The sequence below is a fragment of the Chroicocephalus ridibundus genome, chromosome 9 (genome assembly GCF_963924245.1).
Source record: "Chroicocephalus ridibundus chromosome 9, bChrRid1.1, whole genome shotgun sequence".
Taxonomy (NCBI): Eukaryota; Metazoa; Chordata; class Aves; order Charadriiformes; family Laridae; genus Chroicocephalus; species Chroicocephalus ridibundus.
This window is the reverse complement of record NC_086292.1, coordinates 31344002-31488180: the sequence shown is the minus strand read 5'-3', so window position 1 is coordinate 31488180 and position 144179 is coordinate 31344002. Positions and strand designations below refer to the sequence as shown.

Sequence of the window (144179 nt, the reverse complement as noted above, 5' to 3'; positions counted from 1 at the left end):
TCTGCCTTAGGAACAAATGAGAGTTACCAGACACGTTTAGGATGAAACTAACTTCTGGAGCTGAAAAGTCCTGTTTTCCCTCCAGAGGAACTTAGTTCCTCCCTCCAAAGAAACAGCTGACATGCTGAACCATTGGAGTTCAGGACCATTTAGCTGTAACAACTGAATTTCAGTTGATCTTTAGCTCTGCTATTGATAAAACATGATTCTGTTTACGAGGCAGCTCCCTCATTCATGAAATGGACTCTCTTATGCTGATTTAGGGCTATGGCAGAGCATCTCATTTGCAGAGGCCAATAGTTACCAAACACCTATCAAGCCACTGTAACTGACAAATCATGTGTCCTTGGTGTGCAGCGTAGCCTGCAGCAGCCTGATTTCAGGCTGAAAAATAAGACTATTACATATTTTTGTCTCAGACTAGGACTACCCATAGAGGCAGACACCACTAAGCAGCTGGTGGCTAACAATTTTTCATGTTGCAGCAACAGAAGACCTTCTCTGATTCCTTTCCATCCTCACTGGGTGGACTTCATTCACTCCTGTACAAGTGAGAGCAGTATGGAGCCACTCACAATACTTCCTGTGGAAACACTATGTGAAGAGAAAAACCAGCTGAATGACACTGTAGAACAGCATCGTAAGAAGCACTTGCTTCTTGTTGACTCTAAATCTGGGAATCAGGCAGATGATTCTTGAGCAGGGCTAATGCTGCTACAAGACGACAGACATTTAGGCCTTAATTCACAATAGGTAGTCTTTGGTGACAGCTCTCCCTAGTGACAGTATTTCCTTATGTTTCCCCCACACTCCCCTTATTGCTTGCTCTTCTTCCTCCTTTATTTGTGCCAGCACAGGCACTTAGCCAAGGAACTGATCTAGCTTAAATAAAATCTGGTCAACAGAAAAGTGGGAACACTGAGGAGGCAATATATAAAAGAGCAGGAGGAGGAATACTCTCAACTAGTGTTGTGAACAAAGGTACGCTGTCCTTGAGACCACAGCCTCTGTGAATCAGAGCAGAATCTGGGACAATTCTTTTTGTGTCTGTCTAAGATTCGGACATCAGAGTAGAGCTTGATGTAACAAAGCACCAGCAATGGAACAGAAGTGGTATCTGAAGACAAAGCAGGAAAAAAGAAAACCAACCAAACTTGCCAAAACTGCCAGGAAGCAATGGGAGTTTGATCAAGGGTTACCCCAAAATTGTAGAGGGTTGCTCTTTCTCCTCATTTAAGATCTAGACCATGCTGTGGTGGCTGGAGAAGCTACTATCACATGTAACCAAATCAGGTGGTGAAACCAGGGATACGGTGCTTGCAGTTTATCTCTGGGAACATAATCCAATTATGGATTCTAATTATAACCTAATTACCAAGAAGGTAGATTATGGGGAAAAGGGTGTGAAGACATCACACAGGAGGAAAAAGTCCACAAACCTCAAGATAACACAACACCAGAAAGCCAAAATGAAGTGACTAGCTAGGCTCCTCACCCCCAACTTCCTACCATACCATTTATTCCTCAAATGAATAAATTCAGTCAACCAGACCAAGTAAGGTGACTTGCAACACAGTCACCAAGTACAAGATGATAGCCTTGTACTACCTAAAACTGTCATAGACCTGTTCAGTATATACATAGACTCAAATACAATTCAAACAGCATAACATGCTAAGAAGAGCCCAAAACAAAACATGGAATTACTGAAACAGAAAACCCAGCAAATCAATACAGAAGACAAGAAACTCCTACCCAGTGTCAGGTATTGCTTTCTGATTCTTCCTTTTGTCATCTGTAGAAAGAAAGGAGGACAGAATGCAATAGTCTCCAAAGATGGACAGTTTACAAATCAAGATGTTCTGGCACTTCAATTAGCTCTGTGGGGGATGCTAGTATCAAATTTCTTTCGTATCAGCCACATAGCTTTATTCAGATGAACTAGGTAGTGTTTGTCTGTGGAACAAACTACGTCCAGTCAGGTCTAGAGTTTCAAACAAATGTTCTAGTAATTTACACCAAAATACTTCCAAGGAAAATAGCCAAAAAAAAAAAAAAAGGAAAAATGGCTAACATGACTGTCATTTATGTCTACTGTTCACTAGGGCATTACTTTAAAACACCTAATAGCACCAAACAGAACTATTTCCCATAACGGCACCCATATGGTATTTGTCTTGCAGAGGACTTAGCAGTCCAGTAACTCTAGTGATGTACTGTGGATGTGAATAGCACATGGAGAGCAGGTAGGGGCATACATGGACCTGTGGTGAGGGGAACAGGTGGTCTACTGTGCTCATGACCCAGGGAGAAGACAACTGCAAGGAAAGAGCCTTAATGTTCTGCAAACATTAAGTTATCTTTATTTGTACAGGCTTGCTCAGTGCCAGTAATTTATCAAGCTCCTCTCTGGAAGGAGAGGAGGGAGAAGATAAGGGGTCACTTCAGACATCAGCTCGCTTTATAGCTCACTAACTCCATTACATGGCTGGACACTAAATATTGCATGAATCTTGGGACTGAATGTAGGCTATGGATTTGAACAGCATAAAAATAAGGACTCATGATATCATGGCTAAAAGACAACACATCATCTAACACTACGATGGTCTCTGTGTCTCTTCACTATCCTGGATATCAGATAATCTCAACCATATTCCAATGCACTCTTCGAGTAGATATAGTCACACCATCAGATGCCTCACACGTGCATTTTTAAATAAACAACCAAACAGATGAAATCTGACTGTAAGAAGCTACATATATTCAGATATCACATAAATATCAGCTGTTATTTTCTTATAAATGCAATTGCCAATGTGTAATAAATAAAAGAACAAACCAACAGTGTACCCTGCCAAGACAAGAACTCATCACTACAGTTTTATACTGCTGCCACTGCTGAGCTTCACTCAAATTTTGCCAGGCATAAGCTTCAGGTTTAAAATAACAGTGACTGCAAACTAGAATTTAAGGCAAAGCCAAGAACCTTTCATTCTTGCAAACTAACTGCACCAAATTTAAAGTACTTACATAGGGCAGAGTTTGGGGGTTCTTTTCAAGAGATTTTCAGTTTAGAAAGAAAAGATGAAGTTTGGTGGGTTTGTTTTTTTAAAACTTTGCCTACAATCTATTTTTCAGCCTTTCTGCTCCTCATGGTGATATGTGCACAACAAAAATTTCTCCTCATGTTCCTTGATTGGCAAAAAAAATAGCATCACTCATAGCATCATTCCTCACAATCAAGTACCAGTTGAAAACCCAGCTCCAGCCTCCAAAAGGTAGCTGCAAGTGGGAGCAATCCCTAGAAAGAAGTTCCAAATGTTAACCTGGCTGCTAGGTGGAGGATTATTAGAAAACATGCTGTGATTCTCCCTTCTGCAAAACAGAAAGAAGGACTGGGTCAGGGGGAAGTCTACGAAAACCAGTTGTTCGGTTGTTGTTTTGTGAAAAATCAGAGTTCTTATGCTATTAGTGGCTGATCACTTGAAGGAAGTATGCAGCTGTTTTGATTAATGATTGAATTTTAAATATTTATGATGGATGAAGTATGTATCTGGAAATGATTGGGGGTACTGCTGTTTGTCGTATGCTTCTCACCAGGACTCTACTGAAAATGAGATAATATCACAACAGGTTTTAATTCCAGGATAAAATATTGTAAGAAATTATAGAGGCAGAAATAGTATGGGGAAAAAAAAATAAATCTAAGTAGTTAAAAGCTGATTCAAGACTATTTTCAGAATATTTTGAAATGAGCTTTTTTTTTTTTCCCTTAGAAACAATTTTCTGATGACTTGGTATCTAAAGTACTCTTGAATCACAACTTTCAAATGCATTTTAGCATTCAGTAGGAATTTGCATCACCTGTGTCACACCTGAAGTGTTTCAGGCAATGATAAACAAAAACTGGGTGGTGTTAGTAACATACAAAAAAATGAAGGCCAGGTTGCCTCTGATCAAGTTGTTAAAGCTGGTCATTGCCTACCCAGGTTGATACCATGGCTATGGACCTTACTATGGGGCTGGGCTTGGGGACCTGGAATTTTCAGTCTTCCTTCTTCAACAAGGAGGACAGGGGAGGGCAAGATCCCAAGCAGATCAACTCCACATTCATCCTTTCCATTCCCTTTTTCCCCAAGGTAGGATGGTAGTGGAGGTAAAAATAGTTTCCTCGTCTTCTCTTCTTTTGAGCTGCCATAAGGAAAAACAGGCACTGAAATTCTTTAATCTTCCATCCATCATTTTGGAGAGTTTTATACTGCCACAATGGGTTTTTTTAAGACAGTTGGTGGCTTAAAGAAGATCCCCTGGGAAGATCCTGTCACCTGGTAGATTTGGGCATGGGAAGAGGTCATAGCTTCCCTAGGGACCATACTGTACAATGAGGCAGGCCCTCAGTTAATGCAGTTCAGGGCTCAGTTCCTGCCTCCTGCCGGCAGACAGGCACAGTGTGAGTGTCTGGTTCTACACAGCAACACTAGACAAATGGGAAAAAAAAACCCACAGGCAAACCCAGGGAAACGCGACTACTCACCAAGACCTAAAGATTTAAATGTAGAGGTGAAAATTAAGTGACACATCCGCAATGGAAAATACTGTTGGGTGCTGTGGCATTGTATCCCTGCTAGTTAAGGCACTTCAAATATGCTGCAGTCTTTATGTTAAACGATACTGTTGTATCCAAGATTCTTAGAAGTCTGATAAGGTAGATGTGTAGTTGAAAGAAACAAAAATATTGAAAACCAGCTATGTATAAGATACGATTCATAAAGGATGTAAAATACCTGTACCTCACATTTTTGTTGTAGTCCTTCTGGAAAAATCCCGCAAATGCATGAGAGTATCACAGAAAACATATAATCTATATGCATTTACCTCTAGTATAATGTGAGGAAATTATTAATTTTTTTAATGAAAAAATACAGGAGCCCATGATTTTTCATGATCCTTTCTATTTTGTTATGTAGTTATAAAGTAACATAAGGAACTAGCTTCTAGCTTTCCGCAGCAATAATTTCATATAAAATGAGCACATTTTGATTCAGTCTCTAAAGGCAAATCTCTAATTGAATTGGTGGGTGAGCATATTGCAGATTATAGTAACGTACATTATTGATCCATAGCAAAACTTTGCGAGTGGAGTTCAAATTCCAAGATGGTTTGACGATATCTTTTTTATTTTAGATATCTTCGCCAGAGCTGAAATTGTTTATCATATACTTCAGCCTAGGGCAAAATTTTAGACCTGAGCTAAGATCCATTAAAACACACATTCGTAAGGCAGATCTGGACACAAGAAGGAATAACATGGCGCTGCAACCGGAGCGTTCCTGTACTCAACAATGACAGCTACTAAAACCCTTCAGATATTCATCAGCTCCTGATGCTTACTTTTTGAAAAGTCTCGATAATTACTTCCTGTACTTGGCAATATTCAGAAATTATTTTCTGCTGCCACAAGAAATATTTAGGAGGAAAATATTCTCCCATTGGTACCTTTCTGTGTGGTATTAAAACTGGGAATGTATTTATATTTAGGTTTTGCCCAAGAGGAAAAGATTCTTGTATAATTCAGTACTACACTTAGAGAGGAAAAAAACCTCTAGGCCACAATATGTAGTTAATATTCAGAATTAAGTCAGTTTATTATGCATCAACTGTTAGGTCAAACTCAGCTTTGTGTGCTGTAATTTATAATACAGCTTTATGCCCAAAGCAATATGGAAGCCCTGAAGCAACACTGTGAATTATTACAACTGAATCTGAACACTACCTACCTAAATCTATATGATTTCTTATATTTCTATTGCATGCAGGCTATAAACATGATGTCAGATGGCTCTATGCTGCAAGGACATCTAAATAAAATACCGGTTTCATGACCAGTGTCAGCATTTGGCAGTCTGCTTCCTGCAGTCTTAATAAGTGGTAGCGCAGCTGCTCCAGCTGATTTAACTAATTCAGTAAAAGTAATATAAGGAGCTTTATAACTTTCTAAGAACTAACAGATTTTTCTCCCCTAATGACATGGCAAATAAAACTGCACGGCAATTTGGTAACATTACAGTTTTGCCCAGGCTGAGACTTAATTTTTCCCTTTTATATTTAGTGATCTACATGGGCAAGGCATGGAGCAATATGATCCTGGAAATCCTCAGGAGCTGAAGCTGGACTACTCCACCCCTTTCTGCTTCCACACGCGGGCTCCTTCCTGCCCCAAAGTGAACAGATATCCCCTTGTGTGGGGGCAAAGCCAGGCTGCCTTTGCAGTGCCCTCACTATGGATGGTTTGCTTCTGAAGGGTTTAACCTACCCTATACGTGATAAAAAACAACGCTGGAAAGGGACACCACTGAAGCAGTCAAACCAGCTACAGACTCTGCAAGTGCTGGGGAAATGAACTTCCCTCACGTTTACCCAGACAGTAGCCTAGAGACAGGATAAAGCGACTCTGTAAAATATATAGCGCCTTTGCCGCCTCTGAAAACCAGATATGTTTTTGTTTCAATCATTTTAAAAGGTAAGTGAGCTTAAGACCTGGGATTGCTAGGCCAAACACGTGTCAGAAGTGTCCCTTTGAAGGGTATTTTCAGACGTGGTGAGCAGCATGAGTGGAGACAAAACAAAGTTTCCATGTTAAAACCAGTAAGTTTTATTCTTCTGTCACTCGGAGAGCTCTACCCTCATCAGGAGCATTAGGAGTAAATTTGCCAGCTCAGGCTTGGTAGCCACTGTGCACTCCTGCTAATACTCCTCAAGTAACATGTGGCCTTGTGAAGGTATAAATTTAAAAAATAATAAAACTCTATAATCCAACCCCATTGACACTGGCTAATTAATTCTGAGTATTTTGATGTTGCTTCTCACCATAGTGTAGCACATCTCTCTGAACACAAAGAGCCTTATTTACACATTCCTTGGAGCAGTTTTTCACTGGTGTATCCCTATTATAATGGATTTATACGTCCTCCTGACTTACACCTCTGTGAGAGCTCAGAACTAGTCCCAAGAGGTTTAAGCCTCACCTAAATTAGTTCCCAACGTGAAAGAATCTGCAAATAAACTAATTAGAGATTAATTGGCTAATACATATAGATAAGTTAATTAGGGATTAATTAGTGTTTATATAGTATGGTCCTTAGAAGATGTAAATTGCTCTTAAAGTACTAAGTATTGTATGTCAATTTCTATGGCTGTCTGACAGTTTTTAGCTGATGTATATATAACTGTGCTTGCTGTTCTTGCTGTTTCTACCAGCTTACTCATCTCCACACAATTCCTTCTGTAGGGTTTGTCATTATGAATTTGGTCTTCTCGTCTTGCAAAAGCATTAACTGGAGAAAAAAAAAAAAGTCAAATCATGGTGCACTACTGAAATGCATACACCTCCAGAGAAGAAAAAGAAACATCCCCTCTTCTGTTGTGCAGGAAGGGTGACGTAAACCTGGGAAGTCATGCTGAGCTCTAAGTTGGTGGTTTCACAAATCCCCATGTGACCCTGGAGCAAACAAGTTCTCTCCAGAATTTGGATCCAGATGCTTCTTCATAAGCTCTTCTCCTTTAACCCCTCAACCTTTCTGAGGCACAGGCAGGATTCTTGGGAGCATCCATAAGCAAGAGCGTGCCCGTACAACCTAGTAACATGAACTGCCTTCCTATTCTACCTACCTATAACTTCCCACTTGGTTTCAACTTTTAGGAATTTTATTTTCCTGGATCAATCTAACTCCCTCCAAGAGTAATGCCGTAATTCCTCAAAAATTGTATGCTACAGGCTATGGAAAATTTCTCATGTTGTCAATATACTTCTACTTACGAAACGTATTGTGAACTTTCTTTTATCAAGGTTTTCAATCCCAAGCACATATATTCCTACGTATCTTCCCCAGTTCTGAACTGGTTACTGATTCTAAGGTGTTCATCAATGAATGGGGGGCTATAACTGAGTCTTGGAGTCACCCCTAGGAAAGAGGAAACCTTGAACTGCAAGCTTTTCATGGCGAAGTTTTCAGAAGTCCTGTATGCTAATTTACACTCTAAACCTGATACTTGTCATATATATGTATATATATTAACAATAGAGGCGGAGCACAAAGCTAGTGAAAACTAAACAACTAATGCAAAACTCATATCACAATTGACATTTTGGACAACTGCTCAATTTTATTGATTACTCTGCTGATGTGCACATAGGTAGAGCCTCGGTGACCGAACAAAGCCGTGAGTTACAGGTCAGTAAAACTGAGCAGACTCCAGACACGCAAACCACATGGAAACATTCACCAGAGCTGATACTTGAAAACAATAGAGGGTAGAATCAGGGCTACTCTGCTGAGAAAAAGGAAAAACCTTGTGGTAAATTTGTGCCCTGGGAAGAAAGAAAAACTTAAGCATCTTGGCTCTAACAGGTATTGGCAGAGTCAGTAACCCAAAAATGAACAAGTCTTCAAAGTGAATATCTGAGCAGAAGGACAATTATTGCAGGACTAAACGTTAGGCAGGGAAGGCTTTTCTTGCACAAGAATCCACATAGCACCAGCTAAATAAGATGTACACAAAATCCCCTGTTGTTTCCAGCACACATCCCGCGTGCTAGCAAAGTAATCATAAAAAACCTTTCATATAACTCACGTAAATCGAGCTCCTCAGTCACGCTTCTGAACCTTCTTCTGGCTGTAACGGAGAGCTTCTGCCACAGCGTGCTGCTTGGAAGCACCTCTGGGAATGATGAATTGGACCAATAATTCTTTTCAGGTGGTTTCAGCTTTGCAGATTTAAATGGAGTTTTATTCTCTTAGCAAATAATGGGACTTTTATGATACTACCCACAAGACGGTTTGAACAACTACAACAATGATGCGTTTTGCTTTTTTTCTTAAGGTTTGACCGCACAATCCAAACACTACCGTTAGCAGGCAAATCCACAAACTGTGAAGAGGTTTTTTTAGTGCAATACGCAAAGTTTTCAATTTATTTTTGTCTTTGGTCTTTATCAGAAGAGTTCTACTTCATATGGCCATACCAGGACAGACAACAGACACTTGAAAACAAAACCATTTAAAAGCCTAGGTTTGCTAGAAAAATGTATATTCAGCTAATAAACTGCTTCATGACAGCACATTAAAACTAGTTAGCTAGAGAAGTTTGTTGAATCTTCGAAGTTGTACTAACAAAAATATGAGAATCGAGAACAGTCCTCCATTGTTTTGGATACAACGGTTAACTACCCACTCAAGATTTAAACCACGCAGGATTTCAAACACAGAAGTAACAGGAATGAATACCAGGACAATACCACCACCTCTAACACCACTTACATACATACTGCATAACAGCATTTCCCAGCTGTTTAACACTAAGCCTCAGTTGTTCTCTGATGATATGCAGAACACTTCACATGAGCTTTAATTTAGTTTAAATTCACCTCTAGCAATATTTTTTTAAACTTGCATCTGACCTGCTTAACTATGAAACTGATCCAGTAGAAAAATGGATGTAAAGTTGGAACTTCACTCCATTTACAAATTTCGTGCTAGGTAATTTTCAAGCTTTATACCTTCCCTGCTGTAGTGTTTCTGCCACATTTAAAGAGGAGTTGACATATATTTCAGAGCATGAGCATTTCTTCAACTAGCTACAAAAGCCTCAACTCGTCATTCATCACCCATAAGACTTTTTCTTCTTTTTCCAGCCATACTACTGTCCCCACACTTTGCTGACAAAGGATCTCAGCAACAGGGGGCTGCCTGACTATGGAGCACCATTAGCTTCAAACATAGGTAACGACAAATCACGCTCAGCACTATTTCTGTAACTTTGGTTAGTCTTCAGCCCTGTGACCACATTAATTGCGAGTTCAGGACAACTTCCATTGGCCTATAAGCATGAAAGAGAACCGTGCTTATGAACTGGGAACATCTGCTGGAAGAGCGAGGGTGCTGGGAGGTGTGCAGGATGGTGTGGTACGTGCAGAACAGAGAGGGTCAGAGTTTACGAGTGTGGATACTGCTGGGGTTTACCATTATTGTTGTCAGTTGAGTACAATCAGAGCGGGTCTAACTTCAGGCAGAAGGTGACAGATTCCCAGAAACACAGCAAAAGACTCACTGCCCGACCACTGAGATTTAACCATTTTGCAGAGGGCAGCAGTAACTGAAACGCAGTAGCTGAATACAAGTTTTCAGAGCGTCTTTAGAGAGACTGATTTCCTCCTAGCCTGCCTTTGCACCCTTCCCCCTTTCTCTTTCCACCCAGAAAGCACTCTAGTTACATACAATAGTCTGCGCTATTTCTAGTCAAGGTCAGTAAAACTGGTTTCGTATTTTTGTCTTCAAAGAAAAATTAAAAAAAAAAAAAAAAATCACTATTACCCTAACTTGGATGGTCTTTCAACACAAAGCCATGACTGTGAATCACCTTCCTGTTCCTAGGTGCAGCTCTGGCAGCTGAGACACAAAATCTTCCTTACGGAAGAACGTATTTCCCTGGCAAGGCTGTGGTTAGTGTATGTGTGTTACTGTTACCTTGGCACAAGGGAAAATTATTCCTGGATCATCCTGTTTTTTATTATTTTTTTTTAATTTTCATTTAATTGTAAAATTCTTGAAATCATATTCCCCATCTGGACTCTTCCAGGCTTTTCCAGGACATTTGTAAATGTTTTCATTTCCCTTCAGTGAGTACAGCCATCTTTTCAAGTGTAGCCTTTTCCCTGCAAGCAGGCACCACTTGCAGAGCTTTCATACGCAGAGAATGTAGCATGCAGTAGAAAATGTGCAAAGCTAGTGCAGGATGAGTAAAAGCTCTTAAGTGTATGTTGCTCATTAATTAGTCAACAGAGTCTCCAGCTGTCTCTCTCATTCAAGGCTGTTTTCCTTTGCCTTTCCTTTTTTTTTTTTTTCCCCTTCCCCCCCACCCCCAGGAAACCAGCTCCATACATGCAGCTTGCTTTAAAGAGATTTCTGCTGTGTCTCCGATATCACCTACATTAAGTGCTCCATATAAAACCAGGGAACACATTTTAGTAACATTGTGCTGACTCCTTTTTCTTGAAATCATTTATCATTTTTTAACTTTTTTTTTTTACAGTTAAATTTACTGGTATTGCACAGGGCTGTACTTTAATATGGACAAAACATCATAAATCCCTTAACATCTAGCTGTGTAAGAAAGAGCAAGTATGTTTTGCACATGAGCAGAAAACAGAATCCAGGCACTAGATATAATAAAATCATGTTATCCAACTCAAAACATGGGGAAACAGTACTGTTGTTTTACAAGAGAGTTCAAAGGCATCAGTGCTAATGATCAGCTCCAGCACTTACACACACCATGCAAAAAATATTAATAGCTTCCGACCCCCAAAACTCACCATAGGTGCTAGTGTATAGATAAAGTGCATATATGTGGAAAGTGCGTTTTTCCAGAGCTAGGAAAATATTTGGGATGCAGCCTGGAAAAGGAGCTTGTGTCCCCTGGAATAGTCTAGGGCTGTAACCTTGGTTTACCATCAGTGATCTGTTACAATCACTAACATTTCTCAATAGCAATCAAGATCTAAAATAATGCTGTTTCTCTGAGGATAAAGGCTTGGGTATTGACGCGTACATCTAGATGTATAAAGATACATTGCGCCATAAAAGTTTTCTTCCATGTTTTAAATAAAAGCTGAGGTTACTTTAATGGTAGCTGAAGGTTGACAGCTTTATGGATTATTCCGTTTAGCTTGCTTCTCAGTTTAAACAACATATCAGATAGATAGAAAATAATTCAGAATTTCCTGTAGAACATTTTGCCGGGATGTCAGATGCTACAACGTGAGGGAGGTTTAATTGCTCTGCTTTTAAACCTAGCTCTGAGAAAGGCCTAGCCAGCCTGTAAGTGTCCCATTCAGAAACGCTTTTGGATTGTTTATGTCTTCTTTCACCAAATTTGTATGAAGGACAATCTTGAGCCATCTGGTGCCTATTTAATTTTTAACCACCTCTCACTTGGAATATTTCTTTCTTTATACTTATTTTGTCTTAACAAATTGGCCATAAGCTAAACTGCACCATCTGTGACTTCCAGTAAATACAACTGTTGCTAATGAAATTACCCAGCTTCATCATTTTGATTTAAATGCATTGCCTGCTTTTTCTATGACCTTTCATTGCTTGCCATCAAATCACAGCTTTCACACATTTAGATACACACTCATGTAGGTCAGGCTTCAGGAATAAATCTTATCTGTGAATCTCAAGAAGCCCGGCCAAGCTTGCTCAGCAGGCTGGCATGAGCTGCCACAGCCAGGGCCATGCTAAGAAATCATTATGGCATTTGTGACCATCCAGCTTAGGGGCTGAGCTCAGTGTGTTTCATGCTCCAGGGCAGATCCCCTGCCATGTGACCAATTGGTCACTGTTTCTTGTTCTCTTGCCTCCCATTTGTTTGACTGACTGAATTAATGATTCTGGATGCACTAGCCCAGTCTTTTGGCTACCCTGTCTCTTATTCAATCACAGGACAAATCTGAGCAGACTGAACTGGAGGAAGAGACTGGGACCCTTACCTTAAAGAAAAACAGTAGGAAACTAAGGAAATCGATGGACAATTAGTGATGGAGGTGGGGTATACCATCACACCAATTATCTATAAAGTATTTTATGTATAAAAGTAACCCGGTGTGATTAATTTGAATCTAGAGGAATCCGTTTCCTTTGCCCTCATGTTAACCTGCTAGGTGCCAGGCATTTTGTAGCACCTCAATTTACATCAAAAGGAAAAGATACAGGTGAAATTTCTTTAGTCAGAATGTGATTCAGTCAAGTAGTGATTTACACATCCAGTAGACATAGGTGATTTCAGTGTCCATTTACAAGGCCCCTGCCATGCTTTTATTAGGAGCACTGCATGTCTGATACCAAGAAAACCTCAATCCCTCAAGCAGAGAGATGCAGCCCTAGTGAGCTGGAAAAATGAGAAGCATCTATTTGACAGGTACATGCGTCTATTTCGGAGGTCCCTTAGGTGCTTTGTTAAGGCTTTGGTTCAATATGGATTCCAAAGCACCATCCTGAAATTGCCGTCCTGGTGAGACATAGCTAAAGACAGACTTTCCACCCTCACAGCCAGAGATTCAGACAGTGTTATGAAATCAGTTACTGAAAACACCAGCAGGTCAGGTGTAAGAACAGACCCGAGTACAGCATACACCTACCGTATCCTTCCCCAAACTTTTCCTTATAAAAACAGTAACCTGTATTATACAAATAACATTGCATTATTTTACAGTGTGGCAAGACTGTGAAGAGGTAACACATGAACGCTGTAAGGAGTAAGGAATGAGCAGACAGGTTCCTAGGTCGCATAAATTGGCTTGCTGTCAAGCCACAAGAGCCAGTTTGTGATCCCTCCGCCACAGATGAGGAAGTCATAACCCTAGGTGCATTCTGCATTCTAAAATGAACGCTTATTTCCAGTTACCTGGAGCTGTGGTGAAGAATAAAGCAAATCAATTTAATATTTAAAATCAAAATATGGAACGGAATAGCTCAGACTAACTCCTTTTACATAAGAAAGAGGAAGATCCAACAGAAACTTCCAAAGCTCAAAGTGGAGTTCATATTTAATCATTTTTCAGAAATCTAACAACTAGTCAGCATTAAAAACATGATGTGATAAAGGCACTGATCTCCTCTGTAAATTTATGCTCCCCATAGCAGATGCTAGCCAGGACTATCACAATGGGCCAAGGCAGGCATGGGGACAGCTTTGGATATGCCAACCCCTTTCCACAAACCATCCATTCCATCCTTTTTAAATGGACATACTTCTGTTTGAGTGCCACTCGATGCCTATTCCGCGTGTCCTTCTAGCTGAAGTCATTAATTTAGCGAGGTCACAATCCACGCTTGGATCAAGCTGCTGACAGGTTACATCATCATGTAAGTGCTACAATTTATGAGGCAGGCGAGAGGACTGATGAGTTAGTAGGTGGGTTATGTTTGTACTGAGATATATCGGTATCCAAATGGAAAAGGCAAACAGAATAAGAGCAGATGGCAATTACACTGGCATTTTTGATAAAATTTCAAAAGTTGATACGTTTTGTCAGAAAAAGACAGGGCTTTTGAAAATATGTTTGATACTTTCTTCCTGTCAAGGAAGGGGAATCACCTTTGCAAATAAGCTTACTAGTTTTACTTAAACTTCCAAGAAGCCTGGCAGCGTCAGCCAATCTTTGCAGTTACTTTTTCCTATTTTCAGCACAAAATACATTGTTCTATTGCTCCCAGAACTGCTGTCAAGTGCAAACTACAGGTGAACACACTGTTTATTTGCTTACTCCGCTAGCACAACCCCAATAGGTGCTCATAAAAAGTTAGAAAGCTTAATAATTCATTAACCAAAAAGCACTTTTTGGTGTAGATTTGATACACCAAATCAAAATAAAAGAGACCAATGAAGGCATTGAAGGGAAGGCATTCATTCATACTTTTGGAACTTGGGCCTTGGATGACTATCAGAAGCACTGGAAAGAAAGGGTAATTTTTAAGCATACTGTGAAGAAAACGTCTGTCTGGAATTAGGGATTTTGGCAGTGCAATAATCTTCATGATGTCTGGCAACATGAAAGTTTCTGTAGTATCAAGCTGATACACAGAAACAAAACTATAAATGGAAGCAGTATGAACAGCATTGTTCATTAGGGAAGACTTCCAGAAGCTGGCAGAAACTTTAGTGTACAGCCCACAGAAACTGTTAAAATCGCCAAAATGCAAGATGTTATATGGCTACCAGTAGATAAGCTGACTTCCTACGTATTTAAAGCAAGCAAGAACTGAGATTAAAAAAATATATGTGTAAACTCCAGCCAAAACCCATACAAACCAAATATACTCAGCTTTAATGACAGATATTTTAAAAAAAAGAAAACCGCAAACGCCGAAAACCCAGAGCCCTTAATGCAAACACCAAGCTTCCTTCCGCAACTCCCTTCTGCATGTGGTTGCAGTGTTCAAGAGACCATCCCAAAAAATCAAGCCGGGATTATAAACCAAGACTTTTTAAAGGGAAATGGTACAATGTAGATGGGAAGAAATACAGCCAAAGGAAAGTACTGCCTTGATTGACTTGCTATGAACCAATAGAAAGACAACTCAAACCCTTAACAGTTTGGGTTACACATGCTCTAATCTATATCAGCATGTCAACACCTGATAACAGAAAATCACAATGTAATTTGGCATTTTTTTGTTTGATGGGACTGGGCTCAATGTAAGAAATAAGGTCCTGCAAACCCCTCCCCAGAGTCAAGGCATACGTTAAACCTGCCTGATACCAATTAGCCTGCAGTCAGCTATGTTTCACAACATACTCATGTTATATGGCTAGAACAGGATGACATTTAAACTCACACAGCTCATGGGTATTACAGCTACACGGATTTCTTCAGAACTACTTTTTTTTTAATCAGAAAGAAATACTACTCTTGTTTAGTGACTCCTTGAGACATTCAAAGCTGCCTTGTCCTGCAGCCACAAGAGTGATATGCATCGAGCTGAACAACAACATACTGTGTAATCAATTGTATTTATGCTAAGCACCAGTATAGGTTAGGGGTGGACCTGCTGGGAAGTGGTTCTGAGGAGAAGGATCTGGGGGTCCTGGTAGACAGTAAATTATCCATGAGCCAACAATGTGCCCTTGTTGCCAAAAAGGCCAATGGAATCCTGGGCTGCACAGGGAAGAGAGTGGCCAGTAGGTTGAAGGAGGTCATTCTCCCCCTCTACTCTGCACTGGTGAGGCCACAACTGGAATACTGCGTCCAGTTTTGGGCTCCCCAGTTCAAGAGGGGCAGGGAACTGCTGGAGAGAGTCCAGCGAAGGGCAACTAAGATGACTGAGGGACTGGAGCATCTCCCTTAGGAGGAAAGGCTGAGAGAGCTGGGACTCTTTAGCCTGGAGAAGAGAAGGCTGAGGGGAGACCTTATTATGGCATACAAGTATCTAAAGGGTGGGCTGAAGGAGGATGGAGCCAGACTCTTTTCATTGGTTCCCAGTGACAGGATGAGGGGCAATGGGCACAAGTCAGAACATAGGAAGTTCCGTTCAAATACACGGAAAAACTTCTTTACAGTGAGGGTGACAGAGCACTGGAACAGGCTGCCCAGGGAGGTTGTGGAGTCCCCTTCTCTGGAGATTTTCAAGACCCACCTGGATGCAGCCCTGAGGGATGTGCTCTGGGCAATCCTGCTTTAGCAGGGGAGTTGGACTAGATCATCTCTAGAGGTCCCTTCCAACTCTGAAGATTCTGTGATTTTATCTGCACATTTGAGTATCAAACCATTTATCATCATGCCCAAAGGAAAAAAAACCTCTCCAAAACCTACCTCAAGTAAATTAGAATGATCCAAGAAGAATCAGAAACTCAAATATCCCAAAAGCAATAGTGAACAGCTATTTTTATGGCAAAAGTTATTTGATGGAAATCATTATGCAACTGTTATCACAGTTTATCAACCTCTGATGTCCTGTGTGCCTTTGTATGTTCAGGCAGGGAAAGAAGACAGCCAAGCTAATTGGAGAGAACTGGATCTAGAAGAATAATCTAGCGTAGGAAAAGTTTTGTGTGTTTTGTAACACACACTTCTCTGTTGTCAACAGTATCATCTCACATACATCAGCATAGCAGGGTGACCAGGCTATCTAGCCAGCCAGCACAGCTTCTCAGAGAAATATTACCTTGTTCTACAGATGCAGTCAAGATAGAGCTATGAACATGTTCTACTGCAAGTAGGAGAAGGCAAAGTTGAATCTTGGTTGAATTCAGATCCAGGAAATTTCTGTCTACTGTTTTAAGTGAAAAACAAGTTTAAGAAGAAAGTTTAGGAGAGGATTAAACTTCTGGTTTGTTACTTGAGATATTCTTCAAAAAAAAACCCTAAAGGCAGTGACATATGGTCTCTTACACAGAGGTTTCTACAGAAGACAAGTTTTGTTTTTAAAAGCAGACAGAAGACCAAATACTGGTTTGGTGTTACTAAGATGACAGTTTTTAAACAGATGTTGTATTTCAACCCTTGTCCTTTTCTACAACCTCCACCTTATGATAATAACATGTATAGACTGGATAACTAATTATCCCTAGAAACATATTTGCTCAAGGCAACGCAGACCCCAGGTCTAAGTTTAAGAAGTAGCTTTGCTAGTACCTTTTCCCTTTAACTTTCGCTCCTCTTAAAAGCACTAACTTAGGGAAATAAAAGTCTTCCTAACCTACATTTTCACTACTTAATGAAAGCTCAAAATGGTACAACATTGCCAGAGCTGGCATTTGAAAGGGCAAGTGCTCTGACCTGCAATTCAGAAGGAGAATTTTTCTCTCGAAGAGCTGAGAACATGCATTGTTCCATTAACATCAATTATTTTTAATAATTCACAATGCTAATTTTAAAAGTTTGGTGTCTGGGTTTTATTACCCACCTTCTAATTTCCAGTTATATTCATTAGCATTTTACATCTTATGTTATTTCCAGTGTTGAGATTCTCCTTCTTAATTCTTAGCGCACAACCTTATGCCGGTGTATTCGTACAGTATAGATGCAATACAAAAGAGGTTTAAATTCACACTGCAACATTAAACCACTAAAATAAATCCATTTTGATTCAAACCTCAACTCAGCATTTTGCTATGAACTCAGTTCTCTATTTTCTGGTTTTTAGCTACACCTTCAAAAGACAAAGTTTCGGGTTTTGTTTTCAGATGTGCTTGGTTAATGTCTACCTAACCATTTAGAATCACAGAATGGTTTGGGTTGGAAGGGACCTTTAAAAGTCCTCTAGTCCAACCTGTATTAAGTGATAGTGTCAACAAAAAGGGTAGGCTTTCTTCCTCTGGGCGGCACAAATATCTGTTTGGCAATTTAGCCCGATGAGCTCCCCCAACTTTATCAATTCTGACCATCAGCCTGACTTTATGAAAAACGTTAATGAATTCCAAACTGATTTTATTTAGGAAAATCACTTTTTCATACTGTGAAACCATTGTAGTTCTTTTGCTGCATGAAGAATGCATGACAAACTCACTACATGCTCTTTGCAAGGTATATGGATCCATCCGCCCCCTTTGTAAAGGGTTACAAGTAAGATTTCCCAATGTACTTTCTCATGGAACAGGTGATCTCAAAAAAGAAGGGTTGCTCCACAGCACATGGTATTATTCCGAAGAGGAACTCTACCTCCAACAACATGCACAGAGACAGGATCTGACATGTCCAAACTTTTAGTTATTCTCTCTACACTGTGATTTTCTTGCTAGAAATCCTCTCTATGCTAATCAGTTCCTTTACAAATAAGATTGCAACTTAACTGCACACTCAAACTCCCACCTTAAAAGAATGAGTTGAAAAGAACAAAAAGAGGGAGCATGTGCCTGCTAAAAAAAGCAAGAGAAATGAAAGACGGAACAACTTTCCCTTATACACAAGGTTCTGCTGATCTACAAATGAGTAAGACAGAGCAGTGTGGAGAGTAAAATAGAAGAGGAGCACTCCTCCCAGTTGGATTTCAATCACTATATCTATTCTCCACAGTGAAATGCCTGTATTTCACTGTGAAATAAAAGAAAGCACCAAACGCAAATAACCTCCAACCCTTCCCAGCAAAAAGCCTTTCCAAACCTTATCTGCACGTTTTTGTTAAAACTTCTACCACTTCTAGTAGCTTAGGAAGTGACCACCAGTGTCACAGAGACTTTAATCAACCCTCGGCTTTCAAAACCAGATACAACAAATCGTGTTTTTTTTAGTTAGGAGACACCCTTTCAAGCCAGGTGACACAGCACCACTGAAGAATTGCTGACTGTCTCAATACGTTCTGTTTGTAGAAGGGATTTAGTAAATAAAAATCATTTCATCGCTTTCTGAGTCATCAGCTTTGTACTTCAGATAACTTTTCCTTCTCTGGGCATTCACAGTTATATCAAAGAACTTCTCTTATCTGCTTTGTTCCCTGAGACTGGACATTTCTTTGAGCTCTGAAAAGTCACAACAAATGCAAGACCAGAAGCTTTTAAGATGCTTATAGCTTCCACTGCCCGTATTGTCTATGTTCTGTATTTCTGCCAGCTAAAATGCAGAATGACCATTATTGTTCCCTCCTTGTTTCAAATGCTACTAAATATGTCACAGCTGTTCACCAAAAAAAAAAATCTCAGGGAGACTTATGAAGAATATTTTGCCCTTTTATAAGTATTTACAGACAAGACTGGAAGAAACAAGACTCGGTACCTGAAGTGAAGTATATCATAAAGGATATACACATACATACACACACTTTGCCACCACCTTTCAGAAGAAACACACTGCTGATATACATTTGACTCTTAGAAATACCTAAGATGTGTTACCAAATTTTATTAAAAAAATAGCCCTATTATCTGCTGAGATATTAACTTGAGAATTCCTTAGCATTACGGATATTCCTTAATACCATCCCATAATATTTCTCAAGTTCTGTATCTGTAGTAGCCTAATGACAGTTACCTAAAATCTAAAACATCTGAAACACTGAATTAATAAGTTAGAAAGGATATCAGGCCCTCAGAATTTGATGTCCTGCTATTTTTGATCTGTGGTTCTAAAAAGAAAGTGAATTACGGGCTGGATGAAATTTAATGTAGAAATGAATTGATACTGCTTGCTGAGTAAAAGAAGTGTTTTAAATGTTGTTCTTATTCTCGCTTTCAGTGGTTTCTGTAACATTTCCATAGTTAATTCTACAAGTAAAAACTGTATTCTCTGTCACCGCCTCATGGCATGAAGTTCGGGCAGGGTGCTAAAACATGACATGGCTTTTTCAGTTGCCTTTGTCCTTCCTGGAAAAAAAAATCTGTGTTTGTATTTCTATTTTAAAAATTACTTCTAATTGTAAACTATTTCATATGAGCATATTAAAAAACCTCCATTGAATTAATGACAGGCACTTCCATCTCAACAGGTGAGCCTGAAAAAAACAGCTTTGTACACGCAGTGGAAACATTTAAAATTTACTTCAGTTTTCCTTACTCAGTTATTTTTAGAAATTCAGGATTTCTTTTATTATTATTTTAATACCTGATCATTATTTATGACTCTTCCATTTTGGATCCTGCAGTAAAATAGTACAGAGAAAATTAACTTTGTCTTCCTTGAAAAAGTAGCAGAGCTCAAATAACGTGCAAGATGTTCTCTCGTGGTCCTCGCATTTAAGTAATCTGTAAGAGTTTACAGGTGCTTGCATATGTAAGATGAGCAGGCTGCTATACAGGAAATTAAATCCAGGTCATTACAGGAAATATAACAATCTTTCATATCCATCAATATAGCTTCAGAAAGAGGGAAGGAATACACCGCATCACCTAACAGTATAACTAAAACCTGTCTACCTCTCTTGTGCAACATCTTTGACTCTGAAACTTAACATGTTTACCAAAAATCACCAAATTTGTTCCTACTAACTTCCATGTATGTATGGGTAATCAATCATTCTTCACTATGTGTCTTCCAGAGATTCACACATACTGCATGATTTACAGATCTTTTGCTTCGAACCTAAAGGAAATTCATCTTTTCCTCCTCAGTTTTCTCTGCAAAAGGTGGGGTTTTTTTCCTCTAGAGAAATTAATAAACAAACTGCAGTTACCTCACAAATAAATTTGCATAAAGCCCCTCAGTTTTACAGCTGTTTCACATTCCTGGTAAATATTCCTGCTTTCAAAGAGAAGATCATCTGCAGGTAGAATATACCTATATCTATCTATCAGCTTAAGCTGGCTGATCTACAGAGACTTCTTCAGGAACAACTCTTCCTTCTTTAAAGCTACTATCTTTTAACTCTTCAAATTGCCATACAATACTCCTATTTTGGGAATACATATTTTTACTTGTGATAGAGAATTAGATCTACATTTCTACATAAAAAAAATAATCATATAGCAAAATCAGAAATGTGTCTGGTGATGCTTTATTAGAGCAACATTTACTCATTATTTTGTGTAGAACATGTGCTGGAAGACAGTTTGATGTTTAAGTGGGACTTGACTCAGCTTTCAGAAAAATAAGCTTACAGCACTTCATCAAGTCCTTTTAGGGATTAGTTTGTATCAAATATATCCTTATTTGCATTTCAAGTTACCTAAAAGGAACTGCTATCAGCTTTTCAGAGTGGATAAAGCCAGACACTTGGTTCTGAATCATGGCATTTGATTGAAAAAAAATAAATCCATGTAATAAAAGAAAGACACGGAGTCACAACAACAACAGAAATTTCCTATGCTACCAGTTATTCTGTTATACCACAGCATGATTCTTCTTATGTCTGAAGGTGGTGATAACAGGGAAGTCTCCATGCATATAAAACCTAAAGAAATGAGACTGAAAGAGCACCAGATCCACAAAATTAAGTGCTCAAATTCAAGAAATGTTAAAAATTAGAATGCCTGTGCAATTTTGGCAAGTCCGCTTTGTGAGTGTGCATCATCTGGCAGTCTCTCAATTTTATCACAGGAGCCCTGTCTCACTTAAGAACAGCGCCCAGGAAATACACCGGATAGCAGGAGGAAGAAAGCTGGTGCCTGTAGTGTGCCCTTGCCGTGCCTTCCTTTCTGAGAGAATCTGGAAAGCCTGAGGAGAAAGATATCATAAGCAAAAGGACAGACTTCATGCCATGCTTTCTACTCTGGTTTCTGCTGCTGGCTCTGTCCCCAGGAATCCGTGATGCTGTGCAAATTACATAAAGCAGAAGCTCTGTGGTTTCTCTTTATTCTTCATTTTATGGGGGTCTTGAGTTAATTGCTACAAGAGTTGTCACTATGGTTAAAAAAAATACGACATTGGTAACCGAGGTTCTAGAAATGTTATCATTCGGTAGAGTAAGTATCAGACTTTCATCTGCCCCCGCTGTCCATTTGTAAACTGGAAGGAATGCTTCTACCTTGTCTACAAGTGGCATTCCAAAAATAAATTCTTAAATGTGAATGATGAGTGTCCTTACGGAAATCAGTATTTCCATATTCAGCACAGTGTGAGTACTGCACAGTAAATAGGACATGAGCCATAGCCTGTGCAATGAGGATAAAATGAAACACTGGAAAACTGCTCCTTCGTTGACTACTGAGTATCCTGCATAGTGAATGAAATGAGGTCCTGCAGAAAAGGTATGTAATTACAGAATTAAAAGTCACCTTATAAGTGCATCTGCACATAAGGAGGCCAAACTTAGGTTGCATGGGAACATCTTAATTTTCACATTTTACAATTTGAACATTTGCCTTTGCAATATTAAAGATGAAATTAAGCCCACCAGTTTAGACGAAGGGCTTTGCACAGCTGAAAACCTTCAAGTTGCAGAATGTGGCCCATCTCACCAGTTAACACCAATAGCCTGATAGCCACTCAATCAACAGGCCGAGTCCACCAAAACAGAGTGAGCCGACTAAATACTGCTGACCACTCAAAAAGTGAGTATCTAAGAAGCAAATGGACTGTTTCCATCCATTCAGCACTGCTGGAAAAAAAGAAAAAAAAAAAAGAAAAAGTTTAGTTTCAAAAGAATTTATCTAGAAAAAGGGAAGCGGATCTGGCAAGAGTTTGACATTGCTTAAGGCATGCACAGGTGGATGGAACTGCAGGCCAGGTCAAAGGAAAGAAGAGATTTATGTTATGTGCAAAGAAAAGGGCAGAAGAAAAATAGCCGATCGGGCTGGGCTGCACTGAAGTGAATGAAACAGCTGTTCATACAGGGAAGGAATGGTCAGGTAAGACAGGTTGGAAATAATAATCATAGGGCCATCTGCTGCCCTGGGACTTTGCACCCTCAAGGTATGAAACAAATTTTGTCTTCTAGGAGCTCAAGCAGTGTAGCTGTTACAAGCCTGTCAAGTAAACAATGTCTGAACAGGGCATTAAAGTTTCATGCAAAAGTTGTTCAACTAGTTTAACTCACAACAGTAAGTCAAAAGAAACCAGTGTCCTTTCAACTAGATTTTCTGTTTTAACCAAATGTGAACACAAAAGAAATATACTATTGAAGTGCCACTACCGTTTCCAGCTTATGTGGAAGAATTAACAGCCATTTATTTTGTAATTTCTGAAAAAAAGATCAGTTCCCATACTGATTCTAACTTTCCTTTTCCCCAGGAATTTTTTTTTTTTAATGGTTTTGACAAAAAGTTCGAAATAGCTGGAATCCGTGGTGCAGGTATTTCCTTGACCTCTGTCAGTTTGTTTCAGGCTTCAGAATGCAGTACAGAAGCTATGCTATGAGATAAAAGCATTTTCTGGATGAATTATTGCTTCTATCCAAGTTATACAATATTTGCTACTGTCTGGAGAAAGAGAATGCATCCCTCCATCTCCAGAAATTTGTGTAGCTCTGTAAGCTGTTTTTGAGACCACTCTTGATGCCCACTGTGCTGGTAAGCCTGTAGTCCACTGCAGGAAAAACACAGGAGAGACTCCAGACCTGTCTTGGTATCTTGGATGGGTCACAACCTGGCTGGCTGCTCTTCTGCAATAAAGCCTCTCCTAGGCTGGATGCCACAGAAGTCTGTTTTAGTCCCCTCTCTTGCTTAAGTGATATCCCAAAGCATCAGGAGGCTGAGTGACAGCTGACAGCCCGAGTGTCTACAATTCCTAGATTTACCTCTTTCTCTAATCAACTGGAGAGGTGAAGAGCATCTCCTGCATCAGACTGCAACAGCAAATAGAAGAGAAAGGCTGAGAGGCAACTTGGTATTAACTTGAAGAGAGACAACTGAATGCATTGTTAGGGAACTGCCCCCTCTTGCATACCACTATTTTAAAATCTGGATATGGTACTATTTTTTGGCTTTTGGATGCTATTGCTACCATTATTAAAATGAGCCTGCTTCCATATGCTATTCCTCAAAACAAGCTGGAAGAGTATTTTAACACAGTACACAGCTGATAATAGTAGTTCAGGCACCTTGCAGGTTAATGTACATGACCAATATGCCATGCCTTGCACCTTTTAACTACAATGCAAAGATGCATTTTTAAGTTACTTTTAAAGCAGAAATTCTTTGTGCCACTGCTACCCTGATGACTGCCCACACGCTTGGACAGCACTGACCCACATAGCGACTCAACATTTTCTACCAAGAAGATATCTAATTTGTAACTCAGAAAAGTACTTAAGCAGTCTAACTTCAGCCAAGGGGGCATTATCTACCTAATGTCACTTTTGTAATTGGCGCAGTTCCTTTCTGGGGCCAGCAGGTTACAATCGATACAGTTGGTCCAATTCAGTAGGACCAAGTAGCTGAAATGACACCTAGGTCTTCACTATCTGTCAAAATCTACCCGCAGAGAGCCTGCTCCTTTTCACAGCTGCCCCTTCTGCCCCGAGCCCACCACTAGGCTGTGGATCACTAGACAGTCCTCCCTCCCCAGGCTCACAGCCTGTAGAACACAGCACGCTCCAGCTCCAAAACCTTTCTGCAAGGATGTCACAGGTCCTGCCAAAGTTGAATGGTACTGAAGGACAACACACCCTTGAAGAACAGCTGCTTTCCTTCTTTGCATCACTATCAGATGGATCTCTTCATCAGCTATAAAAGAAACCTAAGGAGACAGCTTCTCAAGCCTAAACAGCCTTTGTGAATACCTCCATAAATATCTTTGCATTGGCTCAATGGAAACCATATTTGTTAGCCTGCAGAACACACGGTGACACGCACACCCATTCTCCAGCTTCACCAGAAAGACGACTTTGGCTGGTATGCTGTAAGAGAACAGACTTCAGGATAGGGCTTTAAAAAGAAATGTAGGCAGAGATGACCTTGCATTAGGATTCCCTGCTGTTTGCAGCCATCACTTAGAAACAAGCACTTTTAAAATTGTGTAGCAACATGGCACATTAAGTCCAGCTGAAAAGGAAAGATCATTTATTTAATTTAGTTTATTTATTTAAGTTGACCTGCTGAGGGATGCAGTGGGATGGGGAAAAATGAAAGAAGGAATGGCAATGACCTTGCATTAATGAAGATCACACTCTACTGGAAAAATAGCCAGCATTAGTAGGGGCTTCGCTCTAAGGAAACCTGCAGCTGCTGAGTCTCGCCAAAACTAATGACTATCATTATGCCCATTTGTGAAAATAAGCCAAATTTTTGACAAACGAATGAAAGTAGTTGGGACAGAGAGATTTGGAATGTAGTCATAAGATGCCAAAGTTAAGACGAAATGTCAACTCAGTATCACAGTTAGCAACCACTGCCAAAAACGTGTGAAACACAGCTCAGACGAAAACTTCCCCTGTTACTGTGATTAAAAGGCAGATGCCAGATGACTCAACATGGCAGAGTCCAACACAACAGCCCAGGTTAGGAAATCAGTGTTGGTTTGGGGTTTTTTTGGGGAGGGGAAGTGGGGTTTTGTTTTGAGCTTTGTTGATCAACACCACTGGACAATACCTGCTAATTTAGCTTTCCACGGAAGAAACTCTCACTCAGGTTGTTGATGTCAGGCAGCTGACACAGAGGTAAATAAAATATCGCAAGTCAGAAATACCTATGCAAATGACACACCAGTCAGGCTGTGCATCCCTTATAGTAAGCGTGCAGCCTCATTGATTGGGAAATCCATTTCAGCATCACTAGGAAAATTCACTGTTTAGGATAGTCACAAACAATTAAAAGTTTATAAAAAGCCCAAACACGGTGTACATAAATGTTTTAGCATTAACATGGCAAAACCCTTGAAAACCACGCTCCTTGAGCAACAGCAAATTTTGGACAGTCTTCAAGCTAGAGGCTAAGCCAAAGGCAAATAAATTTGCTGTGGGCATTATTTAATACAGATTTACAGCTTTTCTTAAAACCAAAGTATAATAGATGTTTAATTTATTGCATCTGAAAATTCAGAATATATCTGGGAGAAAACTGTACAGTAATGATTACAAAATAGTGACCGAAGTCACCAAGAGTATTTTTATCTAAGATTCTCGGTCATGAAGCATAAAGCCTAGGTAAGCTGTTTCCCTTTTCCATGCAACTTTATATACTGCCATCATACAGCACAGAAAAGGCTTCTGGGTATTCTACATAAAGAGACAACTGGTGAGATAAGAAATTAAAAGTTTTAAAACTCCTCATATATCCTGTATATTTTCACTCGTTAACAATATTTCTTGAAACAAACCAATGATAACTCTTGCTCAGAACGTTAGGCTACTTGCAAGCTAAAAATTCAAAGCCACATAGTAAATTAAAAGTTTTTCCATTTTACTCCATTTTTACACCACCAGTCCCCCGCATTAGAGAATGACGTTTAATATATGAATCCACTTTGAATCCAAGCCAAATAAATGCTTTTCTTCGAAGAACTGTCATTATTAGAATTATAATTGGTCAAGTGAGGACTGAAACTTCTTCAGTTTTGATATCTGATCATACTTTCATTCACTTTTAAAATATAAATACAGATTTATACAGAGAATTGTCGGCTTAACAAACACCCCAGAAATCCAAGTAATACATTGCTAGATCGTAAAAATATTAATGTATTAGATTGATTTTTCAATCTCAGTCCAAGATCTTTTTATAATAAAACAACCTACAGGTAATTTGCCTGTGAAGAGATTCCTGTAACCAGGCTGCAAGAATTTTTATTTCAGTTAAACATAAAAGAAAGAAGTAACAACACGGAGGGTTGATTCGTCTCAGCTCCAAATTACTATTCTTGACTAGTGACCTTCCCTGAAAGTGGTGATGTTGGAAGACTTCTTAAAAATTACTTTCTGTGTTAATTCTCATTCATATTTTTTGCAGCTACAATAGTGACAACATTTGACATACCTTACAGACACTTCTGGGCTCAGGCCATCTTCTGTTTCTTGTCGCTTCGCTGTACCTGGCAAATACGCCCCCGCAGTGTGTCTGCACGATGCACGTACACAGTAACTTCTACTTGGGACAGTGTTTCTGTCGGTAGGAAGAGAGATTCCTCCCTCCCCAGGGCTCCTAGCAACACCTCCTGGATCAGCGGTATTACTGCAGCAAATGCATCCTACAGCTGTCTGCCGTATGACAGGGAACAGCCAGGAGCAACTCCAACAGTTTAGAAAAAAGGACGTCTCTAAATTCAAAACAGCAAAGGTTAAGAGTTTCATATGATGCTCTCTACCTCTAGCATGCAATTTTGCAGTGCGGGTTAATACCAATGTGCATGAGAACGCAGCAAGTAGTATCACCTCGTACTTCAGCTTTTAGTTCAATTGAATCACTGGTTTGTCTGTGTATGAATTGCAACGTCCCTCATGGACAGCTGAGTTCACTTCAATATCCTTATCAGGCCAGCGCAGTTCCTCAGGAACTTTGCTGCTTCGCTTTTAAGACTGGTGCAACTATGAGAAAAATCCAGGCGCTAGGACACAGTGCGCTCTTCCCTCATCCACTTCCAGAAACCGTTTTTTGCCCTCCAGTTGTGCAATCGAAATAAGAGACACCTTTCAAATGGTGTTTGGAAGAACACTGTATTAGCAGTCACTAATAAATACTGCATTTATAACACCTTATTTTCTTCAAACATCATCTAGCTTGTCATAATAATTCATTGAACATATTTTAACGTAAAAAGAATATACTGGGCCATCGCACCAGTATTTGTACCTGTCGATGGTGCATGGAGTCCTTACTGAATTGGATTCCTTTGCTCAAGCACGTAGGATTGTATATGTTATTTGTAAACAAATATCAAAGAAATGTCTGACAGCATTGCTAATTTGTCTCGCTCATCAGAAGCACAAAGAGAGACTACATTCTTCTTAAATCTCCATGTGGGAAGAGAAAAAAGGGAAAGCCTCACGACACATACCGCAGATCTGCGCAAGCAGCCTTCCCCTTGTGTTCTATGTCCCTGTTTCTTTTCAGAAAAGGGAACATCTTGTAAAGCTACATGGAGTGCAAAGGCAAGGACATGTCTATTCCTTCCACTGACCTCTCTGTATCCAAGTCTGCTTCCTTCATACACATGCAGAGAAACAGAATTGAGTTTGGGCTCCAAACTAGGTTTAAAAGATTAGCTTGTGTGTGAGGACTAAGACACCAGAACAACTATGTTTTCCAGCCTTTCTTGATTTTTCATATAACTCCTATTAGAGGTAATTGAGAGCACATGCATGCACACTGACAAGATGCTAAAGCACTATGTGGCTAGTTAAGGTTTAATCTTGGTGTTGCCTGGTACATAAGATGACATCATTTATTCCCAGAAAGACCATAAATAGATTACCAGCTCTCTGCCACAGTAACGTATTTGGTCTCACATTTTTAATACATATCTTTATAAGTTTATTCTCCTAAGTGTCACCTCCAAGGGGCTTTGCTTAAAGCTTTGCATCACCAAATTTACAGGATATTAGCTGTGAAATAAGTCATTCCCTTCAATACCTTTTGGTAGGGGATGGTTGTTCCTTGTTTGTAACTGTCTCTAGTCACCATGACAAATTCATACCATTCAGTATGCCCATAGGGTAATTACTTCCACTGGGGGTGGATTGAGGTCAGGTGACTAAAACTACATCTGCCACAGGTTTCTGTCACAGCAACAAAATCAATTCTCATTTGGTAAAGTACTGCTCACCAACATCACCCTGCTAGTCTCTGAAAACAAAATGTGTCAGTTTGTTTGCTCTCTCACCAGCATCTAAACCACAGACCAACAAGGACAGCTGAAAACAGCCCTTGTCAGCCTAACAGATACTTAGCATCTGACATATTACTATAAAACCCCATTAATGAAATAACTTTTAAAGAGAGAAGGTAGAAGAATGTTTACCCTACACCTTCAGCAGGCTTTTTGGTGCATGTGATGACGAGCAGAAAAGGAGCAGAGAGGACAACTGATGACAGGAACAGCTACAGACATCTGAGTTTGATTTGCCGCTTAACGCAGACATAAACTTCAGTCTTGCTTTTTCAGTAGATAGCCAAACATGAATTACAGCACAGATATGACCACATTGCGAGTCAGCAAGGCTAAAAGTTATTGGGATCATACCATTGCCTAACACCTTCACTACATGTGTCAATTCTACGTATACACAAATAGTTTCTCAAGAATCTGGAATATGAGTTAAGCAATAGATACCATTGCTACAAATCACACTGTTTCCAAGATATTCACCTCTGTCATCCTATCGATCTAATTTAAACATGTATTTCAAATATGTATTTTTGTTTTAATCAGAAATCAGACATGTCTCTCGCCAGTTCCCGCATCAGAGTGAGGAAACCGCTCCTAAAAATCATCCATGGCAAGTTTCCTACAAGAAACTGTGTGTTGGACAGTGTGTGTTGTGACCGCAGCTGATTAGTCTTCATCCTACTGTCATCTTACATTCCTCCATCCAGTCAACAGTTATATCATCTTCTGTCTTACCTTCCAGACCAGTTAGGAGACGTTCAGCATTGGTGCTCTTCAGCTTTTGTTTGCAGTTGGTTTGAACTTACTGGAATTGTCAATACTGTCGACTATGATATTTATGGCATACTTCAAGTTTACGCAAAAAACCAACAATTCATGGCAAGTTCTGCCTATCTTATTATTTACGTTAATGCATATTCATCTCAACTTGTACAGGAATGCATCAATTTGCAGGGGCAAAATTCGTATTTCTTTGCCACAAAAGGTGTAACATATTGCAAATTTTCACACTGCAATATGCAGTATTTTTTTGTGGGTAGAAACACCATGGTTTGGCTTCTCTGGTGTGTCTGTATCTACTGAAATTCTTTCAGTTCATTGACTAGATCCTTAAGTTTCCAGACACATTTTTTTGGCTCTTTTCTCTGGCTTCTTGCTTTAAATAATTTTGGGGGTCTTGCTAGGAGACAACAAGAGCAAATCTGGTACTTCCGCAATGTATGACATCACTTACAGAAAATATATAAACTGTGTTCTTAGTCATGGCTGATTAGGAAAACAGCTCATCGCATACCAGAGAGTACCTTTGCTCACAAACCAAAACATTTTAACTGGTCTTGTTCAGAGTATGCTTCCAGATACCACCTTCATGCTTGTTCTGACTTAACGGGGTTCCAACTGGCTGCTTGCTTCTGCCCTCAGGCTGCCCATTTGGTTGTGCTGATACAACTGTCTGCAAGGCCAGATTGTGAATCCGATAAGAAAACTGACCCAGGTTAAAAAGTATGTATTTCTTTTTAACATTTACTTACTTTGTTCACAAGCATAGCTGCATAAACAGTGGTGCTGCCACAACCAAATGAATAATGTGGGAAAACATTCAGCTAGCATCAGCAGCAGGATAATCACTGAAGCAATCCTAGTGTTAACTCACATAGTCCTTCACATACCAGTGACTGGCACATTTGGTAACTGCCAGGTATCTGCTATCAATTCAAACTTTACTGCAAAGTCACTAGGGTTTTTTTTAGTGTATTACCGCCTCTGACAACTAGCAAAATAGATAGTGGATACTGGTGAAGCTGAGAATGAAGCAATGTCCAAGGAGGACAGCGGGAAGTAGAGAAGTGACAAAATTATGAATAGAAAGCAGGAGAAATGTGCAGCAAAAGCAGCCTGCAAGGACCAAGGAAAGATGATTCTTTATAATTATATAAGTACAAAGCACATGCTTACCCAATCCATACTGATCCATTACTGACACTAAAGCTGCTGTGAATTTTGAAATTCGGGTTCTCACCTATAACAACAGCATCAAGATTCCAGTTAAACATTATGCCCGACTTACACCCTTCCTCTCTACCACAAGAACAACACTAGTAGCACAGTTTCAGATCTCAGACTTAGATCAGCTTATGGTAGCTCAATTGATGGGGGTCAGCATGGCGGGAAAAAAGGGCGTTTGCATTTAGTTCAACAACCTTCAAGGGCTTCAGCAGCACTGAGGGATGTTCAAGTTCAGTCAGCCATTGACCATACGTCTACACATCCCTTCATAATTGATGAGATCATTCTGGAAACTGCATCGAAGCTATAGCACCCCTTTTCATGTTTATCCAAACCCATGACTATTTTTCGCGTGAAGCCATAAACATATTGGGTGAAAGTCCAACATGTCACAAATGTGGAACCTGGCATTTTAATGTCTCCCATACAAGTGGTTTGGAGGTACTCAAAACCACTGAAAATTCAGACCATTTGCTTTTCTCAGCTGCAATATAGCAGAAAATTCAGAAGTTCTTTCTGAAACAGATTAAGCATCAGCTAATACTGAAACCTTTTATGAAATTTAAGTAGTGCATTTGCTTTACTATTTAGCTTAACACTTCAGTCACATTTCTGAGGTGACTTGTAATGATTTGCACAGTGATGAATGTATACTCATACCTCGCCTGCTGCAGTGTCACGGCTCTGATGTGCTTGCTGTACATGCAGGGCTTGCTCTCTTCCTAGAAAGATTTCTCTTTTTTTTTTTTTTTTTAAACTATCAGTATGTCTTGATCACCAGAAACAGAGCAATTATTCACAAAGAAAAGTGTTTTTAAAGTTCACCTCCATTTTAAGTAATGAAATCTCCAAACTAGTGCAGTGCTCTTATCCTCCATTTTAAGTAAGGAAATCTCCCAACCAGCGCAGTGCCTCTATTCTACAAAATTCAGCTGCCACCACTGTAACAAAAAATGGTTTATAAGCCATTCTCACAGAACTGGCTCTTGGAATAGGGAAATTCTTTATGGGTTTTCAAAAGCTCATATTCATGAGCCCAGTCAGTACGTAGTCCTGCTTTCATAGATTTGCTATAAAATTAACTATTCATTTCGCTGAGATCAAGTTGTTACAGGCTACTAATTGGGCTCCGTGAAATAAACATGAACATTAAAAAAAAACAAAACAAAGCAAAAACTAAACAAAAAACCACAAACCCCAGAACAATCAACAAAAACAGAATTTAATTCCTTAATCCCTGTAAATGGCACTTATTGCTAGCTCCTCTCCTGAGGCTAACGCAGGATCCAGCCTAGAAGATATTTTCTACAAACAGATCGTTCCACATAGAACATTGCCTCCCTAAGACAGCTTGCATTCTTGCTGCTTATACTCAACCCAATTGCGGACCTTTACAAATTGCACTGTATTTCACGTCACATAAAATGACCACAAGTATTTCTTAAACCAGCTATGTAGTGCTTTGCCTAAATTCAAAGTGTCAGCCAAACGCACCATACTCATAGAATAATATAGGATAAGGGATTTTACTGTAGCAAACTCAGTACAAGCCATTCTCCTCAAAAGGTCTGTGTAAAGCACACAGCATCTCAAAATTTTCAGCAAGTGAGATTGCATGAAAGCTATTGTTTCTGCTGTAGCATAATGAAGGATTAATTAAGTTTGCTGTGATTTGAATAAGAGGCTTTATTAGCCATCTTCTCCAGGTAAATTCCAGAACAGCCAAGTTAAAATATTTTTTCTAAAGAACTTTGCTATAAATTGAGTAACAGAAACATCCGAGAAAAAAAGAAATAGAGCTCAATTTAAAAAAAACCAGCCTCTTCAATAAAGTTAAATTTATATAAGCAGCTTAGTTGTGTTCCCCAGCTTGAAAGCTACTGGGCATCCGCCTCTCTGACATTACTACTGGACAACAAACTGCAGAAATTGTTAACTGGGCTAATACGCAGTAATAAAATAGGCCTAAGAGTCAAAAAGAGGGACATTTAAATACGCTTTACTTAATATTTGCCAAGAAAAGAAATGAAGAATGGCCATGTAAGCATAAACAGAGTACATCAATAATACAGCAGTCCTAAAGCGTTCCCAGAAATTAATTCTCTAGAATTAAGCTGGGAGCGTTTACTGTATCTTCATTTAAAACCCACAGCAGGTGGCAGTGTTGCTAACAGGTAGTATTGAGAACATTAGTATTAGCAAGAAAGCAGGAAATCTCTCCTTCAATCCAACATTTACCTAACCAGAATGCAGGCAATAGAGTTATATATCTATTCTTTATTTAAATGCTCTTACTTGAATTCTCACCAACAAAGAAGTTCTGACAAGAAAAGGGTTTTGTTCATTTTAAAGTGGATATTTGTCATGAAATAATGTTCTTCAGAAAAGGTCACACACTATAGGGACTCGATGACCAAATTAAATTATTTTTATTTTCAATAGAGACGTGGGCCTTTTCCAGGTATTCCATGACCATTCACTCATTTACCCAGAGTGTGCTCACCCACACACGTGAAATATCACAAGTGTCACATAACAATGCTCCGTTCCACCCCTGAAGGGCCCGTCATCAGATCAGCACAGAGCTAGGTGAGGCCGGCAGCCTTTATCCAGGTCAGTACAGCATTATCGATGACAAATGCTTCCTGCAGCATTCATTAATGCAACGGACACGCATAGGCCTCAACACAAGAAAGCAAGATTTCCTCTCCAAACAATTGTCAATACTTATATCTGGCTTTTGTACGCTTTCTGGACCCTGAGTGCCAAAGCAGTTGCTAACCTCCGTCTTTGAGAACTATGCCATTGCATTTACCCCATTAGCTCTTTGAAACTACGCAGACTCAACTGTTTTTGTATGCATTGTGTTACTACCAGGCCTGTACAATATATAAATGTGTGTCATGCCCTTAGAAACTGCAGCATGCATTCTTTTTCTCCTGAGACTCTGACTTCCTATGCGCTAGAATTGGTCAGTGCGTGACTTGTCACCATGTTAAAACAACTGATATAAATCACTCGGAGAATGAGGATACTAACTTTTCAAAATATTCATTTTGACTGTCAGGCTAAAACTAAAACAATCACGCAACTGTGTGTTAACATCCTCTCACAGTCACAGAAATCTTTAGGATTTCAACTAGATATTTAGAGAATAGTGCAGGAAATGACAGGTTGTAACAGCAATCCAGGCCTTTTACCAAAGTCTGTAGGCATTGTCATAATAACGCCAGTAGAAGTTCTACTTCATCTTTCTACAGAACGTTCACCAGCAGAGAAAGAGTTAATGTAATGGCAGATAAACAGAGGAGGAATGAAAGAAAAGCAGATAAAACGGGACCACTGCAAACAACCTCAAGAAATAGCCTCATTTTTTCATTACGGTCTGTAAACAATGTTTTCCATGAAAAGAAACACCTGTACGTTAAACATAATCGTTATCCATCTCTTACTGCTTCAGGCTAGGCAGTTGGGGGAATTTTTTTCGTTTGGGTTGGGTTTTTTTTGTTTGAGTGCGTGTGCGTTTCTGAAAGAAAAAAACCCACCCAAACTGCCTTATTATAGTGGTACCAATGATCTTGATCTAATTATTAGGCAGAAAAAGGAAAAAAAGTGAGATGAAATTCAAAATTACAAGGCCAAAACCCACATATAATTAAAAAAGACACATAAATTAAGGGTTTAAGAAACAAGCAGCGAACATCCTCTTCAGATGAGAAATAGAAGCTTCCAGGTATTGGCACAGACCTCCTCTTTAGTTCTATAGGCTTAGAAACCTGGTTTTCAGAAATCTTGGAGAACAACTGATCTCAAACATTTATATAAAACGATCTATGTGTTTGTTCCTCTGCTCAGTCGCTGTCTTCAAATACATAGAATTTACATTCTAAGGAACACATTTTCTCATCAGAACCACTATGGCAAAAATAACTGCTCAGCAGTTGCTTCTCTCTGGTACTTAAATTTTAAATAAAGATAGACCAGAAGGAAAGACAACTGTGTGCTTTCTCAATGTTTCTGGATTTCCTTAAACGAGCCACTGCCAAGACAATGTGGTCTAGAGTAGAATACAAATAGAATACAAGGATCTTGTCTGTAGGAATTTAACACCAAACCAAGGAAAACTTTTTTTTTTTTAAAGTAATTTATTAGCAGGTATCGTTAACAGTATCAGCCCCTCCATAGGCTTGTTTTGGGTGAGAAAGTTTTCATTTGTTGCAAGGTAATTACAACTTTATAGTACAACTTCTTTCTTAGAACTGTCAGTGCTGGTACTTGCTAGATTCTAAACCACTGAAAAACACCTTTCTGTGTGGTCGATAAGAAAAATAAACACTGTGTACAAAATTAGCTTCAGCTCAAAGGGGAGTTGAAGCCGGGACTAATTGTTCAGACTTTGCTGCACATATAACCTGTTTGGACAAACAAACAATGGCAACTGTCAGCTGCCATCGATCATTTACCTTATGTTTAGAGTGAATCTTAAATCATTGTCTCTTTGGAAAGAAAGAGAAAATTGAGATAGATACTGAACTGTCAAAAGCAGAGAGCTTTGTAATAGAGGGTCTTTCACGAAAACTTGGAAGTCAACCAGGGGCTATGCAAGTTATTGAGCTTTTAAACATCATGACAAGTCACTAATGAGCACATACCTGTAGAAACCCTACACAAGACAAATGCTATAAACTTCATCGTGAACCAGAAATAAGAGTCTTTGGAAATCTATGCCTAATCAGAGCAAAAGCCAGTTTTGTTATAGCATATATGAAATAAATGCCTTAGGAAGTGAATTTCAGCAAGTAGAATCAGATTAGTGATATTATAAACAGCGCTCACTGGTTCAGCACTGACACTAGTGAAGATAGAAACAAGTAAAACACACAGATCAGCTAATATTTGTTTTTCAAAGTTTAAGGCTTTTCTAAACTTTGGGGAAAATCTTTGAGGAATTTACTTATTATATTAGAGCTAGCATTTTAACTAACTCAATGTAGACTTCAGAATGCACAAAGTAAATACTTCTGTATTTAAATATAACCTAAAAAATATCCACTTCTTTTATTTATAAACCTCATAAAGTAAGTTCTTAGGAAAATTCTCTGGATAAGCATTATATCTTTTGTAGGGAGAAATGGCTAGCCATCTGAATTTCCTCTGTAGATGAGAACTCTAGTTTAATTCTCAGGCTGTCATAGAAACATCTCGCAAAGAAGAAAACAAAGTTAAGCAGTTTGCTGCCCCTACAGATGGCCAATTCAAATGCTCAAACACCCACATAGGAGAAATATAGCTCCAGCCTCTCTAGAGTACTGGTATCTTGAGGAGAAGTCAGCATTGTCTTGTGTTCTCCATTCCACAGTATCATGAGAGGTCTGATGTACTCAGCAGACAATTTTTTTCAAAAGCTTAATAGGACAACATAACGGTAACCAAGTTGAATTTAAAATCCAGCTCAGATTCACAGGTATGAGAAAAATGTGATTTCCTGTTCCGCTAGCACCTTTTCCACTTTTTCCTTCATCACCCATTAGGACAAAGCCACTAAGTTTTGAAGGTTTCATGATACAACCAATTAAAGGAAAAAGTTTCATCAGCATATGATTACCTGGAATGTGGGAGACTTTTCTTAGCTGAGGGAAGAGGAGGGAGAGAGAACTCTCTTGTTTTGATTTCAGTTTTTAACCAAATCTGAGCAACTCTCCTTCAGGTCAGTGTGTGTCAACATATTTATGTTTTTAATTAATCAGCTTTCCCTCCCATTAACAAAATATTCCATTTATGAAAATTCAACAATAACTCTCTTTCCTAAACTTTTTTGCATAACTTTATCCAGAAAGCTAACAAGACAGTGCGTTTAATTTGTGTGCTCTCTCTGAGTTTTGGCTCAACGCATTCATTCCATTGTGCAAGAAATTCTTAAGTTTTAAACATTTGTTTTCACTAGGATTGAAAATATTTCAAAAAACATTTTCAAGATTTGCATGCTGCTGTAATAGGGAACTAGATCTCATCAAGTAACAAGTAGGAGGTCTGGATAGCAAAGGATTAAGTCTGTCTCTAGACCCATTTCTTCTAAAGAAAATAAAAATAAAAAAATAAGTCATGCTTGACATAATGCAACCATTTTAAAGATTTAAGTGAGTCCATATATTTTGATTATAATATGGTTCAGCACTTCTTATTGTATTTTCCAGTGTGGCACGAGAACTCTCCCAGTAATTGTTACAGAAGTGAAAGGCAAGGTGTACAAAGACAGAATTTATTTGGCTTGCTTTAGTTTACAAGCATTAGCCAAAATTAATGTGTATAAAGGGATTCGTATTTTCTAATGTTTACAAAACATCAAAGGACCACCAAATATCTATCACACTTTGTTACTGACACACTTGCACTGTCAGTGCACAGAATCACTCAAACAGAGATTTAACTTCAGTTAATGGTATCTACATAATTATATTTGATTACTCGACAATTTTAGACATCAAATACCAGTCAGTTACAAAAGCACTGCAGTCCTTTTTGCCAGATGGGAAACTGGTGTGTTTAACAGTGAGCACATAAGAACTCTACTGCAAGACACACTAGAAGTCTGGGACAGTGTTAGTAACTGCACAATAATCCCAAACTGGCGTTGCAATCCCCAGCTCATCCTTTCTCAGTGAAAAGCAAATGCCTCGGTGAACCAGCTGTGAAAGGGAACTGTAAGTTATTTTGATCAGTGTACACAGTATTGCTTACAAAGTGGCTAAGATACCTTGAAACTTCCATCACTTCCATATGTTTTGTTGCGGAAGTCTGCTATTCTCACGGCATTCCCATGTTCCAAGAGGAGAGTGTCTTTTATGCTCCATAATAGGCTATTCTTTTCAGCACTTCTTTGGAGATCTCAGCTAACTCATCCTGTATGTCACTTAGCTTGTACAAGCTGATAGGACTGTAAAAGACATAAACCTCTTAATTTCATAGTCTTGTCACTATATTCTAATACAGACCATACAAAGTCGTACTCACTAGCATATAGCACCTTCATCACTCACACAAATGATATTTTAACATTCAAACATTTCAACATAAAAGTAATTTCCCCTATGATCCACCCTTACAAGACTTATTGTAACTTTATTGAAGAAATATGCAAGACTATATTGGGCTTTCTCCCCCCCCCCCCAGTTTTAGTCCAGAGTGAATGCGGGGTTTGTAATCATCTTAATTATAAAGGTTTTTCTGAAATGGAAATGCATTCCCCCTGAAGACTTTATTTTCAAGCCCTTATCACCTGTAATAGAAAAGGGCTGGTGGAACAGTTCAATAATATATTATGCATGCATTCACTTATGCTATGATCTCTACCTGGATATTTAAAAAGAAGCATGTTTTCTTAAGAAAAACTGATAGTAGAAACATTCATCCGTGTTGAAAGGGCAATGCATTTCTGCCCTGTATTGCTTTGTATCTCCTGAACTGAATCTATTTCAGGTTCCACTGAAAATGCACAATAAGTCTCTTGACTGAACTGCTAGAAATTCAGGTGGCCCCAGTTCAGATACATGCTGTGCTCTCACACCATTTTCCTTGTATATTTATAAACTTGAAATGTTAAGAGGTCTTTCTTCCCAAAACTCCTTGGAAAGCACTATAACCTTGTGGCAAGTGGATAGCTGCCCTGATCCCAAGCGTGTAGGTATGCTCACACCTTTGATGGACTTCATCCTGCAAAGCTTTTATTTCAATTTATCTTCACTAGGTACGCTGGTGACTGGATCCTAAATCATGCCCTATTTATTGCACACTGGCATCTGTTTGACTAATGTCATTGGAAGGATTTGGTGGTTTAACTGTCTACTTGTTGCTCATCTGGCACAGGCCTTTGAAAATGTCACACACTTGTGTATCTGTTGGTGGATTAATCAATTGCCTGCCTGCCAACAGCCTCTCTGCTAGAGTTTCACACTCGCTGCTTTGCTTTGTGCCACTGGTTTTGGGGCATTTTGTTGACTCCACTCTACCAACGTGAGCATTGCTCATCTGCTCCAGAAAAAGGTCACAAACCTCAGCATGTAGAAGAGAACAGAGGTGACAAAGCCACACGAACAGTAACACCTCCTATCAGACAACACTCAAAGACTCCAAACCCAGCATATTTCAGTTGGAAGCTGAAATATTTTTTAAAAAATTTCTTTTCTAGTACTCAATTCTTCAATGACAACAAAAATGGAAACACTGTGGAGAGCTGTCCTTTTTCAATGAAAAGCTTAGTTCAAATGAAACTCTACATCTTTAATGTGCAGCTTCATTTGAAAAATTTCAACTAATTCGTCAGCACTGCTAACTTTTGGGATGAAGCTGAGCCAACCTAACAGCTTGTCATCATCCAAAGGGAACATTTACTCCCCTTCTTTCCATTTCCTTCCCCTCTCTAGGTACTCAGCTGACTGTTAACCTGGCAGAAAATTCATCCAGCACAGGAAAAGTGAAATATGCCCTTAGTAAACTAATCCATGCCACAGAATTTTTTTGAGTATTGGTATCACAGTACTTCATATATAGGTGGAGAGTAATATTTAACATGTATATTTCCCACCCTTCCATTGTTTGTTTGATCTCAAAGTTAAGACAATTAGTACCACTTTACCTTCTTCCCAACATTAAATCACTCCGCTCATTTGAATTTACAAGCAGTCTGTATTTGAACAAACAACATCTATGTTCCCTACAGGCTACAAGAAGCTGAAGAACAGCTAAAGCACAAGAGTCTTCCACAGTTGTCCTCTGATTAATCAAATATAGGCTGTGTCAAGCATTCTAATGTCTACTGGATTGTAACCATGCAGCAGTATACACTATACACGTATACCATAGAGTACTATATGAATTTTGGTGCAACTTTTGCCAAGGTGAGAAATGTAAGGCTGTGTTCTATTTTGCCGAACCAAAACTGAGAAAAGCAATCATTTGGTACACAGATGATTTGAATGCTGTGAATGATCAAAACAGTGAAGGAAGGTTGTCAGTGCGTTTTGACTTAACTACTGAATTGCAGTAACCAAAATCCTCAAGTATATGGGTAATTGAGTGGTTTCCCTGTAAGACGTAGCAGGATAGGTAAGTTGTGTATACCTTGTGCTTAAGAACAGAAATAGCCTTTAAAAACTCCAAATTCTCATTCTGATGCACATAAGCATGACATATCAGAAGAGTAAGCACAAAACAAGTGCTACTTAGGCTAAGTTTGTGGTTTGACGCTACAAATCATTTGGTGTCAATCTCGCTACTTCTTCTGACCGCTCCGTTCCACCACTGACAGGTTGCACTGGTGTTAAGCCACATGGGTTTCCTGATCTGATTTAGAGTTTGGTTTGACGGACAGTTGGATTTACTCAACTGAGGGCATGGCACAGAAACGGGAAGGAATGGCTTCGACTGCCTCTCAACTGCACAAACCAATATTGTTGCTAAACGCTTCATATTGTCACACAATGGCCTGTTCCATGTGCCATGGCCCACAAAAGGACCAAAACAAAGACTAAGGCAGACCCATGACAAATATCAGTGCCTCCTTGCCACAACTGCAGCACTGGTAAGACTGGCTGCCTAACTGTCTTTAATACCACTTTAGCCATTTTGTTTAATGCTTATTATTTGCAAACACAGCCCTAAATGCGCTTTCAGCTAATTTATGTATTTTCCAGGTCTACAAGCTTGCTTAAGTCCTTAGATTAGGGATAGCTCCACACATGTCTCCATATAAGATGGCATACAAGAGAATAGATGGTTAGCTCTGGAAATGAAGTTTTGTGCTCACCAAAAAACCCCAAACCCAATCATGTTAGTAGTCCTGTGAGTACTTCCATGTATTATTATATGTTATATCTATTTTCAAAGACATGTGCATAGAATTCCAAAGACTTCAGACAGATAATGTGCAACACCAAGAATGTGTGCCCTATATACAGGTACAATTTATATTTAAAATCACAAATTTGCAAATAGAAAAGAAACATATTATGAGACATCTACAGAGGAAACTTCCAAGAAATTTCTCCATGTACTCTTATCTATGACAAAAAGTAGTGTTATCCCAGTCTAAGAAAACTTTTAAAGCACTTCTTACTAGTCAAACATAAGTGTTATGACAGCTAAGTTACATAAGGGTTTTACACTTTGTGAGTACAGATCACAGGGAGCAACTACTGGAGTCAGAACATGACTCTCAAGTTTCCTGGCCTATCCAGGTTTCTCCTTTCCACTTTTTATTCCCCATTCGTCCTTTGTTCTAAGCTCCTAAATCTTTCAAATAACTCTAAATTAGTCAAGCAGGCTCCACAGAAATTACTAGAAAGAAATGAGAGGCTATCCATAATTCGTTATGGATTTGTAAGTTGAGTGAAGACTAGTTCTCTTTAGCAGCAGCTCATAGTTGCAGTCTCTAAAGTAAGAAGTGGCAGTCATGACCCAACTATAGAATAGTATTGCTTATTTTTTAATTTTTGCTTTGTTTGTAAGTATTAGTCTTAGATAGATTTTAAGTACTATTTGAAACAGGTGTGATACGTAATCTCTCCTGATTAGAAAAATTAGCTTTTTATTAACTTCAGCTAAACAGCACAACGAAAAAGTATGCAATCCCATTAAACAGTTCTGCAATGGTTTCTTGAGCCACCTTAGATCTCTCTGAATCTATTAGATACACAGAAGAAAAACAGGACATACCATATATCACATGGTCTGTTACACAGCCATCCTCAGATCAATTTCTGCAATTCAACAGTAGCATTAACAGAATGAGCACTTGAGTAAAAACCACATGGAAAGGCTTTTACTCTAAAACATTTGTAAGAAATGTGTACACATGGAAATCTGCACCGATTCCTATAACACTATGTACACGCAAGAAATAACATGTGAACAATCATCGTAGTATATTTTTTCCAACACTTTTAAAACTGCAGGCTGGGATCTACAGTTTTTAAAGCTTTTGACAGCCTCTGATGTATAGCTCTATGCTCTGCATTGACCATATCAACTAGATGATTTTAGCAGTATGGTATCCAGGCAGAAGGAGGGTGAGCAGGAAAGCTGTAAGACAACAGCAGTAAAATATAAAGATTCATTCCCCCACCTTGTGGGTAACTACTGAAACAACAATTTACAGTAGCATCTCATCATTTGCAACCTAGACACATATTCATCAAATTTCACACATAGATTTCTGCTATACCACAGTGAGTCAAACTTAAAAAAATCTTTGCAGTTAACTCAAAGTTGAAGTAATATGCTCTGTTTTATTTTTAAAGTTCCACAAAAACTTAGAGCATGTCTACTCTTTTGACGCTTATCAGAATCAGTAATCAATTATTCAAAGATGGTGTGCTCTGTTAGAGTGTGAAGAATGTCTTAACAGTGTATGGAAAAAAGTTAGCTAACCAGGGTCTAAATTTAAAAGAAAAGTTTCTCCAGGACTGTCCCCGTGACAAGCATCCTGATACTATTCTAATTTTAAAACAATTATATAATTGCTCCCCAATACCTTTGTCAGAATGTCATTGCACTAAACTTTCATTTTTTCTTATTACTTGATTATATACCTTTGAAGGAAGGATGAGGTCTAAAGCTAGGTTGCTCACGCGTAAGTTACTGACTTCATGATGCTTTCTGTGCTGTTTTTACTGGTAATTAACCTGCAACAATCCCATGGGATCATCTGCAGAAGTCTTTTTGGACTCCTTAAGAGCACCTTAGCCCAATATCATAAGTCTTTAAAAGTCAACAGCAAATTTCTTTCCAGCAGGGAAATGGAAAGCACAGCCAGGGGAAGCTTTATAAGCACAATACAGTCCTCATACATCAACTAAGTCAAGGGCAGATTCAGGGCCACATTTATCAGAGCAGAGGCTAGTACCTGCACAGCTGAGTGATTTACCTATAAAGCTTTGATTATATATGAGAGGAATGTATGTCATACCTGATGGGGAAACATTTCAAAGCCCTAGAAGTACACTACATTATACAGTGTACAAGCAGCTTCCCTATTTTTCAAGTCTTTGTTTTGGACAAGCATTTTTTAGAATTATACATCCTTACTGCGCTTACCTTTGATAAACAGCAGAGTCTAGAAACAACGTGGCTCACACTCAAGATGAACAGTGGAATGTGAGCGTTGTCAAATTACCAATAAAGAGAGTTTTCAGTGCTCCATCTGTTGACTCCAGTAAAGTGAAGTGCCTGGTAATGGTTCTGCCTCCCTGACTGAAATCCAAACAAAAAATTCTTCTCCTTGTTAAAATTCAATGCAGTTATTGTTTTCAAGTAGCACAGTTTGTCTTCATAACTAGATGAGGTATTTTCCCAGTTATTAACGTAAAAGGAATTTGTGGCAGGATTTCAATATATCAAATTAGCTTTTTACCAATTTTTTACCCCAGAGTTATCCATTTTACAGATTTATCGCCATCCTGCTTTCACTCTCCTTCACTCCCAACCTACCATGCCAATATTACAGGGTTCCTCCCACTTCCCTCTCCCCCCTGCAATCTGAAGACTAGATCAGGATAGATGATGAACAGTCTCACTCTAAAATAAATAACAAAGAATATAAAATAACTTCAACGTAGAAGTTTACTTGTTGACCTGTAGGAAGGGCAAGGATGCAATGACCTGAATCACATTAAATTCACATGTTCCTTTGATAGATCAACTCTTTCTTTTTTAGAGTTATTTCTCCTTTCATACTTAAACTTTTCTCCTTCAGACAAGTCAGGTGACTAGATTAAGCTACCATCTTAGTTGCCGACAAACATCTTAAAAACTCCAAAACAAGAGCAAATTGCAGCACAGAGATAACAAATGCTAAAGTCTGAAGATCTGTGTATTTGCATCATCGTTACCTAGTGATTATGCATATGAGATCCATAACCCAAGGGAGGCAATTGCATTAGTAAACTGAACAACATTAATATTCTTGGAACAAATTTTATTTTACATCTAGATGCCTAATAATCTTTCTTTTTCCCTTCAATCTGCCCTTCATGTGCTGTGTGGCATCATATGTTTAACTGCTAACTGCCTCAAAAGCATACCTTTGTTAAGGAAACTGAGACTAAAGCTTTGAATTTTCCAATGGAACCTGGTGTTGTGTTCGTTGATTCTCAAATCCCTCCACTTGTTTCTTAGATTAAGATTTCTCTTGAAGTGGTCAGTCCACTGGCATCTATTCCAAATAAGGTCTTCATACTCAGGTCTGACTAAATGCAACTTTATAAAGCTGTTGAAAGAATTATTTTGTCAAACAGATGCTAACTGGTTTCAAAAGGTTTCATAAGCTAGTTTTCACTTTTAAAACTAAATCTTTTTTTTTTTTTTTAATTTTTATGTACTCTGAGTGACCCCTTGTATGAATAATCCCTGTTGTCAACCAAAGACCAAGATTAGGATATACCTAGTGTAATCACTACGTTACTCTACTATAACAAAAGCATATTTACTGCCAGCAATGAAATAAAAATACTGGCACCTTAACTGTTAAGATTAATTACTTAATTTATCCCCTCCTTCTACTTCATAATTAATCCCCTCTAGAACTATTTAATCTCTTACTACTAAAACACTCTCTATTTGGTGTCTATAATAACCAAACATTCTTCCAGACTCCTCAAGTGTTGAGAAAATGGTTAAACATGATGGTGAAAGGTGTAATGTTGCTTTGATGGGCATAGTTTAAATTAACCCAGGAAACACAAAACCTCACAACGTTGGGGTTTTGCTTTCTTTTTTGGGGGAGAGGGAAGTATTCCAGATTTCTTATTGTGAAAGAATCACAGAACAGCTGGGGTTGGAAGCTATCTCTTGAGATTGCACAGTCCAACCACAGTCAGCTACAGCAGGTTGTCCAGGACCATGTCAGGTTGTTCATATCAACAAGGATGGAGATTTCACAATCTGAATGTTTTTAAGAGTGTTGGATGGTGGTGGCGTTCGCTGCTTTTAAAAGTTGACTTAAGTAGTTTTAAGTGGTTGGCTTATTGTAATTCTGTATAGAATGACTGGTAGTGTAAACTTAATTAATTAGGGTCCTTTTAAGAGGAAAAAGTCTGAATTAAATCCAATTAAAATTCCCATTGAAAGAGATCCTAAAAACCCCTATGAACAGTTAATGCAAAATGGACCAGGCTCGTGTAATAAATTAGTAAAGAAGCTGATTGTATTTTCAAAATACAACATTTCTGCATGTGAATACTTACTAGTCTCCAGATTGGACGGTAACTCAATGAAAATTATCAAAGTAAAATACTCCCTAAAAGAAGTCCACAGTTAAGTGGAATTGTTAGCACCACCCTGTGACATATACCCATTATCTATTCCAAAAGTTCTCAATGTCTTTCTCTTATTTTTTTTAAGCATTAGATGGTTCTAAAATCATAAGCAAAAACATATTAACATGGTTTCACATGAAACAGTTTGATTTTATTAGGTTGAGACAGATCTGCATTGAGAAAGGATATATTGTTCTCTACCTAGGAAGCAAGCGAGCGTGCGGAGGGAGGGAGGGCATGACAGAAGGGACTGGGAAAGTTTCAGACAGGAGGCTACAGCTCAAGCAAGTGAGAAAACTGTTGCAAGGACTAAACATCCCGACCTTGTTAAAAAAAAGAAAAAAAAAATTAAAAATGCTTCTGAAGAGCCAGAGAAAGCTATGGTGAGCCAGAAAGCAAGAGAGTAACTGAAGCAAAGCAAGGACCCAGGCCCGACCTAAGTGGTTAAAGTCCTAATTAACTAGCTAGTATCTCATGCCTTATATTCAGTAAAACTTGGCTTTTGAAACAGCAAAAACTTCTGGGAGCTTATTGTAAGGAAAAGTCTAGGAAGATCTCAACAGTTTAGCCAACTTGTGTGCTCAGTAAAACTGAAACTCTAGAGCTTCACAGAAACATAAAATCTTAAAGGCACGGGAAATCACTTCGTTGCCAGACAATTTACAAACAAACAAACAAAAAAACCCAAACCAAAACCCAAAAGCCAAAACCTTTGAAAAGATCTTTCACTTTGCGTTGCAGCACCTGGTTGAAAATCATCACTAAAGGTTGCTGGAAAATGCACTCTACCCCAACAACGCCTCATCTACAGATCATCTAAAGAGGGTTTAATTCCAGAGTTGTTCTTACGCTGGACATATACTCAGGGACTAGACAAGAGACCCTCCTTGTCCCTTAACTCCCCCAGCCAGCCCTTCCAGAAGATACACCAGGTTAAGGAAAAGAGCAGAAAGGGAACAGGAAAAGAAATTTGCCAAAGTCAGAGAGCAAAGCCTAGGTGCAGCCAACAGCATCTGCAACTGGAGAGAATGCAGCAATGCAAAAGGCTGGATAAAAACCAAGAGCAAAGACACATGGTAAAATGGAATGGAACTTGAGAAAAGGCACGGGAAAGCACTGGAAACCTATTGGTCCCAAACCAATCTTCATTTAAGCAAGAAATTGAATGCCTTAGCAAATGATCTCTCTCATGTCCTCTTGAGTGCTTGATCCAAGTGGTAAAGAAGGTAGTTCATTACTTCTTCAGATGGAATTTTTAGTGCCATCTACCAGCTCAAATTCAGCTAGCAACCCAAACTGCAAAGACATGCATTTCAAAATAAAAAAAATGTTCCATAGGAGCCTACTGCTTCTTCAGGCTATTTTAAATAGGAAGCTACTTCATTGCACCTAAATCACATATAAAGTGAGAAAATAAAATATCTGTTTACAATTCAAGGCAGAAAGCTTACAAATAAAAATGAGGAAGTACAGAACTGAATCAAGCAGAAGACTGAAGTCAGAAAAGTGTCAAAACTGTTTTAAGCACCAATTCTCCACCTTAATATAGGCACATGGTACTGTTTAAACATGCACTGAGAGTAGACTAAAGTGAAATCTATTTTCAACTATGAATAAAGAGGCTCTACAGATACAACCATCCCTTACATGCCAGAAACCAAACTGAAGGAAACACCGGGCTGTAGAAAGCTCTTCTGCAGTACACTAGCACTCCACTAATTTTTTCCATGTAGTGCCAGTGACACGTAGAAAACCAACAGCTTATAATGAATTTTAGAAGCAACATTTAAAATCATAGCACAAATAATTGCATATAAAAATTTATTGTCTTTTTTTTTAGACAGGCTTGAAATATATACAACCTAGACAGCTAATTTAGCTAATGTTGAACAGAGCTTGCTAGAAAATAGGCGATATCACAGCATTAAAGGTTGTACCACATTTTTTTCCATTGTAGCAAATCAGATTAATAGCCATGTGCATACAATAGCAGTAAAATTATGACTGCAGATGCTCTCTAAAAGGTCTGTGTTTGGCAGCTTACTTTCAAGTATCTTAAGCTTTCTAGTTTTGGTGAGATCATAGGTACAGGTGAAGAGTACATTTATAGTATCCACCAGCCCTTCAGTATAGAAGTTTAAAAATCCAGGCCTAGTTCTCACGATTGCTCTGCTTACTGAATAGATCTGTGCAGGGACATTGCCATTTTTATTCACTGAGTTCATATCTATAGTACATATCTAGTACAAAAAAAAAAAAAACACCAACAAAACAAACCCCCAAAACCCAGAAATCATTCTTTTTAAGTGAAGTCAGTTGGAAAGAGCAAATTTTCCACAAGTTTCTATTTGCAAGGACACTTTATATCTTATTTGAGAGCCAAAGACTGACAGCAAGAGCTCTTAGTTTACTGATCACCGAACTTAAATCTGTTTGCTCATGTATTCCTTGACCCAAAGAGTTACTCATGTATGTACCTAGTGTTAAGAATGGAACTTGTCTCAATGACGTCTGTGGGATTACTCGTACCATTAAGAACTAGGCACATACTTTAAATGTGCTTAAATATCTTGCTAAACGGCAGGCTAACAGTCTTCAGGAAGAGAAACTGCAACAAAAATATTTTATCAGAAGTGACTTTTAGCTTAATGAGATGGCACTCTTCCACTATAAACTGAAATATGGAAAGCTAATTACTTTGATTTAAGCTTTTGACATACAATGCTGTCTAAAACGAGCATGCTGTTCCTCCTGGAGAAGTCCTTAAGCTACAGCAATACAACTAAAACCACATACATGCATATGACAGGTGAATAACATTTTCCATTTTTAAAGTGCAGATTTTCATTTACAATATAAACAACATTCCAAAGTAAGCATTTCCAAGCAAAAACAGCCTATTTGTTTCATACATATTCATTCTTATGTTGCTCCAGTGCAGTATTTTCTAATACTGAACAGACATTAGGACGAAATTAGACTAGATAAATTGTGTACACTTCTTTCTTAATTTAAAGAGAATGCTGCCTAAAATAGGAGGTTTTAATCAGTTTCAATCAGTAACATAAGGACTTCATTTTGCAAAACGCTAGAACCACAATTACTACAACCTGTCTGTAAACCATAAACTTTGACTGCAAACCAGATAACCACTTTATTTTAGAATCCATTTACAAAAACTCCTGACATGAAAAAGGGCAGAAAAGAAAATCTCAGAGTGGGAAAACATTTTAGCAAAAGTTGCCATTTTTAGACTTAAATATGTATTTTAGGATAATAAAATCGCAGTTTTAGAAAGAGGCATAGCTCTTGAAATAAAAGAGTTTATGGCTGTTAACTTTGAAGGAAGCCCTCAGATATTTTATCTTTACTTTCTGCATGATGTTTCCATGTGCTACTTCTATTCAATTTTAGGGATAAAACTGCATACCAAAGGTCAAACATGACAAATCCTGTCATTATCAAGATAGCATTTGTGGTTTCTTCAACTGCAACGATGCTTGTTTCACCAGCTTCTGTTGTTTCCTTGTTGCCTGGGCTTCCTGAATGGCACAACAAATCCTCTGTAAAGCAACATATTGAAAGAGAGAAAATTAAAGCACGCAATCTGCAGTTTTCTTCCATAAATTGCTACTAAAGCCAGTTAATTCAACAAACTTTACAAGTCCAGTGATGTTGAAATAATGAGAAAGCAGCAAAATTCAGAGGTATGTTAAATCCTGGAGACTATAATGAACTTAACCTAGTACTTTAGGTACGTGAATTCCTTTCCTTTAATGAGTTTTAATATACAAAGTATAAAACTATGCAATTTCAACCTTAAGTTATTGTTATGTATTGTCTCTTGTATGCTTTAGACTATCTTGTCTCATCATTCTCCTGGTTAAACCCATTTTTCAACATGAAAGTGTGGTAAGTGGTCCTCAGGCACAGCAGCTTATTATAGAACGGGTCTCTGAATATTACCATCTTTCTTACATGCTGAGTTTCAGCAACTGTTAACAATATCGTAAGGAAAGATGATGAAAGAAAATAAAAAAAAAAAAGAATATACCCTTGCTGTAGTTTCATCCTGAAGCTGAACTGTCCTTACACATTCATGACCTGTACTGTCCTTCCTTTGGAACATCCTTTGATCCTGTTGCAGAGGGGAACAAAAATGTACTTCAGGTGACTCACAAAACAAGGACACAGGATCTGATACTTAGATGGCTTGAATGTCCACTTCAGGTTAGATTTCAGTGTGGCCTCTGTCCAACCCAACTCACACTTTCAAGAAATCTTGAGTAATGCTGTCTCATAGTCCCATAGTTAGCAGTTCGAACAAACAATACGTTAAGAGCATGTTTGGACCTCTAAATAGTGTTAAATAAAAAAAGTTTTCAAGCTATTCTTACCAAACCAGTTATTTTTAGAACATTTCCTTCGTAGGAGGGACAGCGTGTAAAGTCTTCAAATAAGTAATCCCACTCTGTTGTTAAATGGCCTAAGATTTCCACTTCTTTTACATATATCACTCTCCTGTTCAGAAGAAAAAAGTTAACATTCAATTTCTCCCTGGGACTGTAACTTTGCCAGAAAAACAAAGCGAATTAAGAAGAGAGATTTGTTTGAGAAGGCATTTTCTACGTGGATTAAAAGTATCCACTCAGTCACAGTGGAACCATATTGCCTTAATATATATTCTGAGATAATCACTTTGTCCTTAAGACTCATAGATGACTTATGATATTGCATAGTATACACAGGCCAATTTAAGCAAAACGCACCCAGCCCTCCAAATCCAAACATTTTCCTAGAATTGGATACTAGAGGGTCATCAGTTAATTCAAACCAGTTCCTCAGAGTCAGCCTCTACCAGGTGAAGGCAGTCAAACAAGCTACACACCAGCTACACAGTGACACAATTACTACTAGACTGACAGATGATCAGTTATTACTGCTTACAGTTGTGAGCTAGCTCCAATGTTAGCTAGCACACTAAGGAAAAAAACAGGTCGCAGTTTTCAATCAAGTTAAACTAGAACTTTAATGTATGTGCAGAAGAATTGGGATAAGAAGTACACACTTATCTGAATGTGCAAAGAACTAAATCACCTATCAGTACTTTATCAGTATCTTGAAAAAGCTTGTTCAGCTGCAGTATGAATTTTGAGGTGTGCTAGTCATTATAAAACAAACACAGTGGGATGCCTCCCATAGCGTCATTATGGATAAGCCCCTCTCATACGTTCAGGCAAGGCGGAAATTGGTGACTTTTGGGATATGGAGATCCATGGGTGCCTTTTCATTATCTAAATGTATTTAGAAATTTTTGAGTTCTCAAGTTGTGTATCCAAGACTAGCAACATCTTGCATTCTAAAAATTGTCTGATGAGTTTAATATCAATTTTCACACTCAAAGAAACCTTAAGACTCCATTTAGAGTATCCTGTAATTAACAAGATTGTAAACATGTGCATTATCAAAACGTTGGTTTGACTGCAAACACTTTTCACAGGCTAATTGGAAAAATTAGAAACGAAGAGGAAAAAAAAGAATATTTCCCTCCAGTATGATGAAAGGGTCACTGACCTCAGAGTATACTGTCTTTCTAAATTAGTGTTTGGTATTGACATCATTACCATATTACATTTTCCATAAAGGAAATAAAATAAATTATAAAAAAAATCAAGAAGAAAATGTATAAGGAAAGCACATGTGCAGAGAACAGCAATCAGGTTAGATTTAGCCAGATGTCTAATCCCCAAGTTGAAATCAAGATAAACCTTTAGCAAGCCTTCAAAACTGAATACCTATTGGTAACAATAAGGTTTGCTCTTCTGCCTCTTGGAAGTGCACAGTGATATTGATAGCGCTCATTTTCCAGCTTTCTGATGTGCAATTTCTGAAAAAGAAATAGGAAGTAATTTTGGGGCTGTAAAAAGAAAAAAAACCTCAAAGCAGTGTTTTTCAATTCAAAAGCCTTTTAAAAAGTTACCTTGTTGAACTAGTGCTTTAAAGGCAGGTTCTCACAGTGTTCTCACTCCTGAAGCTGAGACACTGAAAGGTCTGATCTGTTCCACTCAAGAGGTGGAACACTGACACTGCAGTATCATACTATTTCTTCAGCTTTAATTTCCTTTCTGTGCTAATAATTGTTTAGTAATGCTCATTCTGTTACACCCCATGCTGCAGATTTGGTTTAAGAGTGAAAATCCTGCAACAGTACCTTTGACAGTGGCAGCACATGACCCAGACCCTTAGAAATAACTATCAAGTTACAAATACTCAAGGCACCTCAAGGTCAGGCTTCTGAAGCATTGAATGTGCCCATTCAATATTCTAAATAATAAGGTATATGAAAGGGTAGATCAAATTACTCAACACATTTCTGTTAGACAACTACAACTCAAGTGACAAACTATGAATACAGAGGTTAAAAAAAGTTTCAAAATGAAGTACTGAAGTGTTTACTAGCTCCCCCACCCCCCTGAGTTCTTCATTAATTTTTTTGTAACATATTTTTCAGATTTCCTATTCTGTACATGCTGTTTAACTGAAGTATAACAACATTTTCTAGAGCATGTCACCAGGTTCACAATATTCCATCAACTCCAAAAAGCAGCATGGAAGACAGTCTCACAGTCATCCCTAAATCAAGCTCACAGCAACACTGCCTTAAAGGCAACAAAATTCACAGAGCAACACATCAAAGTATTTATGGGAAGTGGATACACATCAAAACATCATGTACAAAAAGACAAAATTGTGAAAAGAATAATGTAATACCAAAGGGAAGCCAACCCGAAACTAGTTATGAGAATAAATCTGTGCCAACTACTGGTTCTCCTGCTATGAATTTGTCAGAAAGCAGGCAATCTGTTTCTGTTCGTCCTACTTAGCCCCCTGCTTGATTAACAACACATTAACTATGTGTTACAGGTAAAGGTAGTTGAGTTACTCAGTTGAATGAATGTTAGTTTTCAGGACAGAAGCAGTCTGCTAGAATTAAATACATGTTTTCTGTTATAACCCTGTACATATTTACCTAAAACCAGCTACCAGCAGAACACTCTAATGGGAAGCCCCTACAATACCCATGCCTACCGTTCTCTTTGGGGAGGAGGCCGTATGTTGTTACATCTAAAGATGAAAACTCTTAGCACGAAAAACAGTGAAATGAGGAATATACACATTAGGTTTAAAGCTAGTTCTGCATTTATTTTGGACTGCAAAGCTAATTATAGTTGTAATATGCAGTACATACATTCCTATACTGCAATCATCTCATGTCTCTGAACCTGCAAATCAAAGTGCCACTGATGTTGTAATTCTGTGCAGTTATTCATAAGCAACTAGACAATGTTCAGAACCCAGCAATACTGGTAAGAGTAGAGCAGTTGGATTATATATTGTCTGAACCTTGGAAATAAATGTTGGAAAGAGGATGTGCATCAACAGTCATCAACACAGGATTTTACAGAAAGTCCAACTACTACAGTCTTCCTACGTCACAAAATAAAACTTACCATTTATTGCTAAGATCAAGAGCTTTCCACTATCACCACAGAGAAGTCAACTGAGATGCTGAAATTCAATCTACAGTACGTGCACCTCAAACATCTACTCTTCCTTCTGCCACTAAGAATGTTAAATCAGTGTAAAAGGTCTTTATAAAATACACATTCCACTTGTAAATAATGTTTACTTTGCAAAAATGAACAAAGACAGTTATATAGGCATAATGTCCATGCATGTTAACTTTGTACTCTCTAAGCCAGTACAACCATCTTTTTTATCATACAATCTGTTTTAATGGAAAATGTGCAGCTCCTGTGTAGGAACGTGAAGAAACATAAGGAAGAACAAAGGCCACACACGCTCTGTCTGGAGGCAGAACACATGCACCTCAGAGTACCTGCAACTGGATACTCCAAAACTGGTTTGATGTTCTTCATCACAAAATAAGATGACCTTCAGTTCATTTTATGGCTGTTACTGTGGAATTGAGCCCGTGTATAACAGCAAGTTTCTCAAGTTGTTTCTGACAAACTAACGAGAACAAATTAAGGAGGAAGGACTAAAAATTCAGTATGTTTTTAGTAATTCCTTGTAAAGATACATTTACTTCTGTATTTCCACAGCTGGATCTATAAAACTGATAAGATGATAAGAGAAGCTAAACTTGACTCCACATTTATCTGTCTATGATCACCCGCGCAGGCTAAGAACTCTATATCGTTTAAGCAACCAAAATGGAAAGATCTTTTGTCAACTCAACCTACATTAGAATCAACTGTAAGATGCTCCAATATTTATTTATATTTGCATTTTATTTTCATATATTTAAGAAGTTCAACAAAGGTCTTAAAGCATCATAATACATTGTAAATGACCCCAAAACCCCTTTAAGATCAAAAGTGGATTAATATTCAAGAGTTTAAATCAATAGCATAGTGTTTTCCTGGATTTGCTCCCTAGTGAGGTGATGTTTTGAAAAACATTTTAATTCAGTATTTTCCACCAGCCAAAAATATATGTTCCACATCTTCTATAAAAAAATAACACTTTCTGACCATCTTAAAAATTTCTGAAACCGTTAAACACACATGAAAGGAAGAAAAATGCCAGAAAGACTAGCTTATCTCAAAGTCTCTTCAAAACATCAGAAGAAAGATGGCAGCATAGGACTAAAATCAAAATACGAACTCACGTTTTATACCAGAACCATAGCTATTTTAAAAACAAGTACAAATTCTAGAATTACAAAACCCACCACCATGTAAGACTGCAATTCAAAGGCTGCAATCCATATTCTGAATCCTTTTGTTGAATATGCAGAAATGAGACATGCCACATATTTAAACAGATTTATTCATAAGCATGTTCCTCTATGTATACTCAAAGCTTTCGAGAGAAAGCCTGTTTCTCATGACTTCAGAAACAACCCCGATAGTATTTTTACATTTTACAGGCAATATATTACTAAAGTAAGGGTTCCTACCGAGCTCTGTGCCTAAGAGATGCAGTATTTCTCAGAGCTATTCTCAATACACCTGATAGATGTCAGCACAATGGTGGTAGCATTATGCAAAAAGGGGGTTGCTCTTGATGCAAATTGCTCCATGATCTGCACACTCTTAAAATTCAGGCATCTTTATCAAAAGCTTCTCTTTTTATGAGAATACTAGAGCACTTTAAAGTTCAGCTCATTCTTATTTTACATGGAAATGAAAGAACCTGTGCAAATTTACACAGCAGAACAGTGACTCAACCAGAAATAGAATCTGCAGCTTCTTGAAACCTAGCATAGTATTCTCTCTGCCACACACTGTCTCACCACCATGTCTTAATTATTCATGAAGCGTTCTGCATTCTTTATAAAGCTCCATGCTTTAACTCTGAAATGAAACAAAGTAAAGCCATAGACACTGAATAATGTATGAATTGCATCATGTCAGACCCTAAGTGCTGGGGTTAGAAGACAGTCTCCTCACCAGAGCAGGCAGCAACACCTGCATATTAAGAGACAAAGACTAACAAGGCCAAAGGCATTCATTACCTGCTCTAGCAAATATCATCAACTACAAACACTCATACAAAGATTAAAACTCATGAGAACTTATTCCTTGGAAAGCAGTTCTCCTAGAGCTGCCCTATTTGCTCTTTGATTTCTCCAGCTATACGTACTGTGTGTTTTTGTTTAACAAAACACATTCTGTACTCCTAAGCCTCACTGCATGAGCTGGAGACATGGCCTGCAAGACATCGAATCTCACTTTCCAGGTTTTGGATTGACTGAACAGTTCCCTGTATAGCCCATATACATTAGATCCAGCACTTCTGGGAAAACGCAATGTGTAAACAACTTTACCCAAGTGAACCAATCTACTCCATCTGGCTACTGTCCTCATTCTGCACCAAAAAAACACCTTCTGGGTGGAAAAAAGTAGCTTGTCTTAAGACCTACATACATGCTTCTCCTAAGCTGAGCTCTAATGTCTACCATTGTCTATATTTCACGTACAAGTGAGTATTTAAGCAAAACATGTTTTTGTCCAACCACTGGATAGTATTGAGGCATCCATTCCTTAAGGCAACTTTACAAGGTTTCAACCTTGTAACCGTGTATTTTTTTTAAAGGGACACATGCATTAAAGTTAGTTAAAACAGACGAGAGGGTGAGGATTCTGGTTAAGCTACTTGTAACGTTGGGTCAAAATGAACAGCAGTAGTACCTACAAGTTGGTTCATTTGTGATTAAATTTGTAAATGCATATAAAACTCACTTTCTGACTCATCTTCCTTGTTGAATATCCTATTTCCTGTAAAGACACTGTCCCCCTCTTGCTTGTAATTTACATCAGAAAACAAAACTTTCCCCATACTAACCTCTAGCATAATAATCAAAATCAGTTAGTCAAAAAACAAACAAAATCAAAAATAACACAAACAAAAACCCAAACCCCTGTATTCATTACATGAAGAAATTTGGTTTGCTTATCACAAGAACTTAATTTCACTTGATTAGCTAAAATAAAAATTCACTAAATGTTTTATTTTTTTAGCAATTTTAAATTAAATCAGCTGACTATTGACCACTAAATTCTAAGAAGGCATTAGCAGCAGAGATGTCTCTGCTCAATGGTTTTTTTTTTCCATGTATGATAGGCAGCTTGCTGAGAACAGCTCGTTAAGCTTAGCTTGTTAACTTATGAGATATTGTATTAGAAATGAAGTTTATAGCATTACTTAATTTAGAAATATATATAATTTCATTTTTTTATATATATATATGTAAATTCATGTTAACAGCTGAAAGTTTGAACAGCATGTATGTTCACGTATGTTGAACAGCAAAGCCCCAGAAGACTCTGTGAATGAGATCAGGGTCAACTGAACTAGTTATATTTTTTAATTGACAAAATTTTCATAAAGTAGTAGTAGTGGTAACCTGAAGTGATAGTGGCTCAGCAGATGTATAAGTGAAATATAAGTATAGAAACCACAAATACAAGTTCTCTTCGCATTTATACAGAAACAGTATTTCTGTATCACGAAATTATCAATAAGTATTTTCACAGAAGAAAATTCCATTCAATATCAATATTTTAAATTTTGCAGAAGTATCAAAATGTTGCTTTCTCCCTTCATCCACAGCCCCAGCTCTAAGAGAACGTTAATGAATGAATGAACTCAGTATCTGCCCTACCATGAATTTCAACGCCCGCCCCCCCACAAGTGCTTTCTGTTGTTGCCATTAATAAGGAGCTAAGCATCCTCAGAAAAACAAATATACAGGAAACAAACCCTCCCCGTCTTTCTCATCTTATTCATTGATCTAATCTTACTGAAGATGGTTATTCAAGTTAGTTAGTTTGTTTTCTTAGCCTGGGCAACACGAACTACTGTTTTATTCAACTGCTACACAGAAAAGATGGGGAGAGGACATTTAAATGCAATCATGCCCTTAATCTAAATACTTAAGGCAGATAAAAGACCGTGATAGAAATAGAGAAGAAATATGGAAAATGTTACTCCGTTATTCCAGTTCTTGCTGCGTATGCAAGGGGAGAAAGAGAAAGAAGAGAACCATTAGAAATAGAATAGGAAATAAGGGTTAGATGAACATCTAGAAGGAAGTAGCAAATACGCAAGTTTTGGTCTTGAAATGTTAATGCAGACAATTATATTACTCTAACTTTTTAGCAACAGAAGAAGCATTTTAAGTTAAAATTTAAGAATGTAAAGGCTGGAATACAAATTAAACTGGATTCCGATTAATCTAGGACTTGAAAATAATTGTTACTCATCCTCCATATGTTAGCCACACACAGATGTACGCAGGCTAAATCTCCACACAATGCTGGTAGCTATGACATTGCTATTAAGAACAATATAAATAAACACCAAAAGGTGGTATTTTGAGAATTCATGCAGTTTTTTCAAGCGCAGACACCAGCCACAAAAAAAAAAAAAAAAAAAAAAAAGGAATTTCAGTAGTTGTATTACATGTCAAACAATTCAAGCTCTATTCATCCTATTTAGAAGTTGCTTAATTTGTAAAACAGCCTCAGTTTTGTTATTAAGCAAAACATTAGAACTGAGCATCAAAATTTTTTTCTTGTTTTCACATATTCAAATCTCAATCCTAATAATTCTTAATCCTACTACCTCCTTCCAGAGCATGAGATAAGCAATTACAGAACATGATGTGCAGAAGATCATTTAACAGCAATGCTGCAGTTTCCTTGTCACGTTCAGCTTACTACAAGCACTGGGTCTTCTCTGCTCTACATGCTTGCCTTATGTAATAGGCTGCGGCAAACTTTTATGACAGATGACAACTGCCATGGATCCCTGGCAGTTTTTTTGTAATATAATCCTTTATGGAACCCAGTAGATTAGAGAATTTAAACTGTATTTACAATGCAAGTCATACCTCAAATAAATCATAACCCTCAGCTTCCACCCTATCGTATGGTCGGATGATGCCATCTTCGTGAATGAAACGTGGAGGACGGAGATTAGATACTTCTTCAGTTGATTCTGCCACCCTGCCATAGACAGTGGAACAGTATTCTGGTAAGCTTACTACAATTCTGAGTTTCACCAGTATATCTTTAAAAAGTCACCCTTTCACTTGCCACATATCCCACTTAGACTCACAGGGTTCCCTACAGACGTAAACAGTAAAGACAGACTGCTAGTAATAAATCCAAAGTAACATCAGCCAATTCGACAGCTACAAGAATAACTTGGAGAAGTCTACTCCCATCCATGGATAATTTACTAAGGTTTTCACGTTTATTAACACACCTTCCAAAGGTCCCCTTAAAACACAAGAAGCCCCCGATGTGCACTGCCAACTGAATTTCAAACTGGGAATTTTTTCTCTGACAATTTCAGTGGTCTATTTTTTACAGTAAGTTTAAATGACATTTAAATATTTGCATTCAGCAGTACACAAACATACCTCAAAAGTCAAATTTACACATGATCTTTTAATTACTTTCTGATCAGGGGAGTGAAAGGAGAAAATGTACTAGTTATCGTTTACCTGAACTACAACGCTGCAAGATCTATTCTGAAGCAACAATTTCCAGAGATCATCATAAAATACACTGATTTCTTTACAGGCAACTAGGCATCTCTCAGGCCCATATATCCTACTCCATACTGTATTTAACACAGATAGCTGTGTGTCACTACTGGACCATTTTACCACCTGGTATGCAACATACAGAGAGTATTGCGATACTTCCTCTTGACATTTTACCTTTGAATTCCCTGGAAGGTACTGCTTGCCATATCTACGATGCCACCAGTTGGGCGGGCCACCACTCCTACAAGCCCCTTTCCAATTCCTTTAAAAAATCCAGCTGCACCTTCTTTTTTAGCCCCTTTAAAAGAAAGGGAATAGAAAAGGAAAGAGTTTTAATGACTTACTTGAAGACACTAAAACGCAGAATTAAACTATTAATGCTCCAGGCTGCATTAGAACTGTTTTGTATTGGAAACAGCCCACAAAAATAGATTACGTACAATCCACTTAAAAAAAAAAAGTTCTCTATGAAAAGTCACAGGTTGCTTCTCTGTCTGTTCAGACATGTTGCAGTTCACTTAGCACCTTACCAGCCTAAGATGTTAACTAGACTCTCCTTCTAGACTGTAGGCCAATATATCAGTTTTGATAGGTTTATAGTAATAACAAAGTAATCTGAAGACTCTAAGATGCACAAGTATAATGGAAATTAACTATTTCTATCTCAAAATTACATGTTTCTGGTGATACATAACTACACAAGAGCCAAGACAGTGTTTAGAAGCACGTGTGTTCATCCATCAATGAGAGAAGGACTACACCTCAAAATATCTGCCAATAACCTATAAAATACAACACAGTAACAACTTCCAACATTTAAATCACTTTCACATGAATTTTAATAAGAGGCATTTTGTCTTGGATTTTTTCATCCTCTATCATACTGATAAAGTGACAGTCTTCACAAAAATAAATACTGATCTCGGGCATAAAACCAAATTTGCTTTTTAAGATTTCTCCAACCTTTGGAGTCCCAAAAAGTTTTTAATTTGGTACTTTTTAATTTATTACTTTTAGTATCTTTATTCTGGCTTTAAACAATTAATTGGGTACTACAGCAGGCTTAACAAAATACGCCACAAAGACAAACATTCCTTAATTTATACAAAGGCTGAAAATGTGGTAAGCCAGTAACAGCTATAAATATATTTGAGTAAATCATCATATAGGGTCACATTTCAATTAGAAAGATAAAAATAATCTTGCTACGCCTTAGCATCACCGCATTTAGATTGATATTTCTTAAAATTACGAACTAAACTGCAAAGTATTGGGAAGCCATTTAAGTATTGCTGTGCAACCTTAGTGCTTACCTTCCACAGGTTTCGTGATTATGCCCGTCACACCTCCAACAACACCCTAAAATGAAGAAGATAATTAAGTTCCTACTTAGAAAGAGGAATGCTATAGTCCAGCTGGGCAACACGTTGCCTCTCATCCTTCATTTTAAAACTTTATAATGAAATTCAATATTGGAAACACTGTTTCACTGGGGGTTTTTGTTTGGTTGGTTTTTGTTTTTTTTTAAATTTGCTTTTTTAAAAATTTTTAAGAAAATCATAACTGAGGGAAAGAAAAGTGGGGGAAAACTTAAAATAGCTGAAGAAATATTTATACTGGCAAGACAGACAAAAAAAAAAAGTCTTTTATACAGTAATCAGTCCTGTAATAATTAAGAAAGTCACTATTTCACTTTCAGTACTAACAGGAAGCTTCCAAAATTCAGTCATGAGTGAGTGATACCAAGTATTCAAGATAAATTAGTATCAACTGACATTCTGAAAGACTTTAAAGGACAAGTAGTTTAATGGCACCAAGGCAGAGGAATAAAAATCCACTGAGGTAACTTCCAAATTTTCAGCAAACGGTATCAGAAAAAACCCCACAAAGTTTATTACTTACAATTACTTAGAAATGTGTTCACTGTTTTTATTTTCAATGGAAAGTGATAGAATTTATTAGATGACATAATCTGCATTCAGTTAATATAGATGTCTCAGTACTTGTTTACACGAGGTTTGTCCCATACCTAGCACTTTAACTAGAAGTTAAAGTGAACTGATAAAGTGAAGTGAAGTGAACATGAAAGTGAAGTGAACATGAACTGATAAAGAAGATAAACTTGCTTGCATATAATTTTCAAGCATGGATTAGGAGTTGGCACATCATACCCTCAACTTCAAATCCATACCCGTAACAAGCCTTTTCCTCCTTTGGCCAGGCTGTCACCAAAGTCTTTTGGCTGCCGACCCATTTCCTCTCTCCGTTTCTGCTGAAATTCTTTATCCATAGTAATGGCAGCCAAGCCTTTTCCAACAGAACCAGTGATCCTAGACACCACCCCTGCTGCACCACCTAATAGAACACAGCAGAAACCAAAAGTTACTGTTCTTTCACAATTTAACAGCAGACAACACACAAGAAGCCACAAAGTTCATAGTGATTTCCCTTCATATTCAGTTTAGATATTGTGAATTTACACAGAGTAAATACCACATGTTGTCTCCTTGAGAAGACTCCGGAATCTGGCCTGAACTTAATAAATACAGCAAAATGTACCTGTTAAATGGCTTCAGTACGTGTTATCTAGCATACTGGATGGAATCATATTTTCTCTAATTACTGTGACACACAGTTAAAAAAAAAATCTAAGGTAACTGGAACAGTAACTGGTCCTAAGAACACCTCTCAGGCTTCTCCAGACGCTTTAGGACCATTACAATGATTTTCCTTATTCATCCACAGCATGTTACAAATTCGGTTATACATGCAATGTGTCTCAGTTTGATTGCTCAGACTACAAAACAGGCATTTAGATGGTCTCAAATAAGTTAGGTAGGAATGATTTGTATTATGAATACTGACAGCAGCATCTGACAAACTTGAATACTTGTCAAAAAATTACCATGTAGATATTTTAAAACTATAACTTTTCCCTCAAAATAATAATAATAATAAAAAAAACTCAATGCAATCCATGAGCTAACCTAATTTATTAAAACAGTAATGATACGATACATACCCACTGTGTGTCCAAGAAGACTTTTGACACCAATTACAAAGCCCTCAGCAAATTCTTCAGGTCCTTGAACAGCCCCCTAAAAATGAAGCTTATTGTAAATAGCATAAAACTATAAGTTTATGCACCTATTTCAAGAAAAATTAGCAATTCCTTTACATTGATGAAAGTAAGGCCATTTGAATATGTTATTTCTTTAAAGTTAACATAAAAAATTACTGATTTCTTAACTGTTCAGGGTATAGAGTACAGTGACAGCAAAACTACAACCCTACCAGTATATTCAATCAGCCTACTACTCATACACTGTTGAAGAATCAGGAAGTCATACCTGGAACGGCTCATAGAAGAAAGCTTCAACTCCCTCAGACAAGCCTCTGATTAAGCCAAACGGATTTCCGAGAACATCTAACCCAAGCACAAGAACATACATCTGTTTCAGGAGCTAAAAAAGGAGTGGAGGGAGAAAAAAAAACAAAACCAGCATTACTAGCTGTTGTTATGCATAGTTCCATGTTAAAACCCAAGGCTGGTAAATCTTTTTATTTACTACTAAAGTAAGGTGTAAGGGTACTTAACTAAGTATTCCTACTAGAAGGAAGACATACTGCATCTTTTGCCTCAGTCTATGTATGGATAACCATTAGAATACTTCGGTGAAGAAAAATATAAATAAAAAGAACAGAAGCATTCACTTAAAATTCTTAAAACGCATTTTCAAGACACTTTTGTATTTATGTTTTCGTGATGTGCCACCAGATTCAGTGCCACAAAATAAAAAATTAGTAGCTTTTAGATACTCCAAATTTTACACGAAGGCTAGACTAAATAAGCTTACTTGTTCACTATAATGTCTAACAGCTCTCTTCATCAGTTGGTCTCTCTTGTAGAACTGATATTTAATTTCAAAGAAACCAAGTCTGAAAGACAAGTAATCACATATTAGTTATAGACAGACTTCCTCCTTCTAAATAGTTCTTTTTTTCCTTCAGATGATAGTCACGAAGCCCTATTCTCTTAAAAAGGAGCCCAAACCTCATCTTCCCTCCATTCCTCCTTTTCCCCAAAGGCTGTACACATTTATACTAGAGTCAGTCAGCAAAGTTTACCATGGACCAAAGCATTAAATGTATAGTAGCTTTATCAAAAATATTTTTTGTTAAAAATATCTTAATTAGCTTACTTGAAAATAAGATCATCCACATCTGTTAGAGTAGCTCCAATACTCTTCAACAGCAAATTCAGAGAATGGATAGCTATCATTTCTTCCCCCTTATCTGATGCTTCTCCACCAGAAGCCAGAGATAGACTCAAATGCAACTATCAAGACAGAATTAGTAAACAAGACAAATCAAGACCCAAAAAAAAAGACACACACCAGACAGGTTGTGTGTTGCATATGTAAACAAACCAGTGGTGAAACAGTGATAAGCATATTTTTATTCACTTTGAGGAATTGTACAATTTCAACAAGCATGCTTGAACTCAGTGGCATTTGTTTGTTAGCTTATGTATTTATTTATATTACCATATACAGAAGTGTCAAATTGCCCTAACTTTTGTTATATTTACATCTGTGAACTTCAGTGTAAACAATGAGAGAAATAACATGTTAAGTAGGTGGAGCTTAATTTCCTTTTCCCTTGTTCACCACCATAACCAACATTGCTCCCTTCCACTTGCTTAAAAGAATTAACCGGTATGATTTGACTTTTTCAAGAGTCCCAATTTTCTGGTTTTTTTTTTTTTTTTTTTTTTTTTTTTTTTTTTTTTCAAAAAGCCTCACAGCCATTTTCATGTCTTCCCATTACCCAGTGGTTTAGAATATTTAGTTGAGTCACTGAAATAAGGTAAAAAAATGGGAAAGAAGCCCCTTCCTGTACTGAACAGACAGCACGTCTAAGCATTTCAAATAAAGATGCAAGGGACTTAAAATTGTAACGGTTTCTTCAACAACTTTAACTAGACTAGCTAGAGGATCGTGTTCAAATATTACAATAGCGTCTTGTTCCTCTTGTGTCTTCCCTGGCTTCATACTCCTATAAGTTTATAAGCACAAGCATATTAGGTTCTCAGATGTTATTTCTTTTTTCTAACTGTACCCTAACAGATATCTTGAGAAATACATAAAAAGTTGAAAAAAAGTGCCAGAACTTAAGCATCTGTATTGGGATTTTATGCCTGTCTTTTATACATTTAGTGAAAAAAGACAAGTAAGCAATTTTTCTCCTACAAATTATTTTTCAATCTGATAGCCTTAGGGGAGCAGCCTGTTGATTCAGAATAATGTATAATTACTGATGGTCTTTATTCCCTTGCTCTGAAAAATCTAACTGGTTCAAGAGAGACATGAAGACATGCCCATGAAAATGTGTTTATTACAATTTATCATCCATTACTTGGGTACCTTCAGGCCAGCATTTTATCTAGCTCTCTTCATTATTCTACCCATTGACTCTTCCCACTTAGCAATGGTTAAGGGTCTGTTTGCACTCACAGGCAAGATGGGCAACTAAGAAAGTTTTCCAACAAAGTATTAAGCTCTAGAGAACATTTGAAAAAAAAAAAATCCCCATTAGGAAGACAGCATAAAGACCTCAGTTACCCAGAAGGCTGATCTGAGGATGTATTTACTATAAGGAATTAAGAGATCATTGATATCAAGTGGTTTATTAACCAAAAGTATCTCCATTACATACCTTAATTGGAGAAATATGAAAATGCTCAAAGAAGCTGAGCATTGACAGGTCTGTTAGGGAAGCCTCCATTAGCTCAGTGTTAAGTGCATCCACATCTTGTTGAATTAATTTAGTCTGGTTTTGTTAAAAAAAAAGAAAAAATAGAACAGAAGTTTATCTAATCAGCATATATGTAATATAATTAATAATAGTATATATAAATACAGGTAAAAAATATATACATTAAATAAACAGCACAAATAAACACAGACAAAAATAATAAAACAGTTAACTAACTAGCACCTCCAAAACTGAAAACAGACCAATTACTTTTGTATAACACATTATAACTGTGCTAATACATTTGTATAATCCAGGGTAAAAAAAAACAAAACAAAACCAAACAAAACACAAAAAACCCAAAACACCACCACAAAACAAAACAAACCCCAAACACAAAACACACAACAATTTGTGTGACTTTTCCATTTTATGCTATATCACTTGATATTCCCTTATATTCCTCTATTACTTAAGATATCACTTCCAAATTAATTTAGAAATATTAGTAAAATAACTAACTTCTTGAGGTTCTTTTCAGTTTTGCATTTCCTCACAAAATGAGAATTTTATATAGTACATCTGAAGATATAATGTCTAAGCAAAAACAACTTCTAAGTATGACTCTCCTACACATACTAGAACCAAACATCACCTTTCTGAATACTATCCACCTAATTCAGAGCCATGAAAATTTGTTCCTTCTGTTCTCTAAAGACAAGACACTGTAGACTAACAGACAGTTAGAAGTCCACTCTATAAACCCTAACCTTATTTCATCTACCACCCTTAACAGTTTGTACCCACAGTTGAAACAATCGTGTCATCAATGAAACACTAAGAGAGCAGAAAAGTCACACAAACCCAAGTATCAGTAACTCAAGCTTGTCAATTAGTAACGCTCACAGCCAATATTTAACAGAAATATCAATGATTCACTGAAAATTATCTTATCATGTCCCTTTATTCACTGTTGTCAAATGCAATATTCACTCATTTAAATGGAAACATTGAGAAAATCTCAACACTGTTACCATAAAGGCCCTGTTCAGGCAAAAATCAGTTTCTTTCATACGTTACCCTTTGTCTTTCAGCTTCTGGGTCTGTAGATGGAGTGAAAAGTTCACTAAGTGCTCCTAAAAATCCTTGATCAATTTTCAGTGCCATTTCCTGGATTAGAACCATGAAGTATCTAAATAGGAAAATCAAACAGTGTATGCTTGTAGAAGTTTAACTTCAATATCACATGCTTACCCTACATAATTCAAGTTTTGTTATGCAATGTTGCATATTAAGACGATCTACAATATCAACTCCCTATTTACAGTTAGAAGGGCTTGCCAGCCTCACAAAGCTATACATTACTTTACTAGTGATTATTCATACCTTAACACTTCCAAAATTTACCTAGAAATATTAACCAGCACCAATTATTTCTTATATTCTATACATTATGATTCCATGTGCACCATGGATAATGTTACCTAAACAACTTCTTTCTTCCTATTACCCAGCTGCCTCTCTCCAAAAGGCATATTACTGGAGATTTATTTTATTAAAATTCACCATTCTCAAGGATTATATACACACTAGTTGGGTACTGGTAGTTGCATTAGAAACCATCAGTGTAACGGTTTTGTCCCATTTTTAGTACACAACCTCAAGACACAGATGTATTAACTAAAGAACACACATGTCACAATACATGACCTGTCTGTTGTTAGAGCACCAAATAAATCCAGCACTGTAGAGCAAACAGGCAGAAATGCAACTCTGATATTGTAGTACAAGACGGAAGTAATTCTGATTGCTAAGGAATATGCATAACTGTCCCTTCATGCGGTCAGTCCTTACTTTCTAAAATTAAGTTTCTTTTAGAATGATGGTTTTTCACTGGAGATATTTAAAAACCTCAATCCAAAGTCAAGAGCTGTCTGGATAAGAAAACATGAACTTTAAAATAAAGGTTCACTTCTAAAATGCATTAAATCTCTAAAATTGTATTACACCACGCTGTTAAAACTCACTTGAACTGCAGTACTTTGCTGTATTCGTTGAATCTAGTGATAATGCTGATGTCAATGAAGGGTTTAGGTTCTAAATAAAAAATAAATTAAAAAAAATCTAAGCATATGTAAAAAGATAAATTGCAAAGTTACCACTTTCAAGGCTGAATAAATCTGATATCGCTAAAGGCTTTCTCTTACCTGAATCCAAAGCAATCGACTTGGGAGGGGCTACAGGGTGAAATACAACAGGAAACATCGATCCTGGTAACTGATTATCAACCTAAAAGATTATTGCATAATTGCAGGAATATTTTAATGACACTATAATCAAAGACCATTTTCATTTTAGAAGGCTTGAGAAACTTCTTTATAGATAGTGTTCAAGAACAACATAATTCTTATTTTGGGCAAAGGAGAAAAGAGGAAGAGGATTACTCTGATATGATTTTGGAATGTTATCTATTTAGTTATAGAAGGTCAGATGGTTGGAAGTGTTGCACAAGGGATGCCTACACAGGTTCACACTCACAAAGATCCATTTAGAGGATCTGCAGCTGATGGCCTACGTTGACTGTAATAGTGAAAACTACCTTCAGGCAAAAATAAAAACAAAATGTGAAAGATAAAAGGAAAGAGGAAAAAACTCCACCCCACCAGCTGGTCAGGCAAAGCATCAACAAGGTCCTCAATGAGTGCCCTCCCCTGGGGGACTCTGAACCACAGCAAATGGAGATGAAGATAGCAACGATGATGATTCCTCACCATCATTTCCCTCTAGTACTAAACACTTCTCACTAGTACCTGCTCAAGCGCTCTATTGGTTAATTTAGCAACACTATTAGTACTGACTGGAGTATGCTAATCAGGTGCAAGTGTTGCATATTAATTCAGTGTTAAACTTTCCCGCAGATATATTATTGCGTACTATTTTTGAGTTTTTATATGTCTAATATCTACTTCCCATTAGACAGGTAGTTTTTGTACTAAAGAACTCTGAACCTCTAGATACAGTCTCTAGAATAATACGTTACATGACTGTATACAAACAACAGTAAAGAAATTTTGAAAAAAATTGAGGTTTTTGTTTGTTTTAAACCACCTCTCCTTAGAAATAAACTTCCATCATAGTACACTGCTTTACATTAACCCACAATTTTGTGGACATTTTCCCCATACCACTCGCAAAATCCTGGGATGGCAGTTCTGTAGTACTCTTCCATCAATGGAGCATTCATAGCTCTTCTGCTACTCTCACGTAGTGAGCAGAGCACCACATATATAAGATTTGGAGATACTTCTTCACATAATTGAATAAAATAAAAGCCTTAAAGTGTCTGTTTAGTTTATAGAACACGATGAAAGATGGTACCTGCAGCCAATACAATTGAGCCCGTAAGCTTCTTTGGTGAGGTGACTGTTTGAATTCAACCTGAATTCCTGACAGGAAGTTGCGTCGGATGTTGCATCTGACTGGGAGACGCATTTCCATTGGAACCTTACTAAAATTCACCTGGAAATATAGGAAAGCAGAGCTAACATACAGCTTAATTAGAGAAATAATAAAATGTTATGTACCTGCATGTAAAGTAATGAAAACCACAAGTTAGTCTGATAAGCACATTACACTCCAACTTCAGTTGTCCCAAGTGGGAACTTCTGTGTCATATTAGTAACTCTTTCTTCATAAGTTATATATTACACTGGCATAATTAAAGATATTTACATGCAGGTGATTCTTTCCCAGCTGATGCTTTTACCCTTAACCTGAAACATTTAAGTTAGGAGAAGCAAAAGGAAAAAGCTTTCCTTAATTCTGAGTCAAATGTAATGACTTACAGATACAAGGTTTTGATATCACGTACTTTAAATGCACTACTGCAATGTACGATACCTAAATATTCTTACAACTGAGGGTATATGTGTTTTTCAAATGAAACGATGATATAGAAAAGAAGCCTGATAATTGTACTATAAAATGCTTATGTTTTACTTATAAATTTAATGTATTGAAATGTCTGTGTGGAATACAGGTATGTATAATTACTGTCTGAAAAAGCTCAGGTAAGTGAATTAATTTCAAGAGCCTTTGAATGCTACAGGGTCCTTTTTCATATCAAGTCACAGGACCTGCAGCTTACTAAAAAGTTAAAACCAAGATTTCTGCAAAGAATTTAAAGTTACATCAATGAGAATGTAAGTTCATGACTAACGTGCAGATACCGAGCAATCTTTTCTACCACACAAAAGTAAAATTCTTTGAGATTCTTACTTCATAATACAAGTCTGGAAAATACTTCAATACTGCCTCAGTATTATTTCAATACACAAATATTCTACTGCATAAAATGTGAAACTATTAAAAAAAACAACTTGCTTTTTGTTTGTTTCTCTTAACAAAGCATCTATCTTTACTCAGCAAAACAGAAGGCTGTTTTAACTGTTGCCTATGTTCTCCAATCATTTAAACACTGAAACCTCAAAACCTACCTCAGTATTGCCATCTAGTTTATGCCAGCCTGGAGCTTGGAAAGCACTCTTAGAAAGATACTTTTGATAGGCTTGTTCCAACAGGTTAATTTGCTTTTGATTAAATGGTTTCCACTTTTGCCTCGGTTTGAATTCCCAAACAACACCAGAACTGCAAGACAAATAACAAAGTTAACAATTTAAAAGTACTTAAACCTTTCTTATTCCTGCAACTGATGTAAAAAGACATCATCTCAAGAAAACCCATTGTTTACTTTTTTTTTAATAGAAGCTAAGAAAGGAAGCAATTAAATCCTACTTATTGAAATTGCACAACAGGAATAAAGGCAGAACTTAGTTTTACTTAAAAAGGTTTCACTTATATTAATTTAATTTGAAAGATGTCCCCTTCAACTTAACTGTATTGCTAAAGTTATTATTAAAATTAAATCAAATTTTGATTATTCAAAGGAATATTTAGGTTTCCATGTGCATTACCTAGTAATTCCTATATAAGAGATTTCTTTTTTATTTTCATTGTTAACAAGAGAAAGTCCAAGACTATGGATTGACAAGTTTATTTCTTGATCAGGTTGCTCCAGCTCCTCTGCTTGTCGTGCTTTAGAAACTAATGCAACGTCATCTGTGAAAAGTAGCACTCGTTGGCGTCCATCCAGGAAAGACACCCAGTGTATTTGAGTATTTGCATTGTAAGGGAATTGGCCACATTCATCCTGTATTGGGGGGGAAAAAGGGTATATAATTATATTACAGGAGTAAATCCATGATATTGCTATGTATTTATAAGCAAGCAAGTTCACTGGCACACACAGAAACTAGAACTCAGCATTCTTCATGTTTGTTCAGTTTACTGCATCATACGGCTTTGGTGGCATCTCATATCCCAACATAGGAAAGAAGTTGAGGGTTGGGATTTTTTTTTCCTTTTGAAAAGTAGGCATTCGAGGAATATTTGTGGGTGAGAATAATATTGGAAATTATAAGGAAACAAAGGCCTTACCAGCAAAAGAAAAGATTTAGAATCATAGGTGATGGGGGAAGCATTAAATCATATACCACGAAAGAGTAAAAGCAGACAATGATTAAGGTCTCTGCTCTTATCTGTTATTTCTTATTTGTGAATTTTTGAGGCAAAACCAAGATAGTTAAAGCCCTTTTCTCAAAAGCCCAAAATAATCATGAATGTAACCATAATTTTATACTAAGGAAATCCGTTTCAAACTAAAAACATTTTTAAGTGTAAAAAAATGTGACCCAAGGAAGTGCTTATACAGTAAAACACACTGTAATTGGTTAATTGCCAGAGTCCAGCTCTGAGAAACTAAATCCACCCCCATTATAACCAAAAAACAAACTTGCTTTCCTGTCGCTACTGTTACGTACTAATATTTTCTGTTTTCTTTTCTTAACTCTCTGTCTAATCAACAGAAAAACCAAGCTATCTCTGAAGAATCCAGAGTTTACTAAAAGGTGCAAGAGGGCTGCTATTTAGAGGCAGACATGTAGAACTTTTGTTTAGCCTATGTTCCAGTTAGGTGAGAAAACTCTTCCTCCATCAATGCTTGCTTCCCCATTCTTTAAGAAAATTCTTGCCTGGTCTTCTCCTAGATTTGCCTCTGCTCCTAGTTGTAGGTTCCCTCTTTCCCCCGCTCATTTTCCGTCTTGATCATTGTTATTTTGCTCCCACAGCACACATTTTCCTATTTTAACATTGCATGAGTTACAAACACAGAAATAACTCTTAGTGAGCAACTCAGAATTTTCTGCTTCATGCAAGCATTTCCCATAGGAAGCAAGAGTCACAACAGTCAGGGGTTTTCTCTATCCTTAGGGAAGTACTTAAGCCCAGTGCAACACTGCTAGAAAAAAAAAAAAAAATCAGTGAATTATTCATCCTCTGTACTATTTAGTTATGTCCGCAGCTCATATACTTTATCCTCCTCCTTTCATATCCAAGGAAACCACGGATAAAATACAGGCTGGAGTTTGTGTCCAATCCTCCAATTATATTAATCTAAAATGTTGCTACTTGAGAGTAGGCTCAAAAGTCTCTTACAGATGCAAAGTTACTGAAGAAGCTTTCTCCCAGATAATTTTAATCTTTTTACAGTCACAGATTGGTTCAGCATTTTCTTCTCCCCTTCTGAAATTTACCTTAAGTAGGTCATGTTCACCAAAATTTTGCGAGTAGCCCCAAGTCAATTTCCTTGTTTTAGTTGGATCTGTCCATGCAAACAGGCATACTTGGTTTGGTTTCAACTCCATTTCCTCTTGTAAGCCACTGCAGGTTAAAAGATAAGGAGCAAAATGACAGCTTTCTCTGGTTAAGACCACTGATTGAAGCAGTGCAAGCAGATCACGGTGCTACATACTCCACCCCTCCAGCCTCCTGGGGTGAGGTGTGAAGGGCCTACGTTCTCCACTCCAAACTACTCCAGCTGTAGGTACTCCAGCTCTTGCGGAACTAAGATCTAAACTCCCACTTTATTCTCTCCACTATGAAGACTGCTTAAAGTAGATAAAATAATTCAGTAAAATAATGTGATATAAAAAAGGGGGTTTTTTCCTGTTTTTCAAGGTACTGTACTGGTAAAAGAGAACTACTTTCTTCACAAAGGATACCCCCTTGTTAAAAAAACAATGGTGAATTGCTTCTTTCACATACCTCTGCTTATATCTGAGAGAGTCCCATGGAGTATGGTTAACAATGAGAGCTGGAGCAGCTCCCTCATGGTAATCCGAGAAGCTTATGACAGTAGAATGCTCAGAAATGTTCACATCTACCAGTAAGCCCCCATTCTGGAGAGACAGTTAGAGAGTTCAGTATTTGTTCTATGCATAAATTCAAGTTAGAACAGACTAAATTGTTATTTTTGGATCAGTCTTTCACCAGCCTCTTACAAACAAAAAAAAGGAACTCTGCATTATCTAGTAACAGTAAACTCAAACACATCGGTCACTGGGTTAAGTCAGACATCAGTAGCATCCACAAACTATTTGTTGATTTAATTTAATTGAAAAATTATATTCAAACTATAACATTAAGAATTTATTTGGTTAACTTCAGTAAAAAGTATAGGCAAGCATTACCTTCACTTTGTTACAAAACTTAAAGTTATAAAGACTGCAATTTCCTGCATACTCCTTAAAAATCTGAAAGGCTACTCTAGACAAATGCACTGAAGTTTCTAAAGGTATGACAAATACACTATTACTGTATTAGCATTAGTCTTTCTTCTAATGCCTTTCAAGATATTTCTTCCAATATATCTGCAAGATCTTTCTGAGATATATAAAGCACAATTTTTCTCATTTGCTTATACAAAGGAGGTACCACATGCTTTCCCTTTTAGATAATATCTTCAGATAGCTTTCTTGAATAGTTGTCTAGCAAGATAAATTGATGGTTTTGCTATGCTCTAAGGTCTGGAGAAGAGATGGGAGGGGACATAGCTACCTTTGAAAAAGATGATCCTAAATTCTCCAGGTCACATCAGAGGGATGCAAGAAATCATATTTAGCACTTTACACAGTAGTAGTAAAACCTCACTACATACAAGACCAGAAAGGATTCTCTTGTAAAGCTGAGCCATCTAATATCTTAGAACAGTGTGGAAAAAAACCCCACTATTCTAATTAAGTGCATCAACAGAACACCAGATCACTGATGACATCTTGTTCCAAAAACATTTTTTCAAACTGCTTTAACAAACTTGGAGAGCTAAATTATCCTCACAGTCACCTGTATTTCAGCTAATTATGATAAGTATTATCTGCAAAAACTTGTCTGAACATGCGACATTTATATGCACGTTCCCTAATGCTAGGCTAGGGTGAGTTCTGAAATAATTAAGATTCTACTAATTGAATCATAAATTGTTTTAGCCATTAACTGTCTCCAACACATATTAGCTTATCAAGAAAACAAAAAATACATCCTATTTTCGGATAACTATTTAAACTAACTGAAGGCACCTAAGAAATACCCTCTGCAAAAGAACAGATGTTAGAGGTGTAGTACACCGTTTTTAATTTAATAGCAATAGAGCTGTTCAGCTTCCTATAAACTTGTCAAAACTAAACCAACTTGACCACATCACGCAGCTAAGAAAAGATTAACAACGTTGCAATCTTGATTCATAACCTTTTTTATGCAACAGAATTGAAGTGCAGTGCACCAACACCGTAGGGCACAAGGTTTCAATCTTGATGATCTTGGGGAGTCGAACTTTCCTAAGTTTAATACCATACAGCTAAAATGGAGTATTAAGAACACATCACACAAAGTCAGTCTCACCAATTCTTCCAGCCTCAGCAGAGTACCGTTATCCTGGGCTTTATAAAGGAATGGTTTGGATGAGCTTTCATAGCCAACTACTCTTACACAAAGTTCACCAGATGAGCTTTCAGGCCAAAATGGAAGACACTGTAAAACAAGAAATATGCATGACTTCAACAGTTCATATATGTTCAATATAGTAAGTCAGCAGTAACACAGTCTCGCATGACTAAAACTATTTCAAATGCCTTGGTTCTTACCCCAGTATCTACTGATGAACGTTTCATCTACATTTAGTAAGTTATCTAAACTGAAAGACTTGACTGATTTACCAATGTATGCAACCTGTGCTGTTCAAGTTGCCCTGAGATGTGAAGTATCCATGTCTTGCCATTAGACATTACAGGGCTTCTATAGGAGAACTGCTTTTTCCTTAAGTGACAGCTAGAGACCAGTTGTTTATCTACCAGAACATCCAAAGGAAAAAACCAGAAACGTTACCTCTGAAGCTGAGATATAATTCCATTTATTAGTTGGAAGCGAGCCATTAGGACCAATTTCTCCAACTTCTAGTTCCAGAGAAGATTTATTTGCTATTGTGTAGAATGGAGTGAAGGTAACTATCCTGGTAAGGTTAAAACTGCTCATTTTGATGCTAACTCCAACCTGTTGAACAAGGACAATTTCAGCAAACAATCAACTACAAACTTAAGAGAAAAGTCAGGATGGAAAAAAAGAAAAGGAAACATTACTGTAATTACAAAGGCTAGCACGCAACACTCCTGTTCTGAACATCTGTAATAAAAAAACCGAACCAGCAAACTATGCAAAACAATTAACACAATGCTAAAGAGAGTTTTAGCTGTAGCATTTTGTAGCTGTAGCATTTGCGGGGAAAAATCCAACAGGAATCCTGTTACAGTAAATCAAGACAACCTAAAATGATCTTACCATCAGATATCAGTTAACGAGTATACGGAAAAATGACTCCAATATCTGCATATTATTATAAGTTGTATTCTTTGCTTGGTTGTGGAAATGCAGTCTTAGACAAGGCTGCTGAGTGAAGATCTAAACACTTGCAAACAATTATGAATTTTGAATGTGAACTCTTATCTCCACTATGCGAGTTCACTATTGTATTTTCGAACTGCCTAGTACTACACATTTGTTATATAAACCACATTTACAAATAACACTGGAAGCTGGCTAGAAGTTTTGGTGTTCTGTTAGAAACTACTTGTTGCCAGGTGCAGACCTGAATAGCTGAGGCATAAAAATCACCCCCCTAGATGTTAAATAATTCCATGATTTAAAAAGCGGCGTAAGTAGTGAAACAAAGGCCTTAAGCAGAAAAAGAAGTCAAGCCAAAAGAACCCCAAGAAAGCTCCACAAAACACAGAAACCTATCTTACCAGATAGTCCATGTTATTGGCTGAACACCTGACACATCCGTAGCTTCCTACAGTATCAAGGGAAAAGCTACTGGACCAAGTGCTAGTTGAAATACATAACTGGATCTACAGACAAAAAAGAACATGGGAAGTACTTCAATAAATTAATTTTTATTTTATAGTTCATGCATTATGGAGTGCAATTATATCACATGTAGCAGTATAAAGACAACATTTAAGTGCTTTTAAAACCTTCTATAAGTTAAGATAAGCTTAAGCATGTAGTATCACTCTTCATATTCTGATTTATCAGTCTGTGACTGAGTTCTGGGAAAGATGTTACAGTAAAAGGTAGAAAAATAGAGGAGTCCTCATTGACTCATGTTCATGACAGCACACACAGATGGGAAAAAAAGCTACAGTTCTGTGGTGCTTCACAAACTTTGAAGAGGGTGGGAAGAAATAATCAAAAGAACATCTTGCCAAACCATTCTTCAACCATTTCTTCAACTTTGTTGGGTGAAAAAAAATATTTAAAAGGAAAGAAGGGCCACTTCAGAAAAAATCCTCTACTACAGTACTCCTCATTTCACCATGCAAATATCACATCAAAACAAAAGAAATACGTTTAACATAGGACAAAATATTTACATTGTGCATTTTAAATGTCAAAGTACCTAGTTGAGTAAAACACAAGCCTGTGATTCCTCTTTACTCAGTGGAAAATGCATCCACAGGAAGATTCAGAGCAGCCACCTTTTTGAGTATAACGGGAGTCCTTGCTCTTCATTTGCGTATCTCCACTAAATTCCTCTCCCAAGGAAACAGTTTCCTGGTAGCGTACTCACTGAGTTTTCGGGACCTAACCACTCTATACCAGCAGCCAGCTTCTGGTCAGGATCAAAGTTAGGTAATGGGATGCTGTGCAAGACACGGAAAAAGTTGCAACAGACTTTTTGTCTACCTGTCTTCTCTTCTACTTAGTCCAAAAAGTGTAATTAACAAGAAGAAAGCAGCAGCCAAATGAAAGCCTATAGATTTAAACACTATCAAAAAAAAATCCTTAGACAAAATATGCGTTTGTGGGGGGTTTTTCCCTCTTAGAGCAGGATTTTGAAACACCATCAGCACAACCACCACCTACAATAAGCATACCTTATTTTTACTAAAAATATTTTTCTTTTTAAAGGAGAACAAAACAATATCTCTGTAGTCTGCTGGATGCTTCACATGAGTGTCTTCAGCTCGATACTGGAGAATACGGGAAGTCTTGTTGATTATCCAATAAGGACTGAACACAGACAAGATCATACGACTTCCAATTCGCCTAGTATGTATGTAAATATCCACTGTCATCACTGCTGCAGAATGGCACGTGAAAGACACAGAAAAAAATTCAGGCATCCCATCACGAATTTTAAGATGCCCATTCCAGTCTTTGCCTTGGTATTTTATCAACACAAGCTCCATTATTTCTCCATTGATTCTTGAATGAAAAACATCTGCTGCACTCCCTTCTGTCAATTCACGGGCTTCTGCTGTTCCCTGTAGCAAAATTAAAAGGGGCGTATTAAGTTTTTAATATATTAAAATTTAGGTATTCAAAAAACATCATTTTTTTTTCTCCTCTTGCAGGATGCACACGTTTCAGATATCTCAGGTACCACATGTCCCAACCTCCAACCACCATAGGATCATTTGAGGCTGATCCTATGAATAATTTGAGATCAGTTGTACTTTTCTTGCAGGACAGTAAAGACTGCTTAATGCTGGATTTCAGCAAGGCAAACTAGTTCCAATGCATCCCCTGTCTCTGTTCCCTCTCCCCCCATAATTTCCAATGGATTTTGGCAGTAAGTTCTTATTCATATACGTACAGTACCAGGTGCAACACTGAACTGGACTGTGCTGCAGATGTACAGCCATGACTTTTCACATTGAAGAACACCCAAGGCAGAAAGTGGCAGCTATGCCATACTGTTTAGTAGCACAGCTTTCCTCAAGAGTAGCATTACACAGCAATAGCTTTCCAAATTTTGACTGAGAAACAGTCTATTTTACTGTACTGAACAGTGGCCAGGCTTGATTAGTTGAGGGATGTGAAGATAATAAGCACATAACCATCTACAGGTACAGTGACTTAAGAAATAGATTTGAATTACTAGTTTCTACCTCCTCAGTCAAGGCAATGGCACTCTATGTTCTGAGTAGAAACTCAGAGTGATCCTGAGTACTGAAGTACAGTGAAGGTAAGGAAAACTGGAAATAGTGCCATTAGGATGTTGGACAGAAGTGAAACAAAGATCTAAATGAATGCCACAGCCAGTTATGCAAGTAGGACAAAACAGAACAAACTAGGATGATAGTTCTAAATCCTCACACCTTTTCTATTTACTGAAAGTTACTCAGCTTTCATGAAGAAATACTAGCTACTGAAAATACTGAAAGAAGAGGAAAAAGGTCTGCATAGCATCCTGCACAGAAATCTCCCAATTTGTGCAAGGGAGACCTCACAAAAGTCCTCAATAAAGAATCAGTGTCAGAATAGAGAGAAGTTGTTTTCTACATAGAAGAAAAGCTCCAGAAATTTCAGATGCTTTTTCTCACACCTCTCCCTGTGAAACAAAAGGTATCTTGCAAAACACAAACAGGATCTCAGAAGAAAGTAAAAAAGAAAGACCAATCCAGGAAAGGATTCATATTTAAGAAGCAAGGCAGAACTGGCCGGGTATACCCAAATTAAAAAATAGAATCAGTCCATCAGCTGACTCACTCATTTACAATAGGAAACAAAAAACAACATTCAGTATCTTCCACTTCTAAGTAAATATAGCCTTACTTATCATCAAGTAAAGGATTTACAAATAAAACCATAAAATAACTTACCTCAAGTAAATATCTCAAGGAGTACGGTAAAAGGTTCCTCACAGTCAGTGTAGGGTAAAGGTGGATAATGTAGGCAGGATCCCACTCCTCTCCGTAAGTTGAAATAAAATTTAGTTCATCAGGTACAGCTGTTGAGCTGATTATTAGAGGCAAGAAATTTGTTTCGATGGCTGGGCACTGTAACAAGCACTTTACTTCATTGCTCCTATGTAGCTCTTCCCTCCAGGCAATGTAAGTTGTGGACTCCTTAAACTGACCCTCTAACATTCCTGTTGGTCGAATATATAGATGACACCTATGGGAAGACGACAGATAACGGTACACAATAGCTTTCCATTGACAGCTAACTTCACCCATTTTAAAGTAATTGCTAACGTGAGGAGCTTTTGCAGCACACTAATTACCTAATAAAAGTAGCATTTTGGTTTTTTTGGGCCAGTCAGGAAGAGTTCCAAGTGCAAATTTAAGCTTCCACACTAATGCTTTATTTGTGCATCAGTCTCACAAAGATTACAGAACAGAAATAGCGTACCTGTATGAATGCAAAGGAACATGAAATTCCTGTTCTGGTTTGGATATACCAATTGGCTCCAGCGACTTGCAGTCTCTAGCCAGTTTATAGATTATAAATGGGATTGAGAAATGGTTCTTGATCTAGGATCAAAATGCATAATTTTCATTACACTTCTATGGTACAAATTTCTAAAGGAAAAATGATTAATAGCAACAAGGAAAAACATTAGTAGATTTAACTAAAGTCCTCTGGAAAACAGACTTCTATGCATCTTAGTAAGAAATAAAATTCTGAAGGAAAACTATATGCAAGTGTATCAGAAAACTATGCTACTTTTAAGTTCCATGAACTGACAAACATGCTTAAAATGCCAAGTGACATAAAAAGTACATATTCCAACCTCAACGTTGAGGATATTAGAAAGCCAAAAGTTAAAAGTAAAAACCAAATTTTTCATTTATCAGGAAGACACACAGACCAGAGTACAGACAAAAATTCATAACATAGATAATAATTTGCATAACTTTTGTAACTTTTTTGGAAAAGTATGATCTCAAAAAAACGCAGTAAGGAAGGAAGTAAGGAAGAAAAGAGTCACTCAGAGAACACCATTTCTTTCAGGCTTTTGGGTTGGTTTGGTTGGTTGGTTTTTTTACCTGCAGAGGAGATCGTAGAGTAATAACCTTATTTCCTTCTGTAGCATCTATCTGTACAATGATCGAGTCTGAACGATCACCAAGAACGTTTCTTATGTTGTACAGTCGTCGACCTGGTTTGGCTATGGGAACGTTTACCACTTCCTTATATCCTTGAAGTTCTAATTCATAAAAATATTCAAAAGTCTTAATTAGGCAAGTCAAATCACATCACCATTTTCTATTTGAACTATACTTAAGCTTCTCTAAACTCATCAACAACCAAGATCAAAGCACTCTCTGGCAAAAGCACCTTGACATGGTATTTGAGCACTGCTGAAGGACAGCTTTAAGATCAGAATACTCTTGAAGACCACAACTTTAGAATATGATTTATACATAGCACAATAAATACACCAAAGTTATTTGTTGCGTGAGTTAAAATGCAATACAGAACACGATCTTTGTATCATGGCTGAGTACCTTCATACTGGATGGGATGGAAAGGTAAAAACCAGAAGATAATGTATTTGTAGATATTATATCCTATTCTCCTAGGACTATTTTCTGGCAAAGCTCAAAACACGGAAAAATCGTAACTCCTCTCAAGTAACTGTGTAACCATAGAAAGCCAAACGGTAGTAGGGATATGTGAAATGAAGATCCTGTTTAACAGGAGTTGGAACCCACAGGCCTATGTCTCAGGGGCCTGTAAGATGGTCTATCAATGACTCCACGATTTTTTTTAATTGCCATCAGTATTCAAATGTAGTTTCAACACAGTGTTCTTCACATTAATTTTGATCACATTGAATTCAAACATGTTCACTCCCACATCTTCCCATTCATGTTCCCATTATTCCCATGTCATAACACACAGGATTCCTTAGCATAATACCTAAATTTAAAGAGAAGACAGAGCTTTCTTGCCGGTGCAATGCAGACAACTTTCCTCGTTGGGGTGTTTCAAAAACAGAATATTCCAGTTCCATGTTCTGACCAATTTCTACATCATTCATATTTTCTTTTTCAACTGAACCAACTATCCGAAAATTGGAGCTAGGAAGCACTTTGAGAGGAACACCTAGGGCATTTTTCACGATGAAAGGTGCTGTCTCTTTGAAGGAATAGTCAAATGTGGATGCAGTCCCTTCTGAAAATGCCTGTAATTAACAACATATTACACATCATACATAAATAGCCACAATAACACATATATAAAGGTTTTAGACAGTTCCCAGCAACTACCATTTTAAAGAAAAAAAATAATGAAAAATATATATAGCAATACCTATGCTTTGTACAGTAGTATTTCAGGGAAGTAAAGGCTACTTCCAAAAAATTTAATTATTGTTCTGTGATTTGCAGCAAATGTTGATGCTACAATTAGCATCCATGCTTCTCCTACAGAATTTTTTTTACAGTAAGATCTGAGACGCAGAAGTCCCAAGCACATTCACCATGTACATACTTCATATTCAGCCACAACTTATGCTTACCAACCTTTGTTTGATTACACAAAAGCCATGGTAACTGATTGTCAATATAGACTTGAAGTGTAAGCAAGTACTAACTTAGAGAACTGTTGCTCATTTAGAATTAAAATAATAAACAGTCTTAAGTCACCTTCTGTAAAAACAGGTTGATTTAGTAACCAAAATTTCTTCCCCCGATAAAAAGCCGGGGGGGGGGGGGGGGGGGGGAAGCTTAGGACATTCATAAGCACACCAACTATCATGAGAAAAATTGGAAAAAAAAATATTTTTAACACCCTGGAAATTCTACTTCTACAGTTTGAAAGCCAATCCTAAAATGCACACTTTTATTAGTATTCTATTAAGGAGAAAAGACAAAAGGGAAGTAAATTTCTCTTTTAATATTTCAGAAAAAGGTTTGTAGGAAATAGTTGTGCTGTTGCAGGGCTTTACTTCCATTAAGCCTGCTTGGAGGGCTGTTCCTTAAGCCCTGCATAAGCACATTTGTTCTTCTAACATAGAAATTGCTTATTTCAAAAGCCTGCACCACCTTTTTGTTAACCCTAAAGGACTAATCAGAGTAAAACTCCTCAGCACTGCTAGATAATAGTCATTGGCTTGTGACTGGCAGCACAGAAAGTTCTTTTTAATAAAAAAAAATTTCAGAACTTCCTACAGAACCACATAATTTGTCACCTTTGCCTGTTAGGACTACCTTGGCTAAATTACTGAAAACAGCAAGACAGCATTTGGATATTGTTATATTCATTGTATCCTTCGAAGAGATGTTAACTGCAGTTTGTGGCTCAGGAAGAACAATGAAATCATCTCCAGGCATCAAACTTCTCTCTTGAACTGGGTTAGTCTTCATCTAAAACAAAAATGTTATTAAGCAGTTATGAACACATGGATTACTTTCTCCTATATTACAACAGGAAGAAGCTTGACCTAGACTCGACAATTTCGCCAAGCAGAAGAAAACCTACTTCACCTTGCATATTTCAGACACCTTAGGCAAACACAGAAATTTTATACCAAACATTGAAGGCAAGTTAATTTCTTTCCTCTCTGTATGTGTGGTTACACACTACATTTTGCCCATGTAATGGACAATTAGCATTATTCAGAAAAAATTTAATGTGTCTAAAGACTCATGGGTTTTTTGTGTGAAATTGCTCCTCCAAAACAACAGCATTCAGAGAGTCAAGGTTCTGTCACACAAAACTTTTAAGAAATACAAACTATTTCACATAGTTTCAAGTGTGTTTACATACTTCCAGCTTTAAACTCCATTGCTTCTTTCCTCCTTCAACTCGTTCAATAAGCGGCTCCCACACTGCATAGGTTTCATTGTAATAATGAATCTAAAGAAAGAATTAAAATTAAATAAGGCATCTGAAAATGAAGGACTTTGTTCCTTCCAACAGCATTTAGTGTGAAAAACATAAATAAGAAAACAATCAATTTTCATTTCACATTTTGGACATCTAGCACTAATTTTTAATGGCTTCAAAAATTAACACACAGAAGTGTAATAGATCATACATTTTTCAAAACCAACAACGTTTTTGAAGAACTGACTACCTGGTTTGCTTGTAAAGCAACCAGACAGCCTGGTAACTTCCTATCTTTTTAACGCCTTCGCTTAACATAATGCAGTCTCTATGCTCTCCTACACTGTTTGAAACAATGACTTTGAGATCAAAAACTTCAATGCCGCAAGAACTTCATTGCATTATGAAATAACAATTAGTCTGAGCAAACTTTAGTCTCAATCTGATCCAGTGGAACAATTAATCTAACTCACAGTCTACACCAAGTTTTTACTTCCCTTCAGCCACTGCAAATCTGAACGGAAGTTTTGGACCAAGTTGTTCTGGACGTTCCCTTTCAGCTATCTTCCTCATCCCTCCCCACTTCTGGAACCACTGGGGCTTCCCCTAGTTGTACACGATTAGGCGCGTATCTTCCATGCTCTCTTACGATATCCACATCTAGCAGTGAAAGAAGACTACTTGTGTATCCAGTACAGAATGGAGGATGAGGCGTATTTGGTAAACTGACAAAATATAACTAAGAGGTAGTTAACCTATTGCATAGAGCAGCTGCACATCTGGTTGTATGAAATTTTAACATGCTGCCTCTGTAAGAGACTTATACCATCTCGGAATTTACCATATCTTGGGGAAAAGAGCTGCAATAGCTGGCAAAACAAACATGGTGTGATTACAATCCAAGATGCAGAGATTTTGAGAAAACAGTGTAACTTCTATCTTACCAATAAACGCAAGGCTAGAGAAACAAAAAAAAAAAAGGTGGCCAATATGAGTTAAATATGAATATTCAACTAAGCCAAGCTCATTGTTCATATAGCAAAAAGTGAATATGCAAGAACAGAGGAACAGAGAGGACTAGATTATTCCACAGTAGTAATTGCTATTAAAATCTATTATTGATTGCAAAGTATCTGTAAAAACCACTTTATGCTTAGTCATACTTGCTGGATTACTAAAGAACCCCTAAGAGCATTACATTTTAAACTTATTATTAATTCAGCACATAGAAAGTGTACTAAGAAGTTACTTGAACATTATGAAATGTGCAGAATTGTTTTGAACTGCTAACAATTTGCTTCTACATACCTCCAGTGACATATCAGCAGAGACCTCCATCAGCGAGGACCAGTTTTTAAGGACACCTGAAAACACAGATTCTACTAACAATAAAGGGACAGTTCGATGTCCCAGACCACATTCCAATGTGATCTGTACGGATTTCACTACTACGTCAAATTTCTCTTGTTTCAGAATATGTTCACGGTCCTTAAAAGTTTCTGTTGCTTCCGTGGCTACATCAACACCAAGAAACCAAGCACTGCACTCATCTATAGGCTTCACTTGCCACAAATTCTCAGAAACTTCAATTGGTCCTCTAGAATCCTCCTCTGTTGTTTTGGGTTTTATGGCAGCCATAATAGTCACCACAGTATTCAGAATTATTGGTGAGATCTTGAACAAAAAAAAAAAATCGTTTATAGCTTAAAACATTTTAAAACTCATTAATATACAAAATATATGATAAATGGAAATGGCAAATAACTCTTGGGTTCCTTGTACAGGTACATAGCACTAAAGGCTTTTATAAGTGATGCAACTTAAATTCTAAGATAAAGGAACAGAATCCATTAACGGAGCTCCTCTTATTTTCCTTTTCTACAAAGTTTCCCAGTTCCTCCCTCACAATCTCACAGGCTCAAGAAAAAAATTCTCAGATTGGAATTTCACTTTTACCCATACGTGGTACTCCCATAACAGCAGTCAATATCAGCCTTTTCCCCCACTACACTGTAAAACATGGATTTATTTTTAAGATCTTCGAGGTATTCAGAAAAGCACATTTTCAGAGTTATGTACACCACCATTTCAATTAGCAGTACAGTACATCTGTTGAAAGCTTTATGCTTTTGGAATAGTGTACTACTGCTTACAGCTTAAAACTTCACCACTGACACCTTTTCAGATCACAAACGCAAATTTGTGAACTTTTTATAGGAGAAATAGCAAATTCCATTCAGAAAGACCTTTACTATAGACCCAAATATTAATTTGCCTATTAAGAACAAGGTATTACACATTGTATATCATTCTGGAAATCATGTTAAGAGCCTTAGATTTACATGCACTACTTATAAGTCTCTCTGAAGAGAAAAATAGTGGTGGTAGCAGCAGGGGGAAGGGCTGTTCCATAAATTTGGAAGAAAATGGTAGAAGGAATGGTATCCGAAGTATTTAAATTAATCCTTTTTTGACAAGAGATTGCCAAAGCAAGGAACATGTAATGATTTTTTCCAACACAGATCAGCTCTAAAAAGGACAAATGCTTATTTTTAGAATTAAACTTAATGGGGAATGGAAGTTTTAAATAGCAATATGTAAAATTAAAAAAAAAAAAAAAAAATCACAAGCTACAGCTTAAGAAACACACCTGTTCCTCCAAAGATCTTACCTTTATAGTAAGTTCTTCTATTGTTACTACCACAGTTTGTAACCCCGAGGCATGCATCATATTTTCCATGACTAAAGAACATGGCCGTAACACCTGAGTGTGAAATATAATTTGATTATTAAGATAACTCCTGGAATCTAACCTTTTCAAATGGTCTTGCATTTTTTAATCTCATAGGCCAAAGGGCTGCTGATCCCATAAAAACAACAACATATTCAATCTTTCCATAGCATTACTGTGCTTCATTCCAGATTTGCACAAGAGCACAAGTATCCAAATTTGCACAAGAGCAATTTTGTACTGGAAGGTTAAAAATTAGTGAAATAAAAGCTTTTGACATAAGGCTTAAAAAACAGACAAAACAAAAACCCAACACACAAATAGATCAATGGTATAGTCAAAAATATCCTGAATCTTTAAGAAAACTAAATGCATAAGGAAAAGATACCATGTGGGAGATGAACCATACAGGCCATCTTTGTGACTCAATGCTCCCTTCCAGGACTGAGTAGATGAAGTTCCAGACAACACACTGACCCGAGTACTCTACTGCAACAAGTAAACTGATAGGCAGTAAACAAAGCTGTAGAGAGGTACTCTTAGTCTTCAAAACCACACAATTTCTTCACCAAGAAACTTTTACTTTAATTTACAAATGCACTACACAGGTTTTAGAGTCTTGCACCTATTGATAAAAAATTCACCTTTAAATGGCATACCACAGATGCACAGTTCCTTCCTATCTTCATAATAACCAATGATATAAAAAATGAATTTTCTGAGTGCTATGTATATGCCAACTAAAGGACAGGCCTGTCAACAGTTCTCATTACTTTTTTTGTTATGAAAAACAAGTTTACTTACCGTAGTAACACTCTTGTCCTGTTTTTCTTTGAGAAAGGCACAGGCCAACACTTTGAAACCCTTCACTTGAGCGGTCATCCTTTGTGCAAGCTTTCCAGATGTCAGAGAAAAGTCACATTGGAAGGAAACTTTTAAGGCAGGGGCGTCAGCATTGGTCAAATTAGCAACAAACACAATTTCTGGATCCATGATCACAGCTTTTACTGTCATATTTGGACGTACAGATATTTCTGTGAAAAGAAGTAACAAAACCCTTGAATATAAAAGCTTTGAAGACATTATTATGTACATAATACCTAAACCATGCATGAAAATTGCTACATAATTTTAGAGGTACAAATTTAACAAATAATGTCTCAATTTTTACAGGAATACTTTGCTGAAACTGAATATCACACAGGGTCCAACAATCAGCAGCAAAGGAATCAGAAGTTTTCTTTTGAAGAAACAGTTTCCATAGTGTAAAAAGACCAGATGAGCAATATACAACTTCTTGCCTGAATACCCACTCAGTCTCTAAAGAGACGGAGAGAATCATAGTGTATTTATCTCAGTTAAAAGCAAAACGTTCTAACCTAGCCATGGATCAAGTCACTTCGGTTCTTAACGATAGGCAGTATAGCGGCGTGCGGCCCATGGGTTACTCATACCTAACACTTGCTGGAAATACCGGAATATCACACCTATGCAATGGAACAAGTTGAGGCTCGGTGCACTACAGGAAAAGCAAAGCAAGCTAGGCATGTGGGTTGAAGCCAGCAACACATTTGGGTAGTCCTGAGCAGCCCCTGCAAGTGCCATTTTCCTCATCACACAACTTGCACTTAGCTCCAGCAGGGGAAGAGGAGAGGAACTGAATTGTTGGCATCACGGGGGCAATTCATAAAACCTAAGGATCACGCCTAGCACTCTGCCACAGCTCAGACAAGGCTAGCAATCACTTAAAACCAACAAAAAAAAGAAAAAACCAACCCAGAAGTGGTCTTTCTTGCCGTTGTTTCATCGTGCTTTACCTTCAGTCTTCAACCAAAACGAGGAAAGCTGTTCATCAAAAACTTAGTTTTTCATAACTGAACTAATAATGTACAGTTTCAAAATAAACAACTTGGAGAAGTAAGGGTAAGAGATTCTTCACCATTCACCTTTAAAGAGTAAGTTGTTCTTTTTCCTTCCTTATCTGCCTGCCTTCCTACTATCCACATGGCGCTTTTTACCCTAAGGATGCTTCCTTTGCAATACATTACACGTGTAAAAATCCTGTTTAGCATGACTGATTTTCAATATTTAGCTCTGCTGGAGAGCACAACTCCACTGTTTAACACAGCAGTTTTAGAACTTCTACTGCTTACAACAATCTATGATATCAGTGGCCAATTTACGCATTGTGAAGAATAAACTAATTTCTTAAGTCTGATAGCAAGATAGCATCTTGAAAAAATTTTTGATTATTTATTTTCAGTATGAAGTCTGTAAAGGAGGGGAGTGGAAATCAGTTTTACAGACCTGTTTCTGGCTTGGATTTTCCAGAAGCACCATGCTTTAATTGGAACTGTGCAGATCTTCCAGCTGAGGATGCCGGCATTGACTTAATGAAAAAGTCTGCTACTGTCAACAAAAACTCCATACTGGCACATACGTACAACTTGTCAAGGACAGCAATGACTTCAATTCCATTTTTATCCTGCTTGTAGCTTATATCTATCATAGAACTATCATTTGTGTCATCTTTCTTGTCTATCATTCTGGAAAACAAGTTTAAGAAGAAACACTTAAAACATCAGAACGCATAGATCTGGAAAAACAAGGATGCATAAGCAGTGCCATTTTTTCTCCCCGTGCCATTTATAAATAAGAATTACAACATAAGCAATCAAGTGTTTCCTCCAGAAGAGTAATATCAATCTAGAATTTCTGTGCTAGTTTTGGAACTATGCAGCATGTACATAGCATGTAACATTCAGACTAACATTTCAGCGCATAGAACTCTCTAGCTGAGGCTGGTTGCTCTCTACTCAGCTGTTCTACACAGTTTACTGTAATATTCAAGATTCTCGGGTAATTTTTTTTTTGTTTTGGATAACATGGAAATCAACATATAAAAGAAATTTGCTTAACATTAAAAAAATCACATCATTCGTTGGTTTTGTGCCACAGTGTGACAGGTAACAACTGACAGTCCTACTAAGTTCTAGCAATCCCATGTGAAGCAAAGTATAGAACAAGGAAACAGTCTTCCTCACAGGCTGCACGGAGTTTTTTAATTTCTGATGCACTCAAACTTACCTTGCAGTCACATTCTGAATTCCTTCTCTGAGATCATCCAGGGTACATGCCTTGAGTTTAACATTGATATCCATTGAGCCATCTGAAAACATCTTCACTGATGATGCCATGAGATGCAGTCGGAGCTCACCAAGGCGTAATTTGTTACTATGCAGTGAAATCAGATGCTTCTACATAATGAGAAATAGTAGGACTGGTTACCACAGAACAAAGTCATAAGCACGTTTCCCTTGCTGCTAGCCACATGCATTTTGATCCATGAATTGAAGGATCTGATTAGCCCGTTGCTGTCATCAGCCCTCCAATCATACAAATTAGTCCAAGAAACTCACTGAGAAAACAGAAGAAACAAGTTGGGTTGTACTAAAGTTGTTTCTTCAACATTTCTAGTGGTTGTTCAAAATGCATGGCCGAAGGCTAATCCATCTGAATTCTCAACCTCCTACCAGAGGATCCCTCTGCTCCCATCACACTAATTCAGTGAGGACCTCAGCAATAAGCAGAATGGATATCAAGAAGAAATTAAAGTAAAATCCCATTACAGCGTGTTTCTTCCCTGTGATACTCAACTCACATGAACTTTTTTAAATAATACACCCCTCATACAAAAAGCACCACAAATTCCTGCATTATAGTTATTTTAAATGCAAAGCTACCACGTGTTCACTATATACCAAGACTTCCAGAACAAGCACCTTCACATGTGGACAAAGCATATTAAGTCTAAAAACAAGGCAACATTGCACATCTTTCTCTTCTGTTTTCAGCACAGGAAGGATGTTCATTATTGCTCACACTCAGGGATATGTAAGAGGGAAATACGGGTCATGTACACCTTGGATCTGCTTACTAACTATACAGGCACCATACATAGTGCATTTTCCTTTTCCCTTATTCTATTAAACTATCTTTATCTCAATCCATGAGTTGGTTTGTTTTTTTCCCCTCCTTCTTTTCTCTCTCTTCTCCCTAATCACGGGGCAGGGGGCAGAAGTGAGTGAGCCACTGCATGGTCCTAATTGCTGGCTGGGGTTAAACTATGACAGCTCTGTAAGGCAAGCATTACAAAGACAACACAACTGACAAAACTCTTCATTTTACTACCCTGAGTTCTGTCCATGTGAGAAGCCTAACTTCCTCACCCCATGGTAAAATACTTGTCACAAACCTGATTCGTATCACTATTGTAGAGAGTTACTGAAAGTGACTCAAAATTAAAGTCAAATTTAAGCGTTGTATAACATTCCACAGAAGACTGAGGTGTAGAAACATTTTTTTCTCCAAATGCAAGAAGAGGACCTGTCAGTGAAAAGAAAATAATTTTATATTTCTTTAGAACACTGGGCTTGGGGGCGCTTTTCTGGATTTGGGGTTTTTTGTTGGCTTTTTTTTTTCTTTTTTTTTTTTTTTGTTTGTTGTTTTTTAAATTAAGATCAGAAAGTCACAAAAAGAGGAACACTGAATCAGGAAGAGTACTCAGAATAACGCCTTTTTTTTTTTTTACTCAGTGTCACTGTGTTCTGTTCAATGCATGCTAGAATTTTTTGGTATGTGCATAAATTCTTATTTATAACTTTTCATGTACACAATACATATGTAGCAAAATTCAGAAAAACAATTTATTTACGCACATTGAAGTGCTTCAGATAAACACGATGTTTGAATTTGCACTTAGCCCTCTGCCTAAACATACTCAGCTTTTGCATGAACATACCCTCACAGAGATCAGATTCATTCGGAACTTTCCCTTTTTTAAGTATCTGCGTATCTTCAATGTTCTCCTGCACAGCATTTGGCTGGGAAGAAGCCGCTCCAAGGTTTTCAAGTAAAATTTTCATAACAACATTTAGATCATCTTCACTGAGTGCAATCTGTAAAGTGATAAACCCACAACTTCATTTTTGGGGACAGAATTTCTTTCCAACACAGACCCCTATCTTTATCAATAGTGTGCAAATGTTGAGCAGAAAAAACATGCTGCTTCCACCATAAACAAGCTGTCTAGTCAAAATGATCCTGGCCAAAACACCCAGAGTAATTTGCCCATTTTTCCTAAAATATCATTTGTTACTTGTTATGAACAGGAGTTACAACAAGAACTAACACTCTGCATGATAAACTTTCTAGTCTTGTAAAGGTTCTTTGCCTACTAAAAATACAAGTAAACGATGATCGTAAGCACTTCTTAACAATTCAGTAATCCAGAAATATAACCAGATAGCAATACACAAGAACTATTCCTTGTACAATATCAAAACTCTAACAGATCTATAAACTAGGCAGTAAAGATGGAAGTCTTAACATTCTGTCAAAAAATACAAATTGCAAAGAGTTTACAAGCCCCTTAACTAGGCTAAGTACTATTCTGAGAATATATGTTACTTTTGATGTAGCTCTGACTTGCCATGATATTACCTGCATTGGTTTTAGGTCTCCTTTGATACCAATTGTTGGGGTTTTATGATACCAAGTTGCTGCTAAGTTTCTCTGGACCAGTAAAGTCAAACTGACAGGACGCAGAATTTCAGAATCTGGTTGAGAATCTGTGGATATAATGCACCTACAAAAGACAGTGGAAGCAGCAGAGGAAAAATATTTAGCAGTTGCAGAATCCCAAATAATATCATGCTAATCTAGCAGAATTATGGGCACATTTATTTTTAAATCGATAATAATGTGTGCTTACATGCACTTATACATAGGTATGCACTTAAGATGAACTCGGTTACTGTTCTATTGTTCCTTTTTTACAAGAAGTTTGAGAGATTGTGGACATATGTCCCTATCTAAAAGCACTCCTAAACTTACTTGAGGGGCATTTTTTTGTTTGGTTTTAGTACTTTTTCATTGCTTATCATCTTTAAATAATAGAACAATGCTGCATATGGAACACAGACCTGTTTTCTTTATGAACACTTTTCAACTCAGGAGAATTTCATGTGTACCTTGATAATTTCAAATGAGTTAGCTGCACATCCATGTTGTCAATGACTGGAGGAAGAGAAGATTCATCTGAAGACACCAGCTTGAATTCATTCTGAACTCTGATTAAGCCAAGATCAGCTACCAAAGCATTATTTGAAGTTGAAGATTCAGGAACAACTATAACTGGAGCTTTCAAGTTGACATCCATTAAGAGGCGGAAGCTCTTTTTAGCAAAGTCTTTCATGCTGGAAGCAGCCATTTCTGCTGCCTGGACAGTGACTGCAGTCAGGGCTTCTTGTGCCGTTTGGAAATTGTTTAGGAAGTTCTATTGATAGATAGTGAAAAACGTAAGAGTTTTACGAGAGCAAAAATAAGCCTCAAAAAAAAGGCAAGCCCCAGACAAAATGTGAATTTTAGAAAAAAATAGTACAGGTGTCACAAACATGGAAGTTCTAATTAAATCATGCAAGTTTCAAAAGAGAAATAGATTAAAGTCATGCACAAGCTAAGACACTGCTTACCTATTTAATTTTTACGATATTGTTAAAGCTATCAACTCTATTAATTACTTTTTTTGTCATCCTTCTCCTTACTTGTCATTCTTCTATAAAGCAATGCAACTTAAGTGACACTTCTTCAGCAAAATATTTCTATATGTTTGCGCATAAGCTCACCCCAGGTACAGCTCAAAGAGCTGATTACATTTTATTAAAAACCTTTTAATGACAAGAAAACAACTGAAACTAATGTCTTACCAAGAGAGACATAAAGAATGTATGTAGGTAAATTATTTGGATGCAGCCCACTTTCAGAGACATTTTACCGTCCACCCTTGACATATCAGTGTAGGCTTCCCCTGCAGTAGCATCTGGATAAAGTGCCATGTGAAATCTAAACACTTCATCTCCCATTATGGAGACAGCCTAGAAGATTAAGTCAATATAGTTAAAATTCCCAGTCTGTAATCTGTGATAGAATTACTGCTTAAGTTATCAAACAAGAAATACTTCACAAGAAGATCAGCTGCAACTTATCAATACTTGGACAGATATATGCTAGGCACAAAAGGAAACTGAATCAGCTATTTTATGGTATGTCTCTTCTCAATTGGTTATCTATAGTCCATTTTATATTTAACCCATGCTACTCAGAATTAAATACATCAATACAAACACAATTAAAAAGAATTAAATACTGAATGGAAGCATATTTTGCTTCCCTCAGATAAAGGAAGTTAACAATGAAGTTTTGCTTAATATTTGGTGCATTACATCGTACTTAGCATTATACAACACAGCAAATCAACTACAGTGCTGTCATTGAACAACTTAAAAGAACTAGGTCTTTTTTGTTTACAATCTGCACAACACATCACCTTTTTATGGATTGTTTTTGGATCAACATTTGTAATTACAATGTCCTCAAGTCTGGAGAACACTTTAATCTTTTTAGTTTTCATAGCTACGGATGCATCCATTCCTGATTTGAGAGAAAAGGAAGAAGATAATAAATGCACTTCAACAAATTGCTAAGAAAACACTTTTTAAAAAAGAAGCATTATTTATTACTGAATAGTAAGAATAAAACTATCTTGGAATCCAGCATTCTACTACATAACAACCAATTCTAAGCCCAATACAGAAGTCGTGACCTTACTACACATGACAAATTTGCCAACATAAATTGATTCTAAGGCTAGAGTAAAAATTCCCAGATCTATCTAGGATATTAAAAAATGGAAGCTTGTGTTATTTATAACATAGTGCCTTTGTTTCTTTTAATTTTACTCCACTTACAAATTAATTGCCTTCTTTTTCCAAGTCAAACATTTCCTTCCCTTGCAGATATTTTGGCTATTAAAATACATAACCGCAACCATATCACACAATTAAAACATATCCAAATATACGTCACAGAAATATCTACAGTGCACACGCTAGCCTTTCAGAAGTGAATGGAGGGGAACAACATACTTCTTGCTACAATCAACTAATCTAATATTTAAATTAAACCCCTTACCTTGTATTCTAATGTCTGCAATGCTACAGGTCTGATCACAGACTGCAATATTGAATGCATTTAGCTTTGCAGTGAGCTTTAATTCATAGATATCATCATGGGCTGCATTACTAGACACTGGATAGGAAACGAGAGACATACAAGAACTTCATTATAAGTCATTTTTTTAAAAACAAATGTTAGATTATTCATTTTGTACATATATGAACTGTTCAGAAAGCAACCTGCAGTTATCCCCTAAAACTTACTGGTAGTTATTAGTCAAGACATAAAATAAGTCTTTTATTAACACAGTTTTCTTCTGGCACAAGAACAGTCACTGACTAACACAGGCAAACTGCAATCAAGATGTTTTTTCTCATTGATATCTAGTTTTCATGCAACAGTATGCCCAATACATTGTACATTTCATTATCTGAAACACTATCTCACATGAGGAATGCTCCTTTCTGTACAGAGCAGCCAGGCAAATTTAGGCATATTAGGTAAAAAAAGTTTCTGCCGCAAAACTGAAGATGGCAGGACACAAAATGTAACAGCCAGCCACTGTAAACTCAGTCCCAATAGATTTAGGATTAGAAAACTTTGGATTTCACAAACAACACTACAAACACAAGCACCAACCACACAGGACCTGGTGAAACATTCTTAAGGATCTTCCATACAAACCTCATATTATTTCAAGGTTACAGATACCAATTATTAAAATAAGCACAAAACCCTTCAGTTCAGCACTTCTCTTTGCTTCCCCAGGGCTCGAGAATGTTTATTTTCAACAATGTAAGCACTCTTTAGAGCCTTCAGACTGGAAAGCAACAAAGTTGTGACACTGATGCTTTGGATAGGCTTTGGTATTGTTCACTGCAACATCATTTATTTGACTTTTTATTATAACAGTCAGACCACTAGCTAGGAAAAAGTTACATTGAGTAAGGAGAATTTGTAAAATTAAGCAGCAACAAAAATATCTGCCTTTTTTTTAATGAGATGCCTTGTTTTTCCACCAAATAGACTGCAATGTTGTCACCTGAAATGGTATCCTTTGAAACCAAAGGCTAGATGCTGTTAAGCAACAGAAGTATGGCCTTTCCAATACTGCATTACCTGGTCTAAGAGTACTTCCTTTTTCTTGTTCTTTTATTTGAGGCTTTTGGTCTGATGCTTTATCAGTACTAGGAAGACCACCTGATGGAACACTGAATGTGAGAAAACTCATGATGGAAAGCAAAGCCTCTGTGTGAAGTACTATATCCAAACATGAAAAGATGACCTAAAAGGAGGGCAAGGAGACAAAGCAACATTGTTATTTAGTAGCAGTCCTTTGCATAACCATTCAGATTTACTGTCACAGCACTGAGAAAAAAAGTGCCTTGCTCAATTTCACAAGTATCTCACCCTTCTATCTCCTTCAACTTAACACCACACAAGCTCCAGAACAGATAAGGGAGCTATGGAAGGGAAGTTTAAAACAGCTACAGAGGAACTGTGCCAATCTAAATATCGATACTTTATGTGGTTATGCTTTTTCAGTAAGCTCTCTTCATTCTGCGGCATTTCATTGTGGACTATTGAGCACTTTGGTTTACATCTTCAGAACCATGTAGAGAGATATTTTAGTAGGTATGACACAACAAAATAAGATTAAAAAATTTCAATCAGAACAGAAAGTAAATAAGTAGCAACTGTTTGAGCCAATATTACTTAGTGAAACCTAGCACCATCTAGTCAACTTTTCCTAGCCTAAAGCAACTCCTGCTAAATGCTGGTTTTACTGCCGCATTAAGGGATGTCAGCTTTCTTGACTCTAAAGTAGTCCAGCCACTTTAAATTCCGCATGTTGCTGTCAAGAAGCAAGTTCCACCCACCATTACTACTTTAAAGGAAACATTTTAAAAGCAAAATGACCTGCTTACTTCAGAAGTCACTGAAGCCATGAAAAACTACACAAGCAGTTGCTTTCTGGAGAACTAGAAAAAGGAGTGATTGAACACAAGACCTCTGAGAATCCTTGTTTGACATTTCACCTCACCTCAATTTCACTGTTATGAACTTTCAAGCTCTGAAACACAAGGCCTTCATTTCACATGCTGCTAAGTGTCTCCCTCCAGAAATAAAACACATCCTATAGGCCTCAGTTAGAAATACGTCCTTATAAATTTTAACTAGCTAAAAGTGTACAGCTTCTAGTTAAAAAAATTAATACATTAAATACTTCTGTAAAAATATAAAGCAGTAAGCTTTAATGATGAGAGAGTCAGAGGTTTGGGTTTGGGGTTTTTTTTGTGGTGTTTTTTCCTCTTCAATGAGAGGAGAAAGAATGGGCAACTAACAAGTTTACATAACTGTTACTATTTGAGAAGCTGAAAAAAAAAATTAAATACATCCAATACTTACATTGACGTTTTGCTTGGTGCTTTTGTAAGTAGTAACAAAATCTGGTCCATCAGCATCAGCCTAAAGACAAAAAAAGCCCAAGCACACAGTCAGTCTCTATTGAATTAACTACATTCATTAACTGAATTGACTGAATTAATTGAATTTACCACACACGCAAAGATTATTCCCGTTGCAAAAGAAAACAAAGGAAAATGGTGAAGCCTGAAGAAACAAGTTCTCTAAATAAAGCACATGATCACGGCAGCAAGAATGGGGTACTCGCTATGCTCTGCTCAGTGACATTTTATAACACATATTTTGTGAAAGTTCAACTGGCCAGTTACAAAACTTTCTTTTACCTAGGATTTATTTACACTGGATCAATATATGCATAGTACTTCGTCAGAACAAATTAACTTGTTTTTCCTCTATAAAAATTATGTCCTTATAGATAAGAGTATGAGTAGTCCACTGGTTCTACAACCTACCAGATTCACAAGTATTTGTGCAGCTTTTGAAGGGTGCTTTTTTTTTTTTAATAAAAGCTCAAGAAGTACCAACATACCACTCCTCAAATGCTAGTTTTACCACCTATAGAGAGCCACCTATCACTTACGTAGGCAAAGACTATCTCACCTATTAAGTTTCACAAAAATACTAATCTGCATTTTTCAGAGAAAAACTGCTTACAAACATTTGCCTTCACCCGTGATTTCAGCAATTGTGTTGACTTATGAAGCAAGCCCTATATAGAAGCAGTTGAGAGTGAAATGAAATGATAAGTTGAAAAACAGGTATTTGGGAGAAGACTTAGACAAGTTTTAGATACAAATCCTACAGGTTTTAAAACAAGCAAAAAAAAAAAAAAGAAATTTAATACAGACTAAGTATGGAAGCCTGATTTTACTCAACATATAATCTTAGTTAAAAGGTATTGAAACCTTGATGTATTCCATTTTCAGAAGATGGTCATCTGTTTCACTTGAAGAATTAATAATGCAAAGAGGATCTCCTTTTGAGTCTGCAAATAAAGAAATAAAACTGTAAAGCATTTCTGCTCACAAGCTTTAGCCCACCTATGGAATGCCCCCATGATAATTCTCAATTATATACTAATTATATACTATACATATTTTTTATATATATATATATTATATACTGAAATAGTGAGAAGCTGCAGACTAAGCATTACTTTGTGAAAACCTGTGTTCTTTTTTTTTTCTAGTTAAACTAATCAAAATTAACTTATCTTGTCCCCGAAAGAAGATTCAAAACGGGGAAGTTATTTGCATTCCTGTAATTAGTTTTGCACTCCTATCTTTAGGTTTTTGTATTCAAAACCATACTTTTCTACTTTGAATACATGGCTATTTCAGTTGTTACTTCATCACCCCTTTGAATTGTTACCCGACCAATCAAGGAAGCACACTGGATTTCCAGCGCTGCCAGAACTGGTCATAAAGCACAGATTCAGAAGCTCATCAGAACACCCTAAACAGATAAAGTACTTCTCAGGAATGACCATTCTACTCAAAGTAGGCAACTAAGTCAAATAAATTAACTCAAGCTATCTCTAGCAACAGGAGTAGAACTTGGTATCAGGTAAAACAGATTAATTAAGTGCACCATTAAGTGAATTTGGCATGTAACCTCCTGGCCTTTTTTTTTTCCTGCTAATTATTATTATTTTTGACCATACTATCCTCTTGCTACAAAAGCTGATTGCACACACTGTACTGACTGCATTACCAGTTTTCTTGAAGACTTACCACTTATTTCAGTGCATCTCATAATAATTTTTTTCAGATATGCTGCTGCAGTCAATTCATGATTTCTAATTTTGGTTTCAGTTCCAAGCTGTAGCACAGTTAGAATATGTAATGGATATCTCTCCTTCTGAACCTGCTTCATCAAGGTTATTACAACCTTGAATACAGAAAGGGAAATAAATTCACTATTTCGGTAAAGCGGTCCAGATATTATGGCATGCAGTTATAACTGGGCATTATCTCCTCAGCTAAGCTTCAAAAGCAGTATTAATCTAGACATTTTGCCTTTTTACAAAGAGAAATTACACCAGTGTTTCCCTCCTTTCCTCGCTGTTCCTCTCAGCCAAACAACCAATCACATCTTAAACCCTTCAACAACAAAACAAAAATCTTAAGTCTATTAAATCGGCTAGAATTTAATTTTGTTAGCCTAGCAGTATATCTTTACCTTGTCAAGCTATGCTTTAGTTTCATAGTCAGACACTACACAGTGTCTGAACATGGAAAAAACAGTTACTATAAATCATACTGTTCTGGAAGGAAGGGCAGTAGAGAACAGATAGCAACGTGAATCCATCTTTGAATATCTGATGCTATGCAAATAATAATTACGGACACCGAAATGTTTCAACATTACAATTCTTCATGTATAGAAGATTTTAAGCATTACACTGATTAGAATCTTGAAAATGAGAAAAAAACTTGTGCTTCTAAATGTAGCTTAAAATTAAAGTAGAAGAACTAGACATAGTTATTAATGAACAATGTCAATTTCAATGCGGTTATTTCATGAGGCAATTATCTTCCATTCTTGGGAACTAAAAATAGTGCCTCAACCTAACCATTTGTCACACAAGGAATTTACAGAATTCAAGTTTGTCAATACTTTGTCTGCTCCATTATGCGGCATACTCTTTATACACTAACAAATTAGCATTTTATCATTAATCACCCACCATATACAGTCCACAGACAACGTGGCCACTACCTTAGTAAAAATGTCCATTTGAAGCATGTGTAACTCTGTATTAAGTAAGACAAAATTGTTCATATGAATTGTTCATATATGAAATAAGAAAACAGAGCACTACAGGCTAGTCTGTAATATGCGTCAGTCCTACCATCAAAAAAATTCTCCACAGCCAAGACAGCAAGTCTGAAAGTTAGAAGCTGCCAAAGGTACTAGTGACACGTGTTGGATAACTATGTGCTGTTTGTCAACTGGTACCTCATCAGCCAATTGCAGCTGTAGTTCTGCAAAACAGAGAAAACCCCAAACCTGGAATGGTGTCAACTTGCTACCCCTCTACACTTCAGCAGTGGGACAAATATTTTTAGTGTCCTTGAAACTAAGTTTTCTTATATGATTTCATATCACACACACAGAATATGTTCTCCTGGTGGCTGGGGATAGGAGGAAGTTTCTAGTCTTTGAACGCCACTGTTGCTCGGTAATAGAATAATTTTGGGTTTGAAGGTGGTTTTTTTCCTGTCTTAAAAATAGGAACCCAAATCTTGTATTGACAAAAACATCACAGAGATTTTGTGAAACAAAAATTACACACACAAGAAAACCCAACAAAAAACAAAACCAGTTACTTAAAGTAACCTGCATACCTAAGCCACTTGGTCTGATTCTTGAAAAAAATGAAAGGCCATGCTGAGCTCTTCACATTTAAGTATCACAGACATGTTCAAAGAAAAAAAAAAACATGCTTGGACGATTTCTTATGCATAAGTAGCTTTGTTAATTGACTGTTTGTGCATTTTCCCAATACTTCACCTACAATCTAACCTTCAGACTCAGTATCTCTAAAGGAAAAATACTAGTTCTGGCTTAACTATTCCAGCCGGTTTGTTACTAAGAGAATCATATGCAGCATTATGAAGGATTAAGGCTAGGTGAACACAGAACATCTAAAAGTAGTTTAGTTTTCCCTGTTAGATGTATGATGTATGTTAAATATTCTATAAATACAATCTCACATAATACAGAGAAAATAAAACAGCTAAAGAATCTGGGTTCTGAGGGGGTTTTTGTTTGTTTTCTTTTTGTTGCTAGGTACCATCTTCTTGAAACAGTTAAAATGGACTTCATAGCCCACTACTTTTAAGAAACAGACTCGAGTACTGTATGCAGTAACAATAAGTTTTACAGATGGGTACATACCTCTTTGATTTCAAAGTTAAGTAGTATATTGATTACATCTTCATTTAATGTTCCTTTTCCCTTCTCAGACGGCATTCCTTCTGGAACACTCTTATCCTGTGTCAAAAATGATTTCTCCATTTCTTTGATTTTACCTGAAGCGTTCAATAAATTGGTTAGATTTTGAAGTTGCCACCATTTGTTTAAGCTTAAAAAACATATCCAATTCTTTTATTCATTTAGATGGCTTACATTCACCTAAAATGAACTAACAACATTTCCACAAGCAGAGCCTTTAACTTCCAAGCATGCAAAGGAAATAGAAACATGTTCTGGCAACAAGATGACTCTGACAATTCAATACCTCGCTAGTTCTGTGAAAATATAGCTAACATGATTACCAAATTTTCTTCTGATGTTTCCACTTCTTTGACATATTAAAGTATGAACACTGTCCTTGCAAAATTAAGTTTATCACTTACACATCATACTCTCAGATCTAAGCTTGCTTTCCAGATAATAAATGCTTTTCATTACTCCTGAAAGCTAACATACTTAATATTCATGACAAACAAATTTCATCTCTGACCTTCCTTTTGCAGTGCTGATTTTGCGTGAGTTTGTTTTTCTTCTGCTTCACCAAGGTTTTCCGTCAACACTTTGAGAAAGACACTCAAATCCTCTTGACTTAACACAACCTGCAAAATTGCACATCACAGTTCTCAGAAAAAACAAATTGAACATACACAGCAGTTTGGGTGTTTTATATGACACTTTCAAACCTCTACATTTACACAGGTAGGTTAAACCCTGTTGACATCCCTGAAACTCACTCCACAGCTACTAAACATTTGCAGCTTGTTGCATCTTTGTGTCCAGAAATAACGTAAAGGTTAGTTTTGCATTAATATTATCACCAGCTTCTCACCACCTTCTTTTCACAGGACTTACATTCATCGTATCCAGATACCCCGTGATCTCCAATACTGGTAATTTGTGAAACCAAGCTGCAGATAGATTTCGTTTCACAGACAGGCTTAAATTAATAGGATGAAGTATCTGAATGTCTGGATGCGGCAAACCTGTCTCCATAGTGGTCCTTAAAACAAAGGGGAAAAAACAAAACAAAACACATGGTGGGGAAGTTAGAAGTTAAGTCATAAGTTACACTTTCAAAGTAACGTCTTAATGTCTCAAATGTAATATCTCTTTAGGCTTAAATGGCTTCCTGAGCAGAACAGTATCTTATTTTACTACTGATTTATTTGCCCTTAAAATAACAGGTTAGTATTTTAACACCAAATATTTGACACTGTCACCAACCACGGTTTCTAAGCAAGTAGATTCATATCCTATAGATTTTTAATATTATGAATTAGCTAAGGCGTTACTTAGTAAAGTGCATTTTACCTAGACAGTTTCAGCTTTGTCAGCTGCACATCCATTTTGTCAATGACTGGAGGGAGCGAACTGCCTTCCAGAGACACCAAACTAAACTGGTTCTGAACCTTAATCAAGCCAAGATCTATTACTATAGCGTTGGGGGAAACCGAGGACTGAGGAATGACAATAACTGGTGCTTTCAAGTGAATGTCCATTGCAAGTCGAAAACTCCTTTGAGCCAGATCTTTTACACTGGTAGCAGCCTTTTCTGCAGCTTGGACTGTAGCAGCACTCAGTGCCTCCTTAGCTGTCTGAAAGTTGTTCAGGAAAGTCTAGAATAAGCAGTTGAAGAGAAAAGAGAAATGTCTGTAAACAGGTTTTTAATCTAAATTACTCTCTCACTTTACAACATCAAACACCAGTTATGCTGCCTACTGTGTAAAATTTTTCCTGGGGAAAGATAACTGAGTGCCTTCTGTGATGACCTCTAATAGAGGGTGAAAAATGTACTAACCAGTACAATCCACTCATTTTAAACCCATCTCTAATTTTCCTTCCTTCATTACATTCCTTCCTTCATTCATACAAGATTCTTTTACCTCACTAGCTTTTGGGGACACATTATTTTTAGACCCCCTCTTTGCCCGCAGTGAATACAAATTCCCATTAAAGCCAGCACTGAATGACAGAAATCCCACTAGTGCTGTATTGAAAACGCCAACATTAGGGTACTCGACAAAGGCACAAATATTTACAGGGATTAATTTGCAGTCCTCCTAGCATCTAACCTTGCAGAAAGTTTTGCCTCTAATGTTAGCTCAGACATGTTTGCAATGAACTCAGGTTTTTGCGAGAGTGGAAAGTGCAGCAAACACAAAAACCCAAAATACCTTAATAGCACCGACCTTTTCTGTTTCCAAAGCAGAGGGTGGGAAGTGACCCACTTGCATTGTCTTAGTTTTTTGAAATTCAAGCCAGTTAAGCCTTAAAGTTTTTCTATAGCACACATGAAAAATTAAGCCTATCCTTTCCCTTTCAGAAACTTAAGTTATCCCTTGTACGGAGGACACAAACAAGGAAGACTAATTTGAGAAGGCAGCAGAAACATAGGAAGGAAAAAAAGACTTACCAGAAGAGACATGAGAAATTTGTGAAGGTATACTATTTGAATACAGCCTACTTTCAAAGACACGGTACCATCCACTTTTGACATGTCAGTGTAGGCTTCCCCCTCAGTAGCATATGGATCTAATGTCAGATTGAAACTGAAAACTTCATCTCCTACTATAGACACAGCCTAGAAACAAAGAAAGAGTACCACCAGCCATCAGCAGCTTCTAAAAAGGTACAAAAGGTACTTAACACAAAGAACAACTAAATATATTGTCAGCCTATCAGATGTACAAGTTATATATATAGATATATATAATTTAAAAAAAATAAATCTATCTATCTATATATATATCTATCTTTTTGGACATCCATAAATCTAATACGAAAACTACACTTTACCATGTATCTCATTTGAAAAAGAGGTATTCATGACAAATAAAATATTTTTTAAAGAGTAGATTAAGAATATGTATTACATTTCACTTCTATACACACAAAACTAACCAAGAATCAAGTAAAACTTAAAATCTTGTAGTTGAGTACTTTTTTGTGAAGGGTCCTTGAATCAACATCTGTGACAACTATGTCTTTAAGTCGGGCAAAGAATACAGTGTGACTTCGCTGAAGGAGAAGAGATGAGTCAAGACCTGTAAAGTATAAAGAGAGAAACAGTAGTATTGCATAACAGGACTTAACACTTGCTTTCAGGGTGGGAACAGAGGACACCAGTAGGGCAGATGAGAAAAGCTGCCGAAATTATACATTCCAACAAACAATTATTTTGTTAATAGTTTGCTAAATTCAACAAATATTTAAAATACCCACAAAAAATACCCAAACATACTTGATTCTCACTTCTGTTTCCAAATGAAATAAGTCAGTTACCACATCCCTTGCTGAAGGGACTGTAATAAAAGAGCTCTATTCAATCCAAGGCATATTAGTCTCCCTGTATCCAAATCAGACCAATTAGAAGTAATGCCTCAACTACCATAACTTCTAAAAAAAAAAAAAGTATTGTAAGTTCTGGAAATAGAGACTTTTTGCGTGTTATGAGTCAGACACAGAAGATAAGTATATTGTCTACAGTTCAAACCCAAGTCCATATACTATTCTATCTGTTACTAAGCTTTGAGAATGTGACCATACTACAGCTCTGAACAAAACATAAGAGAAAAAATTCTAATTGCTCAATACCAATCACCTCTGAAAAGAAATGAGCTACTATTAATAGAAAAATACTCAAACAATAATCCATCTCTTAATAACAAAGCTCCTGAGTTAGTTTACTAAAATTCCCTCTCAAAAAATGTTACTATACTGTATTTGAATACAACACTTCTGCATACAAAATCTTGTGAGAATACATTATATGATTTAGAGACGGGCACAAGCAAAACGCTTTTTATGAACTGTACTGCACTATCTTGTATATCACACATTCTTAAATATTCATACTAATTGAGAGTTTTAGCAGCTATTAACAAACTTGGAAGTCAATCTCCCTCCACCCGAATTTTGACAGCCCCTTTGAAGGGTAAAAAAGAATCAAGAAAACAAAACCAAAACAATAAATCCAAACAAATTCTAAGAGTTCAAAACCAAAGAAAGCAGTTTTAAGGTGTTTGTGTTTTGATTTTTTTTTTTATCCTAAATGATTCAGATACAGCAGAAAAATATCCAAAGATTAGTACAACATGAAAAGCCACCCATAACCAAACTCCTTCAAAAAATGAACCTAATTACCTGAAGAATAATATATCATGCTTTTCTAGCTGGAAGCCAAAACATTATGACACACTAGAAGACTGACTTTGAAAACAGATAACAATAAAAAAAAAAAGTCAGATGCTGAAAATACACACCTTAAATACCTTTTAGTCGAAGTATTAGCAGCTGCTTTGTAACTAAACTACCAGATCAGTTACTACTAACAAGTAATTTCATACCTTGTATCTTGATCTCTGCAATGTTCTTTTTTTCATCACAAATATTTAAACAGAAGGCATCCAGCTTGGCAAAAAGCTTGAAGTCAAAGACGTCCTTATCCTTGGAAGGTCTAGCCACTATAAATGAGAGAGGGAGGGATTTTCAAAATGCTTATAATTCATATTTTCACTTAAACTCCTGAGAGTATTTGGGGGTTGTTTCGGTCCAGGAGGGTTTTTTTTGGCATTCAGATAACTTAGTAGTTTCCTATAGTTTCTTTAAATTGCTCAGTCTATTTATTTTTAACATTAAGTCAATAACTCAATAGGTTCACGGTAGTGTTTTTTTCAGGTCATCTAATATTTCTTATTCCAAGATCCTAATATAGGAAGTTCTCTCTTAACTGTCAAGCTCATAAGAAATGGCAAACCTTGGAAGCCTATTTCAGGCAGCCAACACACAGGTTTTACACAAGCAAGTGTTAAGGCTGAGGAGAATAAGGTGAAGTCACACACATGGGTCAAAAACTATCTATGGGGGAAGACCAGAAACCATCAGGCCTCACTGATGGTCTGCAACTTCACTAACCAAGAGCAGCAAAGTGTTAACCCAAGTATTCAAATGTTTATAGGCTTTGTTAAACTGTACACAGCAGCAGCTTCTTTTTCAGCTTGCAGATTGAAACCCAGGCCATTTTAAAATATTAGTGATTCTGAAAATTCTTCACTAGACACCTCATTTCCAGCTCACCCGATAAGCGCTTGAGTTTTGCACTTAGTATGAAAAACAGTGCGGCTGCTCCCCTCTGAGCCTACTTTGATATAAATTCATTTTTTATTTCAGGGCTACAGGAACAGCAAGATTTTCATTAGACTACCAAAGGACTCAACTACATTTTTGAAAGTATATTTAAATTACCTAGATCAATAACATAGCATCATCAAAGTACTATTTATCTCCTTTATTTTACCACGAACACTAAGATCATGCTACTGTTTGAGCCCTCTCAAATTCAAGTCGTGAAATGGCAACAAAACATGAGAATAGAAAGCTCACCTGAAGACAACATTTATGATCATAATCATTGTTTCATGTATTTATCTTTTTTTTAAATCAGTCCTCCAGACTGGTGAGCCAGTCACATGACCTTTGATCTTCACCCCACACTACAAAGCTAATCAGGTTTCTCTGGATTTGATCATTTTGCCAGCATCGGACAAATCCTTTCAAAATCATCATTTTGACAAACATAACCGTACCTTTCTTCAATCTAGTGTCATCTTCTTGCTTTTCATCTTTAGTTGGTGTCTCTCCACTACTTTCACTGCCTGATGGACTAATAGCTGTTAGAAAACTGACAGCAGACATAAGGGCCTCTGTATGCAGTAGAAGGTTCAATGATGAAAAAGCTACCTGTTGAAAACACAAGACTCCGTGAGACAAAAAAATTACTTACAAGAATTGGACTGAAGTACAAAAGCACCCAATGGAATATAACAATTTCTTAGAAACAGAAAAGCTGCATGCGTTACCAGCAACAGATCATAAAGGAAAAAAGCTTTCTGCGAAGCAGAACAGTGGTAAGCTTAGAAAATAAGAAAACCTAACAACAACACAACAGCTGTGACTGTTAACCTATAACCTTCTCAGTACAAAAGCAAAGTGATACAAAATTATCTTAGAAGCACTAAATGAGTGAAAAACTCATTGTGGAGAAGTGCATTAAAAAAAATGGAAAACTTAGTTAGATGACTAAGAGAGATACACATGGAGTAAGGTAGTGTAACCTAAATGAGGATTCAGTCTTCTCAAGCAATATGCTCTGTCAAACACAGACTCACTCTTGAATGCTCCTGCAATAACACAATACTACACGTACGGGTAAGCGGCAGGTGACTGCCATGTAGATAATTAGTATATAGATACTCAGTATAAAGGTATTTCTCAACAAATCCACTAAGGGAGTCCAAAAGGTGAAGTGCCTGCCTTGTAGTTTAGTATCCACTTGAATGGGCTTGAAATTGGAAAGAGAGCCCAAATGCAATTCTTCCAGACACAGAAGTCATATTGATGAGTTGCAAGGCAACACCTGATGATGTACAGAAAGTTGAGTTCTCTTAACATCAGCACTATCCCATAGCGTGAAGTCAGTCAACTCAGTACGTGTATCCACCTCAGTAGCATTGGAGTAGTAGAACTGTCATTACTTGCTGTGGCTTCAGGAACCTTTTATTGGCAAAAAGATTCCAGTATTAACTAGACTTCCCTGATGAAATCTATAGGTACTCTAAAACTGTTAGGTGGGAAGTGAAATATTTCAGTCCTCACACCAAAAATGGCAAGCAAAATAATGCCATAAAGTTATAAAGGGAGGTAAGTACCTATCACAGAAAACTGACAGCCCTTTGTAGTTCATTTTGATAACTCCTCAAGACACAGTTGTTCCTTAGATTGAAATCTCTGACTTAAAAATGCACCATTAGTACAACAGTCAGAATTTAAGAAGTTCGGTACTTGATGTCTAAAAACATTTCCCTATATTGCGATAGTTTTTAACAGATCAAATACTCATTCTAGAGTCTGTGACAAAAGTAACAGAGAGGAAAACGCAGTATCACAAGAAGCTTCCGAGTCATATATCAGGGTGAGGAATTAGAACATACTCCCCTTCACCCTCCCCCTACCAGAAAAAAAAAAAAAAAAAACAACCACCAAACAAAAACACCCCTACACACTCATAAATGGATTTAGACTTCTCAGTAAATTTAGCAGAGTGCTGATTATGTCGTGCTCACAACAAAAACAATTTGACAGGAAAGGGGAAGAATTCTAGACCTCACTCCATTTTCCCATACTGGGCATTTGAACTTCATGATCTCATGCATGAGAAGATCCATTCTTATGCTATTTTGAATTTTATTCACATGAGTTAGATAACAGATTTTTTTTATCATAGTTAGGACTAACATACTGGCCGTATATTAAATTTTAGAAAAACTTCCAACTATGTTTTAACTCTTTAAATTTCCCTGCTGCAAGGTCATGGTTGGAGGGAAACAGGAAAGCCAAAAAACCCTTATTATTCCTCCCTTCTAAGCAAGCGAACCAAAAGAAAATAAGTAATAAAACCAGCAAGGACTCACTTGAATCATCTGTTCAGTGTTGTCAAAATTTGTCTGAAAGTGTGGCCCATTTCTGTCAGCCTGAAAATAATGATTCACATGAAGGTTAATATTAATTCCAACCAGTCACTGTGCTTTTCAGAAGACATAAAACAACCCACTAGCTCTGAATAGTAGGTTTAAGACTTTATAATATTTAAAAGCGCTTTAAAAATAAATTTTAAAAGCTTTATGTATACCTTGGTATATTCCACCTTCAGAAGGTCTAAGCCAGGTTTATCTGAGGAACTAATTAGATGAATGGGTGCTTTTTTACCTGTAACATACCACATGAAATACACAAGAGTTAGGGTAATTTCTGTTCTTTCAGAGAACCAAAGAATTTGTGCCTTTAACATAGGGTTTAACTTTCAACACCATTTGTTAAAATACATAACACCACCCAATATGAATCCCTGGTTTCTCTTTGTTAAGTCCAAAACAGCAAGTCTGTACCCCTTCTCCATCCAAAGATTGAGCACTAAGCTATTTATCTAATAAGCATTACAGTGGGAGTCCAGAGCTTATCACCTGTACCAGTGGGACAAGCACTGCCGATGTACAGCTGCATACTAAGTACGGTAACTGGAAAACTAGAACAAGGTTTGGATTTCAGTGAGCACATGAAACAGGAGAGCCACAGTTTCAGACTAACTGCTATATATGTACACACACTAGTATACTTCTCTTTCATTGCTTATTACCTCCAATTTCATAGTAATCCAAGCTTATTTTCTTTAAATAAGACACTGCTGCTAAATTATAGGTTCTGACAGTAGCTTCTGTCCCAAGATGCATCACATCAAATACAAGTATCGTTTCCTCAGACTTCTTTTGCCTGGTGAGTTCTACCAAAACCTGCAGGAACAATACACAGTTATACCATCTTTTCACATGTCATATTCTCACCATTCAAACCAACAATGAGAAAAGCGCAAAATTAATGCCTTGTCTGCTTTACTGGAAGTATTATTTTTATTACAGAGTTAAAGTGTAAAAATAGAAAAAAAAACAGTGATTGTTTGATGTTGAGAGATATAAGTATCATAGAAATATTTTGGATTTGCTCTTTGCAAGTGACCTGCCTGGGTATTTACCTTGTTCTTCCAGTGCAAATTTTCCACACCCCACCCCCAAATTATAACTTGGTACTATTATTTTCTACCAAAAATACTCCAATAAGGGGCTTTTTTGCTGATTTTAATATATTTACATACTTCATCTGTGTTTACATGTTTTATTTATACATATACCACAAATAAAAGAAATCATACACATACCATATATGAATTACTGAAACATAGAAATAGGTATGCATGTACATGTGTATTTTTTTGTTTGGTGGCTATGTTTTTGCATCCACTACATCTGGAGAACACTAGTAATAGAATACTGGATTTTTTTTTTTAAATATTCTTTATGTAAAAGATAAAAATAGAATTAAAGAGACATACCTCTTTAATTTCAAACTTCAACTGAAGATCTGTCAGTTCCTCTTTAGCAAGTTCCTTATTTGTTATTTCTTCTCCTTTAACAAGTGACCTGTCAGTTGGTTCAGAACTTTCCTCAAAATCAAAATATTCCTCTTCAGAGTCTACAAAACAAATTATTTCCTCCTCAGTAAACTCCTTCCAGAAACAGGGGTAAATATCCCACACTCTCTTTCCCATTCCAATGGGATTTTAAACTGTATGAGCAGTTAAAACCTAATCTGACAAAGTATACTTTTTAGATCTATACTCCTTTCTTACCCCTTGGATGAAAAGTGAAGAAAATTAAAGCCCTATTTAGGAAAGCACTAGAGTTTAGCTGCATCATTAGACATTCAAAAACACATATAAGGAAAACCAGTTAAAAAGTAAGCTCCAGGAAACAAGTTCCCCAGGTTCCACTATAAGAAAGTTCTTCTCTAGAACAACCACAGAAGTAAATGCTCAAATCCGCAGCATCAATACAGTAACGTGCCATTTGTTATTCCAGTTCTGCATTTTCAGAAAATGGAGAGCTTTGCTAATGCAAAACACTCAGGACACTACACATGTTGTTTGTAACAGTCTGTTTTTGCCACATGTTGGCTGCTTAATGCAAGTGTACACATCCTTTAGACATGTTACCTTTTTATGTGCCCACTGCAAAGTATGTGGCCTGAAGTGGCAGCAGCAGCAGATGATTCATATTTGGCTAAATCCATTTTTAGATTTTAGTCAATTCTGAAACAACAGGTTCCTCAATACTCTCTGCTAAAAGATGTCTCATGACATCCTCATACAGTTGTTATTAATGGTTCGCATTTGAAGAGGTTGCTTATGCATAATATTAATTAATCCCCAATAAAGTTTTTTTTCTTTTTTAAAAAAGCAAGTTGTTTATTCTGAGGTAGCATCAACATCTTAATCAAATCATCTTGTGCACTTGAAGTTAGAGATGATCAATCATACTTATCTCTACTGTCCTTATAACACATTTTAAGATCAATAGCATCTTGAAAATGTTAACTATTCCCTAAGTTATGGCCTTCTTTTACAAAGCATATCTGTAGCTTCTTACCTGACACTATTTCTGCTAACAACTGGGGTGTATTAAGTAATCCTTTACTAACAACAGGAATTGTGGGAATAGCTTGTACCTAGAGGGAGGAAAAAAAGAAAAAAGTAAATCACTATTTTAAAGTTCGTATAACTTCGCATGTTCAGTCATATGTTCTGATGATGATGCATGTTCCACCTTGCCTCCCCTATATTAGAAAGGTCAGTTTTGCTGGTACTTATATTGAAACCAGCAGGACAATGACAAAGGTTAAGCTAGCCTTGTTTGAGTAAGCCCAGCATTTTCTGATGGCAAGTCATAATGAAGACACTTTGCCTAACTCAGCTTGGCAGCAGATCTCTTATTTCAAGTGAAAAATATCACAGACATTAGTAGGAATTCTTGCTTACAGTGATCACTTTAGTGATGTCAGGGTTTTTTAATTCAATTTTATTAGTTATAGTCAGTTTACCTTTGTGCTTGGAATTGACACAGATGACTTCTGAGGCAATGGAATGCTATCAATCAGATCAAAAATTGCCTTGATTTTCTGGTCAGAAAGTCTGACGTGCACCAAAGGAAGTCCTCCTGACACTTTAAACCTTTTTTAAAAAAAAATTGATTAAACTCCATGACAAAAAAGTACATACCAATTCTTGATTTAATTCTTACCAATACCTATACTTCTATATAAAGATCACATCACAGTAAAGCTAGTGATTCTGCATTAAAAACAGGTTTTGGATGCAGTTTAAACAGTATACTTAGTAACCAGTGAAGGTGAGCAGGGAACTACTAGACAAAAAAAAGGTTTTGCAAAAAGTAGTAAGCTACTTCTATTTCTTAAGTTAATACCTTCAAATTATAAAGCGTAACTGAACCTTTGGGGAAAATAGAATTTTATTTTCTGTAAGTACACAGTAATTAAAAAGAAGTAATTTCAACATTAATATATTACTTTGCCATCCTGGTATCTCTCTCCACCATCGATTTTGCCAACTGTACATGAATATCCATAGGCTGTAATACGTGCAAAGTTGATGGATGTTGAAAACGAGCCTTCTTCCAGTCTTCACCTAAAAATGTTCAGTAAATTTAGATAAAGAAAACCATCGCTTCCTAATTGATTTAATTAAGGTATCATTAAAGTAATCAAATGGCATCACTAGGAAAGGATAAAGAACCCATTCACAAAGTAGAAAAACTTAGAACAATTTGGGTAAAGCATTTTAAGAGCTTTTGAATCTATTTTCACTAGTTTTTAAAAATATATTGCCTTAGCAGCCTTAAGCCCAATTCTACACTAAAAAATGCATTTAAATATAGAACCCTAAAAAAAAAGAATAGATAGCTAGATAGATAAATATATGGATAGATAAATATAAAACAGTAAGTTAGCATTTTGTTGACGGCACAAACTCATATCCAAATGAAGTATCAAGGCAAATTTTACTTGTGTTTTCCTGCATATGACAGAAAACACAATAGTTCTATGCATCCTTGCTTTCTGGCATCAAAGTAAAGGGGTGACACACAAGTCCAAACAAAGAGTAAGCAGCTGTTTGAAGAGAAACTAACTAATTTTTTTCCACAGTTTAATACCATACATCTATCTTTTAGTTAACTACTGGTTTTGGTTTGCCTTTTTTCTTTAAAAAACATATTTACTTATTACAAGTAGGTAGCCTTTATCAATCTCTTGAGTAAACAGTAACCATGTTGTTTTGTTACCTGCTCTTCCAAAAAGAAGTTGCACATTTTTTATTTCCACATCAAACTTGTCATAAGCTTTGTCCATAATCTCCTCTAAAGATGAAAAGCTAGAAGCTTGACCACTGCCTTGATTTATGCTGTTCAGCTAAACACAGAAAGGACAAGATAAAGTTAAGTCTAAAACTTACATACATGTGCTGTTAATTCTAGTGAAGATGAAAAAGATGACTCGTAGGAGTTTATGATTGATGTTTGGACTCTTACAGAGAAGAGATCTTAATTCATTTTACACTTCACTTATCCAGAATAAGTAGATTTTATTTTTGTCACTTCTATCAATCCACTCAATTCAAGTTATGCAAAAAGAATTTTTCTTTTTAGTTTACAAGTCTACTGCTGGAGTACAACTAAAATAAATATTTAATCAGTCAGCTAAAATCAGTTAAATTATTGTAATCTTTCAATTTTATAAGAACAAGGAAATCAACTTTCAACACCAAGAGAAAAATTATATTCTCTTTTATTAATAAAAAGCTAACATTTCACAAAACAGGAAAAAAGTTCATAAGTTTTGCTGAAGAAATTAAAGATATTAAATGATAAGCTATTACAATCATGATTACAAAATGACAGTGTTTCCTGGGGAGATCAGCTAGTACAAGTATATCAAAGACAATTTAACAGCCCTGAACATTGACCAAATTGCTGACCCAAATCTATTTGTTAAGAAACACAGTAAGTTAAAACACAGTCATACAGATGATCATCTTTGCCTTCTGAAAACAAGACAGTTTCAAATGACAGCTATGTTAAGAGAAAAGAATATTTTCTTCCTCTGAGCTCATAAGAGAGGTCATTTATATACCTGAAATGTACCAAAGTCCAAAATCAGTAAATCTGATTTTTCATGGTAAAAACCCGTCTGTGGAACCACAAGGTAGGAAGGTTTCAGATTAATCTTCAAGTCAAGGACTTTCCGCATCTCAATAATATGAACTAATCCTTAAATAAAAAGGAAGGGACATTAAAACTGAAACGCTATTCACAAGTGAAACATTTGTGCCAGTCAACATATAAAGAAATGCTATCTATCTGAAAGATAATGCATCTTGAGTAAAGCTTTACTTCTATAATATTCTACTTATTTCTCAACTAAACTCAATGCTCCCCCCTACAAAACATCCACTAATCCTCCAAGTCAAAAACTCAAGTTAAAAACCCAATCATACTATTTGGCCAGCAATCAAAACATAAGCAAAGTGTTTAGAAAATTATATTGAAACATTTTAAGACATTCAGGGGCTCACCTCAGGAGAGATTTGTTATTATCTTACCTGTAGCAGTTCTTTCCTTGATTTCTTCAAGCTTCATTAATGTGGCTGATGTTAATCTTTCAAGATCCATTCCCTTACTTGTCTGAAAGAATTCTACCATCGCATTTATTGTTCTCTTTTCAGAAAAAGACAGACAAGAATTATCAATATACACAGAAGTCACTCAGTAAAAACCTAAAAATAGATCTTGACAGAGCAAAGAGAAAAGTGGCAGAGAAAGGAGAATCAGAAAAAGAGGTAAGATGTTTGGTTACTACTCACTGCATCATATTTTATTTCCACAGGCTGTGATTCAATAGCAAGACTCTGGTCAGCAGTACTATCCTCTGGGTTAATGTTAAACTCTATCTGAAGTAGAGAAGACTTGCTATCCCCTATGGAAGCCACAAGAGATGGTACAATGTTTTCTTGTCTCAGGCCTGTAACATACCAGTTTTCAAGCTTTGCTTCAACCCTAAAGATGATGAATAGTTGAATATACTTAATTAGAATACAGAAGAGCTCCATCTAGGAAAGACAAGCAAGATGAGAAAGCCTTTGATAAAGCCAAACATGACTAGCTTCATAGGACTAACATAGCACATAGTTAAGAAATTGTTACACTGATATATTGGAAAAATAAATAGAAGGCAAGTTGTTCACAGCGATACAACTGTGGTATTTTCTTTTTACCTTCTTTTATCTGCAAGGTGGAGTGAATATAACTTTCAGTTCATGTTTATTAAGAGAATCAGTTGCAAGAGAAAAGAAATGCAGAATATTTATGCTACAGGTGAAAAGGAGATAACTAAGATTTAACTATTACATATTGATTTCAAAAATCAGTTACAGGCTTGTTTTGGTGCAAATGGGTAATCTTTACTGACAGCTTTCCTGACAACAGCGTTAAGTGGAGTCAGCAGAAAAACGTCTCTGAAAGAACACCATGTGAACATCACCAAACCACACAAACTTCATTAGTCCTTAGAAATACCTATTAAATACAAAACTGATTTTTGGGTCCTGGATATCCACTATCGGAAACCCTGACTTTGGGAGGCAACACAGTTTGGGCATATTCAGTACCACAAGCTTGGCTCCACTGAGAATTACATTTTTCCAGAAACTGAAAATCAACTAAATTACATGGCATGCATTCACGTAAAACATTCTCAAAACTCTTTTTATTTTTGTGCAGCATTCAGGCTGCACGTTTAACATTCCCCAAAACGTTTTTGAGCAAAAATATTTCAAGAGTCAGCAGCTGAGCTGGTGATCTTATGCATAATGTCAGAAGATGAAGGAACTGCAAATGAAAGCATGAAAATCACAGACTCATTTTCCAGACACTGAAAGTCTTATTCATTGACTGTATAATCCACTAATTTGTGTGCAATATTTCTGGTGTGCCTTCTCTTAAAACACAGGAAGGACTCCATTTCCTACATGCTGGTCAATCTCCTACCCACAATACACAGACACAGCTTTTTGTCTCTCTAGGAAGTAAGTAACACATTCAGTAGCTTGGCTGGAGTGTGTTACCCAGAGCATTTCATACCGCTTAGGTATCACTTCCCAAAAGTAATATTCTGCACTTTAACATCTGGATTCAATAAAGAGCTTATTATTGTTTATGAAGACTAACAAATAGTATTCCTTTCTTCACTTCATTCTACATTATTTATTATGTCCATAAATTTAAAAGTCAATATAAAACATAATGCACTACCCAAGAAAAGATATAAACAGTGGGGGAGGCAGGGGGAGTTGGGGAGGAGTGGGGAGAGGAAGAAAATACCAATCCAATTACTTAATGGCTTGTGCTCCTGGGCGCTGTGATATTTTGGTACTCAGATCAATTATCTGTACTTTAAGAGTTTCTGCCACATTTCTGTCTTCTTTAATTATAAGAGAAGTGCTTAACAGCTTCAGTGTCACAACATGGGCAACATACTAGTGAGAAGGACAGAGAAAATTGAAATTAGTCACCTTGATATGAACAATTTTTCTGAACTCCTAATTTCAACCAATCTAATGAAATGTGGTATTTGAAACTATTCCAGTTTTTTTCTGGAAACCAAACTATCCTTATGTAGGAAGCGAAACACAGAGTCTTTATCTTCTTTTAACCTTTATCAGTCATTTCTTTAACAAAAAACAGTGTATCTCAACAAATGCAGAGCATATATATTCTGTATTGCTTTTCAGGATTCAGGCAAGTTTTTTTAAACCATGAAAGCAAGCATAGCTAAACTACGCTCAGTAGAGAGCTAGCAAGATCAACAAACAAAATCATCATAACCCCATCAGGTAACTACATTTTAGAAGACATTGCATATATGCCTTTGTCATTCTTGCTGATGAATGTCATCTCTCGACCTTGTCAAGAAAGGAAAGGGTTTTGGCTTCTTGACACATGTACCATTTTATGACTTGTCAATCAGCAACTTAGGAAGAATCAAATACTTCTTATCTGAATTTGAAGGCTGCATCTTTCTTCAGGGTATTGAGAGAGATGAAAGCACCTTTACATTTAATTTGGCCAAATTAAAAGCAGAAGTTTTTCTACAAAGGTAAGCAAGGAAAGCGTGAAACAAAGGGGGGAAAAAAAAAAAAAAAAAGACGACCAGTACTAGGCATTGTTTGAGATGTGTCTCCTCTTTGTTGGCAAGAGATGCTTGCTGCTGCTCTACTCTTTTCAGTTTGACAGGAACAAAAGTTCATAGAAAAGTACAAGGCCTCCATGTTGCCACTCAAACAGTTCTGAGCTTCCCTGTTTGAGGCACATGTAAGCTTGAGAAATTTATACTGAGAGAAACCTTACCATTTCACTTTTTTGTTGTCTACTTTCTAGCTTTCTCCCTATAAACCCTCTCAAGAATACTATACCTGTAAAGATTCATCTTTTATTCCTTTGCCAAAAAATATCTGTCACGAACTTTTTTTTTCATTTTATGCTTTCCTTTGTGTAGTAGAAAAAAAGTACTACAACTGAAATCTCCTAATTTTAATCATTAGGAAAAATGTTTTAATAGAAACATAACATGATTCTTCTAACAAAAGCATCCCTGAAAGTTACAAACATTGGGTCAAACAAGAAATAATCAGATGATAATGTTCATGTTTATATAAACAACAACTATTCAATTATCAAAATCAAACTGACTTTGGATTTGGATTTAAAAAAAAATCAAACCAAAAACACACCAACCAAAAAAACGTCACCAAAAAGACCATACAGAGTAATTGAGTTTTCACCACAAGAGGTAGCACGAAATAGATGCAATGAAAAAGCTAACATAGAATCTTTTTTCATTTACAGTTAGCTTTTTTCATTCTCTTCCAAGTAGTAAATAGGCATCTATCATCTAATTACTGTCACTTGTAAATCTCTCCAGATTAGGGCTGTGCACAAAGCAGAACATCAAAGAAAACATTAGACGTTCTATGTGTTTTCTGAATAAAACTTTTTTTTTTTAATCTTCTTTGTACGTTCAACATAGATTTGACTTGCACTGACACACATTCTACTGCTAATCTCAAGGCTAACATGCCTGGAGAAGAGAAGGCTCTGGGGAGACCTTATAGTAGTCTTTTAGTACTTAGAGTAGGCCTACAGGAAAGCTGGGAGGGACTCTTATCAGGGAGTGGAGCAACGGTTTTAAACTGAAAGAGGGGAGATTTAGATTAGATATTAGGAAGAAATTCTTTAGCGTGAGGGTGGTGAGACACTGTCCCCCGTTGCCCAGAGAAGCTGTGGATGCCCCATCCCTGGAGGTGTTCAAGGCCAGGCTGGACGGGGCTTTGGGCAACCTGGTCTAGTGGGAGGTGCCCCTGCCTGTTTCAGGCGGTTGAAAACAGATAACCCTGAAGGTCCCTTCTAACTCAAACCATTCTATGATTCCATGATTCTATGCATCAGAAAGGTGTTTTGGTTTGTTTGTTTTTCAGCCATCTCCATAAGAAGTTGCTTACCTGCTTTGGTAAGGAAAGGTGATGGGAGCTGTCACTATATCCAATAGCAGTAAAAAGCTTAGCTTTCTCTTCTGGTGTCATTATTTCATCAATCGCTAAAAAGCAAAAACACACAAAAATTTGCACTTTAATTAGTAACAATAAGCATTTTTCCTCCCATTTGTCTTCTATTGTACTTAAGTTCTGCTGACACATTTCTTTGACTCTTCATAGTGCACTAAGTTCCATATTGTAAAAATTTACACAGAAGCAGTCTTCGTATATGGCGTTTCATAGGTGGCACAGAAATCAATACAATTTATGTTACAAGACTACACATAATTCTCAATGACAAAAATAGCTTTGAGGAATACTATTACAACAAAACTCTGGTCCACACAGCAAATCACCAGAATACAGTATTCCAATCGTCAGGTACTACCCTACAGCTATAAACTCCATACTCTTCTCCTTACCAAGATTCCTAAATGCTTACGGCCATTTCAGAAGTATACCTTATTTGCCAGCTCAATATTCATAACAGTAAGTAATACTATAAAATGGATCAATACTGCATTGCACTGTTTATGCCATGCTCTCTCATTTTGTTTAATAGAAAGCAAAACATACTATAACTTTCTTCTTAACGTATATAAAAATTTAAAGTTTCTATATAAGTTCATGCATTACAGTCTACACCTACTTTCAGGAACTAGTGATTCTTCATCTTCCTTTTTCCTAGATTCTCTTTTACCCCAGAAACCACTAAACCATCCTCCGCTTTTTTTTTCTGCTTCAGTGGTTTTCTTCTTCAGTAGTTTTTGTCCTGATCTTATTGTCTACAAACCAGACATTAAAACAAATAATTAAAAGTTACTACCTATTTTGTTTTTCTGTAAATAATACACGTATGTATGCATGTTCAACAGACATTTAACTGATGGACAGCAACACCACCCTGCAAGGGAATAAGAGCACTTTCACTCACCAGACAGAAGCAAAAAGAGGATCAGAGGTGGGGGTGGAGGTGGGGTGTGTGTGTGCACACTCATGTGTGTGTAAACAACCATGTATCACTTTCACTTTGGGCAGCCTTTTTCTACAAATTTCACTAGGATTTAGATTACAAAAAACCAGGAACCACATGAAAAGACAGTATTTAACAGGATACAGGAAGCAATCACATTCCTGAAATCTAGTAGTAACAAACCTGAACACTGATCCTGTACCATTACTTGTATTCAAAACTTCTAATTTGTACTCAGGCTTTCATTTTGCATTTTAAAAATCAAGGTCTAACCACAAACACCTCAAAAATAAGAAACATCATTATTATTTTTTCATCTTCATTTTACATACATTCTAGATGTATATAACAGAGGCTACGTCGGCATGAACAGTAATTATACAATGCAACAACAGAGGTTAATTTTCGTGTTAGGAAAATAGCTACTAGTAGCATGCTTCTCACAAGACGACTATTCTGAGCTTGCCTTCTGTATGCCAGGTGGTTTTGTTCTTAACTGCATATAACACACTTTTCAAAATGATATAACATGCAACTCCTTGTTAAGCGTCACAAATTATTTCAAAAATAAAATGCAGCTAGAGACTTCATCTACCTTTTAACAATTCTCTGAGTTGTTTTTTAACTAGATTGGCTGTACCCTAAAAAGAGAGTATATAAAGGTAGGATGGAAACAGCTGCACATGTTTGATCTTGAACAGCTGCAGAACCAGCCCTGAAATAACAGAAGTCAAAGGAGAAAAAGAATCATTAAATCATCATCCTTAGACAATTGCCCGAATGGTACAACATGGGTAGCATAACACTGTGCACACACGCTGGTAGGTTTTTGGAACTGGTTTCTAGTTCAGAAATTGATTTACTTATTCTTGTCCTGAAAGGATAGGAAACTTGCCTTTCCACCTCCCTGTCCAATCATACTCAGCACAAATTTTTTCAAGATACCATCATGACAAAAACATCCCATTTGAAGCGTTACAATATTAACGAACAAAAACTATTTCTTACCTCAACTTGTGCTTGTTGTCTTGCTAGGACTATATTGAAAACATCAAGCTTTCTTTCCAGGTCCTGTAAAAATGTATGATTAAATCATTTCCCTCAAACACATTTAGGAAAAGCTCACTACTACAAATTCTCTACCAGCTCCTTTGTATTTACACTCCAATTTCTTTCTAGACCTGCTTCTTTCTTTCAAGGGTATACCTGCCCTCCCCCAGAAGCTCACTAGTAGATGAAACCTTATTTTAGGCAATCTAATGTGTTGTGTTTTGGGGTTGGGTTTTTTTGGTTTGGTTTTTTTTGTGGTTTGTTTTGTTTTGTTTGTTTGTTTTTTAAGATTAACCTTGCACTTCATTAAATGTCCAAGTTCATTAATCCACAACCAAAAAGGGTTTATTTAAATGGCACCTTACTAGTTTTTTTTTTTCTTTCCACAACAGGTTACACTGAACTTTAAATTAAAGTGGTATTATCACAGAACCCTTGTGCAACCACCAACCTTGATTACGGTCATGTATATTTAAAGATTTAATAAAGGCACCAAAACATACTTTCTCCAAAGAAAAAAACAACACATACCTGAATTTGCTTCTGTGTTTCTTCTGACAGTTTACTTTGTGTCAGCTTGTTCTTGTACATATTTTTGTAACTCTTCAGAAGCTGCCTATGCTGTTTTATGTTACTCCATGACCACATTTGAGTATGTCTTTTAATGTGAACTTCAAGAACACTGTTACCTGCGTATTTCCACCTACAATGATTCCACGCTTGTGAGTAACTTCATTTCATTTGTGCATTACAACTTAAAATTTGCAGAAGCAGCTTATCAATATGCAAACACTTTGTTCATTACTTGCCATTTGAGTGACCTTTTTTATGAACATTTTAATGGTTTCAACATCATTTTTCAAAAATTGACTGAGGGCTTGTATTTAATGCCTGAAGAACTATAATCTACATTCTCTATTGAATTCTGCATGTTTGCGAATTTGGGCTGTAACGGCATTATGTACACTTAAGTAAAGTACTTGGATAATTAGCATCAGTTAGTACTTAGAAAAAAACCCACAATAATGTCTATCAACTTAAAACTTTAAAAATTACGGTTGGCTTTAAACATTTAAACTAAACTAAAATTTAAACTAAAAACTTTAAAAAGTACATGTTTCCATTGTAATACATTTAGTAATTCTTTTTCTTTAGTCTTTCTAAAATTACTTTCTAATCTCTAGAGAGAGCATTGGTATTTAGTTCACAGATTCTGGGGACCAGGGTTAGCTTTGCAAGTCAGATTTTCATTACTTTGTTCTTTCACATGTTCTCTTCTGCAAGCCTTTTCTACTTGGCTAAGCAAAGGTCTGTGGAAGTCATAACAATATATGCAATCTAGTTTTAAAACTACATTTAACCACAAAGGAGAATGAAGAGACCGGAGAGGACTCCAGCATCTCCCAAAGAATGCACAAACGTACAGAGCTTACCATTGTCTAGCATTTTTATGGAGAGGTACATTTGGCCTAAATCTTCTGTATGGTGTATTGCGAACCATGTAATCTATGGACTCCAGAAGGTCTATCACGCTGAGGTACTAAACACACAAAAACATGTTTCTTAGCAGAGGTTCAGATTTTGTGGCAAGCAGTGCTTAAAGTACATGTATACCATGGTCTTCAGTATTCCCCGAACCATACAGAAATTTAAGCCTATGCATTTTCATCAGTATGTAAAAATGGATCAACTACACCCATTGCTCTCAAAGTACACCACCGTATGAACTTCTGGTTTCCTTGGAGAAAAACAATTGGCATTTCTCTTACCCTGCTCAGTACAAAGGCTCATGCTTTCTCAAACCAACTATATTCTCTTTGTTTGTCAATACACAACCTCCCCAATTTTAGAACTGCCTTTGCATTAGTTAACCTTATTGGTATTGTTCTGAACTCAGATTACACTCTGACATCAATAAGAGCTAAAAAGCTATCTAGCAAACCAACTGTAAATTATCACTGACTAAATGAAAATCATCACTAGCATTGCTGGGGAGTTCCTTGCTACTTCAGCAGGCTTTGTTGCCAAAGCCAATATACTCCATTCGTTCCTTTGCTTGTATCTTGGATGAATACAGATCAGAGGGTCCACAGATAACAGGGTCAGAGTGTCGGGATCTAGCACCTGGAAGTGACTGTTATGCAAAGGGGAAACACTTTTCCCACAGCTACTGCTAAACAGTTTAGACAGTCTACTCACGTATAACCATAAAATTACCAAAGAATGTTGTCCAACAAAAAAATCCTACAGTTCATCACAAACGCTGAAATAGGTGATACGGATACCAAGACAACTTACCTGTGGCTTAGTGAATTCAATGACAATTCTCTGTACTTCCACATTACAATCAATCTTGGGAGTTTTTAGTTCTACTTCTGCATATGGGTTGATATACAGTCTTGCAGAGGCTGATACTGGTCTAAAAACTTGATAAAAAAATTGAGATTAATTTTATGTTTACAATTAAAGTACTTATTTCCACTCCCTGATATATCAGCCACTTTGTACTGATAATGTATACACTCAAGACCCACAAAATCAGGACGCAATTCTCACCAAAAATTAGGTTACCCAGCAGTAGTCAAAAAGCATACAAGCTCATACGTTCTATTATGTTTAGGTTTTTGCAAAATAAAGTTAGTCGGGGCATGTCTGCATGATTAGGTCAGGCTGTTGTATACTAACATGCTCAGAACAGTTTATATTCACTCATTCCTAGCTTACTTACTGTACTCGTAGTCTCGAGGCTTGTTACCACTACATGGAATTCCTCTTTTCAGCTGATCCTGTAAAGGAATATGACACTGTCTAGCAATTGCTGAAGAGCATCACTTGTTTACAGTTCTCTAAACTTTGAGTAGACCAACTTAAGTTCCCATGTATTTTGCAAGGGCCTCCTCCCCCTAAATGGGAAAGCTAAGATAGCAGAAGCACTTAAGAGTGAAGGGTTTAAATACATCAGATTAAAAAGTTTCTCTAAGTTTCTCATATCAAGTGAAAGGTTAGTAGAAGTTTTATTCAGCTTCTGTCTAAATCTTGCAATAACAACTAACGTATGTTAATTTAGAAACATATAGCTCATGTGTACACTCAAACATGTGGCATAATAGATCAAACATTTGTTTTTAAACTCCTTAAGGGTACCAGGAGTATCTACTCACATTCTACCCTTCCGCATTTTTAGCGTGTAAGGAGGCCACTTGAGCCTTCTGGTATTCTGCAGGTACAAGAGGAATTAAAGACAGAAAGAAGGCAGGAAAATAACAGAACAGCCCAAGAGGCCTGAGAAATATCATGCTAGAACCAAGTCTTAATTCAAAAAGAGGTCTGTCTGATGCTATAATTCTTCAGGAATTTATTGAGAATGCTATATTCAAGCCCAAACATTTTATCTAGTTTCAGAATTGCAATGGCACAATCAGTTAAAGCGGGAGGGCTGCTTTTAGGAAGATGTACATATTAGCTATTACATCAAGGCAGATGAAGTGCTTGTCCCCATTTTATTTTATAAAGACTATCAATATTAAGAGTTGTTTTCACAAAGAAAATATTTTGTAACCACAAATTTCTTCAACCTAATGCTTTTCAGAGTTCCTTATTTAAAAACTGGTTTGTATTTTATAAAAGGTGCAATTTCTCATTTAAAATATTTGTATTTCAACCTATATCCTGTTTGCTGGTCTATATTAATAATAGATAAATTTCAATGAGATTAAGTATAAAACAGCTAATGTCACAACCAGCCACATACTCATGTTATTGAAATAGGAAGACTGTGGTATGAAAGTAACAGATTGCTACAGATTATGCAGCTTATTTTGACTACAACATAGACCGATTAGCTACTACGATAAATCTGATTTCCTGATAATACTGCTTAAAATTAAGACCAAAAAAGCCTGTCTGGATGGGAGACCTAGCTTTCCAGGAAACAAGCTACACTAAAAGTTACATATAACATGTACTCGGGTATTTACTACAGATAATGTTACTAAACAAGAGATGTTATTTGCTATTTGTTCAGTTCCTGTATTGGTTTTAAAATTCTGAAGGAGAGAGGACTTCACAAGCGGTAAAGAAGATTTACACAACTAATCTTATGCCCATGATGAATTCTGTTCTTCCTCAAGTGTTCTCAGATGTGTTCTGATCTTATTCCTGCTCTCCCACTCTTCCTCTTTTACATGCAAGGACTCAAAGATGACTAATCATAATTGACAAATTTAAACTAACAGAAGTCATCAGTCAAAAGATGCAAAAAAAACCCCAAATAATGGAAACGATGCCAGTATGCAACGTGATACTAGAATACAGCACCAAAATCGCTAAGGATTTCAAGAACTGGAAAAACTACAAGTGGTGAGATGCTTTAAGTTAATAGGTGGTCAGAATACTGGATACTATTTGCTGCAGTGGAATTGCTCTGCCTCAGCATTCAAAGAAAAGTTTACATTACAGCAGGACGTGGACATGCTGCAGACTTTGGAAACAGGCAACTCCGTTTCACAGTGATGGAGGGCAAATTCCCAATTATTTCAGAAAGAACCTGTTAAAAACTTGCTTGATGATGGGATAGAAAGTGGTACTTCCTGATACATAAAAGTTAAGTTCCACAAAACCACACCAGCATCTTCACTTGCAGCTTAATTGATAGTAAATTGAAGTCTCCTTGAAAAGGAATGAGATCTAAGCTGCCAGACATGTCAGGTAAGCCCACAAAGCCATCCGTCCACAAGCACCTCAAGGACTGATTCACAAAGGATCTTACCGACAGTGCTGGAACGACACAGATAGATGAAGCGCTAAGACTTTTGCTGCTGTCAATTCAAACTGTGTATTGGTTTGGGTTTACATTTCACTTCAGACTGAGATACAACAGCAAACATGCACAGACAGGTAATTCTGAAGACTCCCGTAGCTAAAGTAACTTGGTTATTATTAAGAATATGTATGCATTTCTGCTAAACTGAAAAAGAAGAAGTGGAAGTGCTCTGAGGAAACTTAGCTCTTTAAAAAACAAAGCAAGAGATTGTAGATAGGAAGACAAATTAACGTATTCATGATCTCTTCTCCATACAGTGAATTCACACCTAAATTTTGAGACAATAAACAGTGCCCTACAAGGGGAATCAGAACAAAAATTAAAGGACTTGGGTTTCAAGTTCCATGTAACAGACAAGATTCAAAGAACATTAAACAACTGGCTGGTTTTAAGCACTTCACAGTTTTGATTTAACCTTCCATACTAGTACCAAGCTCGTTAGGTTAAGGGTATATTTTATTAAGGAGAGAATAAAACAAAAATAAAAATAGCTGTAAAAGATGAGCACAAAAGAAAAAAGGAAAGAAGTAGTATTGTACAGGACACAGGGAACACCTGTATAACCTTTATAAAGATAATAGGTCAAAAATGTACCATTTTTGCAGAGAACATATATTCACACCAGAAATAAAATGCAGATATACAGACAGCATACACAGCACATCTGATCTTCTCCACAGTAAAATGAGATTCAAACAAACCAACAACAGTAATCAGATGTCCACTATTCCAAGCAAAGTGCCTTGTTTTCATAACCCATTTTAAAGTTTACTTTCAGAACCTAAGATATTCAGAGATGTACTACCCAAAGGTTGCTAGAGTAACTAGCTGTTTCTCATTACCTAAAAATGAACTCTTTTAACCACATCTGAAACAAACTTAACAGTAATGGTGCTTTTGCAACTCAGAAGTCCTCAGCTGTCACACAGAAAGAGGATGTGTGCCCTCAGCCACAATTTATGTCTATGTAACTGCCCTATTCATACTGACAAAGTTCCCAGTTTTTCTTCTGGGAAGTAAGACTTAGAGAATAACACAGCAATGAAATGAAAGCAAAACAATTACTTCACACACTTACAATATTATAAGTTGCAGTATTCCACTACTCATCTAGCTAACAGCGACTCAAAACATGAATCGAACAGAAAAAACTAGACATAGCCTCCAGGAAGCCCACACACACAAATTTTATTTTATTCTTTCTCTGTAATTAGCATTTTAAGATACCTGTGTCTCATTCTGTCTTGATTTACCCTCACTGCCCTCATGCTGCCTCATCTTCTGCACTGGAGCACCTTCATCTAGTTCTCTAGTCTCTACACCACCTGACTTAGCTTCATGAAGTTGAGTGAAGTATTTCCAGCATCACCTTTTCCATACAGGCTACCTTAATTATGTTCCATCCAACCTCAATTTCAAAAGTCTTCATAATTCAGTCCTACTGCATATTCCACATTTAAAGCTGTGACTCTCTTCTGTCTTTCAAGCATAGGACGTTCATTCATCCAGCTGTATAACTTATTCTACTAAAGCTCTTCAAGATTTTGCCAAAACTACTTCCTATAATAAGGGAAGCTATCTTGAAGAACTACTACATTAGCCCCTCTGCAATTTTTTCTTTCTTTGTTTAGGTCTGACAATGGATACCTACTTACCTAAGTTTTGATTCATTAAAAAGTTAAAAAACCTTTTTGTTTTAACACCTTGTTTTTCTGTCTGGCTTCACTCTATTGGCTAATTTCAGTCATGCAGCTTAGGTAATCTGGATAATGTGTGATATAACTTCCTGTTCTGATAAAGATCTAATATTCTGAATTTTTATTAATTCTATGCTCGTTTACTATCTCAATATCGTCTTTTTCATTATAGTAGCTACGTAATAGCTCATATAGCCCATATATTTAGTAAACAGTACTGGGCAAACAGCATGAACTCAAGATGAATATGCCAACAGAATGTGATTTTACAGACACAGTTTCTGATCTTTTCTAAAACCTATAGGGTTGATAACATATGAATTTCACAAAAAAAAAAATAGCTATCAATGATGCAATGGATTAATATATGATCCTGGCATCAGAATACAGTTGACCATAAGAGTGTGAGGAGCAGGGTGGAAATTAGTATGATGTACTTTTGAATACTAGAACAGCTATATAATATAGTACTGTTCAATGCATTTTCTTCTACATTACCAGTATTTGTTCACGGGAGCCATGATAATACATTTTGCTGTGTATGTTCCAATAAGCACTGAGGCTGTCCAGGCACAAAAGCTGCACAGGAAAGAAAACATTCAACAGATTTCATACTCAGTATTCAACCCATTCTATGAACTTAGGTTTCCATTTGTGAAAGGAGAAAACAAATGAAAGCAAACTAGACAGCAAACCCACAGCATTGAGATGTATTTAATCTTCTAATACTATTTTTGAAGTGAAAATTGAATTGCTAAAAAGCAAGTTCTTAAAGCATGCAAGTTTACACACATTTGTTAAATACGACTCTGGATTGCAGGGGCAAGGGTGCACAAAACCAACGTTTGGCCTAATAAAGAAGCCAGGACTATTAAACCCTTTTTATATCATTCCTGTAATTTCTTAGATCTTTGCATACTCCTTTCAGCATGTGGTTGGGTAGCAGGGAGAACAGAGAGACTGCTTAGCTACCAGAATCCCAATTATATCAGGCACACAAACTACAGTAGGAAACGTCAATTTGAAACTATTTGAAAACATAGTTACCATGCAGACTTGCTGCATAATGCATTTAATGAGGGGATCAGTGTTTGCATTTAAGGGAAATCATTTAAATCGTGGAGTTGAAAGTTATGCCTTACCTAAAGTCAGTAATTTGTGCTCTACTTCTGTTTAAAACACATAGCAAAATTAAAAAAAAAAAAACAACAAAAAAAACCACAAACAAACAAACAAAAAAAACAAACAGGAGAACTCGCAAAGGAAACTATTTTTCCAATTTTTACTTAGCACCCCAGATTATTTCTCGCAAGGTCAGTCGCTCTCTTCACTTGTGTAGAAAAATAAAGCAACACATTACCTTGTATATTATTTTTGCAGCTTCATTCAGAATAGAAGGTGTCCAGTTCTCGTTTGTCGTCTAAAGGTTCAAAGTGATAAAAGTCATTCTGTGCATCCTATTTAACACATTTGGAGTTTTATCCTATACTTTCAAGCACAGAATGCATCATTTTGGTGCTGCCTGATTACAGAAGCCAGTTTCTCTAGATTGCATACACACAAGTCAAAATCCAATCTAAAATTCGTCAGTTTATTTTGATTTTCAACTTCTTATCCTATCCACAAAATCCCTAATATCTAAGGAAAACAGGGGTTAGCTGAAATTTTTTTCCCCCATTTCTCAAAAGACCTGGCAAAATAGCACATTCTTTATTGTCATGATATAAAGTTTGCCCTAATTTATTTATTAGGCCTGGAATTAACCTGCCCTATGAGAATAAACATATTCAGTTTTAAAGACCACTTGGATCATAAGAACAAATCACTAGTTTCAGAAAGTGTGATGTTCCTCAATTGTCTTCCCTTCTGCTTGCACAAACTTCAAGTACTATTTGCATAAAGAAAAGATTATCTTCGCTTCCAGCTGTATGCATATTTTCATTATATCATCTTAATATGTTACTTTTCCTTTCTGTTACTCCAAAGACAAATAAATCAAGAACATAAGAACATGCATGCACACACACATTACCAGTAGGCTAAGCTCGCTCAACGTCATTCCCAAGGAAATTGGACACTGTGGATCTGTGATCTACAAAAATATAAAAATAACAGCTATTTATTTCTCTTGCTGCAAACAGAAATGTATCATTTAAAGTTGATTGAAACCCTCAGTTGTTTTGAGGATCTTCCTCTCCTTAATTATTCTAGTTGATGCATTCTTGGAACTCCCTAAATTGGGCCAAAACTAATATGGCTGTAGTGTAAAGACTCAGGACTTCAAGTTGAAAATTTCCTTTTGGCTTCTACAATCTTCATACAGGAAAGAACTAAAAACTGCAAAGTGCCACATCACAGTCAGCTATATTATTTTATGACTGCCATTCCTCCCACCTTTTTAAATTTAGAGTCTCTGAAAATAGTCCCAAAATAGGTTTGAGAAATACTCTATATCCAATGCTTTTCTTTTACATTCAATCATCTCATCACAAACTGTGTTATCATTTTCCTAAAGGAGGCTGGAAAGTGTAGAGAATAATACCAGTTCACACTGGTTTGGTTCACACAAACCTTTTCATTTATAAATTAAGTGCTTTCAACTATTTGCCTTCCGACTCATCTGTAACCACACCAGTTTCTGCCATTCTGGACTTTACCCAGGACACTAAAAAAATCTGTACACCAGCTGCACACACGACAAACAGCCACCATCCACATTTAGTGAACAAGGCACCACGGGACCAGGCAAAAGAGAGGATATCTATTTCACTTATACGAAACATTTCTGTCTTTCAGTCATTCGTGGGGTACTCTATTTGAAGTGGTGCAGAAGAAACCACAGCAACTTTTTCAAGGTGGCAGATAATAGTTTCTCTCTATGGACTAGACAATCATGACTGAACTGGAGTCCAATTTAAAATGAAGAGAATATATTCCAGATACTTACATCATCTTCATATCTAACATGAATGCCTGTGATTTTGACTTGCACATTTTTTATAACTTGAGTTGCAAGCTTTTCCAAGAAAGTATCTTTCTTCTCCTCCTTTGGTTTGTCTAAAACAATAATTTTTTAAAAGTCAGCATTCAGTATAGTACTTGCATCTCGAGCTTAACCACACCAACGGCTATACTAATGTAAATTTAATGTTCACTCTAACGCGAATACTTAACACTTAAGTTTTCACTTGTTTAGATTACATATTCACTTTTTTTCCTTTTCTGTACATCTATATTCTGAAGGTGTGATGTTAGTTGTGTGTGCGCAACACAACCATAAGAAAATTTATGTCTAAGTTTCAGTCAAAAGAGTTTAGCTTACAGCAAGATACTGTTTAATATACTTATCCGCACTCCTTCCAAGGTAAAAGGTTCTCTTCCTAAGAGTCCCTCAGCAATTAACTAGGGACTTCAACAAGCAAATAGGTAAGAATAACCAGATGATGATACTTGCACAACAACAGACCAGTCCATTAGAGCCTTTCATACAAGGCTGCCTGAGAAAACTAAAAAGCTGGTATACCATAATTGAAAACAATTACTCTGAAATATTCCGTTTCTTCCATACTAGACTTCTACTGTGGCCATTTTGCTATGCCACATAGTGAGACGTGAACTTACGCTGAACAAGACAGAGTAGCAGAAGCTGCACACTCACAGAAGTTCATCATTACACCCAGGACAAACGGACACATGCTGAGGCCAGGGGGGTTATTTACAATCCCTCATTATTTAATGACAGAACTCTAAAAACATTATCTCGGTCTGAGTGTCTTAGCATTTTACCTAAAATATGCCTTGATGAGCTGCTTGTTCTCTGCCTGTCTTTACAGGCTACCTTGTCTTGTTCAGTATCCACCTTACAAAGTGGCTATCCCGGTGAAGTGCCACTAATCAGTCTACCACGCTTGTACATTTTTGTTGGAAATGCTACAGATCGCTCAAGTTGAAGAAACAGTCATGGCTGTTCAAGCAGAGAGAAAGAAGGACTACAGGTTTTGACTAAGTTCAGGGTTGCCCTCTGAGTTTGACTTCTTGGCTTACTTTAACTGTACCTTTTTACATATGCAATGCACGCTAAACACCACAGATATATAACTTTTTACTTCTTGCTATAAAAATTAGGACAATTTAAAAAAAAGTCTAAGAGATTCAGAAAATGCCTTTAAAAATTAAAAGACTTCACTATTGAACATAATATGACACAATTTTAATCAAGAGAGAATTTGATTTCAAGTAAAAAAATTAGTCAGGAACTCAGAAGAAACCTAAATATTATGCTACTTTTACATGCAGCTCACTTTTTGTCCTACTAATCATTTCTTCACAACTGCCACTCCCTGTTAACAGAAACCAACACAATACTGATAACGAAAAAAAGAGGGCAGAAGTACTTATCAAAGCTTCATGACCTTCAAGTACAAGCAGGCAACCCATTAACATTTTTTGAGCCAGATGCAGCTACCAGCAGCAATAGAAGTTAGATACCTTACAAAGCTTATCTAGGGTCCCCACAAAGTTTTTATGCCAATTACAAGTCTACGCTGCAGCTTCCTCCAAGATCAAATATGTAACAATACAATCACAAGGGATATGGCAACCCATTCTTAGTCACATGCTAATACTGGAGACCTACACAGTTTGGTAGGGATGGATAATGATTATCCCCTTGGGGATAAACCATCAAATTCATTGCTATCAAAACATCAGTCATAACACCAGTCCATCTATTTAGAACAGAAGCTAAAAGCTGCTGAAAGACTGTTTACCACTATATCATCAGTAGAGTATCAGATTTACTTTACTTAGCTGCTACTGGAATATTACAAAAATTAGACAAACAGATATCTCTTCCATATGCGGTTTTTCCAACAGTCACAGTGAAGTGCCACTTATCAGCCTACCAAATGCATACATTTTTGTTGGAAATGCTACAGATAGATAGCTCAGGCACAGATGAAGAAACAGGCACAGCTATGCAAGTAGAGAGAAACAAGGACTCTCTTGAGCCTTATTGGATCAACAGCAAAGGAGAGCTCCCGCCAACTCAGATCCTCTCTTTCAAACAAGAGAAAAAAAGGGTATCAGTGGATAGCTAGGACTAAGAAAAACTAATCCAAACAGAAAGAAAAAGACTTTAAAAAAAGTTAAAAGCCATAACTTTTACCCACCTTTTGAGTGACCATGACCTTTAAAGGGTCTCTTAAAATGCTTTTTATACTTTTTACGCTTACGTCCTTTTTCAGTGCAAGCAATTTTTTGGGAAAAGGATAAAAATCATGTTAGTAAATCAGAAATCTAAGAAAGCATAAGAAAGAATGGAAGAAAGTTTAGCTTGCCTTAAAGCAGAATGCCTTAGTAAGGTCTCATTAAAAGTTTTTAAAGAACTTCATATCTGTTAAGGAAGCAATCAGCTACTTGTCATGGCACAGAGACTTATTTTTCATAATTTATGTATACCTAAATTCACTTTTAGGGAAGCAACTGAAGCCTTGCCGACCTTTTTTTTTTTTTTTTTTTAAAGTCACTGAAGTTCAAAGCCCAAGTAAAATAAGTAGCTAGTAAAAACTTTAGATTAAGTATCCAAATTTCTACTGGATCAGTTGTCCTGCCAACTGTAAGGTCAAGGCATTTAATTCAACTTTCATATATTCCTTATGTAACATCAAGAGTTCAAGGAATTACAAATAATCACCAGGCTTCTCTGCCAATACATACCCAGACTTCTTCATGAATGCATTGTATAACATAATTCCAGATCACTTGTGTACAAAAGAGAGCTAAAAACAGAGCAATGGCTGCTTATTAGAAACCCTGCGAACTCTCAGGCGAAGGCATAATCATTGTAACTGAACAGATAATAGTATATACACGTGGGGAAAAAAAAAATGGAAGTTTAAATTCAGAAGAGGCTTCTACCATACAAGGCCATAACTTTCAACTTAAGATATTTGAGATATAGGTGGAAACCTGAAGAGCACTTTTCATTATGATTCTCATACTAATCAACAATACGGTATGAAAGTGATCTGAAAGAATGATACCAGTAACTGCAAAAAAGGTATACAAAAATTATGACTCTTTAAAAGCTTTAAATGAAATTAAATTCTATTATTTACATGCAAATTATGACCCACACAATCACAACCATTTAATGAATTAAATTAACGCTCATATTTTTCCCACTTTTCTAAAGAAAACCGGTCTGGTGAATTACATTGTTTCTTTCCCCTCTCTGGCCACATAGGGGAAGAGAACTTGGCAATGAGGTTGCCTGTGCTTGACTTTAAGAGGTTGTAGCATGAGAAGGGTGTATCCCAATAAAGCAAGAAGGAAGCAAGTGCAACAGTGTATTTAACTCTGGGGAACAACTTTATTTTTATGTAATGTTCCCGCCTGTTCAAACAAAAGAGGAGAAAGTGCCTGCCAAGACTTCAACCTGTCTTGCAGGTACAGTGCTCACCCTACAAATACCAAAAAGAAAAAACTATGCCAAAGAGAAACAATGTTTTCTTTTGGATAATTCTTTTTAACAGTACAAGTAATCTTCTATAAATGATATGTTTAAAAGACCGCTTCCTTCACTTACTATTGAATTTGCAGGTTTCAGGCTTTCAAACACATGTATGACAAAACCAAGGCAATGCCATTTTCCTCTTGATTACCTGCATCCATTACCACATAGAAACTAAATGTATGATTTTCAGCTCATTCTAAACCTGTGCTAAGATAAAAAACCCACTGAGTAATTTTGGCTAAGAATAAATTTCTGAAAATCTGGTTCAAGATGATAAAAACACAGCAGATATAACAACAGTTCCTCTGAATTTCAACAGAAACTGTTTCCTTGACTAACTTGATAGCAATCCAAATAAACAGAACCAGGGAAAAGCATGCTAAATGCCTTCAATCTGTTATGGTTCATTTTACTTGTCCACGGTTTCAAGACAGCCTGAACTTCCAGTATCTTAAGCCCAGACAATTTAAGCAAGGGATAATTACCCTCTAGTCTCAAAACATCTAAAAACAGTGTCTTAAAACTACAGTACAATGTTGTCAGCATTTTATAACATGCTTGAGCTCAACATGGCTGATGGAAATCTTTCTAAAAGGTCTCTTAGTCTCCTCAAACTGCCACTCAATTAAGACAGAACTAGCCACTGCAAGTTTCCATTTGAATCCACAGTCATTAAATCTTATTTCTAGAACCACCAATATGTGGATGCTTACCAAACACGTATTGTTTCCTCATTTCTACATTTGGCTGCTTTGGGGCGGGGAGAGAGGGAGTGTTTTTAGAAGTGTAAGCTGCATACCCATCATGCATGTGCAAAATGTAATCATGCATACCCACCAGGCTTAATGTCCTTGTAAATTAGACTCTCCAACCCATACAAGGAATCTTGTGAATGAGTGCCTTGGTCCACATGGCAGCAAATAATCAAAAAAATTCATTTTGTTTAAAAGAAGGAAATTAGCTCCTGATTTAATGTTAAGTTTATAAAACTTGTATGACACATTAGTATTTCCATTACAGTATCTGACAGCCAGAGCCACTTCAGAGTATCTAGTTTCAAAGATTGTCCATATAGGCAAATTATGCAATTTTCATTTTACTTATAACCAGCAGAAGACAAAAGCTGCAAGCTTTGGTCTCCATATACGAGTTTTGATACCGATGGATTTTAGAGAACAGAAAATAATGTTATGTCAGCTTGTGTCATCACACTACACTAACCACACAGTGAAATTACCATTTTGCTCAATATCTGAATAGCATATCTACAGAAAATACCCACAGTACTTTTTATGCTAAGAGAGTCTTAAAGTAAATGCAAGTACTGAATCAAGATTCTAAACACATTAAGGTAAGTTGAGTAGTATTCGGAAAAACAAGTACAGATGAGAATTCATGGATCTGATAACTTTCTATTCAATATATTTCCTAGATTCTCACCAGCTATTGTGTGCTCTTAAAAGGCTACAGAAAGAGCTGAATTTCTTAGAAGTTTATACTTCTATATCTAGCAAAAGCAAGGGATTTGCTCATGCAGGAACTACACAGGGCCTCCTGAGTACAATATTCTAGTACTACACCAGAAACACAAATAGCTGGCGCTGAGATACAACCACAGCATCATAGAATATATCAAGCTGAAGGGACCCATACGGATCACAGTGCACTATGACCCAGCGTATAACTACAGTTTAAAATAATCCAATTTGAATGTTCCTCTAGCTTTTCCTTTACAAGGCTGAAAGTTTTAAACTGCAAAACATGACTAAATCTAATTCTAGTTCTTTATATAAGGACTTGAGCTATTGAGGGAGTTATCTTTTCTTTATGATTTTTTTTTCTTCAAAAGCCTTACAAAAGCTGGATGTAGTAAGTTTCTTTAAAAAAAAAAGAGACAAGTGCTGTAGGTGCACAGAATCACTCTTAATTATATAAAGTTCCAGAACTGGAATTCCTCAAGCAGTGCCCATTAGGTTAAATTCTTCTTGTTATATTACCCTTCATTCCATTGCTACTGGTGCAAAGAGTAATGGCTGAAACACTGCTGCTTTACAGTATTCAAGTCCTACATAACCAAGGTTAAACCTCCATGAACGTTCCTTTGCCCCAGTATGAAGTAATAGCTGCAAAATTAATTCACTTAAGTTGTTTTAGCTCTCATTCAGTTTCTGGCATAGTAAAGACAAGAAATAAACCAAGGCTTCTTTCTTCACTGTAAACTGATTGCTGTTTGGAGGAAACTGCAAATGTACATCTCAAACTAGCAAAACAGAACAAGGCAGTAGAGTCTCCTGTAACCGGAAAATTAAATAAGCAAAGAGATTACAATTAAACCGCCTTTTTCCAAGTGTTCTAAGCACCATTTAATTTTCAGTAACTTTTCCAAGGCAAATGACTTGCAGCATTACAGGTATCCTAGAGATGTATCTTAAGAACCATCATACCACCCACAAACAGGTCTCACTTCAGACAAAAACTTCAGTAATAACTCTTTCCTCTATCATATGTAGTTATCTGGTTTGGAGCTTGCCTTCTGTCCAAACACACCTAATTCACACCATAATTCTGCTAAAGACATTTGTTACAATAAAAGAGAAAGAAAAAACCCACCGCAAATCAGGTTAACTGGACTGAAACGATTGATTATTTTAACCTATAATTGAAGGTTTAAAATTTTTTAATGACCTAGATCAAAAGTCTATGTTTCCTATGTTCAATTGTTTTCTTGTGTCATGAATTATTTGCTGCTCAATAGAGTCTCATTTCCCAAACCAGTGAAAACGCAGACCTTCATAAAAGGACAGCAGAAACTGAAACAAAAGCATTATTGCTGAAAGATTTACAAGCCTTACTACTCTCCTTAAAGTTCCCTTTAAACAAGAACAACCTGTCACATGCACCTCTAAAACACACTATCAAACATCTATTACTACAGCTTTTAAGCAAGATAGCAACGTTAGCCTCATGCAATGCAATTTCTATCTTTGGTCTTGTTCCCCTACAGCTTTAAGAAAAAAAAAAAAAGAAAGGAAAAAGAAAAAGACATACCAGATTATCAAATCCCCATTTCCAATGGAAGCTGACTGGATAAATGAATGATAAACACAACAAATAACATTTCTTTCAAGTCTTAGAGAAAAAAGGCTTCCCAAAGCACTGTGGTGAGATTAGCTAGACACTTGAAAAAAAAATAATTTATTAAGCCAATCGCAAAACAGGACTTTGCTTTCACAGCACAGTCTAAATCCTCAAATTCCAATGGAGATGTGTATTATTAACCCAGTACCTTTTTCTGCCGCTTTCTGCAAGGCTTCCTCAATTCTTGCCAGTTCCTTTTGCTTATTATCCTGAAAGTATTTTTCTTCCTTCTCTGCATCATATTTAATGCCTGTAAGCCAAGTTGGGAAAGCTTTAATCCTAAGTTTCCAGTATATAAATGCATAATCAAGCAATGAACACCATAGTCAACATTACGTTGCAAAACATCTTGTTGAAGATAAAGGCTATTCTCAGTTCAAAAGCCGAAAGCTGCATCCAGCCTCTGAAATTGTTATTTTTACATAGTAAGACACAAAAGGATCACACCAACATTTAAGCATTATTTCATAGGAGAACCTTTCCACGGAAATTCAGACCCTTAAGTACGGTGTGTTCAATATAAAGCAGGTTTGTAAGTTCCACTACACATATATTTAACACTTGGAAACTCGCAAGTTTTCTTAACATATCAGAGGTTCTGATTTCAGAGAAAACTAATCAAATTCTCTGATCCTCTCCCCTCTCCCTAAAAACAGTTCCAATGCACTATGTTTGATTGCTGTCAGTTAGAAGCAGATGAACAATATCATGCTACAGCCAAAAGATCTAAACCTTGCCAGAACAGTGGCTTCAGGATAAGCATAATTCAGAGGAAATCTGGCTGCTGAATTTAACTTGGAACGGACAAAACCAAGGACTTCCATAAAGCAACAGGTGCTATTTTCTCCCACCCTTCTTCCACCAACTTGAGGGTATTTGTCTAGAAATTTCCCTGAGGAAACAGAATGTAAAAACGGCAGCTTACATGAACTACTTCCTATTAGATATATTTCTCTTCCATTTTTTAACTGTGTTATTGAAGAGTTTACATACTTGCTCCAGGAACTATTAGAAGATACAAGCCTTCTAGAGTTGCAACAACTGCCTCGCCATAGAGATTCTTCCAAGGAATCTTCAGGGTAAGTTTATCTAAACAAAGTAGATACAGTTACATCAAAACAAAAATCTAGACTGTGCTTAGTCTAAACAACACCTCAGGCACTGAAGAGCATTAGACCTCTGTCTTGATGCCCTGAACACCTTAGAAGGAGAAACCATATGGGCCTAAACATTTTATAAAGCCCTTGAAGTGATAAAATGCACGCAGAGAAAATATAAGCCATAGATTTAAGCAAGATAATGCAGTTTGAGTCAGAAGACTTCAGATCAAAACCTGAAATCATGACTGCAGTTCAGTTCCCTGGGATGAACGTGATTTTCCCAGGGAAGTAGAAGAACTACAACACGCATGCATGTCCAACAAATGTTTCACATGAAAAAGCAATGCTGACCACCAGGGAAAGGAATTGTAAGAAAACATATATCTAAGATTTCCTAAACCCTTGGCATGTTTGACAGTTTCAAGAATTTTATTTAAATTCTCCATATTCCTAATCTGTCCTTTAAAGAGCCACACGCATTCTGCCTATACTAAACAGATCCCTTGATCCTTCCATGTATTTGGAAAGAACCTCTCAGACATGTTTTTCTTACCAGCCTGTAAAGTAACACAAACAGGATTTGCCAGATAACATTTTATGATTTACCCAAGGCAGTCACATAGACTTCTATGCTAGTTTCAACAGTGAGTACAATTACAGAGATCACTTAAGAAAGCTTGATAAAAGAAAATCAGAGGCAGGACTGACCTTAAGGCCTGTACTAAAATCTCCATTTCAATACTTACATTGAAACAAAAACTTACCTATCTGACCAACTTTTATTCTAAAAGGTACATCCAGTTCACTCTGTGAAGAAAAAAAAATTAAGCATTAAACAGATCCAAGTATTTTAAAGATAAGCAAGTTTATACAGCAAAATTATCATTTTTACTTCCAGTAAAACTATTTCCCCAGAACTGAAGGTCCAGAACAGAAACACTTCTCCATGTGACAGAGATTTAATTATTTAGCAATACTCGTGTGAACTCAGGAATCCATAAACATGGTTAGGCTTGTAGAAAGCCTTAAAAGAAAGCATTTACACAGTTTTGGCAATCCTCTCCTACAAATATGATAATGCCTTGCTCCAAAGGTTACTAAGAAGTAACATTTTTATCTACATACAAGAATTTAATATTACATTTTTATTAGTTTGCCACATAGGTATTTTCTTTTTGGTAATAGCACTTAGTATTTACAAACATATAAAAAGTCTCACTAATATAGTTAGTAGATAGTTCTATCTACTAAAGATAGAGAAGTTCTATCTACTAAAGAACTGAGAAGTTCTTTGCAAAACGTCTGCCAAACATCAAGAACAAGATAGGCTCATAAAGATGAGGAACATGTAACAAGTGAACTATTACTGCTCTCAGTTAAAACCTTACGAAGTATCTCTCCTATATAGTGTACAGCAAAACCAGGAATACAACAACAGGAATATCAAGAACGTAAGAGGGACAAAGTAAAGAGGAAGTAGGAGAAAATAAATAAAAGGAAAGATTAAAAAATTAGATTAAAAAAAAACACACCAAGATCCCAGAACTGTCTTCCATTTCAGTATTCTTGTCAAATAAGTTAACCACAATTCAAAGACCTGAAGAGAATCCTTAATCTCAAAGATTATGAAAAGCAAACCCATTTTCCCAAATAAGACAGATATTAACTGCTTCCCTCTTCCCATGTACTAGAAAACAACCTTGACCGCTACTTTTACAATAACTTAAAAACATTTAACAGGGCTGCTCCAAAAAAGAAGATTAATATGCAAATTAACATCTCTGCCAGATTTCCACAGTTTTTAAAAAGCATTCTGAGCTTCAATTAGGAGCCTAACGTTAACCAACTTTAATTAAGTTACTAAACTAGTGACAATATTTCTATGGCTTGTTTGTTTTTAGCACCTGGAAGAAACAACTGAAAAGCAAGAGCTATGGAATACTTTAACCCTTTCCAGGTTACAACTGCGTAGTCCTAGAAACTTATGCTTTAAATTCTTGCTGGTGACAACTGCTCTTCAGCACCTCCCGAATATTTCTTCTTGCAGGATGCTGCATGTTAAAAATCTAGTCAATATGCTTCGCTGAAACCTTTCTTCTCAGTTTTTACTTTTCATTGAAATATATCAGGAAAGAAAAAGAAAATAGACTCATTTAAAATAGTTTGATCTCCAAATTTTGTTTTTAGTAGTAAGAACATGCATTGAGGTTGAAACAAATTATGAGAGCAAAGATCTCTGCTCTTGATAGAGCAGGAGCTGTCACATAGAAGCAAATACTAGCAACCAAATCCACCTCATTTAATACTGCATTTATAACCCACAGATGAATTGTAAGGGAGAACAGCTCAGTTTGGCCTGCTGAAAGGACATGAGTATGAGTTTTGACCTTGAAAAATTAATTTTTCAGAGGATTAAATTCCAGGGGTGTGTGGGTGGGGGGAAGGTGGGGGGAGAAATGAAGGAAAGGCTAGAAGTTCAAGACGTTTTAAAGTTGTTGAGTAAAAGCAACAGATTAATATAAAATCAAAAACCATGAGAGCATTGGGGTTTAAACTTAACATGAAAAAGATGATTTACTGAAAATACTTCAACACTATAAATGAGAAGGAACTGGCAGTATTAGCTTTGAAGATTAAGAGCTGTGACAAGCTGGATGCAAATTCACAAGTAAAGAAGCTCAGAGTTCAAGCTTTTTGATGGTAATGACTCTAAAAATATAAGATAAGAAACGTGTAACAGGTTGCTAAAGAGCTTAGGTCATAGTTTGTGATCAGTCATTTTTCATTATCATTGAAAAATAGGACAAAGCTGAAGAAATCCATCAGAAATATTTCATTACTATCACTACTACAAGTTTTTAACAAAGTAAAAAAGGAACATTAATAGCAGCTGCCCCATTATACTTCTGTATCTTTACAGCTGAAGTCACACAAAACAAAACAGCAGCCTCAAAAGATCAAAGTACACATTTCACAAATGACACTTCAGCACTTTGTGTCAGCAAATTCACTTTCTAACATACTTTGGGGAAAAAAATGGTTAAATTTTCAAGGTGCCTAAGAATTCATTTGTAAAATAATTTTGTACAAATTCATTTTAGAAATCATACACTAGTCTTCTTAAGTTGATTTTGCGTGAAATGAAGACTAAATTTTGGTTGAGGTCTGACAAACTTCCATTTTAATTAAATACTCTTTCACTATGACTAAGGAAAAAAATAGGCTCAGCAGTCTTAACACTAAAAGTAACTATTTGCTCGTCTCTCTTTTTCTAAGGGCTTTCTTTTCTTACATGTGAAAAGTACTGTATCTGTATACAGAAATTAAAAGCTTGTTATTTTCTGGTGGAAAACCTTAAGAGGAAAACAAAAACAATCCAGGCAACAGAAGACAGGTAAACTAGAAAAGAAAAAGTTGGCCCATATCATATTACTTTAACCCCTTCTTTTTCAAAAAGGTTCTCCCAAAATGGTGTTCAATATCAACCTTCCTTTAATTACTTTTGCATAGAAATCTAACATATTGCAACTGTAAAGCAGTCAGAAACATCCCTTGTTTTCAGTTCTTGAATTTGTCTTAGCTCTCTTGCAGTTCTGGTCAGTCACATACATGACTGTGCATTTTTCTAAGTCAGAACTGCTAGAACTGTAATCAACGGTTGCCATCATCATAAGAAGGAAAGACACATACAAAGTAGATAACACGCTCTTCCTTCCTTTTTTAACTACCAGATTACAAAGATACTTGTATCAAGAGTTTTAAAGTACAATAAAGTTATCAGGAGTGGATGAAACGGGCAGGTGAAATATGAAACTTCAGAACTACGAAGAGAAACAAATGATTAGGTCATACAAAGATCCAACACGTTTTCAATTCACACAAGAGTTACAGTTCTCTTTAGTGAAGTCTGAAGCACGCTAAAGATTGTAGTAAGATTCTCTCACTAGTATAGGTGTTCATTAGCTTGGCTAAAGAACATAAAAATCAGACAAGTTTCTTTTTTAGACAAGAATATGGGTACTCAATGCAAGTTATTTCTTGTTTTTACTTCACTCCATCACTCCTATTTTAAAAGGAACAGAGCATGTGGATAACTGCTTTTCCTTTCAGAGAGTACGCATCTTAAAAATGTCTTCCATGCCAGTTTTAAATAAGCACCAATTCACACAGAAAGTCATAAACATAAGGTTCAATCCCATCAACTGATGTAGAAGGAAGAACTTTTTCCCTCTTCATCCCCACACCAACAACTGAGAAATGAACCACAGTCTTTCAGAATACTTCAATGAGATCAGTAAGTTTGCAGAAGTCAGGCCTTGAAAATCCATTTACTAAACCAAAGCTGAAAAAAGAAAAATACGTAGGCCTATGCAAACCCTTTAGATCCAGTAAATCACTCAGAAACGTACAAACATCTACTGCATGGACATACAAGTGAGGAAAAACCTTATGACTTAACAGAAGTATGATTATACAGTAGCAGTCACACAGAAATTAAATCCTTTAAGTTATACTGGATGACCAAAATGGTAACAGAAACACACCAATATATTATTTAAAGTTTTATCATGTCAATCCTCAAATGCTAAGACGGGTTGTATATGCCTAAAACACTGGGAAACTTACTTTAAAACCCTACTGCTAACTCCTCAGAAGTTATTTTTCTCTTCTGAAGGAGCACACTTACCTTTTCGCCCATAGCTTCTCTTCTTTCTGTTCCAGTAACACAAGCAAAATTAGAAGCAGCTAACCAAGGACTTAAATTCCAATAACCAGCAAAGAAGGCATACCATGTAACGTGAGACTACAGAAATATTTTATCCTATGACTTAGTCTTTAGACCCATAAAAAAAATTTAAAATCATTAGAATACTTACTAATGCATTCTCCTTTATCTGTAAATTGTCAAGTGCCACATTACCTATTTAGAAGAAAAAGGGAAGTACAGAACAAGTGACTTCAACTATTATGTAAGTTGGAACAAGGAACACAGCTACAACCCTCCCATGTACACATGGATAAAGTCTGAGAACCTTATTCCAGTTACAGAATAGCACAATAAATGTCTAATTTGCAAGAGTCACTAAACATTGATTATTCAGACAAAATTTTATGGTGGAAGAGATTACAGAAATATCATCAACCTAGACATCTGCATGTTTCTACTCTATTAAATACACCTACAATAACAGGAAATCTTTCCTATTATTCTTTTGTTGTGAATGATAATTACAGTTCTATCAAAATAGGGTAGACTAGGAAAATCGTACCTTGTTTTTCATGATTTTACATAACAGAATAATCATCAATCATAGAGCCACAAAAAAACATGCCTATTTTCACAAACACATTAACCTTTCCTGACACAGGTGACATAATAGGATTTGCAATGGGAATGCCAGCACACAGAATTATACCTGAGGAAAGCACATATGCTATACCTCTTAGTGCTTTAATGGCAAATTCCTCAGAGTTATATTCCACTTTTAATATAGGCATTAATAATTTATAAATGTTAAAATACTTACTACCATGGCAAGAGCAAAATTAAGAGAAAAGCCTGTCCCTTATGTACGGGAAGGCATCTAAAATAGCCAGCCTCCTCTAGGCAGTACTTCAATTGCTTTTTTACATGCCTACAGGGTAGCTAACCAAAATGTTTGATATATTCACTGAGAATAGCTACTTCACATTATTGCACTATCACGCCTGTTTAACACATATTAATTACAACAATAAATTAGCAGGTGGAAGATGTAGCTCCCCACGCACCCCAACCAAGGCTTCCCCTTCTCCTGGGACCACCATGCAGGAACCACCCCATGCTTCACCGCACACCCGTCCTTCCACCCAGTACTCCTCTCAAGAAAGAGAAGAAGAATTTAAATAAATAAATAAATAAAATCTGCTGTTTCTCCCTCCACAGCCTGTGACCGTGCGGGGACGTCGCCCCAGCTTCCCTCACGGGCAGACCCTCGCCTCAGGGCGGCGCGACAGCCGTAGCCTCCGCCCGCCATCGGGGGAGCGCGGCCACCGCGGGGAGCCGCAGCCCCACACACCGACCCGATCGACCGGCGGCCCCTCAGGAGGAAGGAGGGAGGGAGAGAGGGCCGCGGGCACAGAACGACCGACGGCCCACCACGAGGGGGGAGGCGGGTCCACGGGCACAGACTGACTGACCGCCCGCCCCTCACGGGGGGCCGCGGCCCGCAGACCGACCGCCCCTCACGGCGGGGAAGGGGAGGGGGGTCGGTCGGCGGCCACAGACCGACAAGCCGCCCCTCAGGGGGGGCCGCGGCCCCGCGGCTCACCCTCTCCTCACAGGGGGCCGCAAACCCACAGACCGACCGCCCCTCAGGGGGGACGGCGGTCCCACGGCCCGCCGACCCTCCACAGGGGACCGCAGCCAGCGAGACCTGCTCCCCGCCCACCCCCGGTGACAGCGGCGGCCCCGCAGCGCCGCGGATACGGGGTGGGAGAGGGAAGGGGCTCCTTACCCCCCCATATGCCCAGCTTGAGCTGAGACTTGTTCAGGTTCTCCACATAGTCGCCCAAGAAGCGGTTCAGCAAATCCGCCACCACCGACTCCAGCACCATGGCGGAGGCGGGCCCCACCGCTCGCCGGCCGCGGCCCTACCGGGAGAGGAGGGGGCGGCGGGGCGCGGCGTAAAGCGGCGGCGGGCGCGTCCCCGGCGGTCAGGTGACAGGGCGGGCGCTGCGGCGGGCGGGGGAAGGCTGGGGAGCGGCTGCGCGGCAGCCCCCGGGTCAGGGACCGGCCCGAAACGCTGAGGGCGGCCACCGAAACCCTCCTGTGTCTTACCGGCACCCCTATCCCGTCTCCGCACCGGGAAAGTGGGCGGGTTTGGCCGGAGACTGGCGGGCGGCGCGGGGAGGGCGCCCGGCCTGGGCACCCCCGAGGTGATTCCCGCCAAAAGCTGTGTCACCCCTGAGGTACAGCCCCGTAACGTGTACATACAGCCGCTAGGCCTCAGTGCGATGGTGCCATCTCTCCTACTCCGCTCTTTATTTAGGATACTGAATGCCGCCTCCAGGATGAACACCTAATTACTCCGTTTTGCTGGGATTAGGCGGAACGTGGCTCAGCCTTACAGGTCATAAGAAAACTATCAGTTATTCTATCCAGTTATGTCACATGAAAACTCACAGAGAAGGCAACACGAGTAAGAATGACTAAAACCCGGATTTTTTAGGTTTAGTAGCGCTGCAGAGAAAGTCAGAGCGTGCTGCTCTGTGTGGTGAACCTGCAGGTAGCAACATCAACACAGGAACAAATTTTTAAATCTCGGGGAGACTGATCTCAAACCAGTTATGTGAAGTGGTTCTGAACTCATAGGAGCACCATTATTCATGGAAGAACAACACTTTGAAGCTCAAAATGACACATTCAGTCTCAAATGTGTTCTAGAGAAAGGAAATTAATATTAGCAATAGGACTCAACCTTAAAAAATATATGAAAGTACACCAAGACCACATGAACGTGATCAGTGAGAGACTCTTAACAGGGTGAGATGAATACTGCTTTAAGTGGCATTCAAATATATTGTGGAGGTTAGTACAAGAAGATGTTACAAAGACACAAATAGTTTAAGGAAAAGATTTAAGTAAACTGATAAAGGAAAGGTCTGTTAGAACCTCTCTGGTTCTGTTACAGCCTGCATTTTAGGCTTGCAAGCTCCCTGTTGCTGCAGTTGTGGTAAATCCAAAGAGCTCTACTTGGATCTCTTGACTTTATTTGTACAAGGGACAAATACATGAGATCACCTTCATCCAAATAATGAAGTGTTAAGTGTATTTTCAGCTTGTTAAATATGTGATAAAACATAGAATCCAGCCCAGAGCGTGCAAGCAGCACAAGTAGATTCATTATTTAGCACCTTTTTTCACATTGTAAGGGCAGATGCCATACCTGTACCCCGTTACTCGTACATATATATGCCTACCTTTCCAGCCAGCATTTTTAGCATCGAAGATTCAATGGATAAGTCAGACCTTATGCCACAAAGACCAAAGTTCAGGCCTGCAGTGGCTGTTAAACACGATGGTCCGGATGCAGGTGTGACGGGGGAAGTCATATTATTGAACTCTGGAGAAGCACGGAAATGCTGGGGAGGTTCCTCGGTGGAAAGTCTCTCCTTGGGCTTTTCTGTAAGCAGCCACTAGTAACGGCTATGGCGTGTACCAATGCACACTGGCAGCCTTTTCCCTCCCATGTTCTGTGGCAGTTCTTGCACAAGCACTGTCACGTGCTTTACTAATAGTCACAGTATTACTCAAACTCACCTGAGCAGGGTGCATTCTAGCCCTTTTGCAAAACTGGTCTATGCCCGAATGTGGATAAATTGGTTTTATGTTGAGTTGTTAGTGCTGTTTTTGTTCTTTATGAGAACTGTGGCAACCCAGAGGTGATTTCAAGGACCATAAGTCTGTCTCTGTACCTTGGAACTAAACACATTGTGATTCTGGCATGATTACTTTAACACATGAGAATACACTACAGGTTTTTTATTCATGGATGGCATGAAAATAATCTAAACTATGGAAAAATGAGGCATGCTTTAAATGATTTAAACAAAGCTATATAAAAAAGCAGCATTGACTAGAACCTCTCTAATAAGTCATTAAGTTAGGGGTAGAAGGGAATTGTGAATGCCACGTACCAACCCACGCAGCTTCTATGTGACAGCATACCAAGGAGTAATGCCAGGTTGTTTACTGGAAGACAGGAGTTGTTGCTTATTGCCAATTGAGCACGCTTTTGCCCCGCTAAGTGGGAACAATGCAATAGGAAGAGACCAGCCGTTATGTAAAGTTTTTAGAGTTTTAAATCAGAGTTGAAAACCAAAATCATCAACCCAAATCTCCTTATTTCTCACCTCGCGATTAGAGCTGTCAACACCTAGACCACTACCATTATGTGTATCTCTACAGCTAAGGGCTCTACATATCTAACTGTATTCTGTGTATAGCCTGGCTAGTGACTTAGCAGTAATGTTTGTCACAGATACAAACTTACATTGGAAGGTTTGTTTCTTTCCATTATAAGAAGAGGTTGCACTGGCTCCTAGAATAAAGCAACTCTCTTGGAGAAGTGTTTCCTGCAATACCTGACCAACATAGTGTTAATTTTATTGAACAAGTGCTTTTATGCCATTTTTTCTTGTTTTCCAAAGTCAAATTCATTCCTGACAATTTTTTTAACCTCAAGTAACATGTTAATACAACTTATCTTCTATAATGCCTTACAAGTCCTTTGCCACTTAATTGATTTCTGCATATCTTAGTGTTTGAAGAAAAAGGAGAGAGTTTTAGTCAAAAATTACTGAATTCTCATTTTACAGTCTATTTAACTTTAGACAGGAAGACAAATTGCAAATTAGGTATACTATAGAGACTACTGAAAATAGCAATTTATATTTTATTTGTTTACTTCTTTTGTGCAGTGCTGGCTGTGCTAAGCCACTCCTATCACAGGGAAGTGGCAATGCAAGAAAACATGACAGGAAATTGTGAACAGAGCTCCCACTGCCATTCTGTTAGGTAACAAACTTTCATTTGTGATTTTTTTTTAATGAAGTTTTAAAATAATTTCACTTATTATGCTTTTTTATACACAAACCACAGCTTAATAACTAAGATCTGAGCAAAAGTAATGGCTAATCGGTGGCAGCTCATGCTCTTAGTGTCTTTAAATTTAAGAACAGTCATTCAAATCAATGGCATTAAATGTTGTACATATAACAATTGTACAATATAACCAGGATGATATATCCATTTTCTACTTCGTTTTTCATAACC

General features: G+C 37.1%; 1 protein-coding gene across 5 annotated transcripts; it reads right to left on the bottom strand.

Moving 5' to 3' along the window:
* Nucleotides 1–37399: 37399 nt before the first annotated feature.
* VPS13C (vacuolar protein sorting 13 homolog C) lies at nt 37400–141039 on the bottom strand. Of its 5 annotated transcripts, none has more exons than XM_063347475.1 (86): nt 140860–141037; nt 139240–139283; nt 135127–135169; nt 134256–134351; nt 133411–133512; nt 130962–131024; nt 128779–128844; nt 126555–126664; nt 125640–125699; nt 124968–125027; nt 124106–124186; nt 119817–119874; nt 119387–119514; nt 118522–118628; nt 117620–117791; nt 117047–117109; nt 115715–115850; nt 115033–115127; nt 112868–113010; nt 111340–111532; nt 111079–111193; nt 110610–110746; nt 109763–109889; nt 108990–109107; nt 108504–108633; nt 108053–108131; nt 106960–107099; nt 106210–106363; nt 105706–105782; nt 105488–105547; nt 103604–103757; nt 102365–102481; nt 100959–101062; nt 100432–100599; nt 99330–99634; nt 98871–99018; nt 98509–98617; nt 97941–98074; nt 95771–95927; nt 94943–95022; nt 94020–94079; nt 92730–92895; nt 91626–91742; nt 90982–91085; nt 90362–90529; nt 89627–89931; nt 89097–89241; nt 88396–88552; nt 87850–87980; nt 86682–86851; nt 85902–86140; nt 84399–84628; nt 83535–83627; nt 82172–82537; nt 80804–80893; nt 80245–80400; nt 78953–79217; nt 78076–78236; nt 77438–77559; nt 76906–77200; nt 75175–75564; nt 74041–74145; nt 73127–73291; nt 72644–72772; nt 71012–71145; nt 70501–70627; nt 68824–69059; nt 68347–68497; nt 67229–67369; nt 66058–66139; nt 65878–65947; nt 64931–65042; nt 63812–63925; nt 62296–62432; nt 61951–62032; nt 61444–61557; nt 61116–61191; nt 60285–60448; nt 59407–59452; nt 58268–58391; nt 57431–57545; nt 50802–50893; nt 49404–49527; nt 49061–49144; nt 48437–48569; nt 37400–37631 (listed from the first exon to the last, which is right to left on the bottom strand). In XM_063347475.1, exons 1-85 carry the CDS (start codon nt 140957–140959, stop codon nt 48468–48470), a joined length of 11289 nt encoding a protein of 3762 aa, XP_063203545.1. In that variant the 5' UTR covers nt 140960–141037; the 3' UTR covers nt 37400–37631; nt 48437–48467. The 5 variants fall into 5 exon arrangements, with proteins under 5 accessions (XP_063203545.1, XP_063203544.1, XP_063203543.1 ...); XM_063347474.1 differs by lacking the exon at nt 37400–37631 and adding an exon at nt 45162–46302; XM_063347473.1 differs by lacking the exon at nt 37400–37631 and having other exon boundaries at nt 46337–48569; nt 140860–141036.
* Between the last annotated feature and the right edge of the window lie 3140 nt (nt 141040–144179).

Coding starts and splice junctions, on each gene's coding strand:
- VPS13C (XM_063347475.1), bottom strand. CDS start 140,959: ATGGTGCTGGAGTCGGTGGTGGCGGATTTGCTGAACCGCTTCTTGGGC. Junction 117,110..117,619: donor AAACACAGAAGCAAATTCAG/GTATGTGTTGTT, acceptor ACATTTTTACAG/GACCTGGAAAGAAAGCTTGA. Junction 77,201..77,437: donor GTTCCTTTGCATTCATACAG/GTACGCTATTTC, acceptor GTCTTCCCATAG/GTGTCATCTATATATTCGAC.